The following is a 144,179-nucleotide window of genomic DNA, read 5'->3' as shown; positions in this document are numbered from 1 at the left end:
GAATCAGTGATAGATAGACTTTACTTTACTTTACTTTATTTCTGCATTGTTGCACTGTTGGACTTACTCATTTGCACTATCACCATGACCACTATCACCATTGCACTACCACCATGACACTCATTCACACAGAGCACCTTTGAGCAGGGGTCCCCAACCTTTTATGTACCATGGACCGGTTTGATTCATTTTTTTTTTTCACGGACCGGCGGGGGGGGTGGGGGGGGTTTCGGGGATTCCATGTTCCATATGTGTTGTGCATGCATTACTTGAAAAGAACTAGCTCCAGTTATGTATGAACAGTGAAGGTAACGATCTCTTGTGAAAAACGTGAACTTGAAGAAGTGAAAATTGAACAATATGAACTATGAATATTGAACAACTTGAAGCTACATCTATAAGTGTGAACATGCTTAACAAAATATGGGAACAAAACATGGGAACTAAACGTGCATTACTAATATAATCAGTGGGAGCCCTGCTTGTTTCCCTGCAACAAGAAGCTTCCATCTGGGGGTGATGGAAGACAGTGACACCCTCAGTGTGTTTGAAATGTCCAGTCGATTGCGCAATTTTGTCTTAGTTGCAGTCATTGCCGAAAACCCGGCCTCGCATAGATACGTGGTGGGAAACGTTTTCAGCGCTTTTACGGCTATCTCGGGATATTCTGCTTTGGTTTTGATCCAAAAACCCGCCAGAGAGGTTTCCTTATACACACTCTTAAGACCATCGTCATTTGCACCATTCGATCAACTGCTCTTCCTCCTGCGCTGACAAGTTAGGACTATTCGGGATATTGACAAATGGGTTGCGGACCCACTCATTGGTTTGCCGTGGATCTTTGGAGGATGGGAAGTAACGCTCAAACTCATTTGAAAGCGCAACAAGGTGATCGCGCACCAGCTGCGAGAGAAAGGGCCCTGCCTCAGTCTCTCCCAAAACCCCCACTACTGTTTGGAACATATCAAATACACCCCGGTCCACTGGTCGTCCCCACAAATCAAGCTTGGCTTTAAATGCAGCGACTTTATCTGCCAGTTTAAAGGAACACGCCACCCAAAATCAGTAGTGATATATGTTCTTACCGTAACTTTCACGAGTTGAGTCGTACCTCTCCCGCGTCGGTAGGTGCACTCAAACGCACTGTCGCGCGGCGCGAATGTGTTAGCATGTTGCTATGCTAGCGGGCTCTGCCGTGGCCGTACAGAGAGGAACATAGCAGTATTCAAACACCTCCACGTTTTACCTACTTAAATACAGTTGCACGAGTAGTTGATGAAAAATGTTAGGGCACACAACATGAAACGTGACGATTTTCCAAGCGAATAAACATGAGAACTACAATGTGTGGCGCAATAGCACTTGGGAGTACTTCGACCTAGCGTGGTAATATTATTAACACCTAATTGTAGATCCTATCCACCACAGAGTTTAGAATCCATGCTGGATCGACCCTCAGCCTCTCCCTCCCCTCTGAGCGAGAGAGGCACACACACTAGAGATGCGCTGATGGGCTATTATTTCAACCATAACTGCATAGCAAAACTTATCATCCATCAGCCATCCATCAGCACTAAAGTTTGTTGACCAATTTTCAAAGCTGCACCCGCCATCCGCTGGTTGTTTTAATGTAGGCTAGGCTATATGGGTGATGCAGCGCTGCTGACGTGAGGCTAGAAAGCCCTTGCCTGTTCTAGAAAGACTGATCTAATGCAGCAAATATATTAAAAGGCAAAAGTCGTACATTGGCTAGGCCTATCCCCAGAATATCAGCAGCAAACTCAGTCTCTGTCGCGCAAAACAGTCTCCAAATAAAACGCACATCGGTCTGTTGCCTATTCTGCCAGCTTGTGACAATATATCGTCCAAAATGCTTGATTGCATTGCATTCTCCACATTTTTAGCTACATTTTCATGTACCACATCAGCATTTTTGTTCAGTGAATCTTTTGTAAATTGCTTTACAATTACTTTGCCAGGGCTGTAGTCAAGACCACCTTTGTCGAGTCCAAGACAAGTCCAAGACCAGGACTAGTCGAGACCAAGTCAAGACCGAGTCCAAAGAGGTTCGAGTCCAAGACAAGACCGAGTCCAAAAAGGTTCGAGTCCGAGTCAAGACCGAGTCCAGGATAGGAAAAAAAGTCTTATGCATGACAGTATCAAGACAATCATTTTGGGTTATTATTATTATTATCTAAAAGCAAAAACAGTGTGACAACACCCAGGATTTGTAAGTGTAGCCATTCCCCTTCTCCTCCAATATTATTATAGGGCTGTCAAACGATTAAAAATATATATTTTGAAATGAATTCATCTCGATTAACCGCAATTAAAAAGTTCCTAAAGACTAAAGCTTCTTAAATGGCATATTAAATACAACATAAATCACAAAATTAATGAGTAACCACAAAGGTAAAAGTAAAACACTTTTATATTATTATGACCGCCGCTAGCGAAGCTAGCGAAGCGGTCATATAGGGATTGTCAAAGTTTTTTTTTTTTTTTTTTTTCGTCATCTACTTCCTGAAATTTTGGCCAACGATACCCGGGGCACCGAAACACCGGGGCACATGAAATTTGGTGGGTATGTAGCCCCACTAGACTTTTACGGAAAAATTTCGTTTGGTCCCCGGGGGCCACTCCCCCTCCGCGCTGGGCCCCCCGAAACCCAAAAAATGCAGTTTTTCCTAAATAACTACCTGAACCGTGGCACCGAGGATGAAGAAATTTTTATGGTATGTTGGTCTCAAGGGCCCACATCAACTTAGCCCATAATCACTCATTTGTGATTTGCACCCCCCCGGTAAAAAATGAAAATGCAATATCATTCTGCTTTAATCGCCCCTCTCTTCAGTAAAGACGTTCAGAACTGCACCAAATTTTATGTGTATGATTAACCTGACATTCTCTGGGGGTATGCCAAGTTTCGTAGAATTTCATCCATGGGGGGGTCTAAAAAATTAGGTTATGTGTACATTTAGTGACTCTACACTCATTGGCCTGTAGATGGTGGTGCACACATATACACATGCACACACACACACAGGCATCCACATACTATCGGTATTAGAACGGCTGATACATAATTACAAATTCAGTAGGATTAAAAGAAAGCCAAAATAAATATTCATCATCATCATGGCTGCATTTCCAGTATTGGCGATAAGTAGTCGTTTGTCCACTAGATGGCGCATCGTTGCAGTGAGACGTAATTTTGTTGGAAGTTAATCTAAAGTGGGTTAGAAAGACACTATGCTTCCTACAAGGACAAGACTGTAGGCTACAGTAGTTTACCGCAGAGAACGTCTAAGGGTAGGATGATTTCTGCATGAAATGTAATTCCCATTTCCTCTTGAAGCCGAAATAAATCTGAGAATGTTTATCGGACATGCTTGTTTTTTACTGCAGGTAGGCTACGTTAATCCTATCAATAGCAGAACGTAGGTAAAATAATGTTACCGTTAGCATGGTTGAGTGATGGAGGCCAATTTGATTATTGATGTATTTGTAGAAAACCATAAATGCGTTTATAGGCTACCAAGCAAATCGATAACAGCACTAATTGTATCTTTCGACTGTCATCTCATTTGCTTATGACCATAACCTAGGCTACTAACAGGAGCTAAGTGAGTTAGCCACAACATGTTCGCTACGTGATGGTTTTTTAATGGAAAATATATAGGCCTAGGCTACCTGAAAGATAACCTGTCTATGATCCCGTGATGATCTACATCTCCATTTAAACCAGATGTTTTAGAGCGCACGTTGAGATGTATTCAGGGCAGGGCTGTACCTACACATATGTGTTGCACGTGCTACAAAAATCATTCTTTGCGATGGATGATTTAGTACCAACGTTACACCGGTCAGATACAGTTTTGCCTATGGCTATTCCGTGAGACTGAGGCGCTTTTTGTTTGTTCGAAGTGCGTGTTTAGGGTGTGAGAGGGGAGTCGATGTGCTTTGATTCCAGCTTGGTAGTTGTAGTCTATGCGATTAAAAAACACGTGTGTGTGAAGTATCCAAACAATGATAACGCTTTCATTATGGCTGCTTTAGCCACAGACCTTGAGTTACTGTACAGTGGGTTGGGTTCCATTTAGAAGTGTCCACTTCATTCGCCCTTTCCGTGATTCACAGCTACGTGAAATGTATTACTACTGATATGCAAAACTATTAACTTTTCGCCAAGAGGTGGCAGCTTGATACTGTAAGGTGTAAGCCATTGGTTCCAACGGAGATTTTATTTGGGTCGCCAGCATAGCCTGGTGACAATTTGTGTTGTGTAATAGGCCTAGCATAGGGCCTACCTTATATAGCTTATAGTTTGTTAACAGTCACGGTTTTGTCATGCAATGTCTATGCATTTTTGCATTTAGAATAGCTCTAAAACCGGGGGGCGAACACGTCGCGGGGGGGCGCCAGTGCGTGGATATCTCAATCGCAAAATTAAACAATATTTCTATCGGGCGCCTACCATGGACTAGGCTGGGTGAAAATCAAAAGATTGCGTCAAAAGATTGAGCTTAACCATGGACCTCATGGTTGCAAAATGCAAGGGAACATGAATCAGCATATTATTTGCACAAACAATAACGGAGAGTAGCTCTTCAACTTTGCCCGTTAAAATGTGTATGAACAGTCTCGCAACGCATTTCATGAAGGCCCTTTTGGACATGTCAGTTATTTGCACCACTGGGTAAAACGGCATTTTGTTTTAGACTACTGGTATTTAATTTGTGCATTGACAATAAAGCTGAATATAATTTGAACTAGATGACTAAACCTATGCATATGTAGAAGAAGAAACATTCACAAAAATCCATGACATGACCTCTCTTCTTGATAGCTGTTGAAAACTGCATGGAACTGACAGGGATTGTTTTAGTTTAATAATAAATAAATAAATACATTATGCTGCTACCTTCTGCTTTTCCCAAATACAATGTAGCCTACAGGTGTACCTTTCGTCAGTCCAGTTGCAATGGATGGACTATGATGAACTGCCCTACTTGTGATTGTTTAGAGATTTTAAAGGTTTTATAACAATGTTACAGATTTTTTGGCCCAGAAACAAATCTATTCACCTTTGCAGCGCCAGTAGGCTACTTTGTGTGCGGAATGTGTGCAAACACACATTCCAAACAAGCATACACAAAAGTTTCAAGAGTGGGGGATGGAGTAGAAGATGGAGACAAATTCATTAATATGATTTATTTTCGCGGAATGGATGTGCAGGACTGAGCGGCGGTCATATTTTGTACCGCTACGCGGTACATCTAGTTTAAACTGTTTAACTCATTTGTAAATGGTGCACTGTCACTTTAAGTCCATTGTGGCCACGTTCTCATAATGATCTTTTTTTTACCAGCTCCATTGAAATATAGCCTATGGCTAGTCCACAAGCTCTAATATTGTTTGTACCACATGTATTGCACAATATTAACAATGATAAGCATGATATTAAGTTGGTATAAACAGCTTTCATTCCTTTGGAAATAGAAGCATGTAATGACATGATGCTAGCTAGACATTTTCTGTTTGCAATTAAAAGTGAATGATGAGCCTGAGCCAGTCACCTAGCTAGCTGAGTGGAATATGTTTCAATCGGCATAATATGTGCTTCATGTAAACAAATTATTGAAGACTTCAAGACTCACCAGTTCCATTACACAAAGGCAAAGACAACTCTTTATATTTTTGTCCATTTTTCAAATCACAGTGAGTGCAGCCTACATGTCGTGCTCTCACAGTTTATAACTGTCAGTAGTGGAAATAATATATAAAAAATCCGCATAAATCCGCAATCTCCTCTAACCTCGTCTTTGTTGCCTTCCTTTTATAAGTTTCTTATATTAAAAAGGAGATATCAATTATCATCAACAACGACAAGCCAGCTGGAGCCTGCCAATCGTTTTCTCTCTCTCTCGTGTGCGCTCAGACACGCTCTCAATTAAATGGAGTAGCATAGGCCTACGTTCAAGTTGGATCTTAATGGAGAGGACCCGAAAAGTATCATCTTTATGTAACTGTTGCTGTTGGTGCATTTTGACATTGTAAACGATCTAACAAGAGTGAAAAGCAGTTTGCAGCAAAGCTACTATTTATTGGCTAAATGTTGTTTCCTCTTCATCTTCAGCTAACTCCACAGACAGTAAAATAAACTCTCAGGCTTGCGGTTTTAGGTTTTGCGGCTTCCGTTACGTGACATCAGCCCCCCACAAAGGTAAACACTATTGCGTTAATATTTTGTAACGGATTATGTATTTCAAAATGAATCGCGGCGATTAACACGTTAATTTTGATAGCCCTAAAGACACCTGGACTCGGTCGAGACCAAAAGCCATATTTGGCAAGACCAGTGGCCGAGACCGAGACAAGACCAAGTCCAAATACTAGCGAGTCCGAGACAAGTCCGAGACCATAGAAAAACGGTCTCGAGTCCGGACTCGAGTCCAAGACCGGACTCGAGTACTACAGCCCTGTACTTTGCTATGCAGTTATGGTTGAAATAATAGCCCATCAGCGCATCTCTAGTGTGTGTGCCTCTCTCGCTCAGAGGGGAGGGAGAGGCTGAGGGTCGATCCAGCATGGATTCTAAACTCTGTGGTGGATAGGATCTACAATTAGGTGTTAATAATATTACCACGCTAGGTCGAAGTGCTATTGCGCCACACATTGTAGTTCTCATGTTTATTCGCTTGGAAAATCGTCCCGTTTCATGTTGTGTGCCCTAACATTTTTCATCAACTACTCGTGCAACTGTATTTAAGTAGGTAAAATGTGGAGGTGTTTGAATACTGCTATGTGCCTCTCTCTACGGCCACGGCAGAGCCCGCTAGCATAGCAACATGCTAACACATTCGTGCCGCGCGACAGAGCGTTTGAGTGCACCTACCGACGCGGGAGAGGTACGACTCAACTCGTGAAAGTTACGGTAAGAACATATATCACTACTGATTTTGGGTGGCGTGTTCCTTTAAAGACAGTCGTCATTCTCCCCTGGAGTGACAGGTTGAGGTCATTAAGCAACCCGAATATGTCACACAGGTAAGCGAGTTTTGACACCCAGTCCTCATCACTAAAATGTGCAGCTGTGACTTTTTTTCTGTAAGAAATCTCTGCAGCGGCTCTCGCAACTCAAACACTCTGGCCAGTGACCTGCTAAGGATGCTTGTTTTTTGTTGCTCATTCTAGCAGTTTAGCTAACTTCGTGTGACACTATACCTTTCGCCAAGAACTGATCAAGTGAAGTGAGCTGACCTGAGGCTGCACAGCGCTGAAGGCAATATGTAAAAGTGTTGAAGGCGGGACAGACAGACGTAAGAAAATAGACCTTGCAAAATGCAAACATGCGTGCAATCAAACAACTGCATATAGGCCTATGTCATGTAAAAACGTGACATTATTGCGAATTAAATTTAGTTTAGTTTGCATGCATTTTTTTTAAACTCATGTCGTAGGCTACGGCCCGGTTAGGAATGTCCTGCGGCCCGGTGGTTGGGGACCGCTGCCTTAGAGCACCTTACCATACCTTACTACATAGGTGCCAACTCTCACGCATTGGCCGTGAGACACACGCATTTGATTAGTTTCACACACTCACACGCCACACCCCCGATTTCTCACGCTGAAGTGTCAACCCGGTCGGTCAGATGCCTGAAAAATTAGTTTAGCCTATCTATAGATCTACCTGTTGATCCACGGTTATGCTTTCAAAGACGGTGAGAGGGTTCAAGTGCACCCCGTCTGTGGAATTTTCTAAATTTTCTCTCATTTGCGATGCTACTTCAGAAGCCGTCCCAGGCGCATTCCCCCCGCATTTCCCCGGCTTCAGGTATGCTTTGAGTATTATTGAGTAGGCTATTTTTCACGCTGAAGTGTCAACCTGGTAGGTCAAATACCTGGCAGATGAGGTTCAACTAAACTAAACCCATATGATATCACACATCAGGTGAACGTGCGGAATCTAAGCTTTCCAATGATATTAGCGCCAAGTTGCTGTGATAAATGGTTCGCGAGAAAATTAACATTGAACCGACGTGCAATTTAGGCTAATCATATTTGCATTTTGCACACAGTGCACACCCATTACTCTCAGTTTAATATTTCACTAACCCTTCACACAACACGTGGCAAACCCAATATCACAATAAACAGCAAACCGTACCGAATACGAGGATATAGCATGCCTCTGTGCAATAAGTGGTTCCTGAGTAATCCGGTTTTGACATTGCAACACATTTCTACATAGCCTCATTGGGGCGAAATTATAATGTATTCTAATGTAAACTATTTGTCAGTAGGCTTACATACATTTTTGTAAATTGCTCAGCCATAGATTATCCCACTATCTGGTTCTTATATTGTCAGGTTTCAGCCAATCCCATTACAGATAAATGACTATATTGGCATGCTTCCTAGTGACATTAATGCAAAAATATGAAGAAAATCAAATAACGAGACACACATATTGATATAAAGCCTGACATAGGCCATATGCAAACATTCACATCATGCAGATATGGTTACATCCTGAAAAAGGAATAGCATGTAGGCTATAGGCAATGGCCATTACAATGACCAATATATTATCTTAAATAAACTAGCTGAATAACACAGGTGACCACTTCTGCATAATTTAATGGAGTGCTGAAATACACATTTTTGAACATTTCTGAACTGTGAAATGTAGCATATGTTTTTGTGGTTGTGAATTTATTGCAATATCACCATAACTATTCCACCTGTGTGTGCATGGTTATAATTCTGAAGTGCAAAATAGCTTAGGCTACAGCACAAATATTTCCATAAAAATAAGCAAGTCTGACCTCTGAATTTATTTTGAAAGTGCACCTGATTGATGCATTTAAAAGTTTTCTTAAATTCTTACAAAACACCCACCCACTTTTTAAAATTGTTAGTTTGGACCCCCTCACTTTTGCCGTGCAAAATACCAGTGCTGTTTTCAGCATCTGTTTAGTGCTTCATTGTCATTTTCTTTGGATTTACGGTTTAGTTTGATATTTAATTTACTTTTGGACTGTTTGATTATATTGTTAAATGTTGGGACTGATGGGCACTGAAATCTGGGGAGGTATTTGATGATCACTATTACGTTCCATGTAGTTGAAAGAGTGTCGGGATTTCAAACAAACCATCCGCTTTCATGCGTTCATTGAACGTCTGCGGTGTTGTAATGGAAACCTTATTGCGTAGCCAAGTAGCCTATTGAGTTATTTTTAAATTATGCATGATTTACTTTTTATTAATTTCGTAGGCTGGCTTTATTTTGTTATATAGAAGTATCTAAATAACCTGTTAAAATGTACCAGAATTCAGGAAATTGCATCTAGTCCAAAAAAAATTTTTGGACCCCCATACCCCCCCTCTGAAATGTCCCACCCACTGTAAGAATGCCTCCAACGCCCATGGTCCTAGTAGTAGTAGGCTAGATCTCTTTGATACCAATGTTCATTTAACTCTGGGACCCTGGTCCCAGGGATGGATTACTGCACGGGCCTTCCGGGCCCAGACCCAGGGGCCCAAGGTGTCAGGGGGCCCTGAAGCCCAAGCCTTTGCATGGAATCATTGCCTCAATATCAACACATCAGGATGTAGGTTATGAATCTGATTGAATTTAGTATTGGCAATCCCCAAAATGCTAGCCTGACGAGCCAGACCCACATTAAAATGTAGGGTCTGGGCACTCACCGTTCGCAGCTGCTCAGTCCGAGGGGCGGGATAATCGGTTGTCTTTCAAATTCCCTCTGCACGCAATAGGACAGCACTGAGTCCCATGCGTTTTCCCACCAGCGGAGCTAGTTGGCTAGTTCAAACTTTTGCCATCTCAAAACAAGCTTAACTCGTGTCACACTGTTGGCCAACAGCAATATCCATCTTCTTTGTTTTCAAGTAGCAGGGAATTCAAGCCAAACCGTTGCAACTCTGCCATCAATCATTATGTTATGCCCCCCTAACGACTCTATAGACGATTTGATTGGCCTGATAGAAGTTTAATTTTTCGAGCTTACAAGCCAACGGAGAGTTGCTAGACTAGCCCTGGAAGCAAATGTAATTTTCTGCCGCTAGGGTGTGTCTAGATTTCTAAGCTACCAAAATGCACCAGAATACAGGAAATCACATCAAACAAATGAAAAAAAAAAAATTCTGGGGAGGACCCCCAAACCCCCCTTTCACATGTGCGACAATTAGTGGGGAGCCCTTAATGCATGTGGGCCCCGGGGCCCGAAAGTTCATAATCCGTCCATGCCTGGTCCCTACACCTGAGAACCACTGATGTACGTTATTTTTACTGTACGGTATAATGCTGAATGAGCCAAACAAAAATTTCCGCAGCAAAATTTTGGTTGGCCCCACCAAATCTCACTCCAAGGTTTTTTTTAACAGTTGGCAGCCCTGCTTTGGCTACCTTTCTCACCCGAAGAAGCTTGCGGGTGTTGCGTTTTCAGACGATACATCATAGATGATGTGCTACTAAGTTGCAACTTATATCTGTGTCATTCTTTTTGGTGAAATGGTCCCACACACACAAATTTTCTTTGCACGCTTCATCCTGTCATCTGCCCTACATGGCTCTAACCTCGAGTGTTTTAGCCTGTAGCCTTTACTTTTCGCAAACCTTGTGAGCGTACAAACCCAGACGCTGTGACCTCGCGCCAAATGTTTTTATTGGTTTATTAAGTACAAACAGGCGAGTTATTAGCCTGGGAAAAACCCAGACGTACTTCCGGCAAATTCGAGATTCGTTCTGAAAGTCCGTCTGGCCAAGAACCCATTCTACTGTAGCCCATTTCCAATTTTCCAAGATCTAGGCACCAATCAGAACCCTTGAGGCGGGCTTTACACGATGACGATAGAGCACCCTGTTGAAGAAGCCGGGGTTTTTAAAAAAAGACATCAACGATGGCTGCTGCCGCTTGTTTGAAGCTGCTATCATGTTGGTTTAAGACAGGGAGTTAGAAGTTTCGCAACTGCTTCCTTATGTTGGAATATGCAACATTGTACAAACATGTAAGGGATACCTATGTGATATCTGCAACAGTTGTAGGCTAGCCTACTGAAAACGGTTTGATATTCTGTTCATTTATAGGCCTAGGCCTACAGTACCTGGACACGTAGCCGACAGAAAACACATACTTTTGAATGAAACAAAATGCTTGTTTGAACGTGAACGGTTTTGTTCAGAGCTGAAAATGCAATTGTGTTTGACAGAGGGCAGATGTAAATTCCTAGTGACAAAATTAGCTTTCAGTGTGGTATGATGTCTTTGTAAATTAGCCTACGTTTAATTAAAAAGTGGTTAATTCTTCCTGCTTCTCCCTAAAACCAGACAGTGTTGCAAATTGTGTGTTTCCGTCACTCTGTCTCTTTCGTTGCTCTGATTGGTTTTTGGCCTCTCCTATTGCGTCTGAGGCATTTTGATCGGCGTCCGTTTGGAAACGCCCTTTGGAAATGGGCTGTGAACGAACCTTCCCCAGACCCACTCTCAGTTACGACTGAGAAGGGTCTGGTTTCAACCGGGCTAGCGAGTTATGAAAAATTGAGCGTGAGGGATAATTTGTTCACTTCACACAAAAAGATTGAGGGCTGTATTTTGGGTACCAGCGCATGGCGTAAAGTTCGTTATTCACCCGCGCAAAGTTGAATTCGGTATTTTGCACGTTTATATTTCAAGCATTGCGCCCAGGGGTGTGGCAATAGGGAGGGGCCTGGCGCGTAAACCTGGTCAGAAGTCAATGGCGAGTTGTTCATATGCTATTTTAAGAGCGCATGTCAACAGTCATATTGGCAGGTGCACGCTAACCTGACTCTCGCCAGATGAATTTCGTTCCGCTTAGCTCCGCCTAGCTTCACTCACATCCATCTGGGACCTCTTCCATTGAGAGTGATTTCTGCAACCGATTTTATGGTACAGCCAATCAGGACGCAGGGCGGGAGTTTCATAGATGTGACATAGCGTAGAAGCGACTGTGAGACTGTTATTAGCGTCACGGGTTGGCTTTGATGTGAGTGGTTGAAGTAGCACGTCAATAGATGACGGACAAGTGGCTTATTCAATCATATGCAAGCATTTTTTGATTAGGCCCAGCCTTCTGAAGCAACACATCAATAGATTGGTCCCAGATGGATGAGTGGAGCTAGGCGGAACGAAATTCATCTGGCGAGAGTCAGCTTAGGTGCACGCACCATCCTTCTATCATTCATGAACGCACACCATCTATCACTTTGACTTTAAAAAAATAAAAAAAAAGCCAGCGCACGTCCATGTAAAGCATTACAAATTGCACGATTACAATGGGAAACATAATTAGAATAAAGATATTACGAAATACTGTACATCTCATGATGAGTAGTTATTCACCATCATTTGCAAATTGGTAATGACGGTTAAAAGTGATTAGGGTAGAGGCGAGAGACACGTATGGAGCACAGCTGAAGACGCACTGTCACGAGATATAAGCAACTCCTCTGCAGGATAAATGTTGTTTTATTCAGTCATTTTTTTTTTTTTTTTGGGGGGGCTTTTTATGCCTTTAATTATAGGACAGTGGAGAGTGACAGGAAGTGAATGGGAGAGAGAGCAGGGGTGGGATCCGGAAAGGACCACGGGGTGGGAATCGAACCCGGGTCGCCGGCGTACGGCACAGGTGCCCTAGCCAGTTGCGCCACAGCTGGGGCCTTTATTCAGTCATTTGAGCAACATTCGGGTAAGTGTTGCTTATTCCAGCCTATGTTTTCGGTGGTAACCCATTGTCAGTTAATAGTGAAAGTAACTGCATATAACTGTCTTGTCGTTGACTGACTCCTTGGTAAAGTTAGTTTCACTTTGCCAATGAGTTCAAATAATAGACGAGTGCAAATGCGTGAAGGCTATGCTAGGTTTTAGTAAAGCATGGTTTAAGAATGACTATTCCATACGGTCTCGCAAGCAGCCTCCTTCAAATGCGCCGTTGAATGCCAAAATACCGATGCATTTATTTGACATATCGCGCGTTGCGCCGTTAAAGGGAATGACAGATGTCATTCTCATTGGTTTAAAATGATGTTACGCCCCAAACACACCCATATGACTGATTAAAAAAACCTAGGAACACCTTGTTGCGCCATGCGCTCCACGTTTGATAACGAAACCCCTCCCAATGTGAACTGGACATCCTACTAAATTTGAATAGACTTTTGACGAGTGACGATGCACTTTAGAATGTCATGATAGGGCCCCGAATGAGATGGCTAACTGTAGTAGCGTTTAGTCCACTGTCTATAATAGCCTAATTTAGAGATCACTTTTCTTTAACCGACTGCTGACACCTTTGATCGGTTAGCGTTGATACGGTCAACCATCTGTCAAACGGTCATCGGTTAACATCCCTAAAACACATACAGGGCTCACAATAAAACTATCAAACCACATTACAAAGACAAAGTTCACCCAAGGGTAGGCTACTTACAATTTCAACAGCAACAAAGCCAAGTCGGTGTCCGTTTTGCAGTCTTCAGAGTCTCTCACTTGACGCCATTCCTCTAAAGCTCGCCCTATGTTCACTCGTAAAGTATTTTCGAAACTACAATCTGACTACATTTTCGAGGCACGATTGGATACCGCTGAGTCACATCCAGATTTACCCGGACCGGGTCCAGAAAGTTGCATATTCGTTTTTTCCGCGGAGAAGCGATAGGGGCAGACGAAGCACCCACCAAACGACCCAGAAAGTGTTGTAGAACCATCAGAACAACTCTCAACCTGCATAATTAAAGTCATTTTTGCTAAAAGTGTTGCATAGTGCTTCTTTAAAGTTCTGATCAAGAAAAAAGTATCTAGGTAAAAGTATCTAGTAAATGTCAAGGCCCTCGGAAGTCTACCAATGAAGTATGGAGCTACTTTGAGCCTCGTAAATGGTGTAAAACAGTGATTTATTTGCATGGCTAGGCCGATGCCCGAGGTACCCCCATCGAAAAACTGTTGGTAGCATCGGCTAACTAGCGCCAGATTTCTGAGTGCAGGGGACAAGCCGAGATGAGCTATGAGACATACGTTCACACTCGGTATCATGTTTCAACACACTTTAGGTCGATATCACACCGGAATTCTCCTTTAATAACTTGTGAGCTCTGCAGCTGTTTCTAGAGCAAAAACGATGCCACAGAGGATTTCCCGGCAGATCTGGTTTTCTCTTTGTGCCTGCCTGTGAGAGTGTGTGCCTCTCTATGGCACTCTTACCCCTGGAGCTGACATCAATATCTGTTTCACAGTAAACAAAATGCATGGTATATGCATCTGTGCAGAATTCACAGATTTCACTGGCTGAGTAGCAGCAAGCGAAATGATGCTTCCTGAAGCTCCTGAAGTAAATGCTGTTATCCTAACCAACGAAACATTTAGCGCAGCTTTGAAATCTTACGTGAAAATCTAAATTAGGCTATTATGGTCTGGGTCCGGATAGGATCACGTCAGGGTCCGGACTCGGACCGCGGTCCGCCATTTGGTGACCCCTGGTGTAGAAGATAACAATGGTCAAATGTCCAGATAGATCTTGGCAAAAATCCTTGCTGCACCGGTAGGACGCTGTTGGTGTTCTGACCCTCCCTCAGTAGTATGTGAGTGGGTTACCTGCCCCTACAGGTGCTGAGTGATCTCCAGGAGCAGAGAGCTGTGAAATGCAACCGCACTCATACTGACCTAAATATGCACTGAGCTGAAGTGGGTGTGTGTGCATGTGTGTTTGGAGGGGATTTGTTTTTTGCATGAGGGTGTCAGGCTGCTGTGAATCTTCTGCTCAGGTGAGAGAATGAGATGACATGTGTTTGTGTGTGTGTGTGAGAGAGAGAGAGAGCAGTTTATTTGGATTAAACAGAGAGGGCATGAGTAATCAGGTGATGAGATGGGACAGGGTGGGATTTCCCAGAATCAACACAGAAACAAACAGGTTATGGGGCACAACATAGACACACATCAACAGCAGTGGATGTCAAACGGCATCATGGAGTTTGGGAAGGATGGTGTTTGTGGATTCTCATCGCACACACACAGCGCACACACACACCTCTCTATATTTTCAATCTTTCACTCAGCTCCACATCTGTCTTCCCTGTCTCCTGTATTTCTCTCTACTCCTCTCCCTCACACACATACACACACACACTTGGATGCACACGCACGCATGCACACACACACAAATATATACACACACACACAGCCACACAGCGCGTGCACACACAGACACACCCTCCTCTATCCTCATTTCTATTTCCACCTGCTCTCTTTTTCATCTCCCCTTTGTCTCCTCTCTGTTTGTTTTCCTGCTTCCCTTCATGTGAGTCTCCCCTGCTCTCTCTTTCCATCTCTCTCACTCCCTCTTACCCATTCTCTCCATTTCTCTTTCTCTGTCAATTTCACTCTCTCCCCATTCCCCTCTCTGCCCATTTCTCTCTCTCTCTCTCCATCAGGGCTTTTAAAGTCACACATAAACTGGTCTGGTCCTCTAGGGTCACACTTCAAACAGGCAACAGACTGGACTACAGTAACACAGAGAGAAAGAGCGAGAAGGTTAGAGACTGGGACAGAGAGGGAGAGAGAGAGAAAGACAGACACTGTCAGAGAGGGAGGGATAGAAAGAGAAAGAGGGGGTGGGGAGAGGAAATTAGGAGAAAGAAGGGTTGAGGACAGAGGGGGAGTAGAGAGAAAAACAGTGGTGCAAAAGGAGAGAACAGGATCTCAATAAGACTGCCTCTTTTTATACATACTGTATATTCTGTCTGAGTGCTTGTAGAAGGTTGCTCACCTGCATGTTTGTTGATGCCAATAGGACTGGAATAGAAAGATTTAATCATAAATAACGTCCAGATCAATGACCCCTGTATACTATTACTCACACAGAGTCTAGTTCACATTCTTTAGATAGCTTCCTCATCTTTGAGCTGAAGTGTATCACTATGTCAGTTCCTCCATGTCACTTCCTCTACTGTATACCACTTCCTCTACTGTATGCCTCCACTTCCTGTCACTCCATGGGCAGAGGCCAGTAAGCGGGGATGTCCGAGGGGCTCTGCAGGGAGGTTCCTGAGTTCCGAGCCGGTATCTGCAGATGCTCTCTCTCTCACACCCACCACTGCGGCAAGGCTCCGGGTCGTCACCCAACAATTCATCACCATGGCAACAACAGCTGCCACAGAGACACCACCGGACACCTCTACTCAGGTGGGTGGGTGTTGCTGCAGTGGGAGGGACAACCAAACCAGAGTGTGTTGGGACAAAAAGACAGCGACATTCCTCAAGCAGGGAGTGTCTAGAGAATGTCAGTTGTTTATTGTTTCAGAATCAGCTGCCTCCGCTGAATATCAATCAGGCCTATTTAGTTATTCAGTCATAGAGATATGGCTCCCCTCAATATCAGTAATTTCCTTCAGGATCACCAGCAGTTGGATGATGCCACTTGTTTCTCTATTTCAGAATGAGTGGCTACATCAGACCTGTCTCCATATCAGATGCAATCATCCACAACTCTCCCAGTTGGTTCCCAAAGTGTGTTTCCCACATGAGGGACGTAATGAGGGCATCCCCTCAGGCTGTCTTTACTTGCTCAGTGTTCACGGATTGATAGTGTTCCACTAACCAGTTACCCTGGAAATCCAGAGTTGTCGCGAGAGCACAATGGAATTGTCTCTGCGAGACACTGGCATTGAGCAATGATGCACGTTACTTTTACCCCAACATTCCGGGGAACCAGCTAAACTGATGAAGACAGCGCTGCAACATTGGAGGACACATTGGTCGTAGTGTTATCCGATTGCGTGCAGTGAGATTTTTAAATGCATGCTTGTTGCCGCCCCTCGTGTTGGGCCATTACATTGTTCTTGGCCAGACCCTTAATCTTTCTAGATTATCAGGGTCTGGATTTTCCAGGCTACTAACCAGTGGCGTAGGCGTGACAACAAAACGTTGACATTCATTGACTGCATCTATATGCACATCAGTATCCCGGTTATGAGGCTTATCCTGATTTCAGTCACATTCGAAATATGTCGTTTACATGAACACCGATAAACCTACCGTATTTTCCGTAGTTAATTAACTCTTTCCCGACAGGGCCAAAATAGGCCAAAAATGACTCCTTTGATATTTCATTCTGCTGTGGGTGACCTAAGCATATCTCAAAGGAACTATCCATTTTCTCTTGAAGCCAGATAGTTAGGCTACACAAATATATGTTTGACATGACAATTATGTATTATTTATATATGCTGATTAGCATACAATTTGCATATTCCATTTTTTGAGTTTGTGAAGCTCTACACTTCAACACAACATGTTATAAAAAAAAGTGAAATAGCAGAAAGTTGCATTTACCTGTTGGCTAAATAAATACCAAGTTTGGTAGCAATTGGGTGAAAGGAACTCTAAATAACTAATTTTGAAATGATGTATACAGACGAGCCTAAATAACCATTATATAGTTTTATTATCAAAATTCGTTGCAATATCAATACAATCACATTTGTATCAAAAAAATAACTTTTTTGGTTAATAATCATGTTTTTTTTGGTCAATGTGTAATAATCATGTTAACACAGTTTAGATTGTTAAAACAGATGAACAGTTAAAATGACCCAACAGAGTCAGTGTTGCTGAAAATTACCCAACAGATTCAGATACCTCCCACACACTACACTACAGATTTGGCCCCTACCCTCTCACGCCACACATATGTACTGTTAAAAACAGATGAACAGTTGCAGTGACCCAACAGATTCAGTGTTGGTAGTCCTTGCTATGAAAAATCGCAAAACAGTTCCTTTCCCTTGTCAGATGAAGATACCTCCCACACTGAGGTGCACTGCAGTAAGAGTACACCTGCTTTTGCCCCCTGCCCTCTCTGTAACACACCACACAGTTTCGTTTTATGTCATTAGAAAACATGGGCATATGTACTGTCTCATATTGATCCGGAGGGGTGGAGGGGTGCTGTACTTACAGTATAAGAAGGGGGCTCATCATACTCCACTAAACCACAGAGTTGCCGTACTAGCTCCTCTCTAAAGTCCACTAGACTGTACTTTGAACACCTCTGTAACTCCTCAATGTTAGGATGATCGGCCTGCTGCTGTTTGAAGAGCAAGTAACTGTTTACCACAGCAATGTCAATTATATGGAAGAATAGGGTCTTCCACCAACGTGTACATTTACGCAGAACATTATGTGTTGCTAGAATCTGATCTGACCGATCGACACCATTCATGTACATGTTATACCTTTTTATTGCCTGTGGTTGTGGCACAGTTATAGCTGCCCACTTGTCATTTGTCTTTGATTTCCTTTGTACTTCCAAAACATTGTTGGCATGGTCTATTGTCGTTAGAAGAGACGCAACTTTATTGTCCTTCCACTGAAGTGTAAGAACAGGACCATCCCTTTCCCAGCGCATAGCTCCTCGAGACACTCTCTGACCCCACTTTTTTCCATTTGTCAGACATTTAGGAAACCCTTTTCTTCTGTCATTGACAGTTCCAGTGCTTGGCACACCCAGAGCAAATAAGTCCTTCACAAGTTGAAATGATGTGTAGAAATTATCAAAATAAAGGAAATATCCTTGGTTGATAAAAGGTTGAATCTGTTTCATTACAACATCATACCCAAGTCCATGTTGACTAATCTCTGCCCCTGCTGCTTTTCCGATATAAATGTCTAAGTCTAACGTGTACCCATTACAGCTATCTGCTAAAACCCATAATTTGATTCCCCATTTAGTTGGTTTGTCTTTGATGTATTGCCCTATACCTGAACGGTGCCTGGATTTAACCATTCTCTCATCAATTGCAAGATTTTGACTAGGCTGATACAAACTGAGACATCTGCATTTAAAATCATTGACAAAAGAATGTACTTTTCTGAGCTTATTGCCAGGCAGTGCCGGCCCAAGCCTTTTGGGGGCCCTAAGCAGAATTTGATTTGGGGGCCCCCTCCCACAACGCAGTCACCTGTGCTTGGTGATAATTGACAACTTCACACTATAATGTCATATTATAAATTAATACAGTGAGGTTATGTATTAATACAGCGACTGATTATGAGCTACTGTCCCCCTGGACACAGATGCATAAGGACCCTCTCCCCCTACCCTCTTTGTGCAAATGTGAGTACAAACGGGTGTGTGTGTGTGTGTGGGGGGGGGGGGGGGGGGGGGGGGGGTTAGATGTGATTTCCTGTATTCTGGTGCATTTTTGGGATGGTCAGCTGGAGAAGGGCAGTACCTAAATTTGTTCAGATTCATAGCCTTTTGCTTTTTGACTTATTGGTAGTGAATTCACACAACTACTTGGGGTTCAGGGTCCCTTGACCTCTTGGGCTCGGTAGGCTCATTCAGTAATCCATCCTTGCTCACATGCCAAAAATGTTTTGGGGCTCCAATCTAGACTTCTGGCCCCATGTGCTTGGTAAACCAATGTATTAATATAGTTGTTATTTACACCAACCCTGTCACCTTTTAATCTTAGAGGGTACTAAAATCACAGATTTATTTGAAACATTCATATTCAAAGTGAAGCACTAAGGGTGGTTTACTGAAGTTGAATTGACAAATAACAAAATACAACAGCATTTGTATTTGTTGTAAACAAGTACATCAGTTTAATGACTTGTTTTTCAACAGATTTGCTGAACAAATCCGCAAATGTGCATTAAATGAGCAATTTTCAACTACAAAATAAAAACAAAATAGACAAACATTAATAATCAAAAATAAAATGTCCCAAAAAATAGATAATTATTCCTACTTCATTCCTGGTTTTTAGGCATCTGCAACTCTGCAGTGGACGAACCTGCAATGATTAAATAAATACATAAATAAATAAAATAAAAAACCGATGTTAAATGTGTCGTGTCATATTAACAGGCTATGTAACCATTTGCCATCAAGAAAACCTCACCTTCTGGTAGGTAGAGTTAGGTAGAGGTAGAGATGTGCTCCAAAGGACTTCAACAGTGTCTCTGAAAAAAAAAAAATATTGCATAAGTGCATAGTTGATCGAGCAGAATGAGTTTATTTTGCTATCATTACTTACACTCAAATAACAAGCAATTCCACATGTAACAATTCATATTCTATTGGCAAATGAGGCATAATCAAAAGAGTATACTTAATTGCAGTATGGTAAACGCTTAACATGGTGATCTACTGCAGCCTAAATATTAGGGTAGCACCGCTACATCACTTGCCACTATCTTAATCAAATGTAAATTTATTTTCATCACAGAAGTCTCCCCACCCAACATGGTATATTTTCTCAAACACTACCATCTCTCTCCAAAGATCTTAGAGCAGAGCGCACGTACTGTTCCATCTTTGCCTATGAAGCTGGAACGTTACCGATGCCCAGAGTCGCGCTAGTCAGTGGGTTGGGTTGGGACTGGGAGCCTGGGCTTAGTCTGTTGTTGCTATCAGACTTACCACTATGTCACATATTATAGAGCAGTAATAAACTATCAACACTTTCAGGTGCGAAATCAGAAACAATCCCTCTGTGGTAAATTTGCCTTCAGCTACGTTTTCATGTAGCTACTGTAGTGCTAATGTCCACTTCAGTCAGCTAGCTAACTTTAATTTACGACATAATAAGCCCACCTAGAGCTAGGGTACATGCTTGATTGAACATCCAAAACAATCCCAATATCCTTGACATCTGAAATACATCTAGATAAATATATATTAATGGGAGACATTTCTCTGTTGATGGCGGAGATTTAGCTCTGGTGATGGCTTATATTAGATCATGACAGCTAGCTGGCTACCTCAAGCACAAAACATACTGTAAATAATCATGCAAAACATACCTGTATCTTGCTCGTTTTTCTCCTCCTCTGTCATTTTCTTCGTTCTGTTTTCGGCACCAGAGGGATACGTCCTTTTTTGTGACTTGTCTGAACATTACCGTCTGTTCCGATTGTTGAACTTGATGCAGTGTCTGCACGAATTGTATATGCACCCGAGGTGTCTACTTTATGCGCGTGACTCAAAGGCTGGCAGACACAGTAGCAGTAGGCAGGCATATTGATCATGAAATCATAATTTTCTTGATTTGAATGATAATTGTTTCATTTATTCATTCATTGATGTCACTTGTTTACGTTATTTATTATGTTAAAAAAAAAAAAAGGAGGCCCCAAGCAGCCGCTTAGTTCGCTTATGCCTCGGGCCGGCCCTGTTGCCAGGTGTTTCAGTGTTTGGATCCACAATGTGTAGCAAAGCCATAAGGGCCTTGAAGCGTGTTCGTTGCATCATACTCCGTGCCCAAAGGCCATGATACAAAGATTTAATACTCCAGTATTTCACACAATCTGAGGTAACTCTTACCAGACCAAAATAAATTAGTAATCCAATGAGTCTGTACATTTCCTCAGGGGTTGTCTCTTGCCAGCTGCCACCAGGGCCTGTGTAGGTGTGGTGTGATCCCCCTACAATGTGAGTGTACGCATATGCATTTGTGTGTGTGCAGATGTCCACAACCATTTTCAGAGTGAAAAACAACTTAAAATATTCTACAGCAGTGGTCATCAAATGTCTAAGGTGAAATCCCCCGATATGAGCACCAGGTGGTCGGTTGGGAGTGAAAGGAGGCAGAACATTTCTGACATCAGGATCATTGTAAGTCTTTGAGTTCTGACCCAGACCAGCTTCAAGAGCGCCACAAGCCCTTTGTCCACGTCCGCACATACCTCCATGTCCTCGTCCGCGCACACCTCCATGTCCTCGTCCGCTCCTACCTCCATGTCCTCGTCCGCTCCTACCTCCATGTCCACGTCCGCGCCTACCTCCACGTCCTCGTCCGCTCCTACCTCCTCGTCCGCGCATACCTCCACGTCCTCGTCCGCTCCTACCTCCTCGTCCGCGCATACCTCCATGTCCTCGTCCGCTCCTACCTCCATGTCCACGTCCGCGCATACCTCCATGTCCTCGTCCGCTTCTACCTCCATGTCCTAGTCCGCTCCTACCTCCATGTCCTCGTCCGCGCATACCTCCAAGTCCTCGTCCGCGCACACCTCCACGTCCTCGTCCGCGCACACCTCCATGTCCTCGTCCGCGTCCTCCACTTCCTCGTCCGCGTCCTCCACGTCCTCACCCAGCAGGAGCTTTCTGACGAAATTCATTTTCAGTTGTAGCATCACCAATCATTGTCACAGTCTCACTATCATCAGGGTCACCGGAAGGATCTTCATCTTCAGCGCTAGAAGGGTCTTCATCACTACACCAGAAAAAAAAATGATGGTTATAACATGTCTGCAATAACAAAAAGCTGTAATGTTATCATAATGTAGTCAAACATTTCATCAGTGTCTGAGTTGCTGTAACCAGCTCTCAGAAGCAAACAAACAGATAACGTACATGTTTATTGTGCCAAAGAAAATAAGACAGCTAGAGCAATGCAGTATTATCATTAGTATTACTATTATTATTATTATTATTATTATTATTATCATTATCATCATCTTGAGAAAGATTTGTGGTTTCACCTCACCAACATGACTAGTGTTCGTTTTGCTTTAGCTCAGAGCTGATGTTTGTGAGCTAGGTGTAGCCTACATCCACACAAATCTACACGTTTCTCGTTGTCTAAGTTCATGTAGTGCATTCAAACACACGTCCTAATATATTTGCAGATAAATATTATGTTTGTTGGGAAATATCTGAGGTTTCAAGATGCTTATCAAAGACAAAACGAGGACAAACTTCGTTTCACGTTCATGTTTTTAGCACTGAGCTGAGAGTTTGCGCGCTAGGTCTACTTACAGATATGGTATTTACGTACATGGTAATGGTATCTCGCTGTCTAGGTTCATATACACAAAGACACAAGTTCACATTTATTTCATAATGAATAATTAGTTTGTTGTGAACTATTTGCAGTTTCAAAATGACTAGCGAACAACAAGCCGTTTTCACTTGTGGAGACGGCTCACGTTCGTTTCACCTCACACACGTTCTAGCAAAAACTTTCTCATGAAGATGTGTCGTAGCTGGCGTTTCATTTTACTCACCTTGATTGCTCCAAAAGTTGATGATCAAGATCACTTTCTTCATCACTTGACATCCCCAGATGTGCATTTCCTTCATCATCGTCGTCCGAGGCATATATTTCACATATAACCTGTTGTACGTCATTACTACCACTGAACCTCGGTCGCTTGTTATTACTCGCCATATTGAAATATCGCGATCGGCGCTTGACAACCAATCACAAAATATAAAATCTAACCAATAGCAAAAATTCAACACATATCCAAGGAACACCCATTTATTTGATTTGCTTAGACACTCATTGACATACAAACACGTTTTCGCGGGGTTTCAGTGAAGAAAAATGATACTTTTATTCATTTTCGTCATCAGTACGTACGTACTGATTTCTCTATGGGCTGTCGGGAAAGAGTTAAGTAAATAAAAGACCCCAGACATAATTTGAGGATTTACGATAGTCTGTCTCCTAAACATTCCCCACCCATTATCCAGACATGCATGAAAACATCTGAAAACAAAATTCACAGCCATAGGTTATTTTGAGAATGATGCATGACTTTCTCTTCTGCATTGTCCTAACCGTTAAAATGAGGTATATATGACAAGGCATTGCAGAGATACACTGTAAGGTTGGCTGCAAAGATTATGCAGACTGTTACGATTGACTGACACTCGCACGCACACATTTTCGAAATTATACGTCGGACGCTATAGGCTATAGTCATTCTACATGGGTTTAGTTAATGATCGATAAGACCAAACTTTAATAGTGGTTGATGGCTGCCACATTGTTGTATTCTATGCCACTAGGGGTCAGACTACTATGAATCTGATACTGTGGGTAATGGGTGTAAGAGGGTAGAGAAGAAGTGAAGTTCGAGTACATGTGATGCTGTACGCATTCTTCACGGTGACTTGAAGTAAAGTTATAAAATACTATTACACAGCCTCTTCATTTACATTCTACAATACTTAACAAATTGGCGACGAGGTTCCTGATTGCTGTATGAAGATGGCTGTTGCTTCTACGCCGTTTCCTCCACCTTGCCCGGGTGAGCCACCTATCCAGCTCGATACATGGGAAAAGATGTTCCGAAACTACTGGTCGTTGCTGCGACGGGGGATAAATGGCCGGAGGAGAGGAAAAAGGCACTCTTGCTGCAGAACAGAGGGCCAGAGACTGTTCTATACGCTTCCGGGCCAAGGTATGACAATGGAAGATGCCCTCAAAGCCTTGAAAGCTCATTTTAATCCGAAAAGAAATACTGTTGCTGAACGACATGCCTTCATTTTGAGCTCAGGCTCAAAATGAAACTATCCTACAATACGTTGCTGCGCTACGAGATTTAGCTACTACATGTGAGTTTGCTGACAAGCAGGATGAAATGATACGGGACCAATTGGTAGAACATGTTACTAGTCAGCGCATACGAGAACGTCTGCTTATAGAGACTGAATTGACGCAGGAGAAAGCAATCACACTTGCTACTCAAATTGAAGCTGCAACACAGCAGGCCAAATCAATCTCTGCCGTTGCTGCGGCTCCTGTTGCCGCTGTGCATACAAAACCTACAGAGGGCCGTAATCGTCTCCGTAAATCTCGCCCTTGGAAACCACCTGCTGTAACCAATTCAGGACCTGCTGCTGCCTCTGCCTCTTCGCGTTCATGCTATCGATGTGGTTCTGATAAGCATGTGGCAAATCACAAGAGCTGTCCTGCTGCCTCAGCCAAGTGTAAGAACTGCTAAAAGACTGGTCACTTTGCACGCGTTTGCCGCTCTGGGCAGACACGTCATGTAGATTCAGTGGAGCTACCGGAGATTGAGATCTTGTACTTACATGATAATGACACGTCTGACAGAATTCGTTGTACAGCCACTGTTAAAACATCGTCTGTCACTGCCCCAGACTATAGAGTTCATTGTGGACTCCGGTTCATCAGTTTCCATAATACCGAAACCGCTCTATAAGGTTAAATTCAGCCATGCTACCCTGCAGGCCCATATTGTCAATCTAGTCAACTACTCCCGCTCTCCAATCCCTGTGCTTGGGTGTCTACCTGCCTTAGTGTCGCGTATGGATGCCTCTTGCTCTACAAAGCTGTTCGTTGTTGAATCAGGGACTGCGCTACTTGGGATGGATATCATAAAGGGACTTCAATGGCACTGCAGTACAGGACGCACAGAGGCATACTACATCTGCTCCTGTGATGCGTCTGTCCACCACTCCCCCAATGCCATCGGCATATGGCTGCGCAAAACGGTTCGTCCACAAAGTGAAAGTCTCGAGTGCAGTTACTCCAGTGAGACAGAAGCTGCGTCGCTTGCCGCTGTCAGTGCGAGATTCAGTGAGTAAAGAAATCGACAGACTTCTCAAAGAAGGAATAATAGAGAGAATCGACGCTTCACTGTGGGTTTCCCCAATCGTGGTCATTTAAAAAAGTCAGGAGGCATTAGAATGTGCGTGGATTTGCAAGAGCCGAATAAGGCTGTTGTTACTGATAGTTACCCCCTTCCACATATTGACGAGTTGCTGTCACTGCTCAAAGGCGCTACTGTCTTTTCTACCATTAACTTGGAAGCAGCATACTTTCAATTGAATTGAAGAGAGTCGTGACCTGACCGCTTTTATTACGCACGATGGGCTGTTCAGATTTTGCCGAGTCCCATATGGGTTAGCCTCAGCCCCATCAGCATTCCAAAAAATGCTGGCTACAGTGCTGGAGGGTTTGCCTAATGTAGCCCATTATTTAGACGACATAATCCTTTGGGGAAAAACACGAGCTGCCCACGATGCCACTCTTGCCTCTGTTCTACAGCGCTTACAGGAGGCCGGTCTACACCTTAACAGAGACAAATGTCAGTTTCACAAAACCACCTTGTGCTTCCTAGGGCACACAGTTACACCGCAAGAGATTCAACCAACTGACGACCATCTTTCAGTCATCCTGCACACACCACCTCCTCCTGATGCACACACTCTACATACCGCAAGGGATTCAACCAACTGACGACCATCTCTCAGCCATCCTGCACGCACCACCTCCTCCTGATGCACACACTCTATGTTCCTTCCTCGGACTGTTATCTTGGTATAGCAAATTCATTCCAAATTTCGCCACAGTCGTCGAACCTCTGCACGTTTGCATCCATCAAGATGCAGAGTTTAAGTGGACAGAGGAGGCTCAGTGCAGTTTCGAGGCTGTCAAAACGCTGCTGGTAGACAGTCCAGCTCTGGCTTTATTTGATCCTGACCTGACCTGCCTACGATCGTTTCAACTGATGCGTCCAACTATGGATTAGGTGCTGTCCTGACCCAAATGCAAAAGTTGTTGCCTTTGCCTCGAGAACATTGTCGTCTGCTGAACGCAAGTATTCCACTATTGAAAAGGAGGCTCTCAGATGCGTATGGGCCGTGGAAAAGCGGAGAACATGGGGACGTAAATTTACATTGCGCACAGATCATCAGGCATTAACTACGCTGCTCACTTCAAAAGGGACTGATCGCGCAGGCATGAGATTCGCGCGCTGGGCTGCGCGTCTACTGTGTTTTACCTATGATGTTGTATACAGGCCTGGTTCTCAGAACAACACTGCAGACTGCTTGTCACAGTTGCCGCTCCCTGCCGTTGCTGATGGTTGCGTGGACACTGAGCCAGAGTTCGTTGCAATGTTGTCTACTGCTATGCATGCTGTATCACCCAATGAATTTTCATCTGCATCTGCTTCTTGCCCAGAACTTACTGCCCTACAATTACAGATTGCTAAAGGCTGGCCTCGCTCTTCCGCGATACTCCCTGGCACTATCCGCCCCTATTTTCGCATGCGAGATGAATTCAGTGTGCAAAATGACTATGTGTTCAGAGGCACTCGCCTTGTTGCTCCACTCTCTCTGCATAACACACTGGTCACTTTGGCGCATGAGGGCCATCAAGGAATAGTTAGGACGAAACAGAGACTCCGTGACTTTAGTAAAGTTATAAAATACACAGCCTCTTCATTTACATTCTACAATACTTAACACACATAGGACAAAGAGAGCAGTATATGTCAAATGCCAGCATGGAGTTTGGGAAGGGTGGTGTTTGTGGATTCTCATCTCTTTTACTCTGAGTCACACACACAAGACAAACACACATACATACACACAAGCACACACACACTGCAAATGCACAGAGGCCGTTGAGTCTCTGAGAAAAGAGATGAGCAGTCAGAGAGGCCAGGGTATTCAACCTTCATTTCCTGTTTTATCCCCTCTTTCTCTAATTCACACACACACACACACACACACATTCTTTAGGAGAGTCTCCCCTGGTGTGCCTAGTTTATTCTTCCGGATGCTGTTAGAGGGACGTTAAGACCCTCTCAATCAGAGCGCATTGATCCAGCAGGTCGTCAGACAGACAGCTGGGACTTCATCTGCTGACTCTACTGTAAATCCTCTCCTTACACACACACACACTCCTCTCCAGTCCTGCCAGGACCAGGGCAGTGTTTGGGCAGAGAGCAGGCTGACCTGGAGCCCTCGTGGTCCTCTGTGCTCACATTTGATTCAGTAGCTCACCATCTGCCAACATCTACATAGTGGAGACGCTCGATTATGGCAACTGGATTTAAATAAATAAATATGTTTCCTATATTTATATTTTTTATATTACATTTTATTGAGTAGCTCAATAGCTAATTGGTTTTTCGGTAAGTAAGGTGTTCATGCACACTGAACCACATTGGGTCTATAATGTAATGAAATGTATTATACATGTCAGGACAGTTAAACTGCAGAGCGGGGGGTTGGTTATCACAGCAGGAGAGAACATTCACTTGGAGCTCCTGAGTGAACCGCACTCTGCTTCCGAGTCAAGTTATCAAAACTGCACACACACACACTCACACACACAGTTGAAACTCCAGTGAAGGGTGTGGGGAATGACTGATGGGGGAGCTGCTTGACCTGGATAAATCTGCCTTTAACACTGTCAGCTCCGGAAAAAGCCTGCGTGTGTGTGCTTGGGTGTTTGTGCACATCTTTCTATATACAAGCACCTGCATACTGTGTAAACTGGAGATTGGTGCCACTCAATACCAACAGCATTGCAGCACATACTGACAAGTCCCTCAATTTGTGAAAGTATTAACAATTCAGTGTATGCAATCGCAGCCAGGGAGCTTCAGATCAATAGCTTCTTGAGGATTTGACTCGGAACAACAAGCCATGTTGAGATTAAATTTAAAAAAATACTCACAGTCTCAGGGAGAGCAGATACATTATAAGTAACTTTTTCTATTTCTCTAAAAGCTAACAAGACAGACACCGGCAATCAATAGAATGGAAATACCAGCAACACCCTGTCTCAATGTCCTGTGTCATGAGTGTGTGTGTGTGTGTGTGTACTGGCCCTAGGACATCCTTCCCCTGACATTGAGTGTGTGTGTGCGTGCGGTGGAGGTGATTTGTCATATTTACAGTTCTCTGATGCTGAGGGTGTGACAAAGACTGGGTGGGGCACATGTGACGTTCCATGATCACATACGTCACACTCCCACACACACAGACATTGGAGCATCCTCTGATTGAGGAGGAAGATTTGCAGGTGCCAGAGGTTAAGTGTGTGTGTGTATGTCAGCAAGTGTGTGAGCATGCGTGCCTCAGGGTGTCTTTGTGTGGTGTGTGTGTGCTTTTTACTCACCGGTGTGGGAGAGCAGCACTCTCAGATTCCCCATCTCAGCAATCGATAAGCCAGGACTCAGTCTGGCTCAGCACTTCCCTCCTGTGGCCAAGAGTGGAACTGTGGCCCGCTCTGCTGACCATCTCCAGGTGAGGCAGAGTGTATCAAGTGGCAGGGGGGCTACTGTTACCCGCTAGTGAGAGCAGCATGAACGTGGAGAGAGGGGGAGAGAAAGTGATGCAAAGAGAAAGACAGAGAGAGAGAGGGATGCAGAGGGAGAGAGAGGGATGCAGAGAGAGAAAGAGAGAGGGACTGCTTAGCCAGCTTTTCTGATATAGGAAGAATGTAAGAAATGGGGGTAAAGGGTTGATGTTACCACAGGAGATGTTCACCAGGGAAGACGACAGAGCATGTGGTCTGCCCATATGCATTGTGAGAGCTCCAAGAGCTGTCCCTGACCCACATATGAAAGGATATGACCCTGACCTGCCAGTGCTAGCAGTAGATCAGAGTGGGTAGGAGGAGGTGGACCCAACATGCCCTACAAACAGCAGACGTCAGCAACACCATCATCACTCACTGTGTGGCCCTGGATCATCACCATTTCATGTATCGGTCAACACAACAGCCGTTTCTGGTTAAAGAGCTGCAGATCTGTTATATGAAAGAGTTAATCCAGGGTTCCCCTAATCTTAGCTCTGAATGAGGGACATCCTAGCTAAAATATCTCTCTTTCTATATATACAATATATACTGTATACATACACATGCACACACATAATACACACACACAAAATACGCACACACACAAATACACACACTTACTCACTCTCCCCCACACACACACTCACAAACACATTAAAATAATCCCCTCTCTGTTTAATTAGTGTTTTACTCAGAGATGAAGGCTGGGCTTTGGTTACAAGGTCAATTATGTGCACAAATAGAGGTTTGAGCGCCGAAGTGAAGTAATAAATTTAATCTCTTCTCTGAACACAGGCCGCAAAGGATGCCTCTGATTACCACTGCAACGCTGGGCGCCGTCCGGTCCTATGGCATGGCTATGGCCGGCTGGATGGAGTAATTCCTAATTCCTGTTTGAACATGGTGCTGGGTCCCAATCACATAGATTAACACAACCCGTTAGTCCTTTTCAAATGAGTGGCTCTGTTTCTGTGGACTATAGGGGGAGGGGACGTACTGAAGGCGTGGACAAGAGGAAGGCCATCTGGCTGGGGTCATGTTGCAGTGTGTCGCAACCAGGGTTCTAAATTAACATTTTTGATCACCAACCTATCTGGCTGGTCAGAATTTCCACTAGCCAAATTTTTTCCAGTGAAAACAAGAGAAATTATGAGTGCCACTGAATGCATTTAATCCTTTTATTAACATTGTTGGAATGAAAAACACATATAAAGTACAATACATACAACAAAATATACACAGAAAGTGCAAACATTTCATTTCAAGTTTGTGATTAGCTATCTATCTATCTATAATTTGAATCACATGTCTTCAGAGCTTGTCTTCGTCAGAGGTGCCATCAGAATAAATGACCGAGAACAGAGCCTTTTGTATCATGCATGCTGTTCTAAAAGTTGAAAAAAAACGGTCGGCGCCGAGGGCTTTTTTCCACCAAGGGCGCTGAGCACTGTGAATGCTGAACTTCATAGGATTTGTATAGAAAATAGCCACCATTGGCGCAAAAAACGCGAATAGTGGACACAGGCCCTAATGACTTATGCATCACCGGCCAAACTGGCTAGTAAGTTTTTATTAACACCCACCAAAATTAAGTTTAACCCGCCTTTGGCAGGTGTTAATTTAGAACCCTGGTCACAACACAACGCACACAATTCTTCAGGGAATCACCAATGTGTACAACATGTGTTTTATACACTTGCCTTGCCTCGACTGGCCTTGCCTTGCCTCGCCTGTATATGTGGGTGAGAGTATGTTTGTTTTTATGTGTGTGTGTGTGTGTGTAAGAGAGAGAGAGAGTTGTGCATGTGTTTTCTTCATGCTTCCATCTCCTCAACCAAAGACCCATAACTCAGGGTTACTACATTTCCCATGCGCATTGCCTGACCAGAGGCAGCTAATAACAGTCTGTGACAGGCAGCTACTGTTTGGCCTGTAGCCCACTAGGGAGTGTGTGTCTGTGCGTGTGTACGGGGGTACAACTGAGTCAAGGTCACCAGAGCCACTTAGGTGAGTGCAATGCAGCCAAGCAGAACCGAGAGGTCCATAAGGACGGAGCAGGGACAGCAGAGAAGGGGAGAGAGAGAGGGAGATCTGAAGGAGGGAGAGAAAGGGATAGAGAGAGGGGGATAGATAGGCAATGAGAGGGGAGAAGGTGGACTTGTTGGGGGGGGGGCTTGAGTAAAAGAAATGGACAGATCCACTCCATATGTGAAGCCAATATGAACCATTTATTGCACATCCTCAGAGTCTTTTAAGTGACAGGCATGTGATGTTAAGCAATGGACTGAAACAGTGTAACTCGTCTGCCAACGCTAAGGACATTGATAACATGTAGTCATGCTAACATCGAGTGCTTTGAGTTTGAGTGTAGCTTTTGGTAGGTGTTCCAACATAGTGTAAACACAACAAAAGATCTCTTCATTGTTTTTTATATGCTTTCCTCTATAGTGTTCCCGTGGACCCTCCCTCAGACTGCCTTCGAGTTTCTTATTCAGAAAAGGCGATTACTTCTCTCCTGTGCGACTGAAAGTCACATACTTATGACATCATTTTAGCATTGGTTTAGAAAAACATTTGTTACAGTTTTTCTCGATTGCTTTAATGCTTGTGTCAACTCTGACAAAACAGTTCAAAACAACACGCAGGTCTAAACAAAAGCACTCTGGCCAAAATGACACATTTTGCTTGCAAAAGGCTCTCTCAAAACATTTAAAACATGCAGCAAAAGCAAATCAACACATCTTGTAGTCAAATCACAATCATTACACACTGGACAGCAAAATGCAAAATATAGTTCTTAAACTGAGGAGTTTCAACCTTCAGTAAGCAGACAAGACAAATTTCACTGAACTACAACTTGTCATTTTTCATGGAAATAGACCTAGAGTAAAATCTTTTGTACTGTTTTCTTCACCAAATACAGTACTTTCTCTAAATGTGCCTTTGATCCATACTTGCAAATAGCAACACAGAACAGACAGTATCTCTTATGTATAATGAATGATTGCTGATCGAATAATTGTGCAAAGGAGTTTCACACAGGTGTATCAAAGATTCAGACTTATTCAAGGAATCTCTACCACCTTTGAATAGATGTTTTCCTTTTGTTTAGCACGGGGAAACCAATAGTGTTTGGGGTCTTTGAATGACATCTGTGTTAACTGTTTTGCAAAAGGGTGTGAGAAATGTGTGAACCCAATGAAACGTGTGAGATGACTTCTGCTGTGTAAATAAAGACCAAGTAGATCCCAGTTCCTTTAAGCAGGATAGAGGTTCTTAGGGAAATCGTGTTGATTAAATCTCCCTGGGTTCCATATTTATGTCAGTACTCATACGCTGCCTGGAAGACGCTCATAACAAGACAGTTATGTCTTGGGATACTGGAAGATTGCCAATATGTTTTTTTATTCATTTTCAGCTTAGGTATATATCTCGACTGTACCTTGATGCCTGTGTTATACCAGCAAAAACCAAATATAAAACACAGACATCAATACCCAAATGGGAGATATGTCTGTTTCAATAAGTTCAAATGGAATGGACCGGGGCAGACAAATACCACTGTGTGTGTGTGTGTGAGAGAGGGGGGGGGGGGGGGGGGTATTTCCTTATGTGTCTATGTATGTTGGTGTGTGAGTGTGTGCATTTTGGCAGACGAATGCTAGTGCATGAGTCATATGAGGTAACAAAATGAATGAAAACCATGAAAATGAAAAGAAAATGAATTATATATATCCCTTTTCATGATAAGCCTGCCTGTTCCTATTAGTTTCGAAACAGACAATGATGCCTTTATCGAGCACTCTATCTTGTGATATGGGAGGCTATAGTTAGTTTGGCACAGACATCTGTAGAGAGCTCTGTTCAGACAAAAAACCTGCAACACACACACTCACACACTCAAATCTGCCTTTTTCATTTTAGTCATCATCTCACCTCGCCAAATTTGTCATCGACATCTCTACATACTCCAAATTTGGGCATCTCTACATACTCCAAATATGGGCCCAGTCAAAATATATCTTGATACAGGTGTGATACAGGTTTGCCAAGTGTATACACACACACACACACACACACATGTACGGACACCTCCTAAAAAAAAGGTGCAACATTTGTCTCAGAGAACGCCTTGTGATTAGGGCGAGTGAAAAAAAATAATCAGCACATCCCATTTTAGCAGCATCACATCCAGGAGGGATGGAGAGAGAGAGAGAGAGGAAAGAGATAGGGTGGGCAGAGTCAGATTACTCAGCAGAGAGTGGCACAAACACACACACACACATACTCGCTCACTTGCTAGCTCACATGTGCATGCTGTGTTTGTGAGATGACATACACATGTACTCTGCAGAAAGATGATACAGCACTTTTACTGCCAAAACGATGCACACACACACTCTCTCTCAGACACTCTCTCTTTCTCTCACAAACACTCTCTCTCACACACACACACAGACTCTCTCTTTCACACACACACACACACAGAGAGAGAGAGAATCTGGTAGCTGCACCGGTGTGATAGATGAGAGTGGTGGAGTTTAATCAACTCTAGCGGAGGGACAATCTTCTTCATGGGTGCTAAATGTGTGGCCCTACTGGATTAATGACCATTCATTGTGTCCTGATGAGCCACCTACACTTCAGTGCACTGACCAGATAACTAACTGTGCCATCTCTCCCATAGGATAAACACTGTGCTATTGCTCTCATAGGATAAACACTGTGCCAGCTCTCCCATAGGATAAACACTGTGCCATCTCTCCCATAGGATAAACACTGTGCTATTGCTCTCATAGGATAAACACTGTGCCATCTCTCCCATAGGATAAACACTGTGCCATCGATCTCATAGGATAAACACTGTGCCATCTCTCCCATAAGATAAACACTGTGCTATTGCTCCCATAGGATAAACACTGTGCCATCTCTCCCATAGGATAAACACTGTGCCATCTCTCCCATAGGATAAACACTGTGCCATCTCTCGCATAGGATAAACACTGTGCCATCGATCCCATAGGATAAACACTGTAAAACATAGTCCTGTACCATCTGGTTGCTTTTCCCTAAAGAGAATGAGAGATAAAGATATGTGTTCATTATATCATTGCTAAAACAACTAATCTAATGGGTGCACTAAGACCTTTGCACAGCACTGTAAACACACACACACACACACACATACACATACACACACATACATACACATACATACATACCCATGTCCCTGGCTGGCTCATGTTTCTGAGCTGTGCGCTAATAATACAGGCGATCAATGGCTATCTATCTGCCCCACTGTGACCTTGTAGGGGCTGACCAGCGTGGAGACTTCCGGAACAGCACTGCCTTGCGTTATCGGGCGCCCCCGCGCGTGAGTTATCACGTGCCAAGACTGATGGCTGCCACGCACAGGCGAGAGAGATGCTGTTGTAGATAGAGGATGACCGGTGGTGACGAGCTTAATAGCAGGCGGTCGATGTGGTCATCAGCTCAGGAGTCTTGACCAGCCCTAGCGTCCTCACCTTGTGTACAGTTACTGCAGAGGCTCTCAGTTGTAAGGCCAGAGGAGATACAGGACATGCAGTGAGCCATGCTGAGATTGAGGAGGAGCAAGTTGCCACCTGTTACTGATGTGCATGTGTCAGGAGTGTGTGTTATGTCTTTCTTACCTATTTCCAAATATCCACCTATTATTTGATCCCTTTGGTACCAACCTTACCAACCTTATCAAAGACATAAAAAAACACTGTGTATTTTTTAGAGCTATTTCTATGGAGTAATTGAATATGCTTGTGTGAATCATATTTCTATGGAAGTTTGAGTTATTTCTTTTATATCTGTACATTTTTAATATTTTGTACACTTGATTAAAAGAAGACAAGTAAGAACATGGATATGTGCACTAAATGTTTGAATTATTTGTGTGATGCATTTTGATTGGCTGCTGAGTTCAGTCTAATAGCAGCATAAAAACCTTGGACAACCTGACAAAGAACCTAAGAAGCTGACCGTCACCTAAGAACCTGACAACTTCAGACTGTCACATTTTATGTCTTCTGAAGTGTCTGAATGTCAATGATTTTCTGATCCATCTCCTTGAGTCTTGCTCTGCAGCGCCCAGTGAGTTCCCCTCATCTTGGTCTGCAGCGCCCAGTGAGTTCCCCTCATTCGAGAGGGTCAAGAGCAGAGGCTCACTGACTGAGGATTCTAAAACTGATAGTTCCGGTCCTTGATTGTGATTGGCTGAATCACGTTCGATGCCATTGTAAAATCCAGCACAAACATACACCTTGACCGCATTCCGTTCTATATTACTGCGCTACCATAACTTGATACAAAAGTTAAAGTATAGTGTCTCAATGTTGCTTGGCAACCATTCAGATAGAGGACATATATTTCTTGGCGGAAGAATGATTATCTATGAATAAATCGCTACATTTCTCGTTGCTTTGCCTTTACTTTATGAAACTTTGAAACAATGAGTCTGCTTCACTAAAGCCAGTGGGGATTCGTAGACACATCAGCATGTTAGCACATTACAGCATGCTTTAGTGAGACTCAAAGCTATGCCCTGCAGCTTTAAGGCTACAGGGACGCTCAGTTATTTTGTCCTTAACAGAGAATTTTCCGAGATCTATGTGATAACTTGCTGGATTTCTCCTTTAAGTCCGGTTGTGCCTCAGTCCGTGTACCATAGAGGAAATGCGTCTAGTCAGCAGAGCATCCAGCTCTGTGAGACTGTGGTGGGCAGTGCTACACTTATCAGCTAAACCTCAAGTGCATTTTAGTATTTTATCAATTCTTCCATTTCCTCAATTCAATTCAGTAGCCTGCAGAAAAGAACACCTTTTTAGACAATGCATTTTTAATGTGTTTTTTGAGCCAGAATTCCTTTGAGTTTGATAATAACAGATTGTCTTTTTAGATGTTTAGAGTGTTGCTTGTAAGCCCTATTCTCTTTTACCCATGATGCAGCTCTTCGAAGCCTTTGATTAATCAATGTCAGTTATTTTTGAGCGTGTTTAAAGTTAAATGTGACTTAACTTGACAGTGAAGCCAATCTAGCTTGCGCTTAAGTCCCCCATGAAGCCCACGCTGAATGTTGACTGGCAGGAGGGAACTGGCAACAGGCTTCACCTCTACCCATTACTAAAACTGACAGATGAGAGGAGGAGAGGAGGAAGAGAGGATAGAAAGGAAAGAGAGTGATAGAGAGGGAGGAAGAGAATGAGAAGAGAGACAGCTAGAGGAAGAAAGAGTGTGAGAGTTAGCAAGAATGAGGGTTGGGACCAAGAATAGAGAGAAGGAAGGAAAGAGAGAAAAAAGTGTAGGGAGAAGGGACAGAAAGACAGGTGAAGAAAAGAGAATGCGAGAGAGGGGACAAGGGACAGGTGAAGAAGAGAGGGGGGGGGGCAGAGAGACAGGTTAAGGAAAGAGAGAGAGTGAAGAAGGGACAGAGAGAGGAATAAGAGAGTAAATGAAACATCATCCTCCCCTAACACAGAGCTCAGGACCACAGCAGACCGTGTGCTTGGATATTTACATTTAAACATTTAGCAAACACTTTTATCCAAAGCAACTTACAAAAATGAAGAATTACATTCAAGCAATTATGCAGATACCTTAACACAACACCCATCAATACAATCAGCAGAGGATGAGCGTGCAGAAGTTTTAAGTACGGTAGTCACAGTTGAAGGAGCAAGTGGTAGAAGAGGAAGTAGGTGGAGGAGGGAAGAGAGGAAGTGCATGTTAGTGAGGAGGAGGAAGAGAGGAAGTGCATGTTAGTGAGGAGGAGGAAGGAATGGAGGAAGTGCATGTTAGTGAGGAGGAGGAAGAGAGGAAGTGCATGTTAGTGAGGAAGAGGAGGGAAGAGAGGAAGTGCATGTTAGTGAGGAGGAGGAGTGTAGAGAGGAAGTGCATGTTAGTAAGGAGGAGGAAGAGAGGAAGTGCATGTTAGTGAGGAGGAGGAGGGAAGAGCAGGAAGTGCATGTTAGTGAGGAGGAGGAGGGAAGAGCAGGAAGTGCATGTTAGTGAGGAGGAGAAAGAGAGGAAGTGCATGTTAGTGAGGAGGAGGAGGGAAGAGCAGGAAGTGCATGTTAGTGAGGAGGAGGAGGGAAGAGCAGGAAGTGCATGTTAGGTGTGTGAGGTTGTTAGAAGTGTTAGGAGAAGATATTGGCAGGATTAGTCAGCTTCTGGACTGGACAAGGACTCATCTGAGTCAGAATCAGCACTACACAGTGACCTCTGAATGGTCCGGTCATACAGTCACAAGGCTGTTACAGTCTTTAATGAGGCCTTCCTGTACCTGCAACTAAGACATTGGCAGATAACAATGACAAAGATAATTTAACACCATTAAACTAAATCTTAGAGCTCAAGCACATGGCCTGCTAGTGTGACAGCTGTACAGCATTGTAATCTATATATTGTGTATTGTATTGTAATACTGTATTTGATATGTCTACTGTCATTTCCCACATGTGTGCCGCCCTCTACTGTGTGAGAAGCCGGTGCCTTGTGGCCAGTGAGAGAGCCTGAAGCACAGGAGGCCCTTTGTGTTCCCCGAGCCGGAGGCTGTTGAACGACGTGCCCATTGAGGCACAGTGAGGAGCCCAGTGATTTGGCCGGAAATGAGTTGTGGCCCCATCAGGCCTTCAGAAACTTTCTCCTGACATTTATTTCTCTCCTGTCAGCGGGGACGGAACAATGCACAATCTCCCACCCTTCACAATGACGTTGCTGTGACAACTGTGACGGCTGTCCTTGAAAACACACACACACACACACACACACACACACATACTCACACAAAGCAGAAACACACACACAAACTAACACACACAGACTCAGACTAACACACACACACACACAGACACACACACACACTAAGGCCATGAGTCACAGGAAGAAGTACCAAGCTTTTTCCCTTTTGTGATATTTGCTTTCTCATTTCCTCCACCTCTTTCATTCAGCAGTCTGAGCTACGCAGTTAGCGCATATTTCTGTGCGTCTGTCCACTCGTCTGTGTGTGCACTCAGTATATGTGGAAATGCTTATGTCTCTCTCTCTCTCTCTCTCTCTCTCTCTCTCTCTCTATCTCTCTCTCTCTCTGTGTGTGTGTGTGTGTGTGTGTTGGGTGCATTACTGAAGAGTATAGAGAAGGTTGTCCTTAGTGATACAAGATACAAGTAATATGTGACAGCTGATCATCATGACCTGCCCTTTGAACTTTGGAACTCTATTTTGGATCTGTGTCAGGCATCCAACTCTAATAGTCCATGGGCCAGATGAGATGTCGGTGCCACTCAAGGTGGCAAAGGTTGCTTATACTTTTTGAAAAGATACATGTCTGTAGTTTGCATTTTTGTATGATAACCCTTCTGGAGTCACAGCTAAATTAGTGTTATCAGCTGTTAAAGTTACCCTCCCCCATTGAAAAAACACATTTTCGATGCAAGTGCCTATCTTGCTATTGGCCTTTGTTAAAGACATATTTGCATATTTGGTATCATTTTAAAGAGGACAATCTGAGCTTTCATTCAAGTCCTTTTGTGAACACTTTGGACAAATACAGCCGCCCCTGGAGCTCTTCAAACTTTTAATCACACACATTTTCCTGCCATTTCCGCCTAAATCATCTTTTTTCTTTTAATCCTGTGGCATCAGGCAGAATCAGAGATACAAAATACAAACACTACAGTACTCGCATGACTCTGTGTCTATTGCATTTATGTAAGGAGCTTGGAATAAAGTTGGGTTTTCTTCTTTTCATTTTCTCTAGCTAGGCATTATTCATTCTCAACAAATATCGGGCTCAGCAGTGAGGTCATGAGAAGGCTATCAATGAACAGAAAACCGACCGTGTTTGCTAACAATTTATTAAATACTCTTATATTTTACTGTAATACTGTTATTGTCATCAATGAAGTCGTTGTACTGCCTTTTCAGCGCCTTCTGCTTATGATGATTCGGTCTTTTGAATTCCTTTGGCCTTGCGATGCGGTTGTAGGCCTACATCAACGTGTCTCTTGCCGTTCCCTTCATGTATTCTATCACAACGCTGTCTGCCCTCATGTAGCTCCGTGATGTCTTCGTCTTTCCAGGTCGGCTATTTTCTGGACAGGACAGGAATAGCAAAATAAACTACAAAATCACAAAGCCCAGAAGATGGTTGAGTATAAATTAAAGTCAGAGTCCAATAGCAAAGGAAACCTCAGAGGTTAGCAAAACTATCTTTCTTCACAAAAACGGCATGCCTGATATAAAGCTGAAAATCACCACCTCAGAATGAGATAATATGGGTAAATTATACATTTTCTGAATCCTTAGAGTTATGCCAGTAAAGCAGTGTTTGCATGTTGTATCTTAGATGCTCCCCGATTCCACAGGATTAAAAGAAAAAAGTTGATTTAGGCGGAAATGGCAGAAAAATTTGTGTGATTAAAAGTTTGAAGAGCTCCAGGGTCGGCTGTATTTGTCCAAAGTGTTCACAAAAGGGCTTGAATGAAAGCTCAGGTTGTCCCCTTTAAAAGGCCAAACATAACAAAATCAAATATGCAAATATGTCTTTAACAAAGGCCAATAGCAAGATAGGCACCTGCATCAAAAATGTGTTTTTTCAATGGGGGAGGGTAACTTTAACAGCTGATAACACTAATTTAGCTGTGACTCCAGAAGGGTTATCAGACAAAAATTTTAACTACAGACATGTATCTTTTCAAAAAGTATAAGCAACCTTTGCCACCTTGAGTGGTACCGACATCTCATCTGGCCCATGGACTATAACGCAGCGCAGCTTCATGTCCGTGTGGAGTGCCCAGGTGAAACCTAATCCCAGCAGTCATGCGGCGGTCAGAGACTCCTGGCGTCAGCACCGCACATCAGATTGCTCATCCCGAATGTATAATTCCTTGTTCTGTACGTGTCTCTCTCTCTCTCTGTGTATATATATATATATATATATATATATATATATATATATATATATATATATATATCGCTTTCAACCATGGAGCTTCCTCCATCCCTGAGCCCAGTTTTTATCAGTCACCATGATAAATTTCATATCATTTCATTACCATTTGCACAACTTCTCTCAAAACTATTTTTACTGCACCACACAATGGATTACCTGCAAGCTCATAACATGCTCGACATGCTTAGATTACATATGTATCGAAAGTATTTATGCCAATGAACATGTTAGTAGCAGTAGCAATTAGTAGTAGTTATAGTCTTTTCGCCATTATCTTTTATATTAACTTGACAGATTGCATATGACAACTGTTTCAACACTATTGCATAATGACTCAAGCTATGAACAAATGCTAAGACGGGTAGGACTATTCAGCAGAAAACCAATAATGCAAAACCAACATGACATGAGATACTGATAATGTAAAAAAGAGCAGGCATTGTGCACAGTCAATTGCATGGATGTGCAAAATCATTTTGTTGTCTCTTCGAAATATGAGAAATTGCTTTGACTAGATGATGTGTAGGACGATGTGTTTGAACAAGTTTGAGAATTTCAATTCTGATCTGAGAAATGCAGCAAAGCATAGCAGAGAAAAGCATGAGAGTTAATAAGTGAAAGATGACAAGTTCAGAGAGTTCAGTTCCCAAAAATGTTTTTTTTAAGAATGAAGAGAGCAGCAGCAATCTTACATACCTTATATTATACAGCTTCCTAACACAACAAGAGGCAGCGTCTGCCACCTTGTGGTGAAAGGTGCAAACAACACACAAATGGCCTTTTGTTGGTTTAACTGAGTTGCATGCTAGCCTCAGATAAAATAAAATGGTCATAATAAACTTTATTGTGCATGGCTAACACATTGGGCTAAATGTAATTTCCTCCCATTTCAAGCAATTCATTGGCTACAGTCCTATATGTTTAGAAAGAAAGAAAGAGGCCTCACTAACTGAAGATTTCAAGTTGGAAGCTCATACGATATAGAGTCAAATCTGAGCCAGGCTTGCTCCACGTGTGGAATGGCGACCCTGTTAATTTCTATCAGGTGCTGGAAACAGTAGTACGGCATACCTGAATGATTGGCAGACGTCAGTCAGTCAACAATCCAGTCTGACCGGTGTGCCCAGTTCGAGTGAGTCCGAACCGAGTCACAAGAAAATTAAGCGGAAGAGTGTCACTTTACAAACTGTTGTAAGTGCTTTCATCCCAGTATTTTAAAACAACCAAACACCAGCAAGAGAATACAGCTGCCTCCACATACACAAGTCTAGCCTAACTTGCCTTCTATTGTCTGAAACTGACTGTTTGTAACAGTACCATATGAATTATGGTAGCCTACTATATGTCACTGCCAACTTCTGGTTGGATGCTACACGATGCAGGCCATTAAATTTGATATAATCCCACTCTGGTGGTTTCCATGTAGGCCTAGGTAAGCTTTAGATAGGTATTAGATACTCCATGTCAAAAAATAACATAACAAAACAACTGAAAAAGAGATGTTCTGCAAAGTCCAGGAGATTTGACACTATGACCTTTCTTGGCCCTTTGCATTTACAGTCACAAACAGTTTAGGCTACACTCGTTCTACAATGCCATCTGGGAAATGTAGGCGTATTGAATTGACAACATGATTGACACAATATAGCCTATTAACACAAATAAAAGTCTCATAGTGGACTAATTTGCTTTGGGTTTATTGTAATGATATTCACTATTACGCATAGAGTGCACAACCATACCATGTCGGTAAAATAACCTACACCAAAAAACACAACAACACGAACCACGCATTCTCAAGTTTACACACCCATCATCTACGGTAGCTTTAAATAGAGGGACTGATACATCGTGAACTACATTTCCCAGTCAGACTTGCGAATAAGATTGCGTACTCTAGAATTACCCTTTGTTTTATAGGGCTCTGGAACTTGTAGTTCTTATGTAGCTTCACTGTTTCCTTCATTACGTCTCGGAGCCTACACAGTCCATGAGGTAGACAATTCTTTGCAGGGGGAAGTGCACCTTAGACATGAAAATATTAGCCAGGTAATTTTCATTTTGTAAAGATGTCCTGTCTAACAGTTTGCATATGAAGATAATGATTGTCAATCAACACCGAGTCCTTTAAAAAATACCGTTTTGCCTGTTGCGCGCATGCCACTATAATGCAAGGACAGCATTAGCTGCGTTAGGTTAGTCGTTTTATGTCTGGAATTGACACAATACGGCTGCAATATTCTGGTTGTCGTTGACGTTTACTGATGTATTGGTAACATTAACTGCGATTTATCTCGATTACATGGCAGTGAACGTTTAGAGGGGTGTCAATTGTATGGTGAGAAACAAAAATAAAGGTAAAATCGATGTTTCGGGGAGGATAGTCTGCTAACGTTACAACCCTGTTCGCAGGCATGCAAGAAGACACCTTCATTTCTGGAAAAAGACTAGCTAGCCACAAGAATGCCGCAACATTACGGATGTCACTTCCTTGAGCGCAGAATAAAGTAGAAAGGCAGAAATGTGACATGGACATGTATTTTTGAAATCTGCGACTAGGACTATATTATAAAGACTGGTTATATAAACGGGAGCAGTTGTTGTTGACAAAGCAGCAGAGAGCGGGGTTAGTACGCTGCCACTACCAATCATACAATAGTCCTGCAACGTTAGCCAGCGTAGCTAGTTGAAGCATTCAGCGCAGCAGTGACAGCAGTAAATTCCTCTCAATGCCAAGCTGTGTCCCGGGGTCTCCCTAGTCCTAGCCTAGGCCCTAGCTAACTGATTCGCGTTTCTGTATGCCTTCTGTCACATGTTCAGAAATGCTTTGTTAAGACCTTCTCATGCGGCTTTTCACCAGCATTTGTCCCAGTTTGTTTCTTCAAATGATGATCATGTTTGCTAAGATCTGTAGCTGCCATGCCATTGGCAGCAGATTTGCAGCAATCCCTAATTACTACTATCTTAAAGCTGCCTCACTGTTTTAGAGTAAAAACCTAGCTCGTAATCAGAATGTTTACCTTTCTCTTTTCCTCTCACCCCAGGTTTTGAATTGATGGAAAGATGTCCAAAAAAAGGGGGAGGTAGGTAACATTAGTAGCTTTGGGAGACACAGCCTATCTCTTTATCACCTTATCCACACATTAAAATCTTATCCTTATTCTAGAGCAGTTGTCATGATATAGCCTAGTGGTAGGCTAGGTATAAAGATGCCATGGTTAAGCAAGTAAGATGCTGCTGCCTAATTGAAGTGTTGTTTTGTGGACCAGCATGTGATCAAATCTGAGTATGACCATGCCATCAAAGTGCAAACAGGTAGATATTCACAAACTGTGAGTTATGTAGGTTTGTGGCAGTACATAGGCCTATGCGTGCGTCATGCCACAACCTAATTAGAATGGCCAGGGCTCGTCTTGTTAGTTGCCTTCTCTAATTCAGACATTATTTTCTCATTCGCCCACCACTCCCTCTCCCTCTGCTGCTCATCACATGCTTTTCTCCATCTCACCAATTCCTCCACCCTTTCTCCATCTCCATTTCCTCCACCCTTTCTCCATCTCTCCATTTCCTCCACCCTTTATCCATCTCTCTAATTCCTCCACCCTTTATCCATCTCTCTAATTCCTCTGATGCTTTCCCCTCATCCATGGTCCTCCTCTATTAAACACTACCCCCCTACAATCCCCCTACTGCTCCCCCTTTTCTCCCTCTCCCCTCCGTTTCCTCTCCTCTCCCCTCATCTCTCCTCCTCTCTTCTCCCCTCATCTCTCTTCCTCTCCGCTCCCTCTTCATTTCCCTCTGCTCCATTCTCCTCCTTGCCTTATCTTTCCCCCTGTCTCCTCACCACTTCTCTTCTCTTTTCCTCTCCCTCTCCTCACGCTCACCCTACCCGCTCCGGTAGGAAGCGTAGCAGCGGGGAGCTGAGCGACGGCCTGTCCCCAGACCCCAGCAGCCTGCTGGGCAAGCGCATCCAGCACAGCTGGCGTGAGAAGGGTGCGCTCACCAAGTGGAAAGGCACAGTACTGGACCGCCTTAGCGTCAACCCTTCACTCTTCATGGTCAAATATGACGGCTTTGACTGTGTCTACGGAATTGAGCTCTTCAAGGACGACAGGGTGTCCAACCTCCAGGTCCTCACCGAGAAAGTGGGTGAGTGAGCACACTGGAACACAGCGCGGATGCCTAAGGAGCTGGGCTAGCATGCAGCGCGGATGCCTAAGGAGCTGGGCTAGCATGCAGCGCAGATGACTTAGGAGCTGGGTTAGGAGCTGCCACTGTTGTGTCCTTGAGCAAGGCACTTAAAACGTGACGGCCCACTGGGACTGTCCCTGCAATTGGTCTCTGTAGGTCACTTTGGATAAAAGTGTCAGTAAAAGACATTAAACAGCAACAAAAATGCGGCCAACAGAGAGAGGGAGAAACTTCCCTCAGACAGTTACGGTTTGGATTTATTCCAGCGAAGCTAAGTTCTGTGGTAATATCCAGCCAGAGGCCAATCAGATTGTCTCTTGTAAATTGTTTTAGATGGTTCTAACAGTGAGGTTTATAAACATGGTCCTGAGGGTTAAGACCATGGTTCTGAGGTTTATAAGCATGGTTCTGAGGTTTATAAGCATGGTTCTGAGGTTTATGAGCGTGGCTCTGAGGTTTTGGGGCATGCATGGTCCTGAGGTTTAGGAACATGGTTCTGAGGGTTAGGGACATGATTCTGAGGTTTAGGGGCATGGTTCTGAGGTTTAGGAACATGGTTCTGAGGTTTAGGAACATGGTTCTGAGGGTTAGGGACAAGGTTGTAGATGGCTGCAAAGAGTAGTGTTCAAAGTGTTCACTGAGAAGGGGTTCTATCTTGGGATGTGACGAAATGTCTTTAGAATATGCTGGTTCAACAAGGTTTTGTTGATTTTCCATAGCAGCCATCTTGCCCTGCTATCCAATAGGATACAAGGATACAAGGAAGTTTATTGTCACATGTATATAGTTACTGGAAGTAAGAAATGCAGTGAAATTATGTCTGGTGTCAGCCTATTTGTGCATTTATGGGGGGGGGGGGGTAAAAAGTGCAGTAGAAGCGGGGTTTAGTAGATAAAGTGGCAAGGGCTGCATAAACAAGGTGGGGGAGGATTGGGATTGGGGGGGCACCAACAAGGAGCACCCAAGAGCAACAATATGGGTGAGGTCAGGGTTGAGACTCTCTTCTATAGAAGGACATAAGGTCAGGGCGGGGGGAATTCACAGACCCTCTTTGGGGAGGACATGGTGCGTTGTCTCCCAACTCCATATTTAGTAGTATTGACTTCCTGTCTAGGCACTGGGGGTAGCATTAGTTTGGAGTGTTGGAATGAGTCCAGTTTTGAGGTTAATGGTCAAACAGTTGTAACCCCAGGTACAAGATCTACATGTAGACTTTGACACTCTACTGGCTTCCCCACCGCACAGTGTAACGCTACGGTGTGTAAACAGGAAGTGGTTCTATTTTCTCACCTATGCTAGGGTGCTGATGATGTCACTGCATGATGTTGGCATGGCAACAGGTTCACAATGAGAATGGTGCTAGTGAGCTCAGAGCAGAAAGAGAAATGGACAGTTAAAGATGAGGTGTAAAACACACACACACACACACATATGTGGACACACACACACACACGGGTCATTCTGTGTGAAATCATCACACTTTTGGACCGCATTGCCACGGATTTGAATGAAACTTGGAATGCTGATTCGGACATATAAGAAAGCCATGAAAATGAAATTGCATGTGTTTTGGATCAATATTAAAGGAGAATTCCGGTGTGATATTGACCTAAAGTGTGTTGAAACATGATACTGAGTGTGAACATATGTCTCATAGCTCATCTCGGCTTGTCCCCTGCACTCTGAAAACTGGTGCTAGTTAGCCGATGCTACCAACAGGTTTTTAAAGGGGGAGCCTCGGGCATCGGCCTAGCCATGCACGAGGCTCAAAGTAGCTCCACACTTTATTGGTAGACTTCCGAGGGCCCTGACATCTTCCAGTAGCAGCAACTGGAATCCATGCAAACTTAATGGAAATTCTATGTTTACCAAAAATGAACAGTAACCATACCATATTATAAGTGATTATAAGTTTACAAATTCAATAGCAAAAAAAACTATATTTTAAAATGTGTGTTGTTTTTTAGAAAGGTTAGTTTGTACTATCATCAACATCTCCAGAAAGTTTGGTCTTTGGTTTTCGTTTTATTGCCGATATATCACTACTTATGGTTTTCATGGCTGGGTGATTGTTTTCTTTCGCATGGTTGCTTTTGACTTTGTTTAGTTATACCATGTGCTGTTGTGTTTACATAGCCATGTCTTTCTGTTCCTTGTGTCTCTGTCTCCACCCCTCACCTGAATCTGATTATTAGTCTGGTCATTGCTACCCCTGTTCCTCCTTGTGTTTATTAAGAACCACTTTCTTTAAGATTCAGGCATGTTGTGATACAGTACCCCTTTATTTTCATTTATTTATATTTTCTAGCATTTCCATTAAATGTAAAGCTGGAAAAGAGCTTTACAACGATGTGAAAACCATTTGTCTGTGACTAAAATTGAGGGAGACACATTCATTCAAAGTCACCCCCCCCCCCCCCATTTACAAACCGACACTATGCCGACAGAGCAACATAAATCAGCCGGTTTTAGAAAAAAACCCGCACTTCTACCTCCACCTAGAGCCTGCTATTTGTTTTGCAAAGATCCAAAGCTTCCCGGTAGGAACACCAACGCTACCACTGTGCTCCGGCCTCACCATTCTCTCCTTATTCACCCCTTACCTCTTTGCATCCCCATCCTCTCCTTATTCACCCCTTACCTCTTTGCATCCCCATCCTCTCCTTATTCACCCCTTACCTCTTTGCATCCCCATCCTCTCCTTATTCACCCCTTACCTCTTTGCATCCCCATCCTCTCCTTATTCACCCCTTACCTCTTTGCATCCCCATCCTCTCCTTATTCACCCCTTACCTCTTTGCATCCCCATCCTCTCCTTATTCACCCCTTACCTCTTTGCATCCCCATTCTCTCCTCCTCTCCTTATTCACCCCTTACCTGTTTGCATCCTTGATCATGCTATTTGATCATCATCTTTTGATATGCCACATCTGTTAGGTGCTGTATTATCTTGGCAAGGGTAAATTGCCCACTAACACGGATTTGAACAAATTTGTGTACAACAGAAAGGATAAATGGATACAGAAAGATGCAGAGAACTCGGGGAACAGTGACATGGCACTGGATGGAGAATTCAAGCATAACTGACTAAATACCAAATAACATAGCATTTTTTATGGAGGTGGACAAAAACTCCCTGTCTACCTCTCCATGCAAATGGCATAGCTTGTTATGCTCCAGTGCCTACACTGCATAGCAGACAAATGCTGCACTGAACCCTCGCACCTCTCAGATGTGCTAATCTGGCTCCATGGCTGTGGTGCGGACGCGAGGAGATTGCTTTTTAAGCTGAAGACACGGGCGGCCATCAGTGTGTGTGGATGCAATGGCCATGACGGGCTAGTGCCTGCGGGGTCGTCTGAGGTCACAGAGGATTTGTCGGATCTTCGGCACAGTTTACAGGCAGTGATGATGAAGGAAGACTACAGACTATGCAGCGAAAAGAGTCTGCAGTGTTGTGTGTTCAGCGAGTAGTGGGCATATGTAAGTCTAGAAGCAAGTACAGTGTTTCCCACAGAATTGGATTCAATTTGTGGCGGTAGCTGACTTGGACAACAGTAGTTGACCTTGGAGTACCTGTCACTTTAAGACATTCGTGAGGGAACCCTTGCAATCACAGTTAAAGAAACACCAAAGAGTTTTTTTGTACTTTAAAATGTTTCCAAAATCATTTCAGTGGTTCATCAACTCCTAACAGGGTCAACTGCACTTCTGCATTCGCTTCACGGCCCTCTATCAGCTATAACCGCACTATGCAAGTTTGCCAGATCTGGTAGCGGATCTGTAGTTCGATGGAATGAGACATAAGAAACTACAAATTTCGTACTTTCATAAAATCATGCAACATATTCTACCTTGTCTGTGGACAACGTTATTTGAAAAGCCAGTGCTGGATAAACAAATAGCGTGCGTACAGCGTGCGTGCGACAGAGGAAAGTTCTTTGGTGTTGCTTTAAATGGCTGCTGATGTGTGGATGCAATTCATAAAGTTTTCTACATAGTTAGTTAAAATAAAGGTTCGTACTTCTCCTTGGGACAAGCAATTCTGAATTTTGGAAAACACTTTTTCATTTACATGGGGATTTTGTAAACATTCAGTGTCAGAGTCAACAAAATGAGCCCTTCAATGAAATTGACAAACAGCTGTAACAGTATTCGAACATTAGCTTTGAGATGCTGCTTGATTGCATAACTTAACTTAGCTTAGTCTCCTCAATGTAGCCTACTATGTTGTGATAAGACCTTAGCAGAGTTAACTTCAATGCAGCAGTTTTGAACAAATTTGCGCAGCTCCTATACCTAGTTTACATACTGTAGTTATGATGTCATCATTATGTATGTTAGACAGTGATGAAGCTGTGATGTATAGTTGTTCCTATGTAACACTGGTCCGTGTGTCCCTGTAGTGAATAATAAGATCAAGGTGCCTCATGATGCGGAGGAGCTGGTGGGGAAGGCCGTGGAGCACCTGTTTGAGAAGGAGGACGGCGAGAAGAACGAGTGGCGCGGCATGGTGCTCTCCCGTGCGCCCATCATGACCAACTGGTACTACATCACCTACGAGAAGGACCCCGTGCTCTACATGTATCAGCTCTGGGACGACTACAAGGATGGGGACCTACGCATCCTACCTGAAGCAGGTGAGACACCTACGCATCCTACCTGAAGCAGGTGCGATAGGGAAGGGGGAATGGGGAGATGTACACATCCTACCTGAAGCAGGTGAGACACCTATGCATCCTAACTGAAGTAGGAGGGAAGGGGGAGATGTATACATGCTACCTGAAGCAGGTGAGATAGGGAAGAGGGAAGGGGGGAGACCTTCACATCCTACCTGAAGTAGGTGAAATAGGGAAGGGGGGAGACCTAAGTGAATCAGGAGAGGTTGGGGCAGGAGACATGTGTGCATTCTACCTGATGCAGGTGAGGTTCAGCTCAAGGCTAGATTATTTGTTTTACTGCATGGCAGTGAAGTAGTTTCACACACTTTTTCATTGGCATATTTGTGTATGTTGTGACAACTTCAGGGCTCCAGACTGCGACCAAAATTTGAAAGTGAGCGACTGCATATTACATCCAGTTGCACACACATGTGACCAGTAAATTTGCCCCCTTTTTTTACACGTTAAACGTGGAAGGGGTGCGTCAATGAATCTGGAATCTGTGGCAGGCCAATGAGTGTGAGAAGGATAGGGAATAGCCACTGTAAGTGGCTAATGTGTGGAGGGGGAGGGTCCTAGAGATAATTGAGTGCACGTAAACGTCTGTGGCAAGGAGAAAGACATCACAACCTGCTACTATACGTGCGTTTGAACAATGAGCAAGCAAACTATTGACTGGTTCTTCCAACCTACGGCTAGTGTGCTAGTACCAGAGTCTACATGCAGTATCACAGTTGGATGATGACTGGCTGCGAGAATTCAGCTGGTTAAGGAGACAAACTCAATGAACTGCGATGTTGCAGTTGCTATCCCAGAACTGCGGGGAACACAAAGTTTGCCAACAGGGCAGGCACTTCGCAGCTTAAACACAATATACTAGTTAAACAGAATCTTAGTCTCAAGAAGAGAGTATGCTGTGACATGTTAAAAAAGTGCACAATAAAATGTGACACAAACAATATTTGGTTAGCATGTTGATTTACGGTGATTGCACCCCTAAAATTTTCAGTTGGGGGCCACTGTGCTTCTAGTGGAAAAAGAGTTAGTCTGGAGCCCGGAACTTATTTTCATATATTATTTTCTGTTGCCAGTTGTATTTTCTCTGCGTCAGTTAGCAGTTTCCAGTCTGGGCTGTGGAGGAGTCTCAGCTGTGTGAGGCCCTGTCATTACACTTCCTTGTTGTGTGTGTTTATTAGTGTGAGGGAGCAGAGTGTGTGTGTGTGTGTGCAGCTTCCCTCTGCCCACACTGGTCACTGTTATAGTTGATGGAGCTAGCATGCCTGTGTCTAGATGGATAGATAACTAGATAGATTCCTTAATGTCCCCAGGGGATAATCTTTTCCAGTACAAATTCCTGTGGAGGGGAATAACACAGACAAGAGAGTAAGAGAGTCGGCAAACCAGTTACACACACACCCAATCACAGAACCCAATCACACACACACTCACACACACCCTGAGTGCTGAGTTAAACCATACACACATACTTACGTAAACACATATGTCCACTAATCCACACAGAAAACATGACAGTCATGTCACTGACACACAAGCTGAGTTTTGCAGACTTGTCTTCAGGTTGTCTTCTGAGTAGAGAGATGCACCGATTTATCGGCTGGTGACCGGAATCGGCCGATTTTCACTTGATTGGCCATGACCGGAGAACGGCCGGTCAGTCTGACATATGCCCATTTTATGCCGGTTAAATGTACTTGGGCGCCGCATGATTAACACCGCGCAACATCAGCATCACACGTGCACGTACGGAACGCACATGTAGGAAACTTTGCGAATTAACATGTCAGCTGTTTGGAAATTCTTTAGCGTGTGTGAAGAAGATAACAAAACACATGCAAGGAAAAAGTAGGGCGTGGAGGGACGACACTTGTGACAACATCACTTAGCTGAATTTGCAAAGTTTGATGAAGCTAGCAAAGGCCAACACTCAGGGGCTAAAGGTAAAAAACATCTAGCTCGAACTAGCACTGGGGCATCCACAAATCCGCAACCTCATTTAACTTTGTTTACCAAGGAAAAGAGTAAAGGCATAACTGCAAAGATCATGGTATTCATTGTGCTGGATGACCAGCCATATTCTGAGGTGGAAAATCTAGGTTTCAGAAATCTCAAAAACTATCTGAGTCCAAAATATGTCATACCAAGTCGACGGTATTTCTCAGATGTTGCACTAAAAGAAATGTTTGTAAGTTTGTGACGCAGCATCTTACATGCCAATCCCAATGCAGCGATTAGTTTTACAACTGACATTTGGACGTCAAATTTGAGCTTGATGTTCGTGCTAAGCCAAAATGCACAGTGGGTGGATGATGACTTCCAACTACACCGAGTCATGTCACAATGTCAAGAGGTCCCACACTGCTGCCAATCTGGCCTTTACATTCGAGAGAATGTTACAACATTGGGGAATCGACAGGAGTAGGGTGCATGTAGTGTTGCGAGACAATGCAAGGAACATGGTAAAAGCACTGAATGATGCCAACTTGGCTAGTTTGCCCTGCATGGCGCACACATTACAGTTGGCAATGAACGAGGGTCTGCTATCCCAACGAAGCATCATTGACATGGTGAAAACTGGGAGGAAAATTGTTGGACATTTTAAACACTCACCACAGGCCTACTCGCGATATCCAGGAATATCCAGGTAATATCCACGAACAGCTCGGCCAACCAAGTGCCTGCAGCAAGATGTCATCACAAGATGGAACAGTACTTTCTACATGCTAGAATCGCTGATTGAGCAGAGAGGTGCGCTAGGGGCATTCACTAAGGCGAATGACCTACCGGTCACTCTCACTATGTACCAGTGGGGGTTAATTGAGAATGTGCTCACTCTCCTCACTTCTTTTCGAATAACATACAAAAGAAATAAGCTCATCGACAGCAACAGCTGCAGACGTCATTCCAGCCATCACCGTGCTGAAACGGCTTTTGGAGAAAAGAGCTGACTTCGGAGCGGGCACTACAAAAGCCACGTTATTGGAGGCAGTTCAGAGAAGGTTTAGTGACTTTGAGAAGGAGCCCCTTTACGCGTTGGCAACAGTTCTTGACCCGAGGTTGGTTGGTTGGTTATTATTAATTAACAATTATTTATGTATTTATTTAGACTATTTTATTAATGAATTAATGAATGAATGAATATACATAGGCCTATCATATAGCCTGTTAATATCTGATTCTGAAACAATACTTTCTTAAATCCTTATTTTTTTTGTTTGTGCAAAAGGTACAAGAATCGCTACTTCTCCGATGAAGTGAAAGATCCAGTGAAACAGGAGCTTCAGACTGCACTGCAGAGGTAGACCAGATGCCCACCAGAGGAACCAGCTGCTGAGGCATCCACGGCTCGTGGACCTGACCCAGAGGAAGCATCTGCAGCCAAAAAAGCCACGTAGCTTACTGTTTTCAGTTTATGACGTAATCCTTAAGGAAAATACTGAGGTGGAGCAACAACTGGCCAGCCCCTTGTCTGTGCAGGTACAGAGCTACCCGTCAGAGGCGCCCATTGGCAGAAGTGAAAATGCATTGATAAATCGGTGCATCTCTACTCAGAACACAACCTGAAGACAAGAAAATGACCTACTGGAGGATCAACAAAGATCGTTTCCCTGCACTTGCTCCACTTGCCAGAGCTTACCCCTCTGCACCATCTACAAGCGTTGACAGTGAGCGCTTGTTTAGCCTGGCAGAACATGTGGTAGATGAGAGAAGAAACAGACTAGCTGGTGACAAAGCAGAAATTCTTCTGTTTGCGAAGAAAAACTTGCCATTGATGTGATTGCAATAGGCCTGTGTGTGTGTTTTTATAAAGAATCTTTATATTGCAAGGCTATATTTATTTAATTTTTTATTTGTTATTTATATATTATTTTATTGACATTACCTGTTTTCCCTGTTTTCATACAGAAGTTTAGTTTGCTAAATAGATCACATATTTTTTAGTTGGATATTGATATGAAAAGAAGAAAATGGTTCTGCACTTTAGATGTGTGTGAACTTCCCACACCAGGAATAATTTATATAGTTATATTTTTATAGCGATTATCTGTTCAAAAATATTCTATTAAAGAAAAGATAAAAAATAAATCTTTGTGTGCTGTAAAGTGGTTAGAAAAAATGAAATCGGCTAAAATCGGTATCAGCAGGTCAAACTCAATGAAAAATCGGAAATCGGAATTGGCCTGGAAAATTGTAATCGGTGCATCTCTAGTTCTGAGCTGTTCTATATGGAGGCAGAGACATTGGGTTGTTCGTTATGGAGGCAGAGTAAGTGAGCTGTCCATTATGGAGGCTGATGACTGTCCTTTATGGATGCCGAGACCGTGGGCTGTCCTTTATGGATGCCGAGACCGTGGGCTGTCCTTTATGGAGGCCGAGACCGTGGGCTGTCCTTTATGGCCTAAGCATTTGTTAGCCTGAGCATTTGTTAGCAAAGCCTATATATATGCTACCACAACAACTTGCTGCGTTAGCCTCAAAATGTATTATTGTTATTATTATTTTCTTCTCTATTATTGTGTTTGTGTTGTATAAATGTTCCAAATGTAAAGCTATTTGAGCTGCATTCTGTGTATGAAAGGTGCTATACAAATAAAGATTCTTCTTCTTATTATTATTGTTATTATTATGGAGGCTAAGGCTGTCCGTTATGGAGGCTGAGACCAAGCTGTCCGAGTGTCCGTTATGGAGGCCTAAGGCTGTCCTTTATGGAGGTCGAGACCGTGAGCTGGCCTTGGCATTCATTCACTCTGTGTGATTTGTAGTGAAGGCGACGGTCACTCTGTGTGATTGGTAGTGAGTGATTGGTAGTGAAGGCGACGGTCACTCTGTGTGATTGGTAGTGAAGGCAACGGTCACTCTGTGTGATTGGTAGTGAGCGAGTGGTGTCCTGCCCTGCACTGATAGAAGTTGAGCTGGGCTGATACGGCTGAGATTGGAGGGCTTTCTTCTGAAGAGAGGCTTGCTTCGAATGGTTGTTTATTTTGTTCTTATTTACTCTGAGTTGGACAGTCAACTAATGAAAATTGCAAGCAGATGTATGTAATGAGAGAAAATTGGCAGTAAGTGTGTATCATTTGACGGTTAGAGGATGCTAGTATTCAAAAATTGTTATGGTTAGTCATGTTATCTCTGTTGGGTGGAGTGGTTGTACTTCAGTGTACTTCAGCAATGTTCTAGAGCTCATTTGGCATTGTTATAGCATATTTGAAGCCGGGCTGACATTGTACGATCTTGGCTCGATTTTAGCCCCGATTTAGTCGGACCAGACTAACTTAAGAATTGGAAAAATTATCTTCTAATTTGTCATGTAGTTTGAGCAGGCTCAGGATGCCCGAGTAGAACGTGTAAAAATCACCATTCCAGCTCTAGTCCGATCTGATCAGATTTCTGGCATGTCAGACATTTCTGTTGGTCTTTTAGTGTGAGCTGTTCGAACTTGCAGTGTTAGCAGAGCAAGAGCAACGGTGAACGATTGAAAAATGTAGTGCCAGTTACCATGTCATACACAAATGAGAAAAATCATACAGTTTCTGTCTGGCCCAAAATCTCTTTTTCTAGAATGTAGAATGCAGACTTCTAATAGGACTCACTGTGAAATGATGATCACCAATCATCTAGTCTAGGATGTGATGTTAGCTGCTGGCCAGACCTCTCTGTCCATTTGTGCATGTGTGGCACTAGCACTGCTCTAGAATGTGGAATGTTGACTTGCAGTGGGAATTATTGTACGATGTTGATCTCCTGTCATCTGCTCTCTGTGAAGCAGAAGTCTATGATGTGATGTTGGCTGTGATAAGTCTTACTGCATCTCCGAGGTCAAGTGTATGTGACCGGTGCCCTGAGGAAGTGATGAAGACTTGTAGAGCTGATGCCTCTACTGAGACACACGTGCACACGCGCACGCACACACACACACACTCTCTCACACATACTCTCTGACACACACACTCTCACACACACTGCTGCCGAGGCTACTGTATGTGCTGGGGCCTCCCATATCAGGTGTGTGCAGGACGGAACAGACAGGAAACAAGCCCAGGGTAAAGTCCAGATACTCATCCTGATAGAAGTTGTTAAGTGTTACGTATACAGTAGATACAGCCGTGAGCCGTAGAGACAGCCGTGGCCTACTGGTTAGGGCTTCGGGCCTGTAATCGAAGGGTTGACGGTTCGATCCCTGACCAGTAGGAAAAATGTGGGCGGGGAAAGTGGTTGAGCACTGCTCTCCCATGCCCACATCCACGGCTGAAGTGCCTTTGAGCAAGGCACCTAACCCCTCACTGCTCCCCGAGCGCCACTGTAGCAGGCAGCTCACTGCTTCGGGTTAGTGTGTGCTTCACCTCACTGTGTGTTCACTGTGTGCTGTATGTGTTTCACTAATTAAGGGATTGGGATAAATGCAGACCAAATTTCCCTCACAGGATCAAAAGAGTATACTTATATACTTATACTTACTACTTATCAGTGTTGTGTGTAACGAGTTACAAAGTAACAAGTTACAGTAACGTAACTACTTTTTTGAGTAAAAAGTAGTGTAACGCGTTACTACTGAAAATTTGTTAACGTAACGTAGTTCCTTTTTCATATCGGCGCAACGTTACTTTTCCCAGGGACAGATTTGACAGCGACGCTGCTTTCTCAGTTGCACGCTTGCGCCATAGGCACTAGCTCCACATGGCAGCCTACGTGACAGAGGCTGGTAGCATTAAGTGCAATTATAGCTCCACACGGTACGTGACAGAGGCTGGTGGCAATGAAGAGCAATCATAGCAAGCGAGACGCAGCCAACGCTAACTTCTGAGGGATGGAGGTAGCCTAGTACTTCGAACTCATTGAAACTAAGGGGAGGAATGTGAGTGTTAGTTCTAGCCTAGCCTAGCCTAGAAATCTAGACGCACCCTAGCGGCACCAAATGTGGGTCTGGCTCGTCAGGCTAAGCCTAGCCTACACTGTCCCCTGATTTTGTCTACTGCCGTTAACTCAACTGCCAGCCTATTGATACGATTTGCACAAGCTTTGCACCAAATTTCGGAGAAGCGCCTGTTTAATGAAAGAGTATAAGGCTATAAAATAAGCCCTCATATATTTTGTGTTCACCTATATGCCCAAGATGTAGCGAGGCTATGTTATTTGATATTGTTTCATAGGGCTTTAGTGGTGGTGTTGAAGCCTATAAGTCCAATGTTTTCTTGTGCTCTGTTTGTGGCATTTTTTATAATAAAGAGCACAAAATAAATACCTGTTATGTCCTCCATAGTAGAACTTTATGTAGGCCTACACATTTAGGAACAGATATTGGGTTCTGCCCAAAGTCGAGCAACAAAAGTAACGTAAAAGTAACGAGTAACGTAATAAGTTACTTTCCATAGAGGGTAACTAAGTAAAGTAACGGGTTACTTTTTTGAGAAGTAACGAGTAACGAGCAAACCCTACTTTTTAAAAGTAACTTCCCCAACACTGCTACTTATAGATAGACACACACACACCACACAAGGCAGGAATGAGGAGTCAAGATCATCTGTAGGTGGTCAAGGGACACAGCACATCTAGTCTTTACCACAGATAATGTGCTTGGGACTGGAAGATAACTGGTGTACCACAATCCAAGATCATGAGTCGAATTTGTGAAGCCAAGTCTAGTGGCTGCTTACTAGTTCAGTAGAATAATCATATGGCCCAGTAAACAGTGAAACTTTTTTGGCATCTCCCAAATAATGGCTGTATTACTGTATTCTGACCTCAGTGTGTATAGTTATCACCATGATTAAGAAATCCAAGATCAATAATTAGGACTTAACATAGTATGGCCCCTGATGAAGTACCTCAGTGATTTAGTGTAAAGTTGGGGAATATGACAGTGGGTATCTGGCTTGTCCTCCCACTAAAGGAACAAGAAATCTAAATGTCAGTGTGTGTGTGTACAGACTATCTCTGTCTCCATCTCTCAGCAACTGAGATCAAGCTAAACCACAGCTGTAAGGGTAAACCCCAGTGACGTAGTAATGGGGCTTAAAAGCAGCTAAGCTAGCAACGGAGCTATTGTTGTACAATGTATATCTGTAGACTCTCTCTCTCTCTTTCTCTCCCTTTTCATCCATCTCTCTTCTTTGTTGCTTTATTGGCATGACAAGGTCACTCATATTGCCAAAGTAGTTATTAGATAATAATAACTAGATAGACTAAAATAATAACTCCCTCTCTAATAATAACAATAATAACTCTCCCTCTTTTTCCCTCCGTAGAGAATAAGCACCTGCTGCCTGCGGACAGGAAGCCAGGGGAAGAGTCGGAGAGCCTGGTGGGGAAGCAGGTGGAGTATGTGACAGATAAGGGTGTGAAGCGCACGGGCCTGGTCATCTACCAGGTGCCCGCCAAACCCTCGGTCTACTACATCAAGTATGACGACGACTTCCACATCCACGTCTATGACCTTGTCAAGACCACCTAAGGCCAGTCAATGAAGACACATCACAACAACAACAACAGCAACAACAACATCATTAACAACAACAACAACATGAAAATGGAAAAAACAAAAAGTAATGTATTTATGATGACTCAAATTCAAACTCGCCCCACAGCTCCATAGCGCCCCCAACTTGTCTGTCAGCTGTAATCGTGTTCTCCAGCGTAGTGTAGCCGGCTTCAGTTAGCGTACCACCACACACAGAGATATATACACACACACACACACACACACACACACACACACATACAAGGACTAAACCAAGTGGTGGTGGGGGGGGTGGTTCAGCTCACATGTTCATGAGTAGTTATACGTTGGGGAACAACTGATCGTGTGAATACTTGTGTTTGTTCAATATGAGTTTGTGCTTTGATTAGGTCAAATTTGTGATTCGTATGTGTATTTCAAAATATATTTCTACCAGTGTGTTTTGCTAATTGTTTTGGACAGGGTTTGAAATGACTGACCACCCTGATTCGTTTTCGTTAATGATGTTCATCGTGCTTTGCCGCACCTTTTTCTTTTAAGGTGTCAACTACACAAAGAAAACACAAACTTCACATTCAGATCTCAACACAACCTTATATTATCAGGCTGTCATGGCACTAATCACACACATAAGTTATTAAACTGCATACAGTTACTAAACAGATACAATTAGAAATACACTCATAGACAGGTTTCCCTAATGAATCAGAGCCTGGCTGGAATGAGACAGCCAGCAGAAAGCAATTAAAACTAAGTGAGATGGTTTTAGCTGGATCTTGAGCTAAGATGTTTCCAGTCAGTGGCAAGCAGTCACTCAGCTGTACGTACAGTCGAGCCATTTCGTTACTATATCATTATAACTGTCTGCCTTGTTCAATGGTCAGAAACCCCATTTGCCCCTTTTACCTGGGGGCCTAGAGGCTACCATAGATGTCCTTACTTCCCTTGAGGAGTGAGGCATCGGTCAACTAGTCTGATATGCTATCGAAGCTATGCTGTCCCATATTGAACCTTGATTTATAGCCAATTTTGCAAAAGTAACTTTCCAGTGTCTTTGTGTCAGATATCATGGAAATCTACAGAAATCACCAGAGGGAAGCACACGTATGGAGAATATCTACATTACCAGTATATTATACGACATGTGGTGGGGTTGGGGGGGGGGAATGGCAGTGTGAATCTTCTGTGAATCTTGGAACATGAATGAGATCCTTTGTAATTATTGAAAATTTTCCTAATGTGTGTCTATGTAGCATAGCTATGAAACAGCTAAGAATGAAGCTACAGGGCTCCTAACATTAATTTATCTCTAATTCATCTGACCGATAACAATGCACTTTTAAACAAGTACTTACTGGCTTCTTAACGTAGCATAGTCCCCATTTAAGTCTCCTATTTACGCCAAAATAAAGCTAATAGTAGTTAAATTCAAAAGCCATCGAAAAGCTGAAGCTAACATATAGCGCTGTAGCTAACGCTCATGGCCACCTAGAGAAGCACATGGTTTTAGATTTGGGCGACTAAAGCATCTAAGATGTGGTCTTCCAGCAGGCTGGCACTGCTGCTGGTTCCTAAAAAAATAAAAAATAAAAAAATAAAATTCGGACGCATTATTGTACTTATATGATAATTTAAGGTGTGGCTTTTGATGATCATTCGAGCATCAACTCGAAATTAACTCATGGCATTTTCCCTCAAAGTGCTACACAGCTTTACCGAATTGGACTGGGACATTCATGTTCTGTTTCAGCTGTGCCGTTAGTTAGGCCAGGCTGTGTTCTTCACCGTGATTGGAGGAGTTGGGCATGCGTGTCCCTCTCCCTCCGACGGCGACGCCATGTTAGCTTAGCTCGGCTCTGCTCTGGGAGTTGTGCTATCGTGGCAGCCTCGCCCCCATCTGTTTAGACTCTGCTCAAACTCTCCTGGTTTGTTGTAAATATTGCAAACAAAAATAAAAGCTTGAACTGATGACTTTTTTGTTGTTGAGGGAGGGATGGGTAGGTAAGGGGATTAGTAGTGACGTAATGATTTGGCCTATTACACTTGTAGCAAATGCACTTTAATTCTGGGCTTTGGTTCTCTCTTGCTCTTCTTAAACAGACTCTTGGCCTAATCCCACACACTCAAGCCAGAGTGCATGCTGAAGTAGCTTAGCATCATCATGCTAATTGGCGGAGCATAGATCAGATTAATTGATGACTGAGTTGTATTGTAGAAAACATCAGTCTGGAAAAAAAAGCAAAAGGAAATTTAGAATAAGAATGTGTCACATTTTGTTGTTATTTGTCTTGTGCTGCGGAGATTGTCGCCACAACTTTGAATGGTGAAGTGTATCCCCTCCCTCAGTGAAATCCTCGGGTTTCTCTGGTTGCCCTTCATGCACAGTAGCTGAGGGCGACCCAGGGACCTGGTGTTAAAACACCCCATTGAAAAGGATGACTTCTCCTAGAGAGACAGACAGATGTGAAGCAGCCCTAACAGCAACTGGCCCTGTTCATGCCAACCTGGCTCTGATTTGGCTTGAATCAGTTTTATCCAGCTGCTGTGTGGGCTTGTGAATTGTACAGACCCTAAGACTTTGTCTCATACTTCTTTGCTGGCTTTTTTCTTCTTCTTCCTTCTTCTTCTTCTTATTCTGGACACACGTCTTTGAGTCTATATATTCCCAGTGTTGCTGTTGTCCTGTGTGTGTACACTGTACAGATTTGACCAGTGGGGGACATTCTCCTTATTGGTCTCTGCCCTGTTAGGGCTCTGCATGCCTATCTGTCTGTCTGTCTGTCTGTCTGTCTGAAGTTGTGGAGGAGTGTCTGCATAAGTGCCAAGGTGCTGGAGCGGGTCTTAGCCAGACAGGAGCTGTGAGTGGAACAGGCCCGTGTCTGGTTCTGGTTCTGATTGGGAGCCTCTGCTGGCCCAGAACCGGCCGTGGCCAAGCTCTTACCACAGGAGTGCCAACGAGCGTGCAGGGCAGGGTAGTCTTAAAAACACACCAGAGGAGTGTGTGTGTGTTGTGCTTGACTGGACACAATCCACCATTTGGCTGTACTGATGTGATATTTTTTAGACTGGGAAGCCCAGTCGCTAGGTGTAATATTATGTAATAATTCAGTCCTGATACAGCACAGGTGTGGAATCGGGGAAGGAACTTTAAAGCTGCCAGCACTTGTCCAGGTGGTAGCCTACTTTTAGAGAACGCTGCCAGCACACCAGCACCTCCTGCTGACTTGGCTTGGCTAACACCTGCACTAGAGTTGTACTTGTAATCAACTTGTATGGTTCAGTTTTGGGTTTTAAACCAGGAGTTAAAAACTGTGTTTTAAGATATTAATAAGCGAGATATAAACTGTGAGTGACCCTGGATCTTGGGTGAAGCTCATGGAAACTATATATTGTACTTATCCCCTTTGAATAATGACCATGTTTGTAATAAATACAGATATATCATCAAGGTCTGTACAAAAATGTTTTTCCTTCTTTAAAAGCACACAAGATTTCCCCCCCCAAAAAAGACAGATTCTTAAGTTCCTGAAGATGTTCTATTGTTCCAAACAAACCAAACCAATGCTTAAATTTGAGGACGTTTTTGAGCTATTTAGTTTTCTCCTTGGCTGTCAAAGCAGAGATTGATGGCATAGGCTTACCTATGTTGTACTCTTTTGATTGGCGGTTTGTTTAGCCACACGGCTCCTTTGTGAATAATTCTCTCTTGCTCCTGTGTGTTTGTTTGTTTGTGTTTACTCTTGTGCCGTCTGCTGGCTTCTGGTAATGCACAGCTGCCCATGTATACGTTGATGACACACTTGTGCTTGTGTGTTTGACTCCATTTTCGCTGCTTATTACCAAAGTTCACTTTTCTGTAGGCGACTACATCAAGGAGTGTCAAATCCACACCCATCATGTTTATGTAACAATGCTACCATGAAATAAAATAAAGACGATATTTTTTTGCACTGGTGACAAATGTGTTTGTTTAACTGTTTGCAGATGTTCTGATAAAACCTGCTGTCTTTACCATTACACTGTGCATTTGCACAGAGTTGATCAAATGTGAATGAATGAAATGAATAAACAAGAGTACGAGTGTACCTCCTCACACTTCTAACAATCCAACACAACATGCACTTAACATGCACTTACCAATTACCATACACTTAACTTCTACCTCAACCTCATTCTCCCTCCACCGCCATCTCCTGCAATTCACTTGACTAGTACTTAAACTTCTAAACTCTCATCCTCTGCTAGTTGTTAAGATTTTGACTACAGTCTTGATGAGACTTGACAGGAACATAAGCAACACATTGTTATCATCACTGATTTTGGTAGACAGTAACTTTTAGCCGATTCTATTGTTCTCTATTTTTGTTATCTGGTGTAAATATTACAAATGGGTTGAAGTTAAACACATTGCAGTTGGTTGCAACTATGTTAGCGTAAACTATTATCTTTCTGGAATCCTGAAATCAAATACTGTGAAGACTACAACTTACAGCCGCCTTAAACTTCACCATTGTGGTCGGGAGAAAGCATGTTTACTCACTTAATTTTTTGTTACAGCTGTCCTTGACACTGACAACTGTCCCACGAAACACTCGCTGCAAATGAAAATGGCAGAAAAAGTAAAGCATATCTGTTTGAAGTAAATACAGAGGAAAGAATTGGTTTAGTGCACATGTTAGAATTAAAGGTGAAATTAAGAGAGGAGAAAATACTAAAAGTCCAAGTCACATCAAAGCCAAGTCGAGTCCAAGTCCAAGTCCCAATCTTTTTCAAGTCCTGAACAAGTCATCAGGTACTCTTCACTTAATAATGCCACTATTGATCATAATTTTAACACATCAATCTAATCTACAGTATTTTTTTTATAAATACAGATTAAAATATGTTCAATGGTTCTGTCTTGAAAGCTTTTACGATATATGCATGCGCATACCTGTGAAATATACGCATGAGCATACCTGAGTAATTTGTACGAAACGGATAGCTACAAGACACTCAGCACAGCAGCAAATATATATTGTTTTTCCAAATTGCTACGTCCACTGTAAGAATGAGTAATAATTTGACTGATGGCATTTCACTGTGCTAGGCCACAGATTTGCCTGCTAAATCATACCTGTCAACATTTAGTTTTCCAAAAACGGGAGATTTTTTCGGGGGGGGGGGGGGGCAGGGGCAGTGTTTATACCGGATCTGTGTTTGCATATGTAATACGTTTTATATACGTGTTTCAACACTGCATTTCGGTCGTTGCTTTTACCTTACGCATGTCAGTTATGTATCCACTAGCTGCCTGCCTGCAGCCTACAACAGCTAGTTCTGGAGTAGGCCATTCAACTAGCCCGCTTGCTTACGACGAGACTCAGGCTGCACAATCGGCACCCGCTTCCTTAGTTGGGTTTTGGGTTGCCAGGTTTTAGCCTACGACAAAACGGTTGAAATTGAAACTAAGTGATTGTGTATGTGTAGGGTGTATTTCATCCACAATCTGGCAACTGGAGATGTCAGACTAATAGAAAAAATTAATGGATCAATGATTTTAAAATGAAGTTTGATGGCCATGCAAATTACGGGAGTTTTCCGGGAGAAATAACAAAACGGGAGGGTGCCGGGAGATGACCTTGAAATACGGGAGAACCCGGGAAAAACGGGAGTGTTGACAGGTATGTGCTAAATGGTGACGAGAAGAATCGTCACATAGGCTACATTAGTAAATTGCTGCGGTTAAATATTTTACGTTTTTATTAGGGCTGTCAAACAATTAAAAATCTCGTATTTTGAAATGAATTAATCTAGATTAGTTCCGATTAAAAAGTAAATTTTCTCCCTAAAGACTAAGCTTCTTATATGGCATATTAAATACAGCATAGGCTAAATCACAAAATTACTGAGTAACCACAAAGGTAAAAGTAAAACACTTCTATATTGTTTAAATGATAATAATGACACAGTAATTTTGTTATAAAGTATTCATTTCTTAAAGACTACACATGTGATGCTGTTTAACTCATTTGTAAATGGTGCGTAACCTGCGTTGTGTTAAACCTGCGCGATTCTATGGCAAGCCAAGAGTGCCACAATTACGTCTGGATCTTGCACGTTTTAAGACAAACGGCGTTAATAACGGCGTTTTTACAGCTTTTACACCGCTTTTTACGGCGCGATTAGAGGTGACGCCGTGAAATGCGCCGTAAAATGCGTGAAAATGCGCCGCTTTTTACGCCGTTCTGAAGCTATTCAAGAGTGCCGTATAATACGCCGTATTTGTGTGCACAAAGCGGCGTCAAAGACGGCGTTCAGAAGCTAATCAAGAGTGCCGTATAAAACGCCGTTATATGCATTCATTACGCTGTCTTTTACTCCGTATTTGTGTGTACAAAGCGGCGTCAAAGACGGCGTTTTCCTATGATAATTTCTCCCCACTCGTTCCCTCCCACTGACAGTAAATTTGAACTGCTTTCGCCCAAACAGACCATACCAATACACACAGATCTTCATGTTGCAAGCCTATGTATGTAGTTTACCATGCATTTTGTTTGGGTAGCCTAAAAACTGTGTATGCACTTTGCTGTCATTCTAAATCTGTCTGCCATGCATTGTTTCGTCTATTTATATAGGCCTAGCCTACTTTTATCTTTGTTTCGCTGAACAACACCATTTATCATTCGTTTTGCTGAACCACACCATAGTGGTTGATTACATCAATGACTCGTAAAACGCAGCAATGTTAGTGTAGGATAGGCTGCACTATAGCCCACAGAGTTGAAAAGCTTTTGAATGGAATCCCGCTTAATTTTGTTTTGCAGTCATTTTTTAAATGTGAATTCGCCTACAGCCTCCAGTTGCTGTAAATGTGTGATGTCCGACGGTAATTGTAAAGCAATTTACAAAACATTCACTGAACAAAAGTGCTGATGTTGTACATGGAAATTTAGCTGAAAATATGGAAAATGCAATACAATCAAGCATTTTGGGCGAAGTGGAGGCACAAGTCGGCATGCAGAGAAAATGCTGGGCAGGCTACCTCCGAGAAAGAATGTGGAACGATGCAGCCCGGTCCCGACAGTATAGCTAATTGTAAAACAATTTACAAAAGATTCACTGAACAAAAATGCTGATGTGGTACATGAAAATTAAGCTAAAACCATGGAGAATGCAATACAATCCAGCATTTTGGGCGAAGTGGAGGCACAAGCCGGCATGCAGAGAAAACTGGGCAGGCTCTGACAGAGCGAGATAAAAAAAAAAGATGCGCGTTTTAAAAGGGATGCTTTTCAACACTGGATAACTTAAAACAAAAACATATTGTCGAGCGTCTCTCTCACGATAAAGGGGTTGAAAACGGCCAATAAACTCCTCTATGCAGGCATATAGATGGCATGGGTAGGCTGTCACGAGGTTGGTGTAAGGTTGCCAACAGTCCCGAATTGCGCGGGACATCCCGTATTTTGGGTGATTTTGATTTGTCCGGTCAGGGACAGCTCCATTCCCGATTTTCAATCACAGCTCATCGGCCTTGTTTAACTGTAGCCTACTAGGCTACTAACTAACGCGCCTGAAGTGTCCAGGGGGTCGTTTCTAGAAAGCGTCGTTTGCTAACTTGCGTCGCAACCTTGGTAGTACGCTCCATTGTTCTTGGATTTGGTGTTTCTAGAAAGGGTAGTTCGAACTCTCAATCGCAAACAAGGACGCAAAGTTTGGTCGTTTGAACTACTGCCCCTATAGGCAGTCGCACTTGTGTCGTTCCTTGGTAGTTCCTGTTGGTGTCCGGAGCGCCTAACCAAAAATTGCGAAGTGGATGTTTATCTCGTGACTCAATGATTGATCTATCCTGTAACTTAATTTTGATTAAGACACTGACTCCCCTACTTGGCTCATTCTTGCTATTTATGTTAATTCGAGTATTGCCTTGCTTTCAGTATTATAATCTTGCCAGACTCTTAAAACAGCAGTAGTAAATGGTGTAGTGGCTAGAGCAGAAGACTTGTTATCCCAACGTTGTAGGTTCGATTTTCTTATTGTCCTCTTGCTTCTCGCTACCTGCAGGCGAACTGTGTGACACAGATTCAATTGTTTTTGACTGATGTATTGTACCTATGGTCTCTCGATGTAGAGTAACTATATACATAAATATGTATGGTCAAAACCTATTGTGTCTCATAGGCCTACTCTTACTCAGAGATGAAAAGAAGAGATAGGATGCGAACTCCGGCCGAGCGCGCAGTGCACCAATGCGCTGCCGTTAAGCCACGAGACAGTTGATAACCTATGGCAGGGCTCCCCAACCTTTTATGTACCACGGACCGGTTTGATTCCTATTTTTTTTTCACGGACCGGCGAGGGGGGGGGGGGGGTTCGGGGGTTCCATGTTCCATATGTGTTGTGCATGCATTACTTGAAAAGAACTAGCTCCAGTTATGTATGAACAGTGAAGGTAACGATCTCTTGTGAAAAACGTGAACTTGAAGAAGTGAAAATTGAACAATATGAACTATGAATATTGAACAACTTGAAGCTACATCTGTAAGTGTGAACATGCATAACAAAATATGGGAACAAAAACGTGCATTACGAATATAATCAGTGGGAGCCCTGAAGGAGCTTCCATCTGGGGGTGATGGAAGACAGTGACACCCTCAGTGTGTTTGAAATGTCCAGTCGATTGCGCAATTTGGTCTCAGTCATTGCCGAAAACCCGGCCTCGCATAGATACGTGGTGGGAAACGTTTTCAGCGCTTTTACGGCTATCTCGGGATATTCTGCTTTGGTTTTGATCCAAAAACCCGCCAGAGAGGTTTCCTTATACACACTCTTAAGACCACCGTCATTTGCAATTTCGATCAACTGCTCTTCCTCCTGCGCTGACAAGTTAGGACTATTCGGGATATTGACAAATGGGTTGCGGACCCACTCATTGGTTTGCCGTGGATCTTTGGAGGATGGGAAGTAACGCTCAAACTCATTTGAAAGCGCAACAAGGTGATCGCGCACCAGCTGCGAGAGAAAGGGCCCTGCCTCAGTCTCTCCCAAAACCCCCACTACTGTTTGGAACATCAAATACACCCCGGTCCACTCGTCGTCCCCACAAATCAAGCTTGGCTTTAAATGCAGCGACTTTATCTGCCAGTTTAAAGACAGTCGTCATTCTCCCCTGGAGTGACAGGTTGAGGTCATTAAGCAACCCGAATATGTCACACAGGTAAGCGAGTTTTGACACCCAGTCCTCATAACTAAAATGTGCAGCTAACGGTGACTTTTTTTCTGTAAGAAATCTCTGCAGCGGCTCTCGCAACTCAAACACTCTGGCCAGTGACCTGCTAAAGATGCTTGTTTTTTTGTTGCTAATTCTAGCACTTTAGCAAACTTCTTGTGACACTACCGTTCGCCAAGAACTGATCAAGTGAAGTGAGCTGACCTGAGGCTGCGCAGCGCTGAAGGCAATACTGTATGTAAAAGTGTTGAAGGCGGGACTAACAGACGTAAGAAAATAGACCTTGCAAAATGCAAACATGCGTGCAATCAAACAACTGCATATAGGCCTATGCCATGTAAAAACGTGACATTATTGCGAATTAAATTTAGTTTAGTTTGAATGCATTTTTTTTTAAACTCATGTCGTAGGCTACGGCCCGGTGGTTGGGGACCGCTGACCTATGGGATACCCAGATATTTGTCCAGGCTATATATTTTTTCCAACACAGATATTTAACAAAACTAATGACTCATATTGGTCTGCTTAAGTAAACTGTTTTATATGCTTGCAATAGGTTTAGGTTTTGGCTGATGGCAATGACAATACCAGCATTAATCACTCTGTTTAGATTAGAAACATGTCGACATAGGCCGTGACAGAACATTTCTGGGGGGTGGGGTATTACACGTTGTCACTGTTTCCACCAATGATATGTATCGCTGCATCATCAACAACGTTGTTGGAACTATGGTGTTGGAACGTCGGATGTAGCGAATTGCAAAAGCAATTTGCAGTAAAGCTTCTCATCTGGGTAAATTGTGGTGTCCCTTGGTGTCGTGCGCACAGTGCGAGATGCGCGGTGATTGAAAATCGGGAATGGAGCTAAAATGTTTAGTCGACTGCGTAATTTGTCAGCTATGAGGAAATTAGTTCAATAAGTTCCATTTTTCATGTCATGAATGTAACATGATAAAGTTTTACAGCTGTCCAATATGGTCAATATATTGTCTCAGTTGTGTATCATGCGACGAGCCGAAGTAGGCTACATCATGCATTGGTTTGGTCCAGTTGGAAATGTTTCAGCGTAATTTGTCAGCTGTGATCAAATGCGTTCAATGAATTACACTTTATGTCATAAATATAACATAGCTATCATTAAATGGCTACTGCACTTAAAACTTAAAAAGATGAACCTTCCCGAACTTTTAAATTGCGATCAGTGACTGGCATCGGGTGAACGAAGCTTTGCGCACCTCCATGTCACAGGAGAGACTATAGGCTCGCCCTTCTATGAATTCAAAAAGGCCTATGATTTCATGGCTGAGTTTGCGGCAAAGTAAGCAAGAAAATGTTTTTTTTTTATTCTGAGTCAGGAAATGGCGAGTCAATGTAATTTATTTGTCCAATGCCTACAGACCAGTTTCCATAGTGCACATCTTATCAATAGTTGAGTGTGTTTCTGCTCATTGACACAGCGTTCAGCACAATGATTCATGCCCAATTAATTCCCCCTGTTAAAGTGCTTTGTTACAAATGTAGCCTATGATAAACGGCTTACTGGCCAAATAGCCTGTGACTCAACTAATGGTATAGGCCATACAACCCCCCCTCTTAGACAAGCTGGTGTAGCCTATTTAGCCTACTATTAAAATGCACCGACAGGTACGTGTAAAGTAGGCTATCGCATGATTTCATGCACATAGGCTAAGTGAAAGGGCCTCGCACCTGTCAAGTTCGCGACGGCCCTGCAGCTCCCCCTAAGACAGCGGGAAAAAAGTTCAAATACGTGATAAACCCGGAAAAAGTTGACAGGTTGGTATGTTTCGGTCCCGGTGATTATTTTGAAATTGTGCAAACGGCAGCCTTTTCAAGGCATTTCAAGGAAGGAGTGGTAGCAAGCTCCCAATTGACCCAGTAGGCCAAGGCATCAAATTGTTGGGAAGGGTCATGCGTTTTTTCTCAATCACTTTGGAGGAGGGTCATAGAAAAACTTCTTGCTGGCGAGGGAGGGTCACGTCTTTTTTGACTAACGCTCCCAAAACTCCTCCGGCCCCTTAAATAAATAACTAACAGTCCCTTAGTTTTACGAGTCATTGATTTAAGCACGACGTGGTTCAGCAAAACGAATGATAAAAGGCCTAGGCTATTCTAAATGTGTCTGCCATGCACTGTTTCGTCTAATAGCCTACTTTCTTCGTTTCGATGAAGCACACCGTAATATTATTACGGCAATAGGCTACAGGCCCCATCTTCGTTCCGATGAAGCACACCGTAGGCTAATATTATTACGGTGTGCTTCATCTAAACGAAGATAAAAGTAGGCTATATTAGACGAAACAGTGCATGGCAGACACATTTAGAATGACAGTGCATACAGGGGGTAGTCTTTAGGCTACCCAAACAAAATACATGGCAAACTACATAAAAGTTAGTCAACTTTGCAGCATGAGGATCTGTGCTGAATTGTATCGTCTGTTTTAGCGAAAGCAGTTCAAATTTAGTGAATGTGGGAGGGGCCAAGGGAGGATAAATGATCATATGAGGAAAACGCCACTTTGTGCACACAAATACGGCGTAAAAAACGGCGTAATGAATGCACACAACGGCGTATTATACGGCACTCTTGAATAGCTTCAGAACGGCGTAAAAAGCGGCGCATTTTCACGCATTTTACGGCACATTTCACGGCGTCACCTCTAATCGCGCCGTAAAAAGCTGCGTAAAAGCTGTAAAAACGCCGTTATTAACGCCGTTTGTGTCTTAAAACGTGCAAGAACCAGGCGTAATTGTGGCACTCTTGGCTTGCCATACGATTCAGCCCTGCACACGCCCGGACTCGAATCCGCGAACAGCAGCACCTCGGATCGGGAGGCGAGCGCGCTAACAATTGAGCCAATAGAGTGGTGAAGTCCCGCCCTTTCCGTTTGCCTCCATGGGACCTATCTTTCAAAACAATTTGAACGGCAGTCAAATTTGAACGGCTTCAAATTTATTTTCTGGTCCCGGTTGACTTGTGCCTTGAATTACCCATATGATGTTTGTCAATTTTAAAGACAATTTTTCATGTAAAGACATTTGCAGTTTGTTTCGTAACTGAATTACAACATTGTGAAAGATCGTAATTCCAACGACTACAAACCCATCAGTCACGCTAGTGATGTTAGCTCATTCACAGCCACACTAGATTGTACAAGCATACCAGCAACAGGTCTTAATTGGGCTTTCCTTGCCGAAGAAAATACCATGAGTCAGAGGATTAAACACATCAGGTAAGTTGTATTCGTCCATAGACTGTACATTACATACTGTTAAGTGACATAGCAGGCAGCAAGATGCAACCGTTAACTAGCATAACAGCTCTTATCGTTTCATTACGTTGGTGACGTACATCGTTCGAGACGAGAGATGTAGTCCACTGAGTGGATTCGCACAAAACCAACATAACTTTTGAAGTCTATTGAACAACAGTACTTTCTTGACGTGAAAAATTATATTTTAAATTCACACACATCATATGTGAAATTTGTGGCACAATTCAAACTGGACCAAAAAATTATTTTTATCTCTCCATTAACTCCCGTTCATAATTTTTTGAAAGATAGGTCCCATGGACCGGAAGTAGAAGGGGCGGGACTTCACCACTCTATAGAGCTGGTAAGTCCCGCCCATCCGCTAAACCCCCAGTGGACCTCTAAATTGAAAAATCTTCAATGCAAGTGAATGTGAGAAAATAATTATTTTCTGGTCCCGTTTGAATTGTGCCATGAATGTGAACATATGTTGACTGAATTTTTTATATAATTTTTCATGTTACGAGTTTGACAGTATATTATATGATTCTTCGGCTATCAGTTGTGGAAAAGACATAACGAGAAAGACTACATGTCGCCTGTGACGTGAGCTAGCTATAATCGCTAACATTAGCTGAGATGCTAGTTTTTGTAATGGCAGGATGGAATAAACACACATGGTAACAAAAATATTCGAAACATGTCTAACTTCACTCAACACATTAACACTATGATACAGTGTGATTGTAAAGTTGTATGGTTCACTGTGTTCAAAGTCGATCTTACTAACCCTCTACATCTCGACCAACTGATGGTTGTTATGGGAAACTAGTTAGCTGTCGTCTAGGGGAAAGCTGTAGTCCACAAAGTGCTCTCACACAAAGTTTAACCGCATCAAACTTCTACCCGCTCAATTGTAGCATTCTTTACACGAAAATTTATATTAAAAATTCACAGACAACATATGTTCACATTCATGGCAAAATTCAAACGGGACCAGAAAATAATTATTTTCTCACATTGACTTGCATTAACGATTTTTCAATCTAGAGGTCCAGTGGGGATAGCGGAAAAGGGCGGGACTTACCAGCTCTATAGCACAGGCTACTGGCTCGCATGCCAGCAGCACTCTTGAGGCGTCGGGGAGTGAGGTTTACCCAAAGATTGTTAAGGCGGAGCAAGATACTTCGTCGTAGTTCATGTCTATGGGCGCGAAATGGGGATCGAATCCTGTCTGCATAAAGAGGCGTGTCGATGACGTATTGATGAGCGTATGTTGCAACCGGCCAACAGCAGCGGCATAAATAACCGGCGCACACCTGATATAAAGTCGATTTTCTCCAGACTGGAATGCTCAAAAATGCTAAATGTACCTGAAATGTTCAGAAGGGTTTGAGGATCATGAAAACGTGCCCGAAATTCACATTCCTAACTCTATAGAACCAAGACCTTAGCATATGTGGTAAAATTCTGAGCTATGCCCATAGACTTCAATGGAGCAGTCGCTGCCTCTGCTCTGCATAAAGGGGGATTTTGACCCCCCCTCGTGCGATCCGGGTTCCCGGAAGTGGCTCCTGATGAAATATCTTGCTCCGCCTTAACAATCTTTGGTTTACCAACGTTCCACAAGCACAGCTAAGCTAGCTGGCATCCGTTACACACTGTCACAGAAACCAGAAAGGCTGGCACCCCCCAGCGGGTGAAGATATCATTCTTCAGGATCTGACACACCTTTGGGGTCTTGGCATCCTTCAGAGCAAAAAGCTCCACCCACTTGCTAAAGTAGTCAACAACGACCATGAGAGTTGAATTACGGGCTTTGCTGAATGGAAGGGGTCCCATGAAATCCACGCCGATCATCTCACCCGGTGCCTTGACCTCTGTTGACTGGAGCAGACCAGCTGGCTTGACATTCGAAGCCTTGTACTGTTGGCACTTCTGGCAAACACGGACATGGCTCCACACGTCTCTCCTAATGTCTGGCCACCATGCCACCTCTAGGATCTTAAGGAGCGTCTTCATCCTCCCCAAATGTCCACCGAATGGGCTGTCATGGAAGTATGCCAGAAATTCACTAATCATCACAGCAGGCACGACCATCTGGTAGTTAAAACCGACATACTTGGAGGGTACGCCACGGTAGAGCACACCTTGCTGGAGCTGATAGTGAATTCGGCCAGGTGTAGGCTCCGAGATGGACTGGAAGAGCTCTTGGCACAGGGTGTCACTGCCTTGGGCCTTCTCAATGTCCTGCAAGGAGCTAGGTAAGTTGGACCAATATGATTTTGACACAGCCACAGCCATGTTAGCCTCTTCAGACAGTTGGTCTCTTGGTTGAGGTGCACGGGGCAGCGCATCTGGGACAACATTGGAGCAGCCTTTCTTATAGTGGACTCTGAAGGTAAATGACTGCAGCCGTAGTTTCCACCTTGTGAGCCGAGACGTTGTCTTGGGGCAGTTGAACGCCCAGGCCAGCGCGCTGTGGTCCGTGAACACATCAAATGTGTCCCCTTCCAGATAATGGCGCCACTTCTCCACCGCCCACACCACTGCAAGGCACTCCTTCTCTGATGTGGAGTACCTCAGTTCAGGACCATGGAGAGCTCTTGAGGCATAGGCGATGACCTGCTCCACACCCTCAATGGACTGGGTCAGGACTGCGCCTAGGCCAACGTCACTGGCATCACAATGAACTTGAAATGTGACGTGTTGCCAGGACACCAACCGTATGGACCACAGAGCATAGCACAAAACCAATACGTCTAATAACCAAAACAAGGCGAAAACGCAGAAAGGCTAGATTCAGCGCTAGCTATCAAGGTAATCTCTCTGATCTAGAAAATATGATTAGACAAATTAGGAAAGAAACTGACCAGGAATTGAATCGTAATGTTAAACCAATTACTTTGCAACCTACTCTTGAATTAAGATCACCTGAAAGCGTGGAAGTGAATGAATGTGTTGAAGCAGATGTTGAACAATGTGCAGGATTACTAAACCAGATCACCCTGACCTCAGAAATACTTGATGATTATTGAATGTGAATAAAATAATGGATGATGAACCATAACTGCAAACAATGACCTCATAATAAATAATAAAGTGCGATGAATTAAATGTATCATTACAAGTATTTTAGTAGCATGACTTTGTAAAGTCTAGGGAGTTATGTATGTAAAAGAATTGTATGTCTCAAAACTGTGAAATGAGTAAAGTGCCTTAAACTGTTCAAATGAATGTATTCAGATTGCATTGTGTGAAGAGTTAATGCCATAAGTGTTTGTAACCTGTAAGAATGTAACCGATCTCTCTTAATGACTGTAAAAGTGTATGTTGCTAAATGTAATGTGTTACATGGTTATAATTGCCATTGAATGTAAACTGTTTGTGTAACCTGTGGAAACTATCTGTAAACCTGAATGTGATGTATCATCTCCAAAATGTAACCCGGAGAAGGATGTGAATGCGTGTCATTTTAAATTGTTGGGTAAGATCAGTGGCTTCTAGAATGTATTAGCTATTGTGAGAATATTCCCAGCTATATTCCCAAGCTGCCGTGAGAATATTCCCAGCTATGTTCCCAGCTAACGTGAGAATATTCCCAGCCCTCGTGGGAACCTTCTAGAAGGTTCTAAACTGTCGTGGGAAAGATTGATTTGCCTTAGGAATGTGTGGGGGAGGACAAGTCTACCTAGTATAAATAAGGGTCGAACTAAATGATCGGGGCTGCTTCTTCTTTTTTTCCTTCCTTCAACTCTTTGGGTTTTTGCTTAATGATGTCGCGTGCGGTTGTTAGAATTCGTCCTCCGAAATTCGTTGAGAAGCAAAGTGTTGGACGTCGTGCCAGGCTGAGTCGCGGACCGAAACTCCGTGGAACCTGTTGCAGATATCAGACCTGCTACTCCGACAGGGAGTGACTACAGAATGACAATCAGCTGACTTTTTCCCTTTTTGAGGACTTTTTTCCGTATATTCTCTTCTTCTCCATTTGTGGATTTACCATTTTTATTGTAATCTCTTCTCCATTTGTGGATTTACTATTTACCTATTTTGTGGATTTACTCTTTTTACAACATTGTAACCTGCAAGTGGATATTACGCCGCATTTTGTTATCATCACCAAAGTGCTGAAAAGTAAAGAACTTATTTAACCTTGGCATCTAATTCTTCAAGCAGTATTTTTTGTCTTTTCTTGGTTTTCCTACGAATTCCAGCAGGAGGGTAAGATAACGTGTCTCTTCTGTGGTTATTCATCTGTCTTTTCTAAGACTTGGGTCAGCGTGACTTTATACTGAAGGACGGTAAGAAGGTCTCCACTCTTATAAAACCTGAGCAAGAAGTAGCCTATAACCTGTGTCTCTAGATAAACTCTAGGGTCAAACATCTTCGCACGTTAGCCAACTGTTCGAGACCTAGGCGTAGTCGCTCCTTATTTCATAAACATCTCAATAAATCCACCACGGAAGCCTGATCAACTTCCAAGGGGGATATTTAAAAATAGGAGCTTTAGGTTATCTGCGCCGCAGAGGGAAGTCGTGCGACTGCACTCGACAGTAGGTCCCTGCTATCTACAATTACCTCCAGGGAGGTATCGTAGGTTTTAACTGCTTAGGCCTGGGGTTACGTCTGAGAAACGGCTGACGTTGACTAGGTTCTGGGGGTTACCTGCAGGGGGCAACACAAATGGCATGTGCAGCTTTGGCTGCGCGAGCACTGGTGGTGACTGCAAGAGGGCTTTGAGGTGTTGAAAAGCATCTTGACACTGTGCAGTCCATTCCCAAGGGATGCCTTTTCTCTTGAGGTTGTTGAGCGGCGTTACAATGTCCGCGAGTCTGGGGAGGAACTTGTGGTACCAGCCCACTAATCCCAAGAACCTCTGGAGGCTTTTGAGGTCAGTGGGTACTGGATATGCTGCGATGGCGTCAACCTTGGCCGGATCCACTTCAACCCCTTTTGCCGAGACAATGTGCCCCAGAAAGGTCAGCTCGAACTTGAAAAGATGGCATTTCTTTACATTAAGCGTCAGATTGGCTTGATGCAATTTCTGAAACACGGCATCAAGGTCAAGCAGGTGTTGTTGCTGTGTCCTGGAAAAGACAATTATGTCGTCAATGTAAACAAAACAGATCTTGCCTTTTAAACTTCCAAGGACAGTTTCCATCAGTCGCTGGAAGGCGGCGCCGGCGTTGCGCAAACCGAAAGGCATCACCTTAAACTGAAAGAGACCTCGATGGGTGATCATGGCGGTCTTCTTTTTGCTGTCTTTACCCATGGTGACTTGCCAATAACCACTCTGAAGATCCAATGAACTGAAGCACTTGGCCCCCTGCATGGACTCCAGGATTTCATGAACGAGCGGCATTGGATAGGCGTCATGGTGGGTCTTAGCATTGAGCCCCCTATAGTCCACACAAAAGCGGAGTGACCCGTCTTTCTTCGGGACTAAGACCACTGGGGAGGCCCAAGCCGATGAAGAGGGCTCAACGATGCCATGTTTCAACATCTTGTCAAGATGCTCATCAATGACCGCTTGTTTCTGTGGCCCAACAGAAGAGGCATGCACAGCTGGTTATCCTCCAGGATGTACACGTTCACAGTGTAATGGGCATCATTGAGAGTAAGAAGCAGGGTAGCTTTTCCAACTGCCTTACTTTCTTGCCCATTGGCCATGACGAACCTTTGATGTTCTTCACACAAAGCCTCACCTGTTTTCCTGATATTGTTCCACAACGTTCTGCACATCAAAGAGTATGTGCAGCCTGTGTCCAAGACAGCATCACCCTTCGAGCCACGGATCGCCAGAGGCACCACCAAAAGAGTTGGAGCACCCAGCACAGAGGCAAGATCAGCGCTTTGCCCACGGCCCTGTCCCTGGTCAGGCTTCTTGTCACGCCAGTTCTTTCTCGGGGTGCGCTCTGTAGGGTTGTTTTGCTGGACGCGGCTCCAGTAGTCCTTTGAGTTGCCCCAGTCTTTCTCAATCAAAGAGCCTACTTTCACCAACTGTTCCACAGTAGACACAATGCCGCGCAGGCCGCTAGCCAGCTTTGGGTTGCATGCACTGAGGATGCGCCGCACAAGTTCATCTTCAGGCATGTCAGAATGCCACTTCAGACAGAGTGCACGGTGGTCATAGGCAAAGTCCCTCAGGCATTGCGTAGGTGCTTGGACACTTGCACAGATCTGGTCCTCCATCTCAGACGGATAGTCAGAGGGCAGGAAGGCTTCAAGGAAAGCCCTCTTGAACTGGACCCAGTTGGTGATCTTGCCACGTGCAGCTATCCACCAGCTCCGCGCCGGCCCCTTTAGAACAGCATTGATGGTGCCAATAAGCTCAATGTCAGACAGTGGTCGAAGCGTGAAGAAATTCTCACACTGGTCTATGAACTCAGTGACATCTTGTGAGCTTCTTGACTCCCCAAACTGGGGAAACTCCATTTTGATGGGTGGTTTGGCCTGGGCTGTGTGCACATGTGTAATGGTGTCACCCTCTGCTGGGGTAAGAGTGGTGGGCACAAAGGTTGCAGGGGTGGAGAAGGCAGAAGGCCCCCAGGTTGGACGATGTCTGCTGATAGCCCTTTCACTTCCCCCTTTTCACTTCCTTCCACTGTTTATCCCTGCTGTCCAAGCAAGCAACAACAGCGTCGTCAAATCTCAGCAGCTTCTCATCTACATAGTCGGTGGCTCGTTTCACTGCAGCTTCAATGGCAGCTCTCAGACCATCTTCTCTATTGAGGGTGCTGTCTACTGCTTCCTTGAGCCGGTTTTCTAAAGCCTCGATTTTGAGCTGAAACTCCTGGAGCTGTTCTGCCATTTCATCAGCCTCATCACCTGACTGGGCCTCCTCTTCCTCACTGTCAATATACAGGGTTTCTAATCGAGTGGTTAGCTCTGAAACTGCACTACGATTGTGCCTAGTAGTGACGTGTTGGAAGCGGCCAGCATTGCCAGATGAGCTTGTTTCTTCGGCTAGAACAATCAGAGGGCCTGCATCACCAGTGCCACTACTCTCAGCTGGCCCCTGCTGGTTAGTCCCAGACATACTGTAGGTGTAGAATAGTAATGCAACAGGGAAAATGTAATGAACTGATGTGAATGCACTATAGTATACTGTAATGTAATGCAATGTATTGAATGCACTCTAGTAATGTTTGAAAACAATCAAAATGTGTATATAATGCAAAAAAGATGTGTGAGTGTTTTCAATGGCCTAGCTACCTAGCTTGCCTTAATAATACACTCAGCAAAATCAAATAGTCCAATGAACAAACAATTCACACGATATTTACACAATAGCTAGCACCAAATATAAGCAACAAAATATAAGCAACAGCTGCAATATAATAATAATAATAATAATGCGATCCAGTTCCCCGTACGGGCCACCACTGTAACAAATCGCCCTTATTCGAAAGGACTGTTTGCCACTACGCACAAATAAGGTTACGGGCGGATCCAATCAGCAAGAAATCGTGCTGGTTCATATATTACAGTGTATATTACAGTGTACATTACAGAAAGAAACCCAACATATGAGATTGTTTCACTTTGTATTTGTAATGCACGTACTCGCGGCCACTCGGCGCACAACTGAAGGCCCGACACACAATTAACAACAAAGTTTCACAATAACAAAACCCCCTCCAAAGTTCAGTGCCCAACAGTCCAAAACACAAACGTGATCCCCGGAATAGGTCAAAGTTCTTGCGCTTACAGTTTGTCGAGAAGTCGTTCCCTCATATAGTTGCGAAACGCAATCTCACCAAAACACACACACGCGCGTTAGGAAAAGGATCCTTTGCTTGATGTACTCCAATGACTTCTGAAAAGGAATGTTAATCCACAGCACTCACGGATACAGAGGACGAATCACGGTAAATCCACCATGCAAGGCCTCTAATGCGCGTTACTCCACACAGCCGGCTTCAAACAGGTAACTCTCGGGGCTGAGCGCTCTCCTCGCGCCTCCATTTAAACGTGCAGCAAAAGTCACTCCTACCCAAAACGCGCGTCCAACAGTCAGCTGACATCAAATTTACATACATGGCATATTAAACAGAGAGAAAATACTAATACATTTTCATGCAAACCACCATGTAAAAAGGTGATTTTGGCAACCTTTACAAACTGTATTTGCTTAAAATATAGTGTAAGATGCTCGTGAAAGAAAGATATGCAGCTTTTCAAGTGATAAAAAGGGCAAATTCCCAAGTTCACATTAAAACTGTTGGACATGAAAGGCCACATGGACTACAAACGAACTACAACGTGACGACAAAAGTGATGACGAGCCCCTAACTGGGCAACTCTGTTAGCAAAATCTAGCCCCAGTTTCCGACCTCTGACTCACACATTACGTGACGTGAATGACGCGGAATGATGATGTTTTCACTCGGAGAAAGGTTTTTACGAAGCCCATGAACGCTAGGTAAGACTCCCGCGATATTTTAAGGCCATGTGACATGGTGTCACGGTGGTAAGTCCCTCCCCGGCTGACAGAAGTCGGACAGAATTTCTAACCAGCAAGCATTGCGTCCATCCCAGTATGCATTGTGTTCAACCCAGCATGCATCACATCAAGTCAGATCTGCACAGAAAACAAATTTTCGGTGCCATTTAAGTAGTATAGTCTATAGTATACTACTTAAACGGGACCGACAATCAAAAAATCCAGTGGAAACTAGATGGCAGAAGTGTGTAGGCCAATCTGCCCACCAGCTTTTTCAACTTCGCTACCTACAGATGTTTTACCGGTATGATATTTCGAAACGCCATGTTATTTCCCATAGACAATCCACGCCCGGAAGTTGGATGGATAGGAGGCGGGACTTATTCTGGAGAGGTCAATGGTCTGCCACTGTCCACACGTTCTCCTAATGATCTTTTTTACCAGCTCCATTCAAATGTAGCTATGGCTAGTCCACAAACTCTAACATTGTTTGTGCCACGTATAGCACAATATTAACAACGATAAGCATGATAAGTTGGCACAAACAGCTTTCATTCCTTTGGAAATAAAAGCATGTAATGACATGATGCTTGCTAGATATTTTCTGTTTACAATTAAAAGTGAATTATGAGCCTGGTAGCTACAGTAGGCTACCTAGCTACGTGGAATGCGTTTCAATCGGCATAATATAATGTGCTTCATGTAAACAAATTATCAAGACTCACCAGTTCCGTTACACAAAGGCAAAGACAACTCTTCATATTTTTGTCCATTTTCCAAATCACAGTGAGTGCAGCCTATGTCAAAGTGCCCTGACCGCCCTGGCTCTCACAGTTTAGCAGTAGTGAGAACCAGATAAATCCGCAATTTCCTCTAATCTCGTCTTTGTTTCCTTCATGATTTCCCTTTATACGTTTCTTATATTTAAAAGGAGATACTATCAATCATCATCAACAATGACAAGCCAGCTTTTCTTTCTCTCGCTTTTGTACACGCCGAGACGAGTTCTCAATTAAATGGTAGCATACGTTCAAGTTGGATCTTAATGGAGAGGACCCGAAAAGTATCATCTTTATGTAACATGCTGTTGGTGCATTTTGACATTGTAAACGTTCTCTAACAAGAATGCAAATCAGTTTGCAGTAAAGTTAATATTTATTTAATATTGGTCCTTCCTCTGTCTCTTGGTGCCCTACACACAGTGCGCGATGCGTGTGGTGGTAACAGCAGCACTCATCACTGTGCTCTGCCTGTTTGTGTCCACTCCACTGTGTTGTTTTTTTCTTCGCGGAAGTGAAAGCATCTCTGGGGTGACTGGTCCACGATCAGGAAATGTATTTTTTCACCCCAAACATGCCAAGTCATTACAAGTCAAAGAGGCAAAGTCCGAGTCAAGTCTCGAGTGAATAGTTCAAGTCCAAGTCGAGTCGCAAGTCATGCCGAATTTTATCCAGTCGAGTCTGAAGTCATTAAAATCATCACTCGAGTCTGACTCGAGTCCAAGTCATGTGACTCGAGTCCACATGTCATCTCTCTTCAATGTAGAGGTGGGTCGGTCGCGAACGAACTAGTTCCTTCGAACGGGTCTTTAAAATGAACGACCTGAACTATTTCGCCTTTCCAGTTCTTGTTCGTTCTTTCGTTCGTCGCTGAATCACACTGACCTAGTGCTGCTGTGAATGCCTCTGGCCCAGCTTCCTAAGGCGAGAGCCAAACCAATCGTATGCTGTTGTCTGTATTGTTTCTAAAACGTTCTCATCGAATTAGCCAATGAGGGGCATGAAAGCATAGCAACCGTTTCCATGAAAAAAAACAAATGGGCTAGTGAGACTAGTGGGAGAGCATACGATAAAAAATAACGATAATGTACATTAACAATTCCATTTTGCATTTCAATATTGGCATTTACATTTAAATATCTGTCTAATGGTAAATGCATGCTGTCTTTGTATTTTCTGTGTCATGTCAGGTTAATAAATGTCTCTTCAATCTGTCTCGTTCGTTCGTTCTCACGCCAAGACCTGTTTCACTTCGGTCTGTCGTTCTCGTTAAGTCAGTCACTCGTTCTTGGCAGAGTGAAGCAGAAGAAGCAGAGTGATTATGGCTCTGTAGCCTGGGCAAAATGGGGACTTGAAACCTTTTCATCAATATAATCTTTCTGCCAAGCCTTTAAACATGTTTGTCGGCATAGCCTACTGGGTCTTTGTTCCTTTATGAATGAACACATTTTTAAAAAAGAAATTAGCTGATCTAGCCGTAGTCTACTTCAATATGTCAATTTAATGTCAAGATGAATGAACACATTAGCTACTGCTGTTTTGTCTAAAAGTACACATAATCATTTAGTTGCAGCTATATTTGCCGCTACAATTACAGTGTTGTGTTGACCGTTTTCACAAACGAGGAGCTGAGAACCTGCATTCCATGATTCACCGCTGAACTACGTTGTAGGCTACCGGAAATGCGACTGAACGAAAGAACGAACGATTCAGAACGAATCATCTTGGCGAACTGAACGACGCGACGTGTCATGAGAACGAACGACAAAATCCACCTCTACTTCAATGCCCCTCCCTCTTCAGCCTATAAAACTCACGCCAGAGGGGCATATCTGGGCTCGCAGGACTATAGGCTACACGTCCAACAAGTAGGTCAACTTCCCCATTCTCTGACATTTCTTTAACAGGGAAAAGGCTAAGCACGGCATCTGGTAGCCGCATAGTGTTTAGTTACAGCTGCCATGATGTTGAAGGTGAAGCTGGCGGTGCTGACTGCGGTGGTGACAGCGTACATATGGAGAGACACGTTTGACCCTGGTAGGTGTGAGCTCATTTTTATCAAAGAGAGTGAAAGGATGCATGTAACATGTGAATGAGATCAAATGCATGCTCTAACTTGCACACCCTAAAGCATTGCATAACTTTATTACTTACTTGCACAACCGAAAGCTTTACACAACTCTATCATGTAGACTGAGTACAGTTGAGACATACCGTTGAGACACCTTAAATATCTTGCTTGCACAGCAAGCCCAAGTTGTGAATTTGCTATACACATGCTTAGTGCCCTCTTTGATCATGGAAAGTATATCCCATCCAAGGATATCGGCAAATGTTTGTTTTCCAAATGTAGGATTTCACTTCACCATGCACCTTCGACAATGAATAGCTCATTACACTTATGTTACTGTTAAACGTAACTGGTAGGCCTATCATTACAAACATTATTCGGTGTCGGGTGTCCTAAAAACTGGCATATTTCATGGCATTGTGTGTAAGGTCGTTGCAGAATCTAGAGAAATCTGTGAGGTGGTCAGCGGGGGACATTTGAGACACACATTGGAGTGTTATTACTTTAACATTACATTTGTAGCCTAGGCTGTTCGCCATATCTGTTACTGTGTCACATTTTGTTCATGATGTATTCATTTTAACCAACGCTAATTTAAATTAAATTAATGAATTTAAACTGCAACACTTTGCAATTTCTATGTTTTTATTTATTCAACTTTCCAACGAACGGTTAGTTAACTATACATCATTAAAAATAGGTGTCTCAACTGTACCAGGTAGATGTCTCAACTGTACTCTATAGCAGTGTTTCCCAAACTTTTTTTCTGGAGACCCACTTTTTAAAAATGACAGACCATCGCGACCCATTTCACTTTAAATCTACCCTGCAACCACCAATATTGTTTTAGGCCACAGGTTCTCCAACTTTTCTATGCCTTCCCCAACTATAGGATCTAGATAGATACATCCTGCTTTAAACACGGTTGTGTTGCATTTTGAGCACCATCAGCGTGAAAAGTTGGAAATGACTACTGAAAAGATACGTTTTAATGCGCATTCGAGAGTTTGGGGAAATTCTCGCATGTTGCGCAGTCGTCATTCGTCAGCAAGCTGTTCCTGTATTTCTAAAAAAAAATGGGCTAGGCTACGTTGCGTTGCAGACAAATGGGTCCATTAGTCTAGGTCCTGGGAAAGATTTGTATGCACTTCATTTAGCGGAGAATATCTCAACTGTTATAGAATAATATGACCCCATTGAACAACGTGGGATGTGTGCCAAAATCGCTACCCGGGACGAAAGTCCTGAAAATGACCACAATAGGTGACACTATTATCACATTATAGGTGAATGGGACTTTTTTTCCCTTTATAGATATTCTCATAGACTTCTACCAGTTTAATCTTCATAATAAGAGAAATACTTTTTGTATTACACTTTGTCTTAAAAATAAAATAAAATATGCAAATTAGCCAATATCTCATTAAATATGCGTACATAAACTCTTCAAGTTTATTCCCTGTGTTGCAAGGTAAAACGTTCAACTTTTTCTCAACAGAGTCCAGGTAGCCTATGGGGATTATAATGAGAACTCATTCAGTGATAGGATTTTTACAACTATTGCCTCCCTTACATTTGCAGTACTTGCAGCAATGGATACCAGCTACCCGACAGGGACAGCCATTCTTGTGTGTACACTTGCCACACGAGCAGGGATCTGGCAAACCTTCAGGTTTTGAGATTACAATCTCAGGGACTAATAAACTCCCCTTTCTTACAAAACCATAAGCATCATGCATTTAAGATCGAGGTGGCATCTGTAAATGGTGCTTGGACCCAAAGCTGCTGTTGATAGGCTCTTTGTATACAGTATGTTTTCTTGCATTAGTTGAGGTGCAAGCGGTCCTCTCAAAGTCCATCTTAACTCATTGAGTGCCTTCCCATGCGTTGAGTGCCAAAAACGTAATATTACGTTTTTAGTTTTTTTTTTTTTTAAATACGAAACTAGACACTCTAACACACGTTATATGTGATTTTGGAACTCTGTGATGAATGGAAATTAAATATATGACGATCGTGAAACTCATGAAAACGCACAATCTGGACATTTTATCTGGATATTTTATCATAACTCGGTTGCCGCTTTGGGTCGAATCAGTGACGCATGCACGTCAGGTCAAAACCAGGCCATTTTCGTGGGTCTATCACAAGGTGGCAGTCTCGCCAGGTCTCGCTGATCACTTCCCGGAAAGTTTACACAAGTAAGTAACAGGCAACACTTGATATTCCATGAAAGACGTTATATTCCCCATTTCTAAAAAAAAACTGTGATTTTGATGAAAACTAGTCACTGTTTAGCTTGGGATTTCTAAGGAACAGATGCGTGTAGAAATACACGGTTTGCACCCACCGAGAGCTTAAAGTCTCACCTTTTAATTGAGCTATTGTATGTAGCTATGACACAGAATATGCTGTGGCTGTACAAAAATCATCAACAATGGTCTAGATTGCTGGCACTCTAGGACAAAGCTCCCGAAAACAGCCTGGCATTCAATGAGTTAAGGGCATGACTATCAAACGCAGCAATGCGCAGGTCATCAAATGTCTCCTTGTCTGTTGATGGTTTGAGACATTTAACCAAGAATGTTTCCGCCATTTGTATTGCACTCTCTGTTAGATGTGGACAGTTGAAGTTGAGGATCAGAGACGAGTTGTCTGGTTTGCGGACAGTGTTCAGAGCTGCAAGTTTGGTTGATATTTTGCTGGTTGTATCGCACCCAGTCAGCGCATGTAGTGCTGGGAGACACTGTATGAGCTCGTCTCCCAGCGCTATGCAAATATCATGAAGTGGTAATATTGATCTGTTCACTCCTGAGTTGCGGATGAGCCAGAGCTCTTGGAGGCCAAGATTTCTCCAATTGACTGTTGTGTGGTATAATAGGCACACAAAGACATCTGTATCACCTGATGACAGTGTCAGTTGCACCGGACTTAAATCTCTCACTTCGTCGCTCAGTTGGATCATTAATAGGTCTCTGCTGAGATGGCTCAGATTGTTCTAATGGTTGGGTTGTGCAATCAGCCTTAGCCATATCCCTTTGTAATGTTCTGTAGCAGGATTTGGTGTGGTATTTTATGATATCTTGCTCTTACACTGTCAGTTGAAGAACCCTAGCAGTTCGAGTGTCATTAATCTTTGTTTGTTTGGCAAGCGAAACAATAACACCCCTGCTAATTTCACCACTAGAGAGGTACTCAGATTGCTTCTTCTTCTGGCATAGGATGCACTCGTCAAGATTGATATACTACTGTTAGGTTGCTCAAAAAAGCTAGATTTAATTTTTTTTTTTACCATAAAACATTTCCTACTTCAAACAAAAGTTGCCTTAAACATGACATGTCACTTTCTATTTTTAACCCCCATAATCCACAGATACTGTAAATTGAAATGAATTAATCAAAGCCTATCTTACCATGTTTCCTGCTGTAGCCCAGTCAATGAAGTATTAGCTATGTGACACTGGATGGATAAGTCGTTCTCTCACTCTCTCCAGGTAATTTGATATTTTGTAAAATAAGGTTTCAAATATGAGTAATTGGTATGTACCAACTTATCTATTATTTGGGAGGAATAACTTCATGACATGAATAAACTGTAACTTCATCAATTTGTCTGAGACTATGTGATCACAAGTTGTGATGACATTTTCCCCATTTTGCAAAATAAAAGAAAACACTAGCAGCTAGTTAGCTAACAAACTGTAGTTAGCTAGCTACAATACACACCAAATTAAATATAAAACTGATACAAATTCATTATAATTGTACATATATATAAGTGTACACAGCAACAGAAAGAATAAAGAGTAGATTGCCTTGCTTTTCTTGATCTCACAAGTCATCTTGCTTGACAGCCATGTGCTCTGCTATGATCTCAGGTCACTATGGCTGCCAAGTAAACTTTTGTTGAAAAAAAAAAGTTGTGGTGATGACAGCAATATTTAGAACAGATAGGAAATGTAAGCTTTTAAAGTTTAGGTTAATAAATAACTGGCAATTCTTGTTTGTTGCTAGTTGTAGGCTATGTGGTTGACTGTTTTTTAGCCATTTTCTTTATTGACCCTTTCAACAATAAAAACAAAAACAATGCTTGAACGTTCTATTTGGGGCCCCAATCTACTGCATTAAGATAACATATGGAATGTTAAAAAGGAAGTCTTGTGGGGCCAACTATGATGCTAATGGAACTCTTTTGAAAGGGTCTATATCAAATCAGAATGCTTACACTCTTCTATGACCTTACAATCATTGTCATTGTGAACATTGTGATCACCTCAGAAAATCTATAGCTTCAAGGGTTTATGTACGCATATTTAATGAGATATTGGCTAATTTGCATATTTTATTTTTGTTTTTAAGACAAAGTGTAATACAAAAAGTATTTCTCTTAATATGAAGATTAAACTGGTATAAGTTTATACGAATATCTATTAAGGAAAAAAAAAGTCCCATTCACCTATAATGTGATAATAGTGTCACCTATTGTGGTCATTTTCAGGACTTTCGTCCCGGGTAGCGATTTTGGCACACATCCCACGTTGTTCAATGGGGTCATATTATTCTATAACAGTTGAGATATTCTCCGCTAAATGAAGTGCATACAAATCTTTCCCAGGACCTCTACTACATAACACTGTGGACGTCAATTCCGATGTAAACAGCAAATAACTCTTGGGTCGTTATATTGTATTGTTGTGTATTATATTATATTGTATAGTCGTTATATCAGAACGAGGCTTTTGCGCAATAGCCGGAAGAATGCGCCTTTACTTTGGAGTTAGCGAGGTAGAAAACGACAGGAATAGTGTTTAAAATGTCAATTTAAATTGTAGCTTAATATAATGCACTGTTGTGCATTTTAAATCAGAAATAAGAATGTGAGGAGGTTGCTATTAACTTTATCTATTGCATCTACAATCGAAACTATCTACATGCAAATTGAATGGCCTTATGTCCGGTCTATGGATGTCTGCTAGTTGACAGCACGGTCACTAGATTTTAATCGGTAAAGTTGAGGAGCTGGTATCTGTTAATGTTCGTGCAAATAGGCGGATTCATGTCCCTTGCAGTTTGCAACTGCGAGGTACATGGCAGGCGCCCCACAGAACGGTTTCATTTTGAGAGGTAGATATCCATGCTCTGGCATCCCCTCTGCGATGCGTTCGTCCCCCAGTTCCATGCGCCAGTTTCATGAGCTTTTATGACAAAACCGTGACTGTGGTAGTTAACAAACTACATCCTAATAGATAACTGTTAGCTTTCCTGGTATCAAATGACAAATGGTATCAGTTAGGCCTATAACGCAACATAAATTGTGCTGGCGACCCAATTAAAATCTCCTGCGACCCACCTGTGGGTCGCGACCCAGACTTTGGGAAACACTGCTCTAGGGTACAGTTGAGACACAGTCAAGACAAAAATACACCTTATGTTTATGAGCTAATTGTGGAAAATATAAACTACTTGTGACGGAGTTTGGGACTCCAGGATAAAGGTTTGACTGAGTGGCAAGATATGGATTGCGATTTCCGGTCAGAGAATTCACGGACACAGATCCACTGTTTATCTTCTTTAATCTTAACAGTTTTGTAACTTGAGTTGACAACAATGTTTTGTATGTGTCCATTTGATATGTTTAGTATATGTATGTAATTGTGTGTGTGTGTGGTTTCTGAAATGAAATAAGGAATAAACGTGGATTACTAACACAGCCATTGATGTTGTGCATGAGATTCCTGATTACCATTACAGTTAGAATGAATTGCCACTAGATGGCGCCAGTGTATAAGGAATGACCAGACTGCTAGTACACTCGTGAACAGAAGGACTGTGTCTCAAGTCGCGTACTTCTGCACTTACAATACCTAATTTGAGTGCATGAGGGTGTTCACACTGAAAATTCCAACGACATGAAGGGCGCTGCAAGTTCCCGGATGGTGCACTCATCATAACGGTCAAAAAGCTGAGTGTGCAACGCTGGACACTTTTCGCCCTTAACGGACGCCATCTTGCCCAAATAGCGGAAGGGGAGGGATCGTTTTCAAACTCGTGGTAATCGCGGTTGAGAAAGCTGAAGCAGCAGCAGTGGAAAACAGACTTTACGGAGGTACAAGCAAGTTATAACATAAACGGTTCATGTTTTGACACAGTATGACCATGTCACTGTCGAATTGAGGACGGCAATAAAGTTATATTAAAATGTTTGCGATCGTCATTTCCGTGAAGTGCACGGAGTTAGTGTTTGATATGAGACAATACTATTTTGTTAAAATTTGCGCACTCGGCCAGTAAGCACACAGTGCACATAGTGTACTACACGAAAGTGTACTCACGTAAGTACACCAATTGAGACAGACTCAAGGTATTAAGTGATTAACTTGCCATTGCTACGTTAAGCATATTAATGCAACACAGTTAATGTCAATGTTAACAGACATTACTAGGATACTTCACACATGGAAAATGATGATTAATTAGATGAAGTGGTAAGCTAACATGTTAGTTAACTAGACTAGCTAGACTAGCCACAAGAACACAGGATATGGCTTTACTAATATTGTATGCAAACGTACAAAATACAACAAGTTAACAAGCTAACGGGTTCACATTCCGGTGACCTAATGATAAAGTAAAGTAGGTAACTTACATTCTGAATTTACGCACACAGGAAATAGGTACATTGTTGTTCACGGTTTTAGAGAGACAACTGCAACGACTGTAAAACGAGGGAAAGTAAAATGGGGGGAGGGGGAGTCGATACTTGATGATGTCATCCCTTCGTCTCTCCTATCACAGGCTTTCTCACACAGCCGCCCCGAATGTCTGGCAAACTAGACATTCCAACCATAGAGAAAGCCTCAGTATTTCAGGTCACACCTGTCTCTGGTTTGTCATCGCTCAGCTGAGTCAGTGGCACCCGGCAGATGACAGGTTGAGTCCGGTCTTTCACCTGTACAGAGGCGGTCCTTACCTGTCCGTTGTCGGGTTTGAACTCGGGGACCAAAGATGCTAGTTGGTTGTGAGCGGGCAGAGGCACATTAGCCTTAAGGGTCTTCAGCAATTCCAGGAAAGTCTCTAAATGGTTCTCTGCCTCGCTGAAGTCTTCTGCACCAGCTGATGTAGAAGAAGGCTGGGGAGCCGCCCCGTGCAGGATCCTGGGTGTAGCACTAATGAGATCCTCCCGGCTGGCAAACTTGCTTAAGTCAGGTGAGTCAGTTGTGATTTTCCCACTGAATGCAGGCCTTTTAAGTTCTGAATCATTAGGCTCAGGTTTAATGACAGGCAGTGCTGGACACTCATCCTCTAAGTGATAGAGAAACTCTGGGCCTCGGTACCAGCAGTGTGAAGGTCTCTTGTCTCTCTTACCGAGGTGACAGTCTCTTGTAGTTTATTTATCTCATGGCAGTACCTTTCAGCACGTTGGGCGTCTTTCGACAACATCCTCTCTGTGTTGCGTAGGCTGAGTGGTACAGCTTCTATGCTGCTGTGAAGCAGGGGGGCACCAGTCCGTTGGAGCAGAGGGGTTGCATAGCGTTTGACTTCATCCACGTCGATCGGAGAGGTTTCTGTCTTGAGCAGTGTCAAGGTGTGTTGGTCCTTTGACCTTATTGCTGCCTTTTCATTGGTGTGGGGGAGAGTATCAACCTGACACGCTACATGATGGAGCAGCTCTGTATTCTGGGGGATGATGGATGTGTGCAGACACTGCTGTTCTGATGAGAAGACCTCTGTAATACTCGTCCAGCCGAAACGGGTGAGTACTGCCACAGGACCTCCTAAAGGGCCAGTGCGCACCGGCTGTAGAGGAACGACGAGGTGAGGCATATCAGAGCCTATCAGGAGAAGTGGCTGAGCCTTGTTAATGTGTGGCAGGGCCAGATGTCGGAGATGTTCATACTGGCTTTGTAGGGACGTCACTGGATAGGTGTGCTCAGTGTGAGCTAGATCTTCAGAGGTGAAGGCGTTGGTTATTCGGTACCTCTTGGAAGGCTGGTGCATGGAGGATACTTCAAAGGTGACGGAGGCTCCATGAAGCTGCTCTACATCCTGCCTCACAGTTCGCAAGGCAAGGGTCTCTGGATCTCTGTCAAGCTGCAAGTGTCTGACTGCCTGTGGTAGAATAATGCTTCTCTCGGAGCCATCGTCTATAACTGCATACGTCTCAATCGATCTATTGTCATTATGCAGGCGTACTTTCACCACTTTGAGCATTACCTTGGGTGAGCGAGTTGACCTGTCTAGGTAGATCTTGGCAGCTGGAGCAGCTGGAGAGTACACTCTTCTGGCTTTGCTCAGCAACTTCATGCAGGGTTGTCAGGTGATGCTCTTTGCATGTTTTGCATGGCCGCTTCAGTGTGCATACATCTGCAGAGTGAGTCCGCCCACACCTCCAGCAACGCTGTCCATCCTTAATCCATGCCAGGGCCCTTTCTGTACTTAGGCTCTTAAACTCTGTGCATGAATTCAAGAAATGTTCTTTACTATTGCAGTAGGGGCAGAACGGTTTGAATTTGTTTTGTGGCTTGGGATGCTGAGTCGGGTGTGTTTCTTCACCTGTGCTATAGAAAATAGAGGTAGATCTCTCCCCCTGCCTTGTAGGGGCGCGATTTTCTTCCCTAACAGGATGTTGCACCTCACTCTGGTAAAGCGCTGCTGCTCAGCTTGCTATGAGCTTAGCTTGGGATTTCATCTGAAGCCAGGCTGATAAATCTGGAAGGCTGTATGTTCGGTCAGAACCACTCTGTAAGAAGTAGAGCCCGACCGATTTATCGGCGGGCCGATATTATCTGCGGGCCGATATTATCGGCCGATATTACACTGTAAAAAAAAAATAGTTGAGGATATTGAAAATTTGCAGGCAACCGTCTGCATTCAGAATTTTATGATTTGCCAATGATGTTCCCATGATAATCTCAATAAACATTACAGTGTTATCATAGTTAAGTATTCTTATTTAAGTCAATTTTCAATTCCTCATTGTACCAACAGGGATTAATCTGTTTGCTGAACAGTCGGCATGTTTTGCCAACGATGTTCCCATGATAATCTCAACTATGATAACACTGTAATGTTTATTAAGAATTCTTAATTAAGTCAATTTTCAATTCCTCATTCTACCAACACGGATTAGTCTTTTTGCTGAACAGTGACATTCACAGTACTACAAAAAGGCAATTGCGGTAATTAAAATTTATCAGTCAAGTATACATTTCTTTTGTCATTGTTCTACACAATAACAAAATTTCAATAATGTACAACAAACTTCACACTTTGATTTTTTTTTATTTCAACAAGTACTGTTGAACAAAATCACAAGTATTCATACAATTTAAGAGCATGCCCCCTGAGTTATACCTATTTTTTGTCTTTTTAAGCAAGAGGTTAAATGGGGTTTAATGTCTAAATCAAAATATGGCCCTTCAGTAGTTTGGTTTCACAGGCCAAGCCGCAATAACAAGTGCAGTTGTATTGGGGTGTCATGTCATTCTGATCTACTTGCTCTGAAACACAAGCTGCATGTTTGACACGGCCCCTCTAACGGTAGATACTGATTGACCCTACACAGCCTAAATACACAATGGCTGATTCAGAACATGGGCCTGCACAACCTAAATACCATAAGGTTCAACATGTCTGGTAAGTAAACGGAGCTTGCAATAAAAAATTCCTTGAGGTCAAAATAAAACCCATAAAAAAAAAACAAAAAAAAAAAAACACACATTTTTCTCTGAAACAGCCATACGCTAACAATGAGAACATTGGTCGGTATGCACTTCAAAATACAACCTTGTATTCACTCTAAGTGCAAATTTGGTAAAATGTCATCCATATTTTTCCCTCAGAAACATAGCCATACTCCAACACCGTGGGAACATGGGCCATCAAGGGGGTGCGTGTCTATGTTCCCACAGCCCATTGGTCCCACATCACTAAGACTTTTAACATTTTTAGGCCCACTGGTCCCACTGCATATTCCTGCTGCTCCATTTCCCACATTTCTAAGATTTTATTCAAATTTAGGCCATATGTTCCATGGCGGAGAGAAAGGCACATGCTCTCAGTTTACTCTGAAATGTGGCAGCATGGAATTGTGGGCTTATATTTGAATAATTTCTTAAAATGTGGGAAAATGGAGCAGCAAGAATAAGCTGTGGGACCATTGGGCTGTGAGAACATAGAGCTGACCCCCATCAAGGGATCTTGATGTTACCAACACGCATTTCAAAACACAGCCTCGTCTTCAGTCTTACAGTGCAAGTTTGTTAAAATGTCATCCACATTTGTTTCCTCAGAAACATAGCCATACTCCAACACCGTGAGAACATGGGCCATCATTGGAACTTGATGTAACCAACACGCATTTCAAAATACAGCCTCGTCGTCAGTCTTACAGTGCCAGTTTGTTTTTCAGAGATCGTACACGCTGTGTGCATTTTGGACCAATCTCCATGAAGACATTTTGCAAAGTATCGAAGGTATACTTCAGAGCCTTTGGGTAGGAGATATTCAGGGCATAAAGGAAGCCAAAAAGGTATGCCAGAGCAGTTGGAGTATCTGGGATATCTTCCAAAACAACTCTCTCTTCGAGGATGATGGCAATGTTTTGCACTTGCGTAGATGTCCCTGGACCACAGTCTTCGAGAACATAAAGAATGCCCACAGCCACGCCCTGGAGAGCCACATCATCTGCATCGGTCTCCTGCAGAAAACAAAAGCACAAAAAAAGGATTTTTACACCTCACATTGACTTTGCAAATCTGCTCTGCCCCCATCTACTCATGACAAAACTCATGGGGCTGGGTCCCATTACATGACACTACACAACACTAGTATTATACACTGCTCCAAAAAATAAAGGGAACACCAAACCCAAAGCAATGCAACTCCCCGTCAATCATACCAGAAAGGAAGCACTCATTGTGAATTCATTTTGCCTGCAGTTTTGTAAATTTAACAACCAATGAGCAGTAATTGTAGGTAATAACCAAACTACGCCCCAGAAATACTTTTTTTTTTCTGCAGGCATCCACAGACCATTCCAACCCCCACCCAAATACTTTCCGTCTGATTTTTGGTCACGTGTATTCACACCCCTGTAGCCTACCTACAATGTAGGTTAAATGAGGCAGAGTATCATCCACTGAGGTTGCTCAGCTATTGGTTCTCAAAGATGACACATCAATGTGTGGCAAGAAGATTTGTCGTGTCCACTATCAGTGTCCAGAGCATGGGGGGGGATGCCAGGAGAAATGGCAGTACCACCACCACATACACGCACACTCACTTATTCAGTCTGTGCCACTCTACCCTCCCTAATACCACTGCATGTTTTACGTTGAATTTCTATGCATTAACCCCCCCAGCTGATCAATGACACAGAGATGTTTGAACTGTTGCCCTCAGAGAGGTGCCACAGGTGAATCAACAAAGACACCCACCCCCTCTTCTATTCATTACCTCATCTTACACTAATACTCTATTTTTATTCTCTGTTGTATTCTATTACTCTGTCCTACATGTATGTCAGCATACTTTCAGTCTGAGTGTGCATGAGTATAGTGTACACAGTATGAAACATAAAAAAGGCACTGTAAGTCATTATATGATTTGTTGGAAAAAGCGTAGTTCCTGTTTGATGCTAATGACTACTTACAAGGCATTCTTTGAAAAGTTCCGTAGGGTCCTCACGGAGAAATACCGGAAGTCCTCTAAGAGCAGCATCTTTGCGGTGCCTGAGGATGTCAGAGGTCTATGACAAAAAAGCAGGAAAAAACAGTTTAGTCATAATAATTCAAACACTTTCTAATAGTAAAAATATTTTTACTCATTCATTTTTTTCCTACTCCCATATTAATTAAAAATGTCCCCCAGCAACTACACTGTTCCAGAAACATAAATGGGACACCAAAAACAAAGCAATAAAACTAAGTGAATCATGATCAAGTCAATCTATGATATCAGCCTGTCCAGTTGGGAAGCAACACAATGTGAATTTATTTTGCCTTCTGTTGTGCAAATATAACAGGCAATGGATAGAATTTAGAGGTAATAACCAAATAATGCCCCAAAAATAGTTATTCCTCTGTGGCATTCACAGATGATCTTTTTTGGTCATGTGCATCCTGACAGTTTCATATCCCTGATGGCATCATGAGGCAGTGGATCATCCACTGAATTTGCTCAGCTAATGGTACTCATCCAAGATGGCTCATTAAAGGAGAAGGTCGGTGTGAAATTGACCTTAGCTGTACTGAAAGATGTTGCCGAGTACTCACATGTGTCCAATAGGCACCTTCGCTCACCCCCTAGCATTCCAAATTACGCCGTTTTTAGCCGAGTAGCTGTGGGGGCATAGCGTAGCCTATGCAACTAAATCGCTATTTTTACACCATTAAAAAGGTTCCAAGTAACTCCACACTGCATTGGTAGACTTCTGAGGGTCTTGGAACCCTTTTAATTGTGTAAAAATAGTGATTTAGCTGCATAGGCTACGCTATGCCCCCCACAGCTACTTGGCTAAAAACGGCGTAATTCGGAATGCTAGGGGGTGAGCGAAGGTGCCTATTGGACACATGTAAGTACTCGGCAACATCTTTCAGTACAGCTAAGGTCAATTTCACACCGAACTTCTCCTTTAATGTGTGCAGTACCCATCAGTAGTGTGCAGAGTATGGAGGAGATGCCAGGGGACGTGACCGCACACCAGGGGACGTTGAGGACAGACAGTTTACAACCTAGCAGCAAGATTGCGATCTTCTTCCTTGCAACATATGGCACAGGAAGAACATTGCCAGAGCCCTGCAAAACTAGCTTTGCAGGCCACTACCGTGAATGTTTCTGCTCTAAATGGTCCGAAACAGACTTCATGAAGAGGGCATGAGGTCCGGGGAGTAATTTGCTTATATCACAGGTAATGCTGCCAACAACATTTGTGAAGAGCATAGGGCGCCAATGGTGGATGTGACAATTTTGATGTTCAACAGCACACGATGTGCCATCTTGGATGAGCAGCACTACCGGAGCAAATTCAGTGAGTGATCGACACCGCCTCTCGGTAAAATCATCTGCCAGAAAGAAAGAAGCGGTCTGTGGCCACCACAACAGAATAACTGTGGGCTGTTTTTTTTGTTAGTACCTCTAATTTCTACCCATTGCCTGTTAAATTTGCACAAAGACCCTTTCACAACAATTGTTTCTTTCTAGCTGGACAGGCTGACATAGGTGTATGGCTGACCTGGGAGTTGCATTGCTTTGCTGTTCCTTTTATGTTTTTGAAGCAGTGCAACATATGTTCTTTGTTTTTAATATGATCAGTTTAAAATAAAAAAAAGCCTGGCCTGGTTTGAGCAGTCTTCCAAAAAGCTAAGAATTTCCACCACAACATACCTCATCATCAAGCTTCGCCATGACATCATCCATAGCCTTTCCAAAGGCTGCATTTCGGGCACGGTACAGACGAAGTAGTTTGGGAGTGTAATTGTCCACTGCAGCTCTAAAGGTCCTCAACAGCATCTTGTTTGTGATGCGAAAAAACTCAGCATCAATCTGTCAAATACCCAAAGCAACATACACAAAAAGGAACAGGTCAAACAATAGAAGGGTTCTCAGCATAAGGAAATGTAACCAGATGTCTACAGCCGTATCAAATTTGTAAATTCTTACCTGCTCCTTGAAAAATAAAGCAGGCCATCTGTCTTGCACTTCTATCACCATCGGCTTGTCATCAACAATCTCCCTTCTCCTCAGGGAAAAGGTAATCTCCATCGTTTCTCTTACGAATTTCTCATCTATTTTGGCTGTCTTTGATGCATCCACCAAGAGCTTTCTTTGCTGTTCAAGTGAGGAATCATCCTGCTGATTTGGATGTTCAGGAAAATGGTTGATCTCCCCACGCTTGGCCTTCTTCAGTGTGTATGGTCCAGTCTCTACATTGGCCTTCCTTTTGCTGTTGAGGGAAACGTCACTGCAACCTGCCAGCCGCAGTTTTGCTCTGAAGTTGCTGAACTTGTTCCGGATACTGCCAAGCCAGCCATCATAACCGTTGCCATCAACATCTCTGAGGCATGGGTATTTGGTGATCAAAGCAACTGCAATGGATTCTACTTCGTGAGGCTCAGGGTACGCTTTTATATCAAAGGCAGCATGGGCAATTTTGTCAAGAATGTCTGTCTTAATGTCTCTTGTAACATCAATGCTTTTCTTGGTCTTCTCATATGCCTCATTGCCTTTTCTTAACTTCAGCTCAACATCAAGAGACAGAGCAGGGATAGGGAATGGAGAGGGCCACTCTGACGCACTGCGCAAATTTCTTGTGGAGGTGGGTGAGGGGCTGGGTGAAGTTGCAGGTGAGGCTCCTTTGGAGGAGCTTAGACTTGCAGTGTCGAGTGACGAGATGGATCCAAGGGACTGCGATAGATCCAAGTGATCTTCATAAGCTGAATGCCCTTTCCACTTAATGTGTAGAACTGCACGTTGAGGTGGAAGTTCTGATATCTCTGACAAATTGCAACGGGCATTTTGGAATTCAGGGTCCTCAAATTGCAATTGGAAATCCCCCTGAAGTTGTAGTTTTTCTTTAAGGAAATCCACAAGCGCATCCACAGACTCTGGCAAGTCTGGAAGTTGGACACGCCTTGCTTCATCAGCAGATAGTACAACTCTAAGCAACAGTACCTATGGAACAGGAAACATTCAGGTTAAGGAAAATACACTGCTCAAAAAAATAAGGGTCACACCAAAGCAACAAAATGCAACTTCCAAATCAATCATATGTCAGATAACAGCCTGTCCAGTAACAAAGCAACTCATTGTGAATCCATTTGCCTACTTTTGGTCATATTTAACAGGCAATAGACAGAAAGTACTGGCAATTACTAAAATACGCCCCAAAAAATTGTTGCCAGGTGGAGTCTCAGACCATCTGTTTGAGTATTTGGTCACATGTGCATTTAGGACAGTTTCACACCGCTTTACTAACCACGAGGCAGTGTCTGTCACCCATTGAATTTGCTCAGGTAGTGCAACTCATCTCAGATACTCATGGGGCTGGGATGAGATGCAGTCACTGAGCAAATTGACTGGGATGAGAGGAGTTGCAGTCACTGAGCAAATTGAGAGACACCACCTCATAATACCTTCAGGTGTCATAATGCACATATGACGAAAAACTCAGCCAGAAAGGAAAACAGTAAGCAAAATCAATTCACAATGCATATTGCTTCTTAACTGGACAGGCTGGTTATCACAGAAGTATGATTGATTGAGAGTTGCATTTCATTGTTTAGGTGTTCCCTTTATTTTATGAAGCAGTGCAATACATTACACAATACAAACACATTTATAGAATTGGAATTTATGAGACAAGTTTGGGAATAACGCAAGACTCACCATGATCCGTCTAACAATGCGTCCTCAGCGTCACCCAGAGCTTTCCCCCAACAAGGTAAGCTGCCAAAGGATAGAAATGATTCAATTGATTGACATCAACAACCATGATTTCACCATAGACACTGTCCTCTACTTGAAAAGACCTATAATGCTCAAAGTACCAGGGAACGAGCTTCTTTGACAAGAATAATACTTTGCCACAATGGACAATGATGCTCAAAATTTTGAAAAACTCTGGTTGCCCATTGCAATGGCCAGCTGTGACAATCATACCTTGAGAATATTCTGTTCCAAACAGTTCGAGTTTACGAGTAATAGAAACCGTGTCAACATGTGGCAATTTTCTTAACACCGCAGATCTCTGTGCACTGTCCAAAGTTCCCACATGAACAGCTACAACTTTGTCGATGTACAAGTCAGACTTAAAGAGGCTTTCTCCAGCCAAATTGTATGCCATTAACTGCTGATGCTTTGCAGCCAAGGAAAGCAGTACATTCTTTGTGTTATGTACATCCCGAGCGACTGTTTTAAAGACGCTGTGCTTTGATTCGAACCTCATGGTCCATAGTTCCACTAATGGACCATAACAGCGTATGAGGTGTGGATAATGCTCAATTATGTGATGTTTTGGTTTTAAGACAAAATCAGGAAACGTGGCTTTAAGTAGTAAGTGATGATCTGATAACTTAAATGCCAGATAACTTAATGTTTCTTCTGTGAATTTGTCAGAAACAACTATTTGAACAATCTCCTTCAAGTCCATTAATATTTCCCATGATGGTTCACTCTCTGGGACGAGCCAACCAACCATGAGAGGAAGCAGCCGCAGCAGCGCCCAGTTTTCATGCCCATTCCCCCCAACAGACTTCTTTGAAAGGGCTGATTTAGCGATGATCTTAGGCTTGTTGACTTTATCTGTGTATTTATAGGGGAATGATCTGATGCTGTGGTTAAGTCGGTCCAAAGTGAAAAAGCCTTTAGAAATTAAGTCTGAAAGGCACAATGCTAATTCGAGCGGAACAATGCCTTCAAAAGTATCGTGCAAGACATCAGGGGGGAAACCTGTTACAGGATGAAAGTTAGACAAATGCTTACTCAAAACACACTCACGTTTAACACCATTTACGCTCTTAAGTGTTGCATTTCGCTTAAGCTCGTCCACAAACTCATTGTGCTGTTCAACAGTTCTCAAAACAAAATCCCCTGATTTAACAGTTGCTATTTCTCTATGACTCACTAAGCAAAAACGGCAGAACTTATCCACAATAAAGCTTTCCTGGAATCCCGCTAAACTATGTGCTCCGAGATTGTCTGCACAGACACAAAACAGCTTCACATTAACAGTCGTCTTCAAGTTCTCCACAAAGACCCCATGTTGACCTACCAGCTTAAGATCCTTTATAAGGGGCTCTAAAAAACTCTCATAACCAAACTTCCTGACATCAACACTCTTTCCTAAAGCTCCCAACTGAATGGATGTCAAACCTGCCCTGAACTTCACTGGTAAGTTTAGGATGACCCAGTACACTCCAACTACTTTGTGGATCTTGCGTGATGTTCCCAACGGGTTGCACAGTTCAAATTCATCAATATAAAGGGCTATACTGATTTCTGTCTCTTCACCAAGGGAAACATTGCGCTGCCTAAAGTACTGTCCATCCTGGAAAGTCCTGTAAACACCAGGCAAGTGCTCTTGACTCAGAACTAATGCACTTGAATAATCTGGGCGTCTCAGCAAGTTTTCAAGCACCAAAGTCAATGGTACATAAACAAACGTGTTTCTACTATCTTGAGTGTATCGATATTCCACTGCCTCAATCAAAGGAAAATGCTGTGCAAAATACAAGTTTCTTCTGTAGTCAGTAGATAGGCAGCCCTTTTCAGAAATTGTTGACAGTAATTGATTGGAAGCAAAAACAGAGTCAACTATCTCCTTAACTAGTGTGTTCTCTGATGAAAGGTTGTGTTTTGCCAGAACCTCTGAAACTGCCTGAAATGCGTTGGATTTGGAGCAAATCAATACATCACGTAGACCCTCAATTATTGTTTGAACTGCACTTCGTGAGACATGCAAGACAGTTTGCATAGACAGTAAAAGACTTGCAAGTTTGTTCTCAACTGTTGTACCATCAAAATGTTCTACTGCATGTTCCTCCAACACATGACTCGATTCTTGTTGAATTAAAGTTGAAGCAGCAGCATCAATACTTCCAGCTGCAGTTACAGCAAACGGCTGAATCACAGTTCTAAAGTCTTTTGTACTATACTGCTTATGTTTTCTGCTTTTATGTGAACTGAATGTTTTGTAAGCATTTGTTTTAAAGTCACAACCTAAAAAGGGACACTGAACGGTTTCCTGAATTTTAAGATGATTTCCTAGGTGTTTAAAAAAGTCCCTTTCAGAACATATTTCCTGAAAATCACAACATTCACATTTGAAGGTGAAATTAGACTGATCATGAACAAGTGCACCTTTGTGATGATGTCTTGAAAGGTGTGACTTTAAGGCTCCTCGAGTTTTAAACACACAAGGACAGTTGGAATGAACACAAGGCCAGTGGTGGGGTCTCCTGTGGTGAAGCTCCTGGTGTCTGACAAGATTGTCCTGGTCTGAGGAAAAACCGCAGTACTTGCAGAACATCGGAGATTTGGTGTTCCTATCTGAAACATGTAAACAGAAAGAAAGAAAGCAGTGAGCTCCAATAAGTGAATTTGCAAATTACAGCAGGACCTATGGCATGACCAATCACATTTGCCAATCCCACAATGGCAGGTGAACACACCAAAGCTAGCCAGGTGACATAGTACTTATAAAAGAGACAGTGTAATTTATCCATTCTCTGAACACGACTATTACACTGGTACTGAAATCCAGGATTGTGACACCCAAAGGCATTTGTGAGACAAAGTCGGCAAACAGTCATACATTGTCAATTTGGGTGTGCTGAATTCAAATCTGCCATATGCCGAGCTCTATCTGGTCTGGTAAATTACATGGCTAGTGCCAGATAGACAGGCACCCGTGGCACAGACTAATGCACTCAACTTATGAACATTACATGACGCATGATCATTGTGCACACTGAAATCAGAAATACCGCACTGGTTAAAGAAGAGGACCATAGCCTACTGTACCACAGATGCGCTGACAGTTTGTAAATGGGAGAAAGAAACAGTCAATATGGTCCGACCGTCGCTCGAAAGTTAGCTAACGCGAATGCCATATGAGCTAGCCCAATAGCAAACACTGCGTCAAAACTAGCACCTAGTCAATCGAAATCTTAAATTAATAAAAACGCACACAGACATGTTAAATCATTTCTTGAGTAGGACACAATGAGGAATACATGCTTAAAGCCTGTTAAACACGTACCTTTTCAAAGTTTGGCCATCCTGCAAGTCAAGTGGAGAAAACTTCAACCGGGAGAGAAGCACGTTGCCCAGCCCTTGCGAATGCTGAGAGGAAAAGAAACCCCGTGTGTTGGCCAGCAAGCGCATGCGCTGAATAAACACCTGTGGCAATTAAGTATTTTCAATTCGGAATATTCACTATTGTATATTCACACATCACTGAGATGCAACCTATCAGTTTGATGTGGATTTTTCTGTTCGTTAATAATAATTCCTATTTCCTGTCCATTCAATTGTGAACATGTAATTACTTGAACAAAGCGTAATTCAATTTTTTACAGTGTAGGCATTTTCCAAACTATCGGTATCGGCATTTATAATGGCCGATAAATGAATATTTTAAAAATAAAATAAAAACGGACGAAACACCCTTCAACCATGTCATGAGTGTTGGCATTGTACAGTTTGTCCACCAGAGGGCACTCTACACCGTCCCTGCTGGCAACACTAACGCGCCACACATTCTGCAACCTGCTGATCCAGCCAGAGTCGGGCAGAGAGAACCAGTTATCCGCGAGTGAGATCATCAGTGAAGTGTATTCATGGTGATTTGGTCACGAGACATACATTGCTTGAAATAACAATTAAAAGAACATCCCCATCAGTTCTCTTAACTCAAATAAGCATGACAAAATTCGTGAAAACAATGTCCAGTTTTGCTGCTGTTAAATAAGCCGAGAGTGAAGAGGAATTAGCTAGTAATTACGTTACGTTGTTACAGTGTAGTTGACTGTCTGTCCTTTTAACTTTTGACAATGTGACTGAAGATGTATTTCTTTAATAGCGTGACAGTTATAGCAGTGAGACTTATCATCTCTCCCCGGCCTGTTATTTTGAAAGTGTATGTTTTACAATTTGCAGTATGACGTTTTCCATTGCTAAATTAGGGCTCATCATAGACTAGCTAACCACAAAGCTAGCTAATGCCATGAATATCAGTGGAAGACCGCTAACGTTAACATTAATGAGCTTGGAAACCACAACAAACTTGTTCTGCCTAAATAAAGTAATGATTTATAACTAGTATATCTGTAGTTACAGTCCCTGCATTGTAAAAATGTAAGTTAGACGTGCGAGGAGTGAACATTTAGACATAGAGAAAAAGTATCAAACGTAGCTTGTGCAAAACGTAGCTTGTGCATAAAAGTTAGCTTTTCTTTTACACGTGTGTGAAATCCAATGACGCCAAGTGTGCGTTTCAGACTGTCGTTCAGCCGCAGCATTAACGGAGTTACTGGATTTAGATCAGTAAATAGTAGGTTTTAGAAGGCAGGCAGCAACTGATGATTGAAAATGGTTTGATGTAGCTTGATGGAAATAATGTTAAAAGTGCAGGTAAAGGGATAAGCAAGCTAACATTGTAATTATAAGGTAGCTTATTAGTCCCTAGGCAATAGGGACTATTACACACGCACACTCAAACATTTAAGAGTGACTTTTTTTATCTTGTTTAATGATAATACAAATGATGATGATAGTAATAATGTCATCATTATTTTTTGTAATTATTAAGTCTTAGTTCAAAGTTATATTTATGAAGCTTACTAAGTCTTTTAATACTGGTAACTTTGATTTGGTTGTTGTTGTTATTATGTTCTTGTTCAAAAGACTAAGTTTCATATCTCAAGTTTCTACTTTTATACATTTTATTTATCAGAACTTTAATATATTTCGATGTTCCTCTGTTCCACTGTGACAATATTATTTAAAAATAAACAAGTTTGTTTTTGAAATGCATTATCATATTATTTTAGTCAATACTCATAAATAACTACAAATAACTAATGTTAGGAAAATCTGTTAATGTTTTGTTGCGCGTTTCTGAAAAAAATATATATATCGGCCGATATATCGGAATATCGGATTTTTAAATCAACAAATATTTGTATCGGTATCGGTCGGGCTCTAGTAAGAAGCCTCGTTTTAGGCAGTATTCAACGAACCTGTCTCTGTAGCTAGGTGGTATTTTACTCAGCAATCTGTCCACATGGGATCCGCATTGCAGTTCATATCCGTTCTGTCCTTCTAGAGTGCGGAGCATACCCACAAGTGAGTGCACAGAGAGGGCAAATGCGTCAAATGCTTCTGCATCTCCGAATTTCAAAGTTGGGAAATTCAGGATTGCAGCCAATTCACCTTGGACGAGCTGTCGGGGCTGCCCATACTTCTCTTGGAGGGCCTGTAAGGCTGTGGTATAGGGCCGGGGGTCGTACATGAAGGCCTTGGCGAGCTGCAGAGCACTTGGAAGTTTTAATCGTCCCAGCAGCACTTGGTATTTATACTGTTCACTCAGGTGGCTATGTGGGTTGAGCAGGTTGTCAGGGCCCATCTTGAGAAGGGCAAAGTCACTTTCTCTGCCACTTTCGAAACATGGCAGTGATGGCTTGGGTACACCATAGGAGGAGGCTATCAGCAGTTCCATCCCTGGAGGTAACACTGGTTGCTGATAGAGACTTACTGCATGTTGGGTTGATGCAGGACTCATGAATGTGCCATTTATATATAATGGCGGGTTCTGTGTGACAGACTGGAGGAGGAGAGGGCCCAGGAATTGAAGAGCTAAAGGTGCTAATCGTGGGAGCTGAGGCCATTCCGTACACAGGTGGAAGTGGAGCCCTCGCTGTGGGGGCTGTGATGGCAGGATATGTTACTGGGATATTAGGTGTTCTTGTAGACCACAGAAGTGGAGGTGGCACTTGGGTGATGGGCACGGACACCGGAGACACGACTGCAGGTGACGAGGAGATTTGCCCTTGAGCTGGGTTTAACACTGCTGGAGGACGAGCAACCTGGGGTGCTACATACTGTGCAGCAGACACTGTGACTTGCTGGTGCATCGACACAGGGGGTAGGCTGGACATCAGGGCTGGTGTTGGCGTAGAGTCAGACGGACTCGGATCTGACGTCACTGGTTGATGTGGTGGAGGTGCTTGAATAGAGGGTAGAGTATGTGTTGAGCCTGTAGTCTGCTCGCAGTGGTCAGCTACTAGAGAGGGAGGAGCCAGTGTGCTGCCGATGGTCTGTGCTCTAGGCAGAGAGTAGCCTGGATCTATGATTGGCTGGGAAGGTGAAGGCTGCTCTCTGATGAGGGAGGTGACCATTCTCGCGGCTTGAAGCTCATGCTCTAGTTTTTGTAGCTGACGCCACTGGTTTAGTTGTCTGGTTAGGGCTTCTCTGGCTTTATGGGCTTCCTCTTGCACACGCTGAGCTTCTTGGGCCCGTGCATCCAGTCTTTCACATTCCTGGTCCATACGGTGGTCCTCCTCCTGCTGCCGTCGTAATTCCTCGAGTTGCATGCAATTTTTTCTTGTAAAATTGCTGACTGGAGATCAGTGAGGGCTGGTGTTGGCAAATGTGCTGGTGAGCCTCCTGATCGCCTAGATTTATCTGATTCACATCTTGACCCGAAATTTGAAGGTGGGGACTGTTGAATCAGTGAAGGTGAAAGTTGAAGTTGCGGGATCTGTTTGTTGGCGAATCCAACTTCATAATCTGCTAGGTGTCGTGGGGGTTGTCTCCCTTGCACCGAGGGACTGTTCAGATTCAAGGTCATGGAGGGCTTCAGTGTGATCTGGTTCCATATCTTCAGGGTTACTCAGACATCCGGCTCGAAGGACCATGTGACGGAGTTTGGGACTCCAGGATAAAAGTTTGACTGAGTGGCAAGATATGGATTGCGATTTCCGGTCAGAGAATTCACGGACACAGATCCACTGTTTATCTTCTTTAATCTTCACAGTTTCGTAACTTGAGTTGACAACAATGTTTTGTATGTGTCCATTTGATATGTTTAGTATATGTATGTAATTGTGTGTGTGTGTGGTTTCTGAAATGAAATAAGGAATAAACGTGGATTACTAACACAGCCATTGATGTTGTGCATGAGATTCCTGATTACCATTACAGTTAGAATGAATTGCCACTAGATGGCGCCAGTGTATAAGGAATGACCAGACTGCTAGTACACTCGTGAACACAAGGTATTAAGTGATTAACTTGCCATTGCTACGTTAAGCATATTAATGCAACACAGTTAATGTCAATGTTAACAGACATTACTAGGATACTTCACACATGGAAAATGATGATTAATTAGATGAAGTGGTAAGCTAACATGTTAGTTAACTAGACTAGCTAGACTAGCCACAAGAACACAGGATATGGCTTTACTAATATTGTATGCAAACATACAAAATACAACAAGTTAACAAGCTAACGGGTTCACATTCCGGTGACCTAATGATAAAGTAAAGTAGGTAACTTACATTCTGCATTTACGCACACAGGAAATAGGTACATTGTTATTCACGGTTTTCGAGAGACAACTGCAACGACTGTAAAATGAGGGAAAGTAAAATGGAGGAGGGGGAGTTGATACTTGATGATGTCATCACTTCGTCTCTCCTATCACAGGCTTTCTCACACTACTTATGGGTATTATTGATTGATAATATTTTAGTCTACAAGCTAAGGAAATGTCATGTGGAATGTCATGTGGAAAATCACTTCTCAGTATCTATTTTCTGTACTCAGTCTACCCAACCCAGGCACGTTCAATGAAGTAAAAACATTTGAGCAAACTGAAACATTTAAAGTGTAACCTTGCAGCGTTTCGCAGATCTGGCTGAATCTTTCAATGCATTTTTTTGTACCTTAAAACGATGTTTCCAAAATTGTTTCAGTGGTTCATCAACTCTTAACAGGGTGAACGGCACTTCTGCATTCGCTTCGCAGCCCTTTATCGAACCGCACTATGTAAGTTTGCCAGATCGGGTATCGGATCTGTAGTTCGATGGAATGAAACATAAGAAACTACCAATTTGACTTGCATGATGTCGCAATACATCGTACTTTCATAAAATCATGCAACATATTCTACCTTGTCTGTGGACATCGTTATTTGCAAAGCCGCTGCTGGATAAACAAATAGCGTGCGTGCGACAGAAGAAAAGTTCTTTGGTGTTGCTTTAAGGTTTATCATAGGTGCCATTGAGTTCAATACGATTAGGAGTGGTGGTGGTGGTAGGCTAGGGGTGACTTTCATTTTTGTAAGGGTTAAGTAAAGCTTGCTGTTCCTGTATAATGTACAGTATTTCGTTGAAATGGTTGCAGCATAATGAGAATGAGGTGATTAACAAACAAAGTTACGGTAGGCTATAATAGGCATCACATCTTGGACCGCTATGAAGACTCCAGTGCTGAAGCGTTAGCTGATGCTAATTGGTTTATTAGACTGTTGATAAACAACAGTGATAACAGATGAATGGCAACAGATAACAGAACAGGGTGTGTCTCAAGGTATCAGGTAACTAAAGCTCCTTAAGGCCTGGTCATGGTTGCATGGTGTGATGTTTTACAATGTTTTAATGATTGTGCAATACGTGATTGTAGCCTACATATGCACTATTATTTACATAACTGCCAATGGTTTTTAATCATGTGAAAATATATGACTTGTGTAAGCTCATTACACTGTAAGAAAAAATAGGAAAGGTTTTCTCTTCTTCGGATTGATACAGCAAGTGGTTTATTCCAGTGCAAAATGGCAGAAAGGTTAACAAAGTTTACAAAGGTTCAACCTATGCCTGCCCTCGGCATATTCTCTGGAGTTCTCTCTCCTTCGTCCTATCTGGGTGAACTACTACGTCCTGTCTCAATGACCTACTAAAAGTTACCAACTCAAGTCATTATATGCTGGTCTCAATGCAAATTATTAAGCTGTGTGTGTGTGTGTGTGTATTGCAGAGAGTGTGCGGGGGGCCAGAGTGTTGGTGACGGGCGCCAGTATGGGCATTGGTGAGCAAATGGCGTACCACTACGCCCGCTTGGGTGCCCAGCTCATCATCACTGCCAGGAGAGAGAGTGCCTTACAGAAAGTCAGTGTGAACACACACACACACACACACACACACACACACACACACACATTCCTTGAGCCAGAGAGACAGGTTGGTACGATCAGAGGGGAATTAAGTCTCATATTGATTTTTGGCAAGGTATTGCACCCTTGAATTAGAAAATAAGTGATAGCATTGGTAGTAGCTTTGTGTTATCACCCTGTTTGTGTCTATTATGCATTTATGAGGGGATATGTTACAGGTGAGTAGGCCAAACATCTTAACTTATAGATATCCCCACAAAACTTCCGTAGATGATTATTTACATTATGTCTATACTTTTTGGTATTGTAAGTTTTCTGGAATATTATGTAGGCATATGTAAATTGGCTATTATCTAATGAAATATGCTAGCCTGGGAAAAACCTAGACGTACTTCCGGCAAATTCGAGATTCGCTCTGAAAGTCCGTCTGGCCAAGAACCATACATTTCCAATTTTCCTAGATCTAGGCACCAATCAGAACCCTTGAGGCGGGCTTTACACGATGACGATAGCGCACCCTGTTGAAGAAGCTGTGGTTTTTAAAAAATGACATCAACGATGGCTGCTGCCGCTTGTTTGAAGCTGCTATCACGTTGGTTTAAGACAGGGAGTTAGACGTTTCTGAACTGCTTCCTTATGTTGGAATAATGCAACATTGTGCAAACATGTAAGGGGTACCTATGTGCAACAGTGGTAGGCTACTGAAAACGGTTTGATATTCTGTTCATGTATAGGCCTACAGTAGCTGGACACGTAGCCGACAGAAAACACATAGGCTACTTTTGAATTGGTGTGCTATGCGAGCATAACTCGAATGCTACACTTCAGTGTTTGAAACAATTCCGGCATAATTGCTTTGAAACGTTTCAGTCTCTTGTCCCCCATTCCTGCTTTATATGTCCCGGTCAGCCAGAAAGGACAAATGAAACAAAATGCTCGTTTGAACGTGAACGGTTTTGTTCAGAGCTGAAAATGCATTTGTGTGTGACAGAGGACAGATGTAAATTTCTAGTGACAAAATATTAGCTTTCAGTGTGGCACAATGTCTTTGTAAATTAGCCTACGTTTAATTAAAAAGTGGTTAATTCTTCCTGCTTCTTTCGTTGCTCTGATTGGTTTTTGGCCTCTCCTATTGCGTCCGAGGCATTTTGATCGGCGTCTGTTTGGGAACGCCCTTTGGAAATAGGCTGTGAACGAACCTTCCCCAGACCCACTCTCAGTTACGACTGATAAGGGTCTGGTTTCAACCGGGCTAGAAATATGCAATAATTTGCCTACATTTCAAGTACAGAAATCCTAACATTAGCCCATTCACCAGTAAGACATTCCTCCATAGACATACAATGGACATAAACCAGCTGATAAAACACAAAAAGCTACCCTAAATGCAATGCTGTCACATATTTTCTAATTCTAGGGTGGTACCTTGTCAAAATTCACTATTATTCCTCTTGAATGGTATAGATTAACCAAAATTAGGGGGTCTAGCTCAAGGACTACTTTATTCGACCACACATACTGATGGGCCTGGGGTCAATGGGGGGAATTCTCCCATGTGTGTAAGGGTGCGTATAAGTAAAAAAAAGCGGAAACAGAAATACACACATTTCACTCTGCGCGAATTCTCCCAAATGTATACAACTCTTGCGCGCATTCTGCCACTGACTTAAGCACCTTTCCAGCTACGCGCTCCGGAGGGCTGTATTAAGGTTGAGCGCCACTACAAGGTGAAACAGCATATTTCTCGATGCCGGTAGTTCTAAATACATGTAGGTTACACAGAATGTTACAAATTAACATTACAGTATCAAATTTGGTGCTTAACTTCATGTTTTCCCCATTACAGTGTCACAGTGGCATACTCCCCGACATTACCTTATCCATGAGGCTACATTGTTAAACAGTAAAAAACCTGTTACAATCACCAACTTTGGATATTGAAGCTTAGCTTACCAACTGTGCATCTTCAGTTTGACGTGAAGTCATAATCCCATAGCCTACTTCGTTCGAATCTGTCCATTTCTTTTCAATTTCACCGAAGTCATCCATACATTTGCACAGACGTCTGCACTATTGTCGAGCAGCGTTTATATTCGCCTGTCTCTTGATTCAATGGTAAAAGAGGCTGGTATTGTTATACTGTATTCGAAACTGCAGGTGTCAGTCTACAGCATGGTTAGCATAGATAAATTGATATTATGAGAATCAGCTGCCATTGAAACTTTCTTTCAACAGTGAGATTTTACTTTCTTTCAAAAGTGAGTTTTTTTTATGGATCTACATGCCTCAACCACGTCCTGATTCTTTATAAGCAAACCTCAAAGCAAAAGTGAAATTTCTTGAAGTAAATTTTTTGTTAGTATGGAGCCCCTAAGGGGACATGAGCAAAATAAAATCTAAAGTTTAGTTTCATGTGCTCACGTGAAAGTTTCATGTGCACACGTGAAACTTTCATGTGCGCATGCAAAAGTTTCATGTGCGCCCATGAATGTAAAGTAAAAGTTTCATGTCAAAGGGTTTTGCGTGTGCACACAGAACTTTCATGTGCTCACATGAAACTTCCACATGCGCACATGAAAGTTTCACGTGCGCACTGAAAGTTTTGCGGGAGCACATGAAAGTTTAGCGTGAGCACATGAAACTAAACTTTAGATTTTTTTTGCTCATGTCCCCTTAGGGGCTCCGTAAGTTAGGCTATGTGTTGACACACAATTTTACAGTAGGCCTTCGCTATTCAGTTCACCATGCTTACGTTTTCAAAATCAAAGACTGGTTTGTGTTCTTTCTGGATTTAAATGGCATTCAGAAGGTCAATGAGAAAGTCCACATTCCACGGTGCAGGTGCCCCACCCAGTCTGGGGCCTAGAATGCATTTCTGAGGAACTGAGAAAGTGTGCGTGCTCTAGTGAGGTCACTAACGTGAGCAGACAGTGGAATATGCTACGTTGAACCTGGCGTGATCAAAGAATTCTAATAGTGGCTCATTTTTCAAAATCGGGCGTAAAGGTCTAAGGTTACGTACATTAACATACATCCGAAATTCCAAAACACATTTTTGATAGTTTCAGCGACCACTAGGTCAAAGGGCACCACATTATATGTGTGGCCTTACAATGGAGTCCCAAGTCCCTGTACCAAGTTTTGTTTTGAGAAATGAAAGTGTTGCTTAGATATGAGCTAAGTTCCTGTAACTCTAGCGCCCCCCCTAGTGGTCAAATGTCACCAAATTTACTGTGTCGCCATGGGATGGGTTCCCAAGTCCATGTACCAAATTTGGTTTCTATACGTGAAAGTGTTGCTGAGTTATGAGCCTACTTCCTGTGATTATAACGCCTCCTAGTGGTCAAAATACACCAAATGTATCGTGCGTCCTCAGGATGGGGTTCCGAGTCTATGTACCAAGTTTGGTTTCGATACGTGAAAGCGTTCCTGAGATATGACCTACTTCCTGTTTTGCGGCTACGGATTTCGTTTGGCTGTGACGGGCAAACACTTTCAAAAATCAAAAATCCTTCTGGTAACTTTTGTGAGGCGTGGTCTGAAGATCACTTATGTCAAGTTTCGTGAAGATCAGACAAAATTTGTGACCTGTGAAAGCCAATTTCATTTGGCTGTGATGGGTGAATGCTTTTAGCCTGGAAACCAGACTCTCTGACTTCGCAGAGAGACTGGCCTAGATCCATAGGCGTACGTTTATTTCCGGGTGAGAGGGCACAGTTTGAGGTTTAAAATCATTGGAGTTCCTTTGAACCACTTTGAACCAATCATAACAACCGGCGTTTCGTCATGTTTCTCTGCATCACGCCCATAACAAGCAAGCATGCATCTTATCAGCAAACAATCACACGTTTCATCTGCGTAACTCTCGCCAAAATGCATCATATAGTGTTTTGTGAATGTACCCAAGTCAAACTTTTATATAAATGCATAAGAACTTCCAAAGCGCAACTTTTAAGCTTGTATGCGTTGTCGTTTTCGGGTGAAATGACCTTTCGAATGGGAATCCTATAGGGCCACTACTTTTTTGTACAATCGCGTCACTATTTTTCAAACACTACAAAGGCTCGACACAACATGAAACTTTGATCGAAGTATCATCAGTGTCTCTACACATGAACTCGAGCATTGAGAACATCGTTGGTGTACACAGAGTTTACTAAAAGAAACAACTCACTTGTTTTTTCTGCTCGCTGTTCAAGTGACAAAATCTATGACTAAAGTTTAGCTGACGATATAACATCCTACTCCACTGTGACTTTGTTCGTGACACTCCTGTTAATAGGCTAAACTAGAAAGAGAGCTAAAATAACTCACACCAACCTTATTTGCGCCTTTTATTCACATTTGCTCAAAGATTTCATAAGTATAAGCCCGTTGATGTATTCCAATCGGTCTACTTCGGGGGCAGGGACGTAGTAATTGAAACACCGTGCCTGGGTAACGTAATCGCTCTCAGGGACGCCCTCTGTTCGCTGGTTGGTTTGACTGCCCAACCTCCAAAGTAAACGAGCGCGAATCGACCTATTCCAGACAGAGTACTGTAGGGAAAAGAAATCGAGCGGAAGTACGTAGGCAGGCCGAGGCCAGGCTAGAATGCTTTTGAAAATCAAAAATCCTTCTGATAAGTTTTGCCAGGCTACAGAGGAATTGACCAATGGCAGCAGTTAATGTTTCACTATGGTTTATTTACCAAATATGAAACATGACAGAGGCATTAAAATGCTGCTTGTTTATCAGGATACTGTTTCACTGATTTATTTTAAAAATATGAGTTATGACAGAAGTTGGGTGTGAATGTTCAGTCTTTCCCACAGAATGGGTCTAATTGAGTGCCTGTCACTTTAAGGCGTTTGTTAGGAACCCTTGCAATTTTAACACAGTTAAAAGGCTGCTGATATGTGTGGATCATGCAGTCCATAATGTTTTCTGCATAGTTCAATTAAAGGTTCATACTTCTCCTTGAGACAAACAGTTCTGAGTCTTGGAAAGTTTTTCCATTTACATCGGGATTTTGCAAAAATGTAGTGTCAGAGTCAGTAAAATTAATAGAGCATGCACGAGTAACCTAGTCGAATGAAATGAAAGTGATTGAATTATTTTTAAATTATTTAAATAGTACAACATAGAACATTATTGTGTGACGGCTTGTTTTGATTTTGTGGCGGCCTGCCACATATTAGCCAATGTATGGGAAACACTGATGTTATATATTCCATCCCCTAATACTGTTTTACTGGTTTCTAGTTACTGGTTTTATCTATATGGGTCTGCTCTATAAGCACCTTATGTCTGTTTGGAATTGTTTTGAGAGCCTATTGATGTATCTCAGAATAAAGGAATGTCCACCACATCCAGTGTTTTGTGTGTGTGTGTCAATATATTTCATTAAATGTAGCTGGATACTCATGAACGCATCTATAATAGCCACAATTATAAATTGCTCATTATAAATTACATAACAATGCACCTTACTAGCATTAATACTTGTGTGAAGCTCACATTTCTTTACCATAATACAGTACAGGGGCCTTCAACCTTTTTCAGCTCAAGGGACCCTTGGCTGAGGCCGTAAGGCCAAAGCCAAAATGTTACCAGCTTTTGTGAACATGAAACGGAATTCACAAATCCATTCAATGATTTGGATTAGCTTCAAAATGTAATGTCTTCACCCAAACTACACTTTACAGCCAAAGTTAATGAATATTGGCCCTGTAGCTTTTCATGTTGTTGTATCATACAATGGACAGACAAACCACAATGTAGAGTTGCCTATGTAATCTAATCTAATCTCATTGACGCATAACGTGGCATGGCGTTATTTATTACCACACGTAAATCATGGCAATAAGAATAGCAGCGTTCAATATGCTGTGGGCAGTGTAACTCAATTTGAGGGGGCGTCATATCAATGTCATTGCTTATTATTAAAAAGCAGAGGTGCAGAGTCAACAAAACAAAACAAAACAAAAATAAAAGAAATACATTAGGCAGGCAAGTGCCAGTTATTGCTGTCTTTGAAAAGTTCTTTGTTTGGATGAAAGTAGCGCACCAATCTATGTTTTTCTTAAAGTTGTTTCGTGCGCAGGTTCACCGTTGGTCATTACTTATGGTTAAATAGCCGATCACTTATATTGGTTTAGCCAAATATATGTCAGTCATTTCCATTACAAATAGGCCTAATACAATTTTAGATATTTAATCATTTTTAATCATTTAGTCATTTTGACTACTGGACTAGCCTTCCTGCTTTCTGCAAAACACAATTGAAGGAATTGCAACAGTCCATGAAGATGCTTGCTAGCTTCGGATACAGGCATAATCTATTCTAGCCACGGGTAACGTGAAACGATGAGCTGCATAGTTTCCTAATGCATGGTGGAGTGCTACAGCATGACGGTCAATCTTGTAACAAATTTTATGACAAAGAGGCCTAATTGGAGATATTTGCGTGATGCATGCACTTGTTATCACTGGTAACAACGCTTATTATAGCCTATTATTAAACGCCTATTCAAATGGTCAAAACAATGCTCCGTGTGGGGGGACATCCTTCTCCCAAGTCCAATGCCCACTAAGAGATAGTTAACTGCTAATGACATTAACATGCATAGAAACATACTAAATAAATCATAACCTGATATCAATATTCACCGCTATACTGACAATCATACTGGGTATCAAATACATAGTGGAAACTAAAGAAAAAAGTTTGTTGTCAGACATAGCTTCCAGCAGGCAAAAAACAAAGTAAACGTATGCTAACATTCATTCCCTTACCTCGTTGGCAGGAACATTAAACTCTTCATTGAAGTACAACTGGTAAGCCTACTGTACGTAATTAACAGGTTTACGGCTAACTTACTTTGTTCATCAACACTAGTGGGGCTGTTAAGATCAACTATTTTGCTTTTTATGAAAGAAACATGAAACTTTCAGGGTTTGTTCTTGATGACCTAGGCTTTCATTTTAGATCTGGAGGCATTCTCAGTTTGACCTCTGAGGTCAGATAGAGGTCATTGACCTCTGTACTATGTTGTGACACTACAGGTGAATGGGGTAAAAAAATTAAATAATAGATATCACCATGAAACTTTCTCAGTTGATTACTCATGTTATGCTAAGAAAAATTTTTATTGAACATTTATATTAATGTTTAAATATGCAAATTAGGCCATGAGTTTCTATCACATTTAGATCCTAAGATACAACCATTTCTAATTTCGGGCCTAGAAATTTCATATCACAGAGGTACAGGTGAAGAAGTAGATGTCCATAAACCCCTCACTAATTCTTTTCCCATCTCATATGACAACAAAATGAAAAACATATTTTGAGCCTGGCTTTATCAGACAATCTGATTTTGTTTTTTAAAATGTATTCAAATTAGTGCATTTTAATGAGATAAGGCCTAATTTGCATATTTAAACATTAAAAAATATAAAACTTTCAATATTTTTTTTTCTTAGCTTGACATGAGTAATCAACTGATAAAGTGTCATGGTGATATCTATTATTTAAATGTTTTACCCCATTCACCTGTAGTGTCACAACATATTACAGAGGTCAAACTGAGAATGTCTCCAGATCTTAAATTAAAGCTTAGGTCATCAAGAACAAACCCTGAAAGTTTCATGCTTCTTTCATGAAAAGCAAAATCGTCCCTATTTTAAGAGCTTAACAGCCCCGCTACACCTTCACACTTAATTAACGAGGTGGTGGATCAGCCTGGCGCGCTGTGGGTGTGACAGAAGCGGGAATGGGAGAATACCGTATGCGTAACACAGAGGTGCATAACTGAACTGTGTAGGCTTACTTGCGATTTACGTGCAAATGGGAGAATTCCCCCCAATGTGCAGTGTGTACTTTCAAGACAAGAGTCTGCTAAATGAAGGACGGCTAAATATTGATGAGTCTAAAACTGACTGATTACTTAGCATTACATCCAAACACTGTAGGTATTTTTATGAATTATGAATTTGAGAGTGTGATGTGCTGTTTATCGGATTGATTGCTGCAGTATGTTGCTGTGGTGGTGTTTACCTGAACGAATGCTGTTTATGTTGATGTTAATGTTGTTGTTGTGGTGTTTACCTGAATTAATGCTGAAGTATGTGACTGTTGTTGTTGTGGTGGTGGCAGAAGTGGAAAAGTCTAGCTTCAGAAAGTAAAAGGCCACTTTGGCAAAGTATCGTAACAATCACTTTTTATTACACGTGTACTAATGATCAGTAGGTACAAAAAATACATAATGTCTGGACAACCTAAATATGTGATATTACATACTGTTACATAGGTTGTTAGACTTCATTATGTAGGCCTAGAGGAATAAGGACACCTTAAAATAAAATGTTACCCGAATGCCGTAGTATGCTAATGTTGTTGTGGTGGTGGTCGGTGAAGGAGGTGTTTACCTCAACGAATGCTGTAGTGTAGTATGTTAATGTAGTTGTTGTTGTTTTGGTGATGGTGGTGATGTTTACCTGAATGAATGAACTTTTGTTCAGAAATTCTAAAACAACGATGTTTTTTAACACTTCAAAATAACATTTGCTAAATGAACCTTACATTTTTCAGTAGCCATAGGTGTGTAGATTTGAACAAAATCTGGTTTGGTTCGAGCATTTACTGACGAGCATTTACAGCCTGAAATATCCGATTTTGTTGACCACGCTCGGAGTTATAGTGCTGGCCTGATGGGTCGCCTAATTACGCCGTTTCAACGGCACATGAACGGTTAGACCGAGAATTCTCGTCATGAAATTAAAAATCCACTGGAGCGCCAAGCGGATGTGTACACGCAGCCTTACAACACTGTTTACAGCTCTTCGAGTCACGGTAAAATGTCATTTTTGGTACATAGCTAATTTAGATACACCTGGTGTGGGTGCTTGCGTTTCTTTAGGAATCAGCCATCTTGGTTTGTATAGAAATGGATATTAAGTGACACATACACAAGACGGCGGAAATACGGGACTGACGGTAATAGGGGGAGTTCAGATAGTTTGTTGTTGTTGTTGTTGTTGTTGACCTGAATGAATGCTGTAGTATGTTAATGTTGTGGTGGTGTTTACTCTCTGTGTCTGTTTACTACCTGTCAGGTGGTGGAGCGCTGTGTGGAGCTTGGGGCCCCGAAGGCGCTGTACGTGGTGGGAGACATGTCGGACCCCGCAGACCCCGAGAGAGTCCTCAGACAGGCCGTGGACCTGCTGGGTAGTAGCATGCACACACACACACACACACACACACACAGACACACACACACACACACACACACACACACAGAGGACTGATATCCATAACACACACACACACACAGGACTGATATCTGCGACACACACTTAAAGGGTGTTAGGATGATTCTAAGGGTCCAGCACTGACAGGGGGCCTCTAAAGAGCCCCCCAATAATACTATATATTATCGGGGGGCCCAGAATTATTTTCTGTCATAGGGCCCAAATTATCTAGCAGCTCCCCTGGCAAGATGCCGGCACAAATGCACCTCCACACCGTCATAGATTTTGGGTTTCAAACTGAGCTGGATAGGTTGGATACTTGGATAGGCCCTCTCCTCTTTAGCCCATATCAGTCCATGATTTCCAAAAATAATTGCACATTTTGATTGGTCTAACCACAGGACCTTTTTCCATGTTACATCAGTTTATTTTAAACAATGTCAGGCCCAGATAAGACGGTGGTTTCTGTGTCATGTCAAATACAGTTTTGGCTGTTGCATGGTAAAGTTTACACTAGCATTTATGAATTGAGTGTCAAACTATGCTCATAGACAATGGTTATCAGAGGTTTTCCTGAGCCCATATAATGATTTACTTTACAGAAACAGGTCTGGTTTTAATGCAGTGTCATCTGAGGTCCAAAAGACCACAGCCATCCAATATTGTTTTTCAACTCTATCCCTAGTTTGCAAAGATTTCTCTGGATTCTCTGAATATTTTAATGATATTATGTACTGTAGATGATGAACTCCCCAAATACTTCAAAATTTCACGTTAAGAAGCATTGAAATGACATTGTTTCATCATTTGTCCACACAGGTTTACACAAAGTGATGAATACCGCCACATCTTTACTTCTAAGAGACTCTGCCTTTTTGGGATGCTCTTTTTCATACCCAATCATGTTGCCAGTTACCCTAATTAGTTGTGAAACATTCCTTCTTTTGTTTTCTTTATCATTACACAACTTTTTCAGCATTTTGTCACCCCAGTCCCAACTTTTTTTGAAACGTGTTGCTGGTATCAAATTCAAAATTAAGTTAACATAATATTTTCCATGAAATAGTAAAATTTGTCATTTTGAACATTTGATATGTTGTCTGTGTCCTTTTGGCAACTACATATGAGTTTACAAGATTTGCAGACGTCCCAACTTTTTCTGATTTGGGGTCGTAGTTAGGTGAGCTTTTGACCTGCGATGACCATTGCCCTTTCTGCAGGAGGCCTAGACTACCTGGTGCTGAACCACATTGGGAACAGCCCCTATGGGCTGTGGGACAGGGATGTGGAGTACATCAGGACGCTCATGCAGGTATAGCGCACACCTATGCATCAGGACACTCATGCAGGTATAGCGCACACCTATGCATCAGGACACTCATGCAGGTATAGGAAATAACACACACTTTTGATAGCCCCAGTGATGGTGAATGTAAACTCCCATGCCATAAACAACCGCAACTAGTGGATAGAACTTTTGACACACGGAAAGAACACGCACATTTGATAGCCCCAGCCAGTAATGGTGAACTTGAACGTGATGATGAACGGGAAACAACTGTACCAAAACATGGACATATCAATGCACAATCAAAATGCATAAAAAATGAATAAATCATCAGAGCCAGCCGCTCCATAATAAAAAACATGTCTTATCATCATGCAGTTAAAGGGATATTCCACCATTTGGGGAAATACACTCGTTTTCCACCTCCCCTTGAGTTAACAATTGAGTTTTACCTTTCCCCAATTCATCCAGCCGTTCTCTGAGTCTGACAGTAGCACTTTTAGCTCCAGCTCATTGAATCAGATTAGACCGTTAGCATCTATCCTATAAGCTAACGGTCTAATCTGAATCTAATCTGAATCCATTGTCTGAATCCAAGTTCATTAGGACCTCTTTCCCTGTCGCCATCAACATTAGAGCCTCCAAATTATCCTTGAGTATCAGTATCAGTGCTAGTGCTAGCTGCACTTGATTTTAAAAACAAATCAGTCAGTTTGCCGCATTTTTCACCGTCAGCCAAAAGTGCTTTCTTAGATTTCTCTCCCTTTTTCTCCGCTCCCCCCTTGTGTCGCATGATGCCTCCATTCATTTGTTTTGTTGCTAATCTCAGTCAACAGTATAGCTTCCAATTTCCAACTTCTAATTTCCAACTTCCAACAACCACACAGACGCAGACAGGTTCTACTCAATTCTCTCTTGAAATTCCCAGAAGGCATTGCTTCATTTAAACTTTTGCAAACAAATAATCAAATAAAAAATGAAAGTGGATTTGTTTTATTTCAAACCATGCAAGTTTTTGAACATCTGAATGAGACATTTTCGCTATGAAACAATGCAGACTGATGTAAAAGTTTGTGACTGTAGACAGTAGAGGGTAACCATGACTGTAATATAAAGACTTGTGTGGTATAAATACTGATCAGATTCCTTATCTCATACGTGTGAAGGATTTAGAGAAGTTTGATTTAGAGAAGATTGGCTAACACTTGGCTATCATACATTATTGATGCTTGGAAGGGGGCTGAGAGAAATTATCTTGGGCCTGTTGATTACACTTAAGGAGTCATATGGTCAATCATACCACACTCTGATTGGCCGGACGGCCTAAACAGCCCACGAGGGACCGTGGGCCTTCTGGCATCCGCCCAAATTCCAGATTACCAGTCCGTCACTTATCCAGGTATAGTGCACACCTGTATTCAGGACACTTATTCAGGTATAGTGCACACACCTGTATTGAGGACACTTATCCAGGTATAATGCACACCTGTATGTTGTATCTGTATGTTGATGGTGCAACTCTCGTCTGCAGATAAACTATGTGAGCTACGTGCAGATGGCTGCCACTGCTCTACCTACACTGGAGCAGAGTGGAGGGGCTGTTGTGGTGGTGTCCTCTCTCCTGGGTGAGTGGGGGGGGGGGGGGGGGGGCTTGTAGTGGTGGTGTCCTCTCTCCTGGGTGAGTGGGGAGGTTGTAGTGGTGGTGTCCTCTCTCCTGGGTAAGTGTGTGTCGGGGGGGGGGGGGGGGGTTGTAGTGGTGGTGTCCTCTCTCCTGGGTAAGTGTGTGTCGGGGGGGGGGGGGGGGTTGTAGTGGTGGTGTCCTCTCTCCTGGGTGAGTGGGGAGGTTGTAATGGTGGTGTCCTCTCTCCTGCGTGAGTGGGGGGGGGGGGAGGTTGTAGTGGTGGTGTCTTCTCTCCTCGGTGAGTGGAGGGGGGGTTGTAGTGGTGGTGTCCTCTCTCCTGGGTGAGTGGGGAGGTTGTAGTGGTGGTGTCCTCTCTCCTGCGTGAGTGGGGGGGGGGGAGGTTGTAGTGGTGGTGTCTTCTCTCCTGGGTGAGTGGAGGGGGGGTTGTAGTGGTGGTGTCCTCTCTCCTGGGTGAGTGGGGAGGTTGTAGTGGTGGTGTCTTCTCTCCTGGGTGAGTACCTGCACTGGAGCAGAATGTGGGGGCTGTTGTCGTGGTGTCGTCTTTACTGAGTGATTTATTCAAAATTCTTATGCAGCTTCTTAAAGGGGAAATCCAGTGTAAAATGGATTTTGAATATGCTTAGTATGATAACGAGCCTTTAAGCTTGAATATTTCAGCTTAACTTACTCCTCTAACACAGTAAAGTAAATAGAGTGTGGATTAACCAAGGCATTTGAGGAATCTTGGGCTTTTAGAAACACTGATTGACATCAATTTCGACCTCTTTCTAACCCCAGGTAAGATGACCACGCCATTCGCAGCAGCCTACGCCTCCACCAAGTTTGCCCTGAATGGCTTCTTCGGAACGTTGCAGCATGAGCTGGCCATGCAGGGCAGCAACGTGTCCATCACCATCAGTGTCCTGGGCCTCATCGACACGCCCACCGCCTTGGACAAGATAAGGTGAGAACAGAGACAGACCCATGGAACACCACCAATGGAATAACTTTCCTTTCCACCAACATAATAAACCACCAATGTAATAAAAATCTGCACAAAATCTACAGGTTTTAAACGTAATAAATAATCCCCCCCTCTCACATACTTATACCTTTACTTATTATGCATCACCTTTACCAGGAGCCAAGCAAAGCAACATGGACACCCCTTGTGTTCTTTTATTATTATTTCACTTAAATAAATGCCATTATGCAGTCTGTGGCAGCCCTAGAACCATATAGTTTTAAATTTAGTATATTTATAGGGACAGGTCCCAGACACTTTATGCAAAGTTGCTCTGGCATTGTGTTTTGTTTTATGCTCATGAGATGGTTTAGATGGTGACATTTTTTGACAACTATTCCCTTACAACTGATAAAACAGATATAATATGACTAAATCAGTGATTTATTACATTGGTTGGAAGTTAATGTAATATATTTTTTATCCTTCCCACCAATGTAATAACATCTTGCAAATGATTACATTGGTGGGAAATTGGGAAATTACGTTGGCAGCAGGCAACAGTTATTACGTTGGTGGGAAATTATTACGTTGGCAGGATTATTATGTTTAAAACCTGCAGATTGCAGATTGTGTTACAGACCCACAGCCCAGAGGCCCTGTAGTCCATATGGTTAAACAGACATGCAACATCAGCTTCTCTTCTATGATTCTGTGATTTTTAGACTTTTGATTCTGGCTTAAGAGTGTTCTTGTAATAGAACGGTTTTAAAGTCAGAATGCCATGAGTAGTTGAGGGCCAGATCAGTGTTTCAGGATAGTTTTTTTGTTTTTGGCAGCCGCTAATCCTGCGTATATGGTTCACCATCAATTAACACTAAGATAACATCAGCCGTTCTAACCGACATTCACAACCTCAGCCAATCTAATAATCCAGCAACAGGAACCCAGAACCGAGTTTTATCAGACCCAGGTCTGAGGCAAATTTGGGTTAGAGACGCCCAGGGTTGATTGCAGTGATCTGCATTCAGGAAGAATGCCAAAGCAGCACACAGAGCTGAAGCAGGAGCTGTCCAGAGATTAGCTGATTCTGGTGCACGTGTGTTATGGCACACCATAAATACCTCACTTGCAGCCAGCACGTCCACTGAGATCAAATTACCAACCCTTGTTGAACAGAAACACGACTATTTTTTTTTCCAAATCAGCTGACCAGCATCCATTTATCAGTGTAATGTTTTTGTTTATTTATTTATTTGTTTGTTTGTTTGTTTATTGTTTACCTCCAGGGGTTATACCAATGTCACTCCTTACCCGGCAAGTGACGCGGCGCTGCACATCATTAAGGCCGGAGCCACGCGTCAGAAGGAGTCTCATTTCCCATGGTTCCACTGGTTCACCTGCTTCTTCCGCGACTGGTTCCCCTACTTCAGGGACATCTGCATCCAGAGCTCCTTCACCATCCCCACCCACTGACACAGACCACATCTCAAAACGTTTCAAACACGGACCACATCTCAAAACTTTTCAAACACGGACCACATCTCAAAACGTTTCAAACACGGACAACATATCAAAACGTTTCAAACATGGACCACATCTCAGAACTTTCCCAGGACTTCTCAAACGACCCTTAAATTCAACTCAGCGACCTTTCAGATCCTATACACTGCCGTTCAAAAGTTTGGGGTCAGTTAGAAATGTCCATTCCACTCCATTATAGACAGTATACCAGCTGAGATCAGGGCAGCAGTTTTCAGATTACATTGTGCTTACACGTGCTTACATAATTTCAAAAGGGTTCTCCAATGTCTGCTCAGTTAGCCTTTTAAAATGATATCAGATTAGTAAACAGAATGTATCTGAAACATTGGATGAATGGTTGCTGATAATGGGCATCTATATACTTATGTAGATATTGCATTAAAGATCAGCCATTTCTTTCTACAACAGTCATTTACAACATTAATTATGAAAACAAGGACATTTATAAGTGACCCCAAACTTTTGAACAGTACTGTAAGTGTACATGTTTATGTAGGCTGCTTTACTGCAGAGGTGGACCATTTAACAGGCTAGGCTAGTTGCTTGACACACACACACACACACACACACACACACACACACACATACATACACACACACACACACAAACACATACACACACCTTTCAGTGTAGAAATCCACAGAATGAAACATTTAGCCATGGATGAGCAGAATTACTTTCAATATAACAACAACCATCATCCCTAGAAGGCTCTGAAGGGGGCGGTTCCTGAAATAAGAAGTGTTTTTACCGCTGTGAGTTAATGTGCAGCCATTGCACTGCGGCGGCAACAGGAACTCTTTTCCCTCAGTCTGCTCAACCTAGAGAGGTTAAGACGGGTCATCTCCATGGGAATCGATAAACACTCGGAAGGGCTGTCACGTTTTTCCTGGACCAACTGGAACGGGTCAAGTTCCAGAGTGTTTATCATTTGGTGTCATGCTATGTACACTCAGACCTCAAGATTTTGCTTTACACATTTTAAAACATTGTATATTAATTGTGTATTGTCAATAGGTGCTGTTTTAATAAAACCCAGTGTTTTACCGACATATAGGCCTAATTAAGTTGCAATTCCCGTTCTGTCCACAAGATGGTGGTCTGTGTATGACTGACAGACTTTAGGCCTGGTAGAGGGCTTCTTTTTAACCACATCACACAATGATGCATAAACAACCAACAAACAACATGGTAAACATTTACACACATACACAACAGGACATTCTGCCATTAATACACAAGGCCAAGGTGTATGTAGCCTACATACACAGTTCAGAGTTCAAAGTCACAACCACGTACCACACAATACACACACACCCGTCACTTCTGATAACAGACAACAGTGAGGACATAGGTCTTGTATATAGCACACACCCCACATCTCAGAGAGGACAGCACAGCCACTAGAAAGAGAGAGAGAGGAAGAGACAGAGATAAATGGAAAGAAAGGCACCTTTGATTGGAGCAACAGCGGGCGATCTTGGCTCGGAGAGTGCCAGAACCGGAATTTGTCCGGTGCGTTTTAGAGCGGTTGCCTACTCCGGTGTCACCACATACAGACTAAAACAGTCTGAATGTTGGTCCACTGATGCCCTGATAACTTTTCACATTTGGCTTGAGTCCAGAGAGTGAAGGGATAGTTCAAACCCAGACTAACAAGTCATCATCTGCTTGAACTATCTGTCTCTCTCACATAGGCCTACACACACACACTCTCTCACTCGCTCACATGCACTCTCTCTCTCTCTCACACACACGCACACACTCTCTCACTCACTCACATGCGCTCTCTCTCTCACACACACACACACTCTTTCACTCACTCACATGCGCTCTCTCTCTCTCACACACACAAACTTTTTTCCCCCTCATGAGTCACTCTGTAGGACTCTGTGGCTGCGCTCTCTTGAGATCTCTCTCCCCTCCCGCCCCTCCACACACACACATGTCCACACAGACCACCAGCACGCCAGCATGTGCTATGGCAATGGGCATGGGGACCAGGAAGTGTACCAGACATTCTGTAGCACAGCTGAAGAAGTTGAAGCTGCACACATATCTCTTTGCAATTTCCAAGAAATCAATGCATGAACATTTCACAAACAGCAAACTATTTTAGTTTGGGAACGTGTGCACATCCAAATTAAGGTGCAGGAGCTAAAAGTCAAAGATCCAACATAACAGAGAAGGTCCACACACTTGTTCTCTGTTCTCTTGCTCTCTGTTCTCTTGCTCTCTTGCTCTCTGTTCTCTTGCTCTCTGTTCTCTTGCTCTCTGTTCTCTTGCTCTCTTGCTCTCTGTTCTCTTGCTCTCTGTTCTCTTGCTCTCTCTTGCTCTGTTCTCTTGCTCTCTGTTCTCTTGCTCTCTGTTCTCTGTTATCTTGCTCTCTGTTATCTTGCTCTCTGTTCTCTGTTCTCTTGCTCTCTGTTCTCTTGCTCTCTGTTCTCTTTCTCTCTGTTCTCTTGCTCTCTGTTTTCTTGCTCTCTGTTCTGTTGCTCTCTGTTCTGTTGCTCTCTTGCTCTCTGTTCTCTTGCTCTCAAATAAATTAAAGTAAATGGAGAGCAATGTGCGGATCTTCTCTGTTATGTTACAAACAGCAAACTAGCCAGGTCTAATATAATGCAAGTGTAGAGAATACAAATTTAAATTAGCATATAAATGCATACTGTGTAAGCTACACCTCACTCGACCATAGCCTCCAGTGTTGTGGCAGGGAGAGTTTTAGCCTTGTTGCTATCATGCTATTGCATGTTCAACTGCTCATGTTCAACCCGAGCAGTGAAGATGTTTCACATATGGCAATATAACTGTACAGAATCAGGGCTTTTCATTTCCAAATCCCTAACCTTTCAATAAAGCAGGATCAGATTTGCTTTGTCGACTCACTGCTCTTTCAGGCTTATGGTGTGCCTACATCTGCCTGCGCATATACAAATAATCCCTCACACAGCCTGTCCTTTTCCAGAGAAAGCCCGCAGATGAGAAGTGTGTGATTGGAGAAGAATGAGAAAAGAATGAGCTCTCCTGCTGCTGTGGAGAGGGAGAGGCTGGAGAGCAGCACCAGTGACGTGGCTCCCCAAACATCCAGCAGGATCCATGTGCTGGCTATTAATCTGTCACTTCAATCATGCCGAGCTGATGGATGAGAGAGTTTTTTCACAGGCAACACCTTTGATGTCGTCTGAGTGTGGATGTGTTTTTATTTAGCTGTCTGCCTCTCTCTCTCTCTTTCTCTCTCTCTGTGTGTGTGTGTGTGTGAGACATAATGTCTCTCTTTATTTGTATATCTGTATCATCGTATATATGTGTGGTATTCAGGAGAACATTGTGTGTGTGTGTGTGTGTGTGGTGTTTAAGGAGTGGGTGTGTATGTGTTTTAATGGTTTAATCCTCAACACACACACACGTACACACACATACAATCTATCATACATCAACATGATATGCACACTCACACCAACTCCTATACTCCCTTCTAGTAGTTTGTTGAAAACTCTCTCTCTTCCACAAACTCTTCCACAAACCACAAACAGACTAAGTCTCACTCTCTCTCTCTCTCTCACACACACAGACAGCTCTAACAGGTGGGAAAGGTATTAGGGTTTACTAGTTGAGTGTGGCAGCTGTAAAAACAGACAGAATGGCTGTTTTACGTCCCTTGTGCAGACTGAGCATGCCTGCACACACTGAGAGCAGCCCAGGCACACACACAGGCTCATTCAGCAGCCTTTTAGAAGCCTACAGCCTTTATGAGGGCTTTCTCTCTCTGTTTTTCTCCTATCTCTCTCTCTGTGTGTGTGTGTGTGTGTGTGTGTGTGTGTGTGTGTGTGTAGAGTACCAGTGGAGGCTGAGAATGTAATTCGGAAAATGTTTAGGGGTAGATGTTGTCATTGGTCACTATCTTACTCCACCATTAACTGCAAACATGCAGGCCTATGTTTCTCACACAAACTATTTTACAGGAAATTGTTTGAAGCACTGTTTTTACCATGCAGTAGCCCATCTCAACATTATACATTCACAAACATTAAAATGAAGGCTGAATTAAGGGCAATTAGCAACATAAAAAAGTTAGGCTACATCAGAGCACGAAATCAAAATACAAAGAAAATCTGATTAGTCACAACATATCCCTTACAAAAAACTGCAAGAATTATTTGCAGTTCATGTGCAGGAAATGCAATAGGCATATCGAATGCCTGACAAAATAATTACACTACATAGTTGTTCTACACTTCCCTGTAGAAATTCAATATTTTCTGGACACGAAATTATTGTAGGCCATACTTCAGAACTCTGCAGTAGGCCTATAGCCTATAGGCTATTAGGCTTTTTTGTCCCATGACTGCAGTCATTTTTGTAGGGTATATGGATGTTTTCTTACTGGTAAACTAAACGAAGAAACTTTGAAGAGCATATCGCACCATTTTCGTATGTCAGTCTATAGACCCACACCGCTACATTCGCTCTGTATGATGGAAAACCTTACTATGGGAAATCGTCATTGCGTTTCGGCGCGTGCTTAGGCGGTTGCGCAACTCCGCTGCCTCCACAGAAGGCGCTTTTGTGCAAACTCAACTCCGAAGAATGTTGCCTTCGACTGCAAAGAGTAGTGAGTAGCAGCCATGGAATACCCTAAGAGATCTTCGGTTTTAGCTCAAAATAGATCACCTTAATGGATTGGCATGGGGGAAAGTCTATTTACAAACCTGGCTAAACAACAGCTATGCTGCATCTTCGTTATCATGCTCACTGCTATCTTTACGCGACAAGGTGAGTGCGTCTGAATATGCTAGCTAGCTGAAGTTGCCCCATTTCTTTGTTTATGGTGTTAGCTGACTTGCTAACTCATTATGCCAAGTGTAAAAAGTCATGTTGATTTATGTGTCTCTTTTCAATGCAAAATAAATAATAATTGCAAGTTACAAATTCGAATGCGGTAACTGTTTACAAACTTTTGGCACTGCGTGAAGTCTCTGCCTTCCTTCGCGTGTAAAACAATGTTCAGTCATGGACAACGTTCCGAAGGCATGCAGAGATACCAACAGAGTTGGGTGGATGGGATACTAGCAGGGCATTTTATGACGGGGGTGGGTGGATGGCCGTGATCCAGTCTTGGAAGAACGGACATTTTGCTGAATAAGAATACAAATTTGGACCTGGGTAATTTAAGCGGTGTTGTGTGCCCTCTGATTTCTACGCCCTGGTTTCTAAATCTGCGTGTAGAGGCGCTGTGTTCACCACCACAGCAGCAGCAGCGGCAGCAACAATCGGCAGATATTCATAAAAAATATTATTGAAAACTAGAATTAAACGGACAGAGTTGTTACCTCACTGACATGCTGATGTTCTTTGTGAGCTCATTTTCCTCTAATATTGTCATTTTCCAATCATGTATCAATTAGTCCTAAATCCTAATCATGTTAGCAGCACCCAGGAAACATATTTTCTAAAGTGATCTCAAGCAAGTGGTTGATTAAAAAACTACTCTTGTTCTAGCGACTATAGGCCTATGATTGTCAAAAGTCTAATGCTTCTTAACACAGGCAAAGAAAGTAAGGAATTTGTTTGTAATGTTCATAAAGACGTGACAAAAATATCTATTTTTGCAAACTCTCATTTGATCCTGGAATAGCAAAACACGTCTCACTGTGCTGGTGTGCTACAATCAAATATCCTTTAGAACACTTTATCAGCCGTCTCTGCTACAATGTAAATAATTTCTTCTCTCGCCTATAGTTTCCCATTTATTATGATACCCCATACGCCAGCACCCAGGAAACTTTATTGTTGACTCACAGCTGAAGCTTAGTAGAGCAACTCAATATAGAGTTAATGTATGACAAAAATGGCTAAAATGTATGCCTGTATGTATTATGCATGGGCAGAAAAGTCATGATTAGGGTGGGACACGTCAAAACCCATGTCAGTTCATAGGTTAAGTTGATTTAATTAGTTTTCCCTGGTACAGCCCAAAATGTATCAGCCATACACTTGATTCACTAATATGTTTGATGTAGGCCTACTAATACAATGTTTTATGCATGGGCAGTGGGACATGTCAAAACCCATGTTAAATCTCCTCCTGAGGTTATACGGTTGAACTAGTTTTCTCTTAAAGGCACAGACCCAAAGGTATCAGCCAAATTCCTGATTTATTCATACCATATGTATTATGAAGGGGCAGCAAAGTAAAGGGCAGGGTCAGAAATGTCAAAACCTATGTTTGATCACATCCTGAGGGTATATGCTTTTAGAAAATATATGGTTTAGGTGGTTGAATCAGTTTTCCCTAAATGGTACAGCCCAAAAAGGTATCAGCTATATACTCTATTTACCAATACCCAAAGTATTATGTATGGGCAGCATACTAATGAAGAGGGTGGGACATGTCTCATGTCATTACATTAATACACAGGATTAGATGTTATAATCCTTAGGGTATACACTTTCAGAAAATAATGGTTTATATGGTTGAATCATTTTTTCCTTCATGGTACAGAGCAAAATGTATTAGGTGTACACTTTTTACACCTAAATTGATACAATCTCATTCATTTCAATGGGAAATTTACTTAAGAGGCTGTAGAAATCTTCAGCTGTGAGTTTGGAAAGTCCATTACACAGTTTTGTCATGGGGGCATACACTGTAGACAAACAAAGAATAGAAGGTTTGGTTTGATGCCCTCTCGTGGAACCGACTTCTCTGCTGGCTCATGGACTATTAATATCGAACCACACTAAGAATAGAATAGAATAAAATAGATGAGAGGTAGCCTACATCTGTAATTGGGAGAACTACCTGTCCATTGCTGACATGCTGCAAATCAGCGGGATATCTGTGCTTTACCACTCAGAGTCTGCCATGTCCCCATGAGGGCTGCACTCCTCTCACCTCTTCCTCTCACTGTTGACCACCGTCTGGCTCTGAGTGAGACAACATGGACACCATGATGTTTGGGAGCATGCCAGCAGTGGGCACATAGTTCTCCCAATTACAACTCTGCCCCAAACCTCAGACCCGCAGGTCATTATAAGGAAATCATATAACGTTATTATAAAGTGTGTATTATAACGTTATAATGTTCTCAAAATCCATTCCATAGATTTGGCTTATTCTTGCTGTAGGTCTTTGTATTTGGAATTGTGTATTATCAAAGTAAAATGGTTGACAGCATGACACAGACTGAATGGTAGTTAATGAACACTGTAAATCAAAGACTAACGGTGACTGAAGAAAGAAATGTTGGATAGCATGACGGCTGTTTGAATTTGGCCCCACTGTTTACCCAGATTCTTTCCATGAAGTGATGGTATTGTGCTGTGCATTTATTTGTTACATTTTCCGAAATGTAAAAAAAGTCCTTTCTCAGAGATTTGAAATTACAGTATAATTTGCTCATGATAAAACCACATTTTCAGAATGATCTATTTTAGTGATGGTCATTTTAGGCATGAAGATCTTACAAGACCTTCAACACTAACCTGTGTGTGTGTGTGTGTGTGTGTGTGTGTGCTTGTGCTTGTGCTTGTGTGTGTGCGCGAGTACGTGTGCGAGTATGTGTGCGTGCATGTGTGCGTGTGTGTGCACGTGTGTGTGTGCGCTTGCTGTGAAGGAGCCACTGTTGTGGCTGTAGTGATCTTGTAGTGGCCTTGTTGTGGCTGTAGTGGTCGTGTTGTGCTGTAGTGGTCTTGTTGTGGCTGTAGTGGTCTTGTTGTGGCTGTAGTGGTCTTGTTGTGGCTGTAGTGGTCTTGTTGTGCTGTAGTGGTCTTGTTGTGCTGTAGTGGTCTTGTTGTGGCTGTAGTGTAGAGGCTTGACGCATGTGACGCAGTCCCAGTGCTGCGTGATGGCGCCGGTGTGTGTGGCTTGCCGTCCGCTGCTGTCAGCCCTCTTGTCTCTGTCTGTGTTTGTCCTGTTTCTGACACTTGTTACCGGCAAAGTCAGCTGTCTACAGATCTATGATAGACAGTCACTATTCAACATCCGCCTGTCTTATCAAAACTTCGTATCGAGTGTTGATGGAAACAACTTTCCTCCCCCTCCACTGCTATCGGAGATTCCCGCTTGGCTACGCCGCGCTCCTGTCACAAGGCCAAACCGGAGGCGCAAACGCCATGGTAAGCGCAGCGGTCTCCTGGTGAAGGTGAAGCTCCAACTGTTGCTATCCCTGGGATCTAAACGTCGGGTTCTTCCTATATCATTTCGTCACTTCGAGCCTATATCATTTGCTAACCTAAGCAAAACCATAGGGCTAATGAAAATCTCATCTGGTCTAACTGACATTGTTCCTCCTCTTCTCATCGCTCAGACAATTGAGACCACAGGTCCCCACAAATTAACGATCATGAACTGTAGCCTTGCCTCAGGTGTTGTGCCAAAGAGCTTCAAACATGCCGTTGTGCAGCCGTTGATTAAAAAACCCAATCTAGACACTTCAATCTTATCTAACTACAGACCTATCTCAAAACTCCCGTTCTTATCTAAAGTTCTAGAAAAACTTGTGCTTCAACAAATACAGTCTTTTCTTGATACACATGGTATCATGGGACCTCTGCAATCTGGTTTTAAAGCCCTCCACAGTACGGAGTCAGCCCTTCTGAAAGTTTTTAATGATCTGCTGCTAGCCACTGATTCTGGAGATTCTGCTATTCTCATCCTCCTTGATCTCACCGCTGCTTTTGATACTGTTGATCATGATATTTTAATCTCCCGTCTAGAGCACTGTGTTTGTATCAGAGGCACTGCTCTTGAATGGTTTAAATCCTACCTAGCCGACAGAAGTTTCTCTGTCTGCCTGGATGGATCTGTATCCCCCTCTGCGCCTCTTCCTTGTGGTGTTCCTCAAGGGTCTATTCTGGGGCCTATACTGTTCTCATTAAACATGCTCCCCTTGGGATCCATCCTCAGAAAATATAACATCTCCTTCCACTGCTATGCGGAAAACACACAGATTTACATGCCCCTGAAACATAACGACCCCCAATCTTTTAAACTTTTATTAGCTTGTCTAGAGGACATCAAAGCCTGGATGGCTTTACATTTTTTAAATTTGAATGAAAATAAAACTGAGGTCATAGTCTTTCGGCCCAGTGCTGCTTGTGACACACAAGGTGACTTAGGCCCCCTTGAGCCATTTACTAAAGATACTGTAAAAAACCTTGGTGTAATGTTAGACTGTAATTTTAAAATAGAGAAACAGATAAACACAGTAGTAAGATCTAGCTTCTTCAAGTTAAGGCTTTTATCCAAGGTTAAGCCTTTCTTATCCCTCAAAAACTTTGAGATGGCTATTCATGCTTTTATTTCTTCCCGCCTAGATTACTGCAACGCCCTATATGTGGGCATTAGCTGTTCCTCTTTGTCCCGCCTTCAACTTGTTCAGAACGCTGTAGCCCGCCTTCTAACCAAAACACGAAGGTGTGAGCATATTACACCAGTGCTTGCAGCCCTTCACTGGCTCCCTGTCCGTTTTAGAATACATTTTAAAGCTCTTTAATTTGTTTTTAAATCTTTACATGGTCTGGCCCCACTGTACATAGCAGATCTCCTGAAGGTGCAGACATCCTCTAGGGCTTCTAGGTCTGCTGACCAACTCCGGCTGGTGCCTCGTTCTAGGCTAAAGAGCAGAGGGGACCGGGCTTTTGCGGTGATTGCACCAAAGCTCTGGAACGAGCTGCCCTAACATATACGCCTGGCTCCCTCCTTGAGTGTTTTTAAATCTCACCTAAAAACTCATTTTTATGCCCTGGCGTTTAACAGTCTGATTGTCTTATGTATTTATTTGTTTGTTTGCCTGTAAATATTGTTATCCTCACTTTTTGTTGTCTTTTTTGTTGTCTACCAAGTCGTACTAATTTGCCTGTCCAGCACTTTGGTCAGCTGTTGTTGTTTTTAAAGTGCTTTATAAATAAATGTGACTTGACTTGACTTGACTAGTGGTCTTGTGTCTGTAGTGGTCTTGTTGTGGCTGTAGTGGTCTTGTTGTGCTGTAGTGGTCTTGTTGTGCTGTAGTGGTCTTGTTGTGGCTGTAGTGGTCTTGTTGTGGCTGTAGTGGTCTTGTTGTGGCTGTAGTGGTCTTGTAGTGGCTGTAGTGGTCTTGTCTAACCCCAGTGTCTCCTCTGTGCGCAGCCCAGTGTCAGCAGTCCTGCCAGATCCAACACTGCAATGCTGAGTACCTGGCCTTGTCTTCACCACCACCTTCCTCCTCCTCCTCCACCGCCGCCGCCCACTGGGGTCCCATGGCCCCCCCACTCCCCCTGCTGGACGCGTGTGAGGTTCTGCGCGGTTACTCGGACTGCACCAAGCGCACGGCTCGCAGATGCCGTGGAAACCTGCTGTTCCACTCGGCGCTGTACCGCATCCGGGAGCTGTTCTCCCAGCTGAACTGCTCCAGGGAGGGTCCCGGGTACCCCCCTCCCCCTCCTCCTGGGGCGGACCCCAGCAGCAACTCACCCCTAGGGCCTCCAGGGGGCGCTACCCTATGTGACTACTGGAGGCGAGTGGAGGGTGATGTCCACTCCGTCAGGCCGGACGCTGAGGGCTACACAGGGATGAACGTCCACTGTGGGATGTTTGGGGACCCTCACCTGCGCACCGTCAGGGACCAGTTCCAGACCTGTAAAGTAGAAGGGGCTTGGCCTCTCCTGGATAACCCGTACCTGACCGTCCAGGTGACCAACACACCTGTGGTACAGGGCCTGGGCCCCACTGGCCTCACCAAGGTAACGAGTGGTGACGACGTGTAGTGGTGTGGTGATATCTTTTTTGTGCATTGATTGAAATTTAAATTCTTTATTGACCAGTTTACAAAAATATTTCCAATATAATAGATAGATAAACAAATAACATGTCTTTGTACAGTATTGTCAAAAGTAGTAATTTCAGGTAGGGTTGTGTCGATGGACGATATCATCGTCTATCGTGATGGTTGACAGACATCACGATGGGAAACAACCATCGTGATGCCACGCCCCCACATGCCAGGCACTAATTCCTGCTGAAATGAAATTGAGCCTAGAACTGATGCATGTGTAGGGTACTTTAGAGGCTTCCAGCCAAACAGTGCAAAAATAAAAGGTTTATTAGTCTATGTGAGACTACCGTCATGATCGTCAAATGCCAATTAAGTGGATATCGCCCAGTTCAATGTGATATTCTGATCTCTGAAAACTGTTTTAATTTTATGTGACTGAGGCTATAATTTATACTATAGAATAGATTACTATACTGTCCTACAAGCTGTACAATGTCTCCACCTGCTGGTGATTTCGTGCTACTGCATCTCTGTAGTTAGTGTGATGGCATCGGCCTGAGGTGCTGGATTGGGATCCTGTGTGCCTTTGCCTTGTGTCAGTTAGCTTGGAAAAGAGTTACAAAACGGATTAGTAAAGTAACACTTTATCTTTAAAAGTAGACCTGTATACCTGGCAGCATGGCCTGCATTAGTAGCCTACTCTTGTTCACCCCTCAGCTTGATAGTTGTATTCCAGCCTACTAAGTTCAGCAAATATAGCCTAACTGCAACACCTTTGTTTGAGCACACAAAACTTTGATTGCCACATCAGACAAACACACTCATAATAATGTTGTCTGTCTGTCCCTTTGGTGGGCATAGCTATGTAGAATAAGGTAGACGTGTTTTTGTTTCAATTTCACATTCTGTTAACTCTCAGAAAGGGTGATTGACCATAGTCTGAAAACCATGTCAGCATTGATAAGAGGAATTGATAACTCTGGAGGCGTACGATTCCGATGAATTGAACATTTTGGAACCGGTTGAGCTCAATTCTCAGTTCTGGATTTCCACCCCTACCAGTGTGCATGTCTTGTTGTGTTATGGGGTAAAATGAAATGGCTCTGGTGAAGGGAAGCGTCCCACTTGCCTTGTCTTGAGGTCAAGGAGGATCTTTGATACAAGGCTAAGGAAGTGAAAACATGAGAGGAATAGAGAGTGAAATGTATGTTTTTCAGGTCGTATGAGGTTCTTTGCAGGTTCTGATTTGTACAGAGCCTTTGTTCTGAGGGCATGCAGACTTCAAGCCCTCCAGCTCACCCTCACAGTCTGGCACCTTGACGGATCTGTTGGCAAACGAAAATAAATGTTTTCTGTGTGTGACTTGCGTTGTGTTTGACTGTGTGGTTCAGCCTGCGTGTCTCTCAGGGCATCATGAGGCTTCTAAAACGCACAGGTGGCTAGAGTCTGTGGCCAGAGCGTCACAGGTGGCCAGTGCGTTACAGGTGGCTCGAGTGCGTCACAGGTGGCCAGTGCGTTACAGGTGACTCGAGTGCGTCACAGGTGGCCAGTGCGTTACAGGTGGCCAGTGCGTCACAGGTGGCCAGTGCGTTACAGGTGACTCGAGTGCGTCACAGGTGACTCGTGTGCGTCACAGGTGTCCAGAGCGTCACAGGTGGCCAGAGTCTGCGTCCTGTGTGTCTCTCAGGGTATCATGAGGTGGCTAGAGTCTGTGTCCAGAGCATCACAGGTGGCTAGAGTCTGTGTCCTTTGTGTCTCTCAGGGTATCATGAGGTGGCTACTGTAGAGTCTGTGGCCAGTGCATGTGTCAGGGCATCGTGAGGCTTCTGTGCTTCTGCACAGGCTGGCCAGAACATTTTGAAGGACTATTTGAAATTAATGAGTTCTAATCCTATTATTATGGTAATAAGTAATATCCATTTGTGAAGCACATTGTTTGTAGCCAAAGTAGAGGTTAGAGCACTAGGTTCTAATGATATCCTTTAGAACGGTAGTGTTAATCTGCTGTGTCAGGATGCTGTGGCCTTAATGATGTTGTGTGTTTGTTTCCGTTGTGGTCAAGATCACGGTGATCTTTAAGGCTTTCAGCGGCTGCACGGAACAGAAGGTCTACCAGGCCACCGCAGACGTGGACGCAGACGGAGATGACCTCCCCCTCGCCTTCACCGACGGCAGCCGCTCCAGCGCAGATGGCCACAGCCTGCGTGTCGACGCGGCAACTTCCCCCGGCGACAGCCCCGTCCATGTGGTTCAGTTGCGGGCGACCCACGCCGGAGCGTCCATCCTGGTGCGCCGGACAGGCCGGTCGCTGGGGTTCTCCGCCCGCCTCCCTGAGTCCTCGCTGGGGCAGGAGCAGCGGGGGGAGCTGGGGGAGGAGGCGGCGGGGGGGATGCAGCTCTGCCTGCACGGATGCCCTCGCGCCGAGCTGCTGCAGGAGTACGTCTGGGGGGGTCACGGAGGCAGGGGGGGCAACCCCAGCACTCTAGTACCCCTCCTGCCCCGTCCAGCCACCCCAGAGCGGGGCTACAGCACTGAGAGGGCCAGGCTGGAGTGTAGCCTGCTGTTGCCCCGAGAGGACTTCTACTTCCAGGCGTGTGTGTTCGACCTGCAGGCCTCGGCAGACTCAGGCTTCTCCAGGGCCGCTCTCTGGGCCTCACAGGACCTAAAGACTCTGTTTCCCAGCATGCCGCAGCAGCCCCGGAACCTGAGCAGGACAGCGGGGGTCTCGGGGGCGCAGCTCAGACCCAACACCAGGGCGGCGACGATGGGCACTCTGTCTGTGTGCCTGGTACTAGTGCTGCTGTTTGCATAGTCTACAGCTGGAGCTGTAGACTTTTTGTTTGTGTGTGTGTGTGTTTAGACCTTTACCAACCATCATCAAGCTCAGGTGAAGCAAATCAAGTCATTACATTGCTGATACACACAATACACGCACACACAACAAGGACACACATACACACACACACATGCATGGATATGTAGACCTAAACCTCAGTTATGATTGAGATCTCCTGCTTTGAACCCTGTGAATGAATAGATATGGACGGATATGAAGTATTTTCAGAAAGCGAGGATGTATTGTCTGGATGTGCTGTCTAGATATTCAGTATGGATGTGCTGTCTAGATATTTAGTGTGGATGTGCTGTATGGATATTCAGTATGGATGTGCAGTCTAGATATTCAGTGTGGATGTGCAGTCTAGATATTCAGTATGGATGTGCAGTCTAGATATTCAGTGTGGATGTGCTGTCTAGATATTCAGTGTGGATGTGCAGTCTAGATATTCAGTATGAATGTGCTGGATATTCAGTGTGGATGTGCAGTCTAGATATTCAGTGTGGTTTAAGTGATATGAACCAGACCCAAATTGAAGCCCTGATCACTCATCACTGCAGTATCCGCCTCCCCAGGAGCTTCTGCTGCACAGATACGCTGGGGGCAGCCATTAGCTGTTTGGCTACTCAACTCTACTCGATTCCAATGACTAATATCATTCTATACAGTTCAGATGGTTAGAACTTATGTACTCTTTTGTCTGTTTTCGTATGTTTGTGTGTATGTATGTATGTCAGTACAGTATGTATGTATGTGCAAAATAACACTACACTTTTTCTGAATGGAGAAAAATAAAACTGATCAGTTCAATAGCAATTTCAAACATTGGGACATTGCATTACTTTTTATGTGTTTTCTTCTCTCTAAAGACAAAACAAGAAGAAGATGATGAAGTCATCTGGTGATCATGTGTTCTTCCTCTTTTGCGGTGAAACAGTAAGTTAGAGATTAGAGTAGTGTCTGTCTTACTTACTCGATGTAAGTCAATTGTCACTCAGTGAGATCAAGATGCGTCTCTCTGTTGTGCTACTCATCCTGGTCAAACTCCTCCAGACAGGTAAGAGTTATTTTGATTTGCTAGAGCAGGGGTGGGCAACCGTTTTGGCTCAAGGGCCACATTGGGATTTAAAAATTGACAGATGGACTGGGCCACTAGTAGATGAGGCACACACAAAAAAAAACTGAAATAGGCCTCTTATATGTGAAATCTATTTCTTAAAAAGTGGCAGTGCATCAAAGTTTGGTGTCATTTTAGTTTTGCCAATTCGTAGGACAGAGCTCAAGTGTTCATCGTTGAGCTAGGCCCTGTGGCATGCTTTATCGATCCATAAATTATAAAAAATAGCGAAATAAATACTGGTCATTCTGTGTCAAATCGGACAAAATCCAGGAAAATGGTTCCTGCACTGTCACAGATTCTGCTCAACTTTGTCTACCTAATATTTAGGTCCTTCCTAATATTTAGGCCCTTGTTTGTAGCATTTTTACACTCAAGAAATACCTTATCTTGGAGGCCATGTTTGGGCATTAATATCTCCCTAGCCTGCACAAACTTTAGGACTGTAGGATGAAGACAGACATGTTCTCAGTAAGATGAGATCGGATTAAAAAATGGTACTGCTTGCCCATTTAGGCCCTAGACAGTGTTGCCACAGTTACCTTGAAAAAGTAATCTGATTACGGATTACTCCTTTAAAAACTAACTTAGTTACTTTACTGATTACTTGATTTTAAAAGTAACTAAGTTAGATTATAAGTTACTTTATTAGTTACTTTCAGCAGCTGCCGACAACACCCCCACCGCCTCAACATAAAAATGATAACCGGTTTTGCCAATACTCACTATACTGGAAGTGCATTTTAACAGTAATGTCAGCCATGTATAGCAGACATCCCAACCTAACCTACTTAGATACTGAAATTCAGATGTTTGTTCAATAATACCAACACCAAAATAAGGAAGGCCTATTGATAGAAATTGTTATAGTAAAATATGTAGATTTTTTTTTTCATGTAGCCTTGGCAACTAGCCATCTTGTATAGGCCTGAGTAATATGCAAATGAAATTACACTTGTTAAACTCACCTCAACAAGTCTTTTGCAATCATTTAACCCGCTGTGAGCAATGCTAAAGTCGCTGTTACAAACAGTGCAGTGTGCAAGACTATCATTATGTTTTAATCTTATGAGACAATTGGGTACACTTTTGTGTAGTCTGATGTGAAATGGGTCCTTTTTGAAAATCTTCCTTTTTGAGGGGCGCTGACGCTGCCATGACGCTCCTGTTCCTAGATACACTGACTGAACTGATTCATTAAGTTTGGGAGAAAAGAGATATAAGCACACTTACACTGAAAACTGATTGGTTGATTTAGCAAAACAGACCAGGGGCCTCATTTATAAAGCGTTCTTACGCACAGATTTGATCTTAGACCGTGTGTACGCTCAAATCCATGCCAACGCTCAGATTTATAAAAACCGTCTTTGACGAGGAAAAGTGCTTATCTCCACGTCAGGTTCAAACTTGACGTACGACCATTTCCTTGTGGTAATGCCGGGGTACTGCAAGTAATCTGAGGTCTAAGTGCGATGCATTTTCAAAATTCCAAGACCAACGATCTCATGTCTTTCTTTGCCATATGCATGATCAATATCAGAAGATTTTTAAAGACGTTTTTGGACGCAGCTTAATGTTTCATGGTTTGGCATAAAACTGCTAATGAAAACTATAGCCCAGGCACGGCGCCAGGATTCCAGTTTTGGATGGGCCAGACCAATTGTGGGTGGGCCTTAAAAAAACTTTATCAAATCACTGTTTAACCTAATAAAAATGACTGACTAATATACTGTTATATTATTTGTGCTTACATAATAGAGATTTGAATAGCTTGATGCTCTTTAAATAGTTTGTTGCATTGTAAAAAGGACGGTAGTACCTATCCTCGATCACTGTCCTTGGTTCTGACCGAATAAGAGCGCTTTGGAATCTCCATTACGCACCATACATGCTGGCTGCTGTGCTTTAGCGCATCTCTCGAATAGACCTAAGGCCTATAGGCTGTAAAAGTGGGAATCTAATATTTCCCCCAAACATAGTTTAGTTCTGCTTGTATAACATGAAGTCGAATATTTCATTTGTTTTAGGTTTTCAACAATACAGATCAATCACACTGCCCAACAGTTTCAATCAATATGCAGGGCAGTTGAAAACATTCGGGGCTTAGCCCATAGAGTCTTTTTACTAAGTAACGCGTTACTGGCATCACTGCACACACACACACACACTGACAAGCGAAAACACATACAGAGAAGCACATACAGTACAGTATACACAAAAGCAAACACACACATGCACACACTCATGTACATATACAAAAATTGACAAGAGTGATTTATTTTTACGGAGAGAATGTGCAGGACTGAGCAGAGGTCAGAGAAATAGAGAAAGATAAATTAAAGAGAGAGATAGGAAAAGAAGCGACAGAAAGAAAGGGAATGCCATGTATGGGGGCAGTGAAAAAGAAAGAGAGATTATGGGTTTGAGTGAGTCAGTGAGTGTAAAGTATTGAGGAGTGGTGGCACGAATGCCAGAATGATGTGTCGATTAAAACACATGAATCCAGTTTTCCAGTTAACTCTTATTTATTTTCCAGCTTTGGTTTTCTTTGAGTGTTATTGTTGGTGTCTACAAGCAAACAACCAAAAAGGCAATCTCAGTATCATAACAAATCATAAAGGAAATACATTAATAAGCAAATAGCAATAACTAAACACAGAAATAATTAAGCAAAGTGAATACCACATTACTCCTATGAGCTTGAATGTGCCTGGTTAGAACAAAGACAATGCCAAGAGCATATGACATGCACACTAAAGCTCTAAACAACGTACACAAAATAACATTCAAGGAACTTAATATACTTAACAAATACTACATTTAACTAACAAAGGGAAAAATGAACTTACAAATTCACAAACGCAACAACCCACTCGAGCTGGATGAGGATACCGCCACTGCAAACTGAGAGCCATCTACCACTGTAGGCTACTGAGAGAAACACTGGAGTCTCAGGTTAATTACCTAAATTAGTGCAGGTGGAATCCCCAAATATGATTACATATTTGTCAAAAGAAATTCTAGTCATACAGTTTGGTCATTGGGGAAAGCAGGAAGAACTACCAGACGGCTGACAGGACGGATGAAATGTTTCCCATTGATAGCTATCTCAACCACTCTGACTCTGCCATCGGAACTCGGCAGGATCTTGGTGACTGTTCCAATGGGCCAAGAGCCGCGAGGAAGCTGAGGGTCAATCACCATGACGACGGCAGCAGGGGAGATTGAAGGACTGTCTGCTCTCCACTTCTGACAGCTCTGAAGGCTTGGCAGGTAGTCTTTAATAAAGCTGGTCCAGAACCGGTCAGCAAGGATTTGACTGTGTCTCCACTTCCGGGGGGTTAAGAGCTCGGAATCCGCGTACATCACTTGAGGAAGCGACGCGTCTCGCCGCCCCATCAGAAGAATGTTTGGTGTTATGGGGTCCACATCAGAGATATTGGATGACACATAGCCAAGAGGTTTAGAATTCAGTATCTCTTCAACTTCTATGAGCACCGTGTGTAGCACCTCCTCTGTCACGACTTGAGTCCCCAAGGTGACACGTAAGGCAGATTTGACCGACCTCACCTCGCGTTCCCAAGTCCCACCAAAGTGGGGAGAATATGGTGGATTGAAAGAGAATCTGATTTGCTGCGACACAAGCTTTTCTTGAAGTGCAGGACTAAGCTGAGTGAAGGCTTCTCTAAGCTCCCTTTCACCCCCTCGGAAATTCATACCCTGGTCACAGATGAGCTCATAAGGACGATCTCTACGGGCTACAAACCGCCGAAGGGCTAAGAGGAAGCGGTCAGTGTCAATACCCAAAAGGAGATCAAGATGGACACATCGGGTGGTCTGGCACTTAAAGAGGATCCCCCATCTCTTCTCATGTCTCCTACCCACTTTGATGGTGAAGGGACCAAAACAGTCCATGCCGGTTGACCAGAAAGGTGGCTTATGGAGTCGGAGTCTTGAGGCGGGTAAATCAGCCATTCTGGGGACTGAGGGCGAGCTTTTCCATTTGCGGCAGTCTACACACTTCTTCTGGACCTTCTTGACTGCCTGCCTCCCGCGTAAGATCCAGTACTTCCTCCGGAGCTGGGCGAACACTCTTTGTGGACCAGGGTGACACAGGGCTGAATCCATATCAGCGATGAGGAGGTTGGTGATATGATTCTTAGGGTCAAGGACAATGGGATGGATAACATCTGGCTCGAGGTCTTGTCTATGACGGAGTCGGCCACCAACTCTGAGGAGTCCTGTAGCTGGGTCAAATTCAGGCGTCAGCTCAGCCAGTCGACTTTGAGCGGAAACTTCTTGGCCACTCTCAAGGAGCTTATTCTCGTCAGGGAAGTCTTCCCTCTGGGCTTGGCGAAGCAAATGCAGCTCAGCTTGGACTCGACATAGCTTGGCATCTACCTCTGTGTGGTCCAAAGGCAGCTTCTCAGCAGTGGCATCAAGCAGTTCTGACCAGGTGTTAAACTGGGAGTAGTCAGACTTGGATGGACTGTCTGGAACTTGAACGTGTCCGCAGAATAGAGATTTCCTTAATTCTAGCATATCTTTATTAGAGGACGGGACGGCGAGTCGAGGCCACTGTGATGCTGGTAAGTCCAAGAAAGATGGGCCTGAGAACCAACGGCTGGTGCTGGTCAGTGATGCCAGTAACGCGTTACTTAGTAACGCGTTAGTCTATTTTGACCACTTTTTTCAGTAACGAGTAATATAACGCGCTACTATTTACAAACCAGTAATCAGATTAAAGTTACTTATCTAAGTTACTGTGCGTTACTATTTTTGTCATTTTCCTTAATAAAAAGATATATTCTTTGCTTTCTTCTTGTCTTGGGGATTAATGTCATGTAGGCTATGCTCACGTTTTCAGCATGAGGACAATTCACGTGCAGCGACACAAACGTAAACAACAATAGAGGGAGAGAGAGAGATGCACATTTCATCAGTCATTACTTTGAGTTTGTGTCAGCTAAACATGACAACATTAAGGTACATTGTACATTCTGTGCTGGCGACAAAGTGCTGTCTAGCTAGACATCCCAAGTCTCCCGAAGTTTTGGGAGTCTCCCACATATTGATAGTGGCTTCCTGACGCCCGCAAATTACATAAAATCTCCCGGAACCTAGAGCGAACAAGAGCGCGCAAGCCAGACCGGACTTCAAATCAAAGATTCTAGAATCTTTGCTTCAAATCGCGTGTGCATAGCTTAATGCGCACACAACGGAGAGGGAGAGAGAGAGAGGAGTGGTGCGTTTGTGCCTGAAGCGCATCCAAGACAGAGAGCATCCTGGTCTGTTTTGCTAAATCAACCAATCAGTTTTCAGTGTAAGTGCTTATATCTCTTTTCTCCCAAACATAATTAATCAGTTCAGTCAGTGTATCTAGGAACAGAAGCGTCATGGCAGCGTCAGTGCCCCTCAAAAAGGAAGATTTAAGACCCATTTTGTCTCAAAAGATTAAAACATAATTATAATCTTGCACACTGCACTGTTTGTAACAGCGACTTTAGCATTGCTCACGGCAGGTTAAATGATTGCAAAAGACTTGTTGAGGTGAGTTTAACAAGTGTAATTTCATTTGCATATTACTCAGGCCTATAGGCTACAAGATGGCTAGTTGCCAAGGCTAAATGAAAAAAAATCTACATATTTTACTATAACAATTTCTATCAATAGGCCTTCCTTATTTGGTGTACTTAGACATTATTGAACAAACATCTGAATTTCAGTATCTAAGTAGGTTATGTTGGGATGTCTGCTATACATTGCTGTTAAAATGCACTTCCAGTATAGTGAGTATTGGCAAAACCGGTTATCATTTTTATGTTGAGGCGTTGGGGGTGTTGTCGGCAGCTGCTGAAAGTAACTAATAAAGTAACTTGTAATCTAACTTAGTTTCTTTTAAAATCAAGTAATCAGTAAAGTAACTAAGTTACTTTTTAAAGGAGTAATCAGTAATCAGATTACTTTTTCAAGGTAACTGTGGCAACACTGGTGCTGGTGAGCTCTGTCAATTTCTTGCCCCTTGTAATGTCATCCGCTGGGTTATTAGTGGTATCCACATACCTCCACTGATCAGGCTGTGTGTGCTCGAGAATTTCCGTGATGCGGTTAGCCACAAAGACCTTATATCTGCAGGTGTCTGAGCGAATCCAGGTCAAGACTGTTGTAGAATCAGACCAAAGAATCACCTCTTCGATCGGCAGGGTGAATTCTCTCTGCAGGAGGTGGGCCAATTGAGAGCCGGTCAAAGCAGCGCACAGTTCAAGACGTGGGATGGAGATGATCTTCTTAGGGGCTACTCTAGAGCGAGCCATGACGAAGGAAACAGACACATTGCCATGACTGTCTGTGAGTCTAAGGTATGCAACTGATCCGTATGCCTGTTCCGAGGCATCACAGAATATATGAAGCTCATAACTGCCTGGCACCTGAGTCTTTGCTGACCCGTACCACCGGGGGACTTGGATCTGCACAATTTTTGGTAACTCATTCTCCCATGCCGTCCAGGCCACTCTGATGCCCTCTGGGATATCTGGATCATCCCATCCCCTGGCTGGCTTCATCCACAACTGTTGGAGCAGGATTTTAGCACGGGTGGTGAATGGGATAATGAATCCAAGAGGGTCATACTGACGGGCGAGTATCCGGTATAGTGGTGAGAACTCTGTACTCCACTGGACGATGCTTAAAGCTCAAAGTGTCCTGCACACAATGCCAGGTAAGTCCAAGAGTGCCCTCACATGGATCAGAGCAGTCATGACTCAGCCATAACTCAGAGTGGGCAGAACGGGCTTCTGGTGGTAAATCATCAATGACAGAGACATGGTTACTGGCCCATTGACGGACCTCGAAGCCGCCTTCAATGAGGGAGGAACGCAGTTTGGTGACCATTGCTCCGGCTTCAGGAATGGAAGGTAAACTTTGCAGACAATTGTCCACATAAAAGGCACCAAGAACAGAAGACTGGACATCACGGTACTCAGGAGAAATACTCTGGGCATGCCTCTGAAGCGCATATATGGCACAACAAGGACTGCACGTAGTGCCAAAGGGTAGAACTTGCCATTCGTATACTGCAGGTGGAACATCTCTCTTCATATTTCGCCACAGAAATCGTAACAGGGGCCAATCAGTGGGTAACAAACGGACTTGATGGAACATTCCCTTTATGTCCCCACTGATGGCAACCTGATGCTCTCTGAATCGGATGAGAACACCCAGCAAAGAAGGGCCTAAAGTTGGACCAGGCAACAGGTAAGCATTTAGGTTTTGACCCTGATACTGGTAAGAACAATTAAACACTAGGCGGTGTTTGCCATTATGCTCCACCAAATGGTGCGGTAGATACCAGGACTCACTACTTCTGTCAACCTCTTTCGGGTCCAGCTTCTTGATGTAACCAGCTTCAATGAGTTTCTGGATTTCTTGCTCATAGATAGCTGCACGCTCTGGATTCTTAAACAAATGTCGCTCAATACGACGCAGGGCAGGCATTACTGCATCCTGGGGGGCATGCAGCAGGGTGGTGTTCTTGGCTCTAAGTAAGGGAGTGGCATATCTTTGGATACCATTAATGTCCTGACGCTTGGTGTGTTGCTCTAAACATTCAATGGCTTGATGATCCTGCTTAGACCGTATTGCAACCTTTGGACTTTGTGAATAGGGGAATATGTCAACCTGCCACAGTCGCTCCACATCCCTCTGTAACTGGTCTGGGGCTGCAGAGGCTAGGAAGAGACACCAAGTATCAGAACAGGTTTCCTGCACTAAAGAGGTTGGGCCATGCAACGTCCATCCCAGGCGAGTGTGCAGAGCAGCTGGGCTTCCAGTGGGTCCAAATCTCACTCGTTCTGTAGAACTCAAGAGATGAGGATGATCTGCACCCACCAGGAGCATCGGTAGGATCTTGTGAAACTCCTGAAGCGGAAGATCTCGGAGGTGTTGGTAACGTCTTTGGAGTGTGTCAACAGGGTAGGTCTGCTCAGGTAGATCTAATTGTTTAGCAGTGAAGGCACTTTTGATCTGATATTTCTTCTGCTGCTGGGAAGCCGGGGAAATTGAAAAAGGAAACTGTGGCACCCTCAATCCTCTCTGTGCCCTGTCGGATAGTACGCAGGACTAATGATTCAGCCGCCCCGTTAAGGCCTAAACTCTCTGCAGCAGAAGGCAGAAGCATAGTTTTCTCTGAACCGTCGTCCAGGATAGCATAGGTCTCTAAAGACCTCCCATTGTGACTCAGGATGACTTTCACCACTTTCAAAAGAACGGAATTAAAGCCACTGGGCCTACTCAGATAGAGTCACGTTTTCGGGTATTCACCTCATGTAGAACTCCTAGGTGACGATCCTTGCAGTGAGGGCAGCCTCTCTTTAGGTCACATTTAAATGAATGGTGGGTCCGCCCATGACATGATACAAAAAAACACATATGGGACAATAATTTGCGTGGGGAACATCAAAATTCCTTTTCTAGACACCTTAAGGATTACAAAAAACTAGGTTAAAAAAATATACCTTTCGGGTGCAGGTGAACCCCACCTTCCTGCTATACATTCAGAACCAAGAAACTGACATCTGGAGTCTTTCTCAGGTGTGTGTGCTCCTTTCGTGAGACAGAAAGAAAATCTGCATGCGGGCGGGGGCGGGACATCATGTTACAGATGCGGGCGGGAGCGGGACTAAAAATGACACATTAATGCAGGAGCGGGACAGAATATTGCGGGAGCGGGCAGGACCTGCGAACTCTGCAACTAGGGGTGTTCGTACAACCTAGGGGGGCTTTTTTTTTACATTTTAAACTTTCATGGTTTTCACATATTGTTGGTGCAAAAATAGGCTACCTGAAATACGGCTATTTTCATTCATGGGTTTCTAACCCCTCTACCGTCCCAGATACATTTTACTGTTTATGCTCAGTGTGCAGTTTGGGGCACACGCCCGGACTCACGTCCCCCAGCCCCGCTCGCTGTTGTTCTGCAGCTGCTCTGAGCATAGTCTCCACGAAAAGACCGTTGATAATCAAATACGAAATATACTGTATAGGCCTAAACAGGCCTCATGCGCAGAATCTGTTTTGTGATTGGTTGGATTGTTGCGATGTGCATATGTTGTTCACGTGATGTGCACTTGATTTTTGTCCATGATAAAATGACACTTCT

General features: G+C 43.1%; 3 protein-coding genes and 1 long non-coding RNA gene across 6 annotated transcripts; 3 read left to right on the top strand and 1 right to left on the bottom strand.

Annotated features, from left to right (window-relative positions):
* The first annotated feature begins 41,842 nt into the window (after positions 1-41,842).
* LOC143134169 (spindlin-1) lies at positions 41,843-61,155 on the top strand. Of its 2 annotated transcripts, none has more exons than XM_076294330.1 (5): positions 41,843-41,929; positions 42,925-42,963; positions 43,782-44,029; positions 48,478-48,711; positions 56,994-61,155. In XM_076294330.1, exons 2-5 carry the CDS (start codon positions 42,944-42,946, stop codon positions 57,197-57,199), a joined length of 708 nt encoding a protein of 235 aa, XP_076150445.1. In that variant the 5' UTR covers positions 41,843-41,929; positions 42,925-42,943; the 3' UTR covers positions 57,200-61,155. The 2 variants fall into 2 exon arrangements, with proteins under 2 accessions (XP_076150445.1, XP_076150446.1); XM_076294331.1 differs by lacking the exon at positions 41,843-41,929 and adding an exon at positions 42,047-42,506.
* A 19,520-nt stretch (positions 61,156-80,675) lies between these two features.
* LOC143134168 (hydroxysteroid 11-beta-dehydrogenase 1-like protein) lies at positions 80,676-121,367 on the top strand. 2 transcript variants are annotated; one of them, XM_076294329.1, is made up of 7 exons: positions 80,676-80,781; positions 105,528-105,658; positions 114,762-114,873; positions 116,117-116,208; positions 117,716-117,809; positions 118,604-118,769; positions 120,059-121,367. In XM_076294329.1, the coding sequence occupies exons 2-7, from the start codon at positions 105,569-105,571 to the stop codon at positions 120,243-120,245; spliced, it is 741 nt and encodes a 246-aa protein (XP_076150444.1). In that variant the 5' UTR covers positions 80,676-80,781; positions 105,528-105,568; the 3' UTR covers positions 120,246-121,367. The 2 variants fall into 2 exon arrangements, with proteins under 2 accessions (XP_076150444.1, XP_076150443.1); XM_076294328.1 differs by having other exon boundaries at positions 80,718-80,950.
* LOC143135177 (uncharacterized) lies at positions 92,693-94,902 on the bottom strand. The gene is made up of 3 exons (XR_012988830.1): positions 94,647-94,902; positions 94,371-94,529; positions 92,693-92,733 (listed from the first exon to the last, which is right to left on the bottom strand). It is a non-coding gene; the product is annotated as an uncharacterized LOC143135177 (long non-coding RNA).
* A 3,468-nt stretch (positions 121,368-124,835) lies between the features above and the next one.
* On the top strand, positions 124,836-134,721 carry LOC143134167 (repulsive guidance molecule B-like). Its single transcript, XM_076294327.1, has 3 exons — positions 124,836-125,088; positions 130,445-131,037; positions 133,132-134,721. Exons 1-3 carry the CDS (start codon positions 125,001-125,003, stop codon positions 133,879-133,881), a joined length of 1,431 nt encoding a protein of 476 aa, XP_076150442.1. The 5' UTR covers positions 124,836-125,000; the 3' UTR covers positions 133,882-134,721.
* The last annotated feature ends 9,458 nt before the right edge of the window (positions 134,722-144,179 follow it).

The sequence above is a fragment of the Alosa pseudoharengus genome, unplaced genomic scaffold (assembly GCF_046254945.1).
Source record: "Alosa pseudoharengus isolate Yale_2024_CS ecotype anadromous, Long Island Sound unplaced genomic scaffold, YU_APseudo_1.1 YU_APseudo_1.1_scf_2, whole genome shotgun sequence".
NCBI classification, from domain to species: Eukaryota; Metazoa; Chordata; class Actinopteri; order Clupeiformes; family Clupeidae; genus Alosa; species Alosa pseudoharengus.
The sequence above is the reverse complement of the archived record's forward strand: the minus strand, read 5'-3'. Positions and strand labels throughout refer to the sequence as shown.

Bases quoted from the DNA above. Each gene is read 5' to 3' on its own strand.
- LOC143134168 (XM_076294328.1), top strand. From the start codon at position 80,875: ATGATGTTGAAGGTGAAGCTGGCGGTGCTGACTGCGGTGGTGACAGCG. The intron at 105,659-114,761 runs GTCAGTGTGAAC...ACTACCTGTCAG, and splicing joins GAGAGAGTGCCTTACAGAAA to GTGGTGGAGCGCTGTGTGGA. The intron at 116,209-117,715 runs GTATAGCGCACA...TCTCGTCTGCAG, and splicing joins ACATCAGGACGCTCATGCAG to ATAAACTATGTGAGCTACGT.
- LOC143134169 (XM_076294330.1), top strand. From the start codon at position 42,944: ATGTCCAAAAAAAGGGGGAG. The intron at 42,964-43,781 runs GTAGGTAACATT...CCGCTCCGGTAG, and splicing joins ATGTCCAAAAAAAGGGGGAG to GAAGCGTAGCAGCGGGGAGC. The intron at 44,030-48,477 runs GTGAGTGAGCAC...GTGTCCCTGTAG, and splicing joins GGTCCTCACCGAGAAAGTGG to TGAATAATAAGATCAAGGTG.
- LOC143134167 (XM_076294327.1), top strand. From the start codon at position 125,001: ATGGGGGAAAGTCTATTTACAAACCTGGCTAAACAACAGCTATGCTGC. The intron at 125,089-130,444 runs GTGAGTGCGTCT...CTCTGTGCGCAG, and splicing joins TGCTATCTTTACGCGACAAG to CCCAGTGTCAGCAGTCCTGC. The intron at 131,038-133,131 runs GTAACGAGTGGT...GTTGTGGTCAAG, and splicing joins GCCCCACTGGCCTCACCAAG to ATCACGGTGATCTTTAAGGC.